The sequence below is a fragment of the Cydia pomonella genome, chromosome 12, assembly GCF_033807575.1.
Source record: "Cydia pomonella isolate Wapato2018A chromosome 12, ilCydPomo1, whole genome shotgun sequence".
NCBI lineage: Eukaryota > Metazoa > Arthropoda > Insecta > Lepidoptera > Tortricidae > Cydia > Cydia pomonella.
Genome location: NC_084714.1, coordinates 22241497 through 22375890, shown reverse-complemented (window position 1 = coordinate 22375890; position 134394 = coordinate 22241497). Strand labels below are relative to the sequence as shown.

The 134394-nt window shown below is 39.2% G+C and overlaps 3 protein-coding genes across 3 annotated transcripts; all 3 read left to right on the top strand.

Annotated features, from left to right (window-relative positions):
- Positions 1-14341: 14341 nt before the first annotated feature.
- Positions 14342-115428, top strand: LOC133523861 (GTP-binding protein Rhes). The gene is made up of 5 exons (XM_061859611.1): positions 14342-15858; positions 80247-80663; positions 94015-94208; positions 110556-110736; positions 111099-115428. Exons 2-5 carry the CDS (start codon positions 80323-80325, stop codon positions 111547-111549), a joined length of 1167 nt encoding a protein of 388 aa, XP_061715595.1. The 5' UTR covers positions 14342-15858; positions 80247-80322; the 3' UTR covers positions 111550-115428.
- Positions 19863-21827, top strand: LOC133523895 (uncharacterized). The gene has a single exon (XM_061859649.1). The coding sequence runs from the start codon at positions 19863-19865 to the stop codon at positions 21825-21827; it is 1965 nt and encodes a 654-aa protein (XP_061715633.1).
- LOC133523859 (uncharacterized) lies at positions 73374-77877 on the top strand. The gene is made up of 2 exons (XM_061859610.1): positions 73374-74379; positions 77804-77877. Exons 1-2 carry the CDS (start codon positions 73517-73519, stop codon positions 77814-77816), a joined length of 876 nt encoding a protein of 291 aa, XP_061715594.1. The 5' UTR covers positions 73374-73516; the 3' UTR covers positions 77817-77877.
- Positions 115429-134394: the final 18966 nt, after the last annotated feature.

Here is a 134394-nt window from a genome sequence, read left to right as displayed (position 1 = left end):
TAAAACATGATATCGTTTAGCGAGATCTCGCTAGTCATTATTATTATTTAGTTTTGTATTTTTTTTTTTTACAGTATTTTAAATAATCCTCGCTTACTTTTATATTTATTTTCCATATTTTTAGTAAGACGATACCAATGACTGACTAATATACATATACACATAGCTGTGGTTAATGTACATCAAATTCTGTAAAAATGTTTTATTTAATCTTAAATACGGATAGGAAAATGGGGACTGTTTGTATGGAAAAGCATTCTCGCTGCGTCGTCTTAAATGCATAAAACAATAAATACGACAAGTATTTCAAATCGATTCATTATGCTGCCGCCTAGTAACATTTAATACAAGAACTTGATAGATAGAGAAGATAAAACTCCAGAAAGCCCCGTACACCTAGCGCCCTCCAGTGGTGAGTAGAAAAACCAAATTAATTCCTATCAGACATCTAGATGGCGTTAGTAACCAGTCTGCATTTGCTTACAAATTAAAATTTTAATATTGAGTTGCCTTTTCGTCATTCGTGCGTCCCAAAAACCCTCTGGGGAACTCATTATTTATGTGGGATTGTAGCGAATCCTCTAGAGTCATAGTCATTCTTATTTAGTAGGAACTTATAGATAACCTACGCAAAACTCGGCATTTTAATAAACGCTTATATTTCTTTAAGTAAATACGCGAAATAGACCTCTCCGTGATAGCGCGAGAATTGCACTTTCTACCGTTTACGCCCTAGATAGATCTGTTAGCGAAACATGCGATGATCCCGTCATCCATCACGGTTGGTTATAAGACATATTGCGTCTCGTTCCGCGCGCGGTCTGAATCCAGATCGCTGTAAACCACATAGCGCGGTATGGATTACTCTACACGCAGCGGGCGCATTGGGCTGAGAACCGCTACGCTACACAGTAAGCTTCAATATTAAGGAATTTCAAAGGAATGTATAGGGTTGTTTATTAATATAATAATTATTTTCCCACTTTGAAATAAAACTACTTTTTTTGTAATATTTATTTATAAAAACAATCAATCGACAATATAATCACCATCATTAGGTATCTAGAACATGTAACCATCTGCTAGGCAAAATTTCAATACCCTTGGCCCAGAATGAAAGTGGCTGAGAGGCAAAGAAGTTGGCAAGGTAATGTTTTAGGTCGCCAGAATTTTCGTTTTTTTTTTTACGAAGATGCTGTTTCAAAGCTCATAAAAGATGATAGTCGGAAGGTGCTAGATCAGGGCTATAAGGTGGGTGAGGTATTGTTGTCCAACCGAGCTCCAATTTCAATTTCAATTTATTCAATACTGTATTGTCATGTACATACTATTATGTGTTACATTATATAAAGTTAGATCATGACACCTTGTAAGGGCACACAATATTATTATTCTACATATTCTATTCTAGAGTATTAGGTAACATAATAATACCATTTTACTTAATACCAATTAAATAAAACGAAAATGAAGGACAGAAAATCTTTTCAGTAAATCTAAGAACATAAAACGTCAATGTCAACAATATATAGATAAATGATTAATCCTCCTCTCTCCTCCCGCTCCTCTAGAAATTTACAGGTTATTTTCGCCGTATGTGGTCGTGCATTATCATGAAGTACTTCAAGACGTTTTGGCCTTTTTTCTCTAACAGCGTTCACCAACTTTTGTAGTTGATTCACGTAGGCTTCGGCATTGATAATCTGATGGTCCTCCAGTAACTCCCACAGCAACATTCCTTGCGAATCCTAGAATACTGACAGGAGAAGTTTTTGGCCATGCGGACTGCTTTTCAGCTGTGTTGGTGGCCGTTTATCGGAAGGCATCCAAAAGGCTTTTCGTGTAACGTTCTAGTACAAGACCCAGGACTCGTCTCCAGTGATGATTGACTCCAGGAAGCTCTTTTTTTGGGGGCGCAGCAGCAGACTTTCACAAATGTGGACACGTAATGCACGTTGAGCATCGGTCAAAGCATGAGGCGTCCATCTTGACAAAACTTTACGATAACCCATCGACTGCAGATGGCAATCTATGGTACTGTAGTGATAGTTCAGAGTTATCTCTAAACCCCTGGTCACCACCAGATTCCACCGAATCCTGATGCAACTCATGCTCGCGCCGCAATGCAAAAGTGAAATTAAAGTGTGTCAAAGTGTGAAATCGTCAAAAGTGACGGGGCGAGCAGTATGAGGAATGTCTTTTAGACTTGCGTCTCCTTCATTAAAGCGCTGGAACCAATTTGGTACTGTGCGATCGGTAGCAGTGTTTGGGCCAAAAGCAGTGTTAATCTTATTTGCATTTTCCCTGGTTCCCGATTTGTGTTCATATAAGTAAATCGTTCGAAAATGTCGTTGGTCCATTTTTTCGAATTTAACTAAATCTCTGTAACAAGCCCATTCTTATATACCCTACGTGAAAAAATCGAGAACATTCTACTACATACTAGATTAATTCTAGAATATTCCCGAGACTACTAAAAATATTGTAGTGAATCGGTTCATTCGTTTTCGAAAGTTAACAGGTATCTTTCGTTAAAAGAGGGTACCGCGCGCCTAATCTGGCGGAGTCGAGAAAAATGTGAGCGGGGAGCGTAGAAAGAATAGTCACGCAGATCGGCAGAAAAAATAAATAACTCCGGATCACGGAGAAAATAGTTTGAAGAGAGTGCCAGTTACTGTGCCATAAAAGTGTGTGTGCGAGCAAAGCGAGCGAAAGGACACGGGCCTGTGGAGACGCCCTTTTCCTGATATGCTCCGTAATGACGTCCTAGTAGACGTATGTTGATGTTACATAGTTTACTTCAAGATTTTAGACATTTAGTGGTCACAACAATTCACAGATATGTGGAGATAGGCCCTAGTGAAACTCCAGGTGTCTAGACTAATTTAGTCATATTGGACAAACCGAGTCTTGGCGTCGAGGTAGTGTGCTTGCTTCTCAAACAAGAGGATTCAGGTTCGATCCTGAGCATCGGACATTATTGATATTGTTTGTTTTTTATTTTATTTAATCTAAGCTTGTGTTTTATTTTACTGTATTAAACTTTTTATGTTTGCATGTTAGTTTTAAACTTTTACACCTAGTCACTTTTTTGTTTCATTTTCCTTTCTAATTCATTCATTGTGTTCTTTCGGATTAAGTTTCTGGACAAAGGTTGATTGTATAAAAATTAGTTCTAGATCTTTCTTTAATTGAAACCTCTCTATACCAACCCCTGAGCATTACAATATCAAGAAAATATAGAAGTGCGAAAATAATATGCAACAACCTAATAATATTGTATGGGTAAATGAACTGAAAACTGATAACATTGTACCGAATAATGTGAAATAACTATAATAAATATAACTGAAAATATTAAATAATTGTATTAATAAATAAATAAAATTAACAAGCAGACGCGTGTGCTATTGATGCTATTAAGCTTAGAATAAATTTAAAAGTGGAAATTGGAGTATCGGGCCGTGCGTTCAAGTCTCACCCAAAGCAGTAATTTTTCCACTTAAAAAAAACGGCTAAATGCGAGTCGGACTCGCCCATGAAGGGTTCCGTACCATTTATGACGTATTAAAAAATACTACTAACTAGATCTCGTTCAAACCAATTTTCGGTAGAAGTTTGCATGGCATATTCATATATTCTTTTTAGTTTTATCATTCTGATATTTTAGAAGTTACAGGGGGGGGGGGACACATTTTACCACTTTGGAAGTCTCTCTTGCGCAAACTATTCAGCTTAGAGAAAAATGATATTAGAAACCTCAATATCATTTTTGGTTGATGGTTTGATGAAAAAAAAAAACCTTTTTTTAGAATTATGACGTATTAAAAAAAACTACTTTTCTTCTCGTTCAAACCGATTTTTGGTGGAAGTTTGCATGGTAATCATATATATTTTTTAGGTTTATCATTCTCTTATTTTAGAAGTCATATTTTGTGAATTTTTTAGTATTAAATTTGATCTATGAATTATATTCATTAGTATTATATATGGAATAATATTTACAACATCAATAAATTGCTCTGATAATTAGCTTAAGATAATTATATGTAATACTGTCTTACTATTCATAAGTGCTTGTTGCTAGGCCTACATGAATAAAGTATATTTGAACTTGAACTTGTTACTTGTTACGACACACACACATTTTACCACTTTGGAAATGTCTCTCGCGCAAACTATTCAGTTTAGAAAAGAATGATATTATAAAACCTCAATATCATTTTTAAAGACCTATCCATAGATACCCCACACGTATGGGTTTGATGAAAAACAATTGTTTGAGTTTCAGTTCTAAGTATGGGGAACCCCTAAAATGTATTGTTACTATTCTATTTTTGTGTGAAAATCTTAATGCGGTTCATAGAATACATCTACTTACCAAGTTTGAACACTATAGTTCTTATAGTTTCGGAAAAAAGTGGCTGTGACATAATCGGACAGACAGACGGACATGACGAATTTATAAGGGTTCCGTTTTTTGCCATTTGGCTACGGAACCCTAAAAAGAGAAATAAATAAAAAATAAATAAATTATATGTATGTCAAAAGAGTAATGTCAACTGAGTTCGCATCACTGGCAGATGGACAATGGGAACATTGAAATGTATATTACACGAAAGCTTGGGGAGGAGTTTTTAGGCAATATGACTGTGTTGGTGTATGCTGTTGTCGTGGCAGTGTTCTTAGATATTTTATGCGAATATGAAACCAGTCACGTATGCTATAAGTCGTTTGTTTTCAGATGAATACTGATTAATGTCCCAAGGTTCTCTGTCCTTCAAACACGACTCGTGCGCGATATAAACTTCCCCACCCTTTCTAATTACTACTATGCAAATGAGATGGAAGATACTGTCTCGCGCGATTATTGTCTGTAAAGGCATTCATGCTGGTGGCAAACAAACGTACAGTCTGCCCAATGGCGAGTACGGACTCATTATTATGATTGTAGCCGAGTAAGTAATAAATAGATTTAATAAGTTTTATAGGGAGGTATAATATTCTAAACTAAACTCGGGATTTTATTTCTTCCAGGATTTGGCGCTCAAAAAACCAACATTACCTATTGACAAAGTTGTTCGTAAACGTGAACTAAACCCATTTTATTTCGGCAATAAATACGAACGTCTGGCGGAGCCTTATTTGCACTCAATTTTATTACGACAACGTTCTAATTTGTTTCAAAGGAAATCGGACTGTATTCCGCAGTCCTGACTCGGATCCCAAAAGTCCTATGAGCCAACAGGCTCCCAGGCCGACACGTCATGTTCGAGCCGTGCGTGGCGTGTATTGGTTTTGGAGTAAAATATTCTGACTCGTTACGACTGAAATGTTTGTTTTACGGATATCGAACGGGGAGTAAGATAATATACGTACGTATATTGAGAAGTAATACATGGTACGTTTTTATGTACGCATCCATCACTCTCTGGAATCCGTAGCCAATATGGCAAAAACAGAATCTTCATAATTTCAGTAAGCAGTCTCCGTAGCCTATGTACGCCTGCAACTCCAGAGGAGTTAGATGCGCGTTGAAGACCCTAATACTCTGCACCCTCGTTGAGTCGTCGTCTATATGTATAGAACACATTTTTTGACAGAACCTATAAGATCGAAAATAAACACATTTTAGATGTATTTACTTAACAAATCCTCGTAGGTGGACATAGTCTCTATATTATAGAGCTAACTTGGCGCCTAGAGACCGACCCACAGGAGCTGACAGATCGCTTTCGGTACATTCCGCATTATCAAGCATCATGGGCGTCTGGGATTGATTTCGCTCCATGACAGTATACGTTGCTCTATTACAATGTGCACAGATTGTGAATTCTTCGTGCTAATGAGTAGACACTTGTGTTGTATTTACCAGTGGTAAGTGGTAAGCGCGAGTACATGCTTCAGAACTAAATTTCATTGGTAGTATGAAAACTTGTGAAGTCTAAGAAAAACTGAACAAAGTGTAGCCGTTAGTTTGAAAGCTGATGTGACAAAGTACCTTCATTTCATTCATACACCTTGCGTTGCTTGGTGCCTTTCATTTCAGTGGGTTTAATGTTTTATTAGACTTTACACATTTATAATAACAATTAATCTTTGCTGAGAACAGAAGACGGCGCCTAGAGGGCGGAGACGCGGCGACGGAGTGATCGCGGCCGCCCGCCGCTGCTAATGGGCTCCGCTGAGAACCTTTCACATCAACTATGTTCAGGCTAATAGCTCGCCAACAGCGTCACTCGTCCGGTGGGACGCTTCGTACTTCATGTACGTCCGAGTATGTTGTATCCTTTTAAATGCTTAAGGAATATCTGTAGCTGCTGCGCATATCTCCGCGCCAGATTGTCTGCGCGGTTAAGAAAAAGCCTGCACGACACGTCATTAGAATTATTGTCATAGAAAAATAAACTCAATCTTAAACGAATTGTCATGTATCAATTACAGCCCTTAAATATTATTGATCCTAAAGTCGACTAAAAACACGTTACCGGTATATCTATTCGCCAAACATGGTGCTCTGGGGGCCTAGCCATATGTCCCCAAAGAACAAACGAAAAGTATAAATGTACGGGATTACGGACGCTACGAAAAGTCACGCCATTATTACTATACATTTTATCACCGATTGTCATATAGGCTGGGCAAGGAGAGGGGACATGAAACGTACATGGTCATTCGGATGCCTAAAACACAATAATATCATGTTTATACAAAATATACAAATTTGATTTGGGTTAGTGTAGTCAATCCATTACACAGGAACATCCGAAACCACCTTTCTTAAAATATAGTTCATAGTACATTTAGGCTTGACACCATACTCGTACAACCCTTTTATGATGACAAATGCTTTTAAATATGTCCTTATCTTGTTCGTATGTACCTATCTGGTTACAGTATTTAGTAGTCAAACGTTGTTCAGGCTTGTGGATGCCAGCAGCGGAACAAGGTCATAACCGCATACGACCTTGTTGTGCGACGGGTCCCTGTCTCATCAAGGTGAAGGTCCTGGTCATATTTGGAGTAGTAATATGAGACGTAACGCTGAAAGCCTCCGGGCGCGAGCCTTGACTCTACTTCGGAGCGCTTGTTTAGGTCCCTTAACTTATACTATATTTGGTGAAATGTATGTTTTCGTTCCCTCGAGGATCCAGGCAGGCTTCACAGTTTGAGTGCTTATTGAATATAATGTTAGATACATGGGTAATTTGTAAATGTATATAATAATCATGTTTGAAGCGTAGTAATTGTGTCTCACATTTAATTTACTGAAGCGTCAGCGAAGGTCTTCGTTTTGACTCGGACAATCTGCTTTCGTATGTCAGGATGTTTTCCTCTACAGGTCGCAATTCTTAAACAAATTGCGTGAAATTATATCGGGACAGATCCTTATTTCTTGGGTAAAGAAGGATATTATATATTCCCACCAAGAGTGTCTAAAGTTAATAATCACGAACTCAATATCTAATAATATAGAATAGAATATCATTTATTTCAGTATAAGTACACAGTTATACATACAGAAAAAGATAAAGAAAAAAGACTTAACTTACTAAATTGTACACTGTAACTATGTACACGGAAAAAGGTGAACAATCCGCATAATGCCAGGTCCTACTGGAGTTGACGCTGGTCTTCCGTGAGCGCCTGTAGGGAGCGTAGTTGAGCGCAACTACACCAGCTACAGTAAAGTTACTAAGATAACTATACAAATTATGACAATGAATAACGAAGCGGAAATGAAGCAGTTTAGATCTAATTATAATACGACCAGCATGGTTCAGAAAATGTAAATAATACATATATAACAAAATATTTACAGTACCTAAAATTCGGAATGAAAGTTCAACAACTCCGACATTACTTTTTGGAGAGAACATAACTCTTTAGTTTTACTTTAAAAGACTGCAGAGAAGTAAGTTGTTTAAGAGGCGGTGGTAGGTTGTTCCAGCATTTTATGGCGGTGTACCACGAAATGCTGCAGTTTGGTGTTTGGGATACATGAGAATTAATCTTTGGCGCTGTAAAAACCGGAGCTTTTCATGCAGGTATCGAGGTTCTTCTTCTTCACAACAATAATAGTATTTATTACTAGTAAACGTCACGCTTAGCCACAAGATGGAATACGTCATGTACCCAAAACTTACTCCAATAGCGATTCGAACTATCAATCGCTCCGTTTCTAACAGTTCTTCTATTACGATGAATAACGTATCTTTAAATGACTACGTTTTCATACCGTTTCTCCTCATCCGTCCCTATAAAAAGTTTAGGTTGATCACTTGCTTCACTGTGTCAAGAAATAATTACATCTGCCATACTAACGAGTATTTACATTTCTCGGCGGCGTCATTAAAATTTGGTAGGTTAGGTACGTATTGTTCGCAATATTTTTCCCCGGAGTTATTAAATTCGAATTCCGTGGCCCTATTGTTGGGAACTTTCTATTAAGTTTCCATTAAATGAAGCCTACAAGTGCTTCGAAAAAAGTACCCATCCCCGGTCCATTTCCGTGAGCTAATGCTTTGTTGTCTCTTTTACCTGGATGTCGATTGAAATCGCTTACAGTCAGCGGCTAGCAAATTTTAAACATAAATATCCCACCAAAAACATTACAATGTAATATGTTGCCAAGACGAAACCATGGCTCGCACTGTCAAAATAAATATAAATAGCGAGTAGCCGGGAAGGGAAGAAGGTTAATCCGTGTTACAGCTCTTTGTCCGATAAACTGAGCTTACTCTCAGCACTTAAATAAGAATTACCGAGAACTGCGTTTCTATTATTATAAACCAAAAAATAGAGGTTACATATTGCCAACGTAGTCTTCATATGATTAGAGGGTATAGAGATGAGAGGTTTGATATAGAGTCACTTCAGATCATCAAGTCGTGACGTGGTAACCATATCACTTTTACACAAAATTAAATATATATTTTTAAAGAATATAAGTAGGTATATACTCGTACATTTTGAACTTGAATAATATTCCACGTAAAATAAATGCATTGTAAAAATGATTTTCTACACAGAACTTGGCACCAGTGACCTCAACTCTCTTGTCAGCGATGTATAACAACGCATGTACTCGTAATTCATATTGAACTTGGCTCTCATTTCACATTTATCTTTTTGATGAGATATCATTATTTTTGTAAAATTTTGTGAAATGATTAGTAAAATTGCTCTATTACCTTGTAATTTTTTGTTGATTGATACAATAATTTTCAGTTTTCAGATTTTTTCCTCTAAAACTTTGAATAGTCTTATTTATACATTTATGCCAAATGTCAAGTTTCCAGGGTCATCTGAAAGTGGGTTACCTACGTTTTTAACCTACAAGTCTTAATTTAATCCAATTATTTTTAATATATGATTATTTTCCGGTGAATTATCATTAAATTTTCCGTTTTTAGATTTTTTCCTCTTTATACACCTAATAGTCTGCCTTGATGCCAAATATGAAGTTTCTAGGTCATATGGAAGTGGGTTAGGTTTTTGATTTAGTTTTTTAGTTAGTCTGTCACAAAAATGCCGGTTTTTCAACGTAATTCAATAAGTTTTGGTTTAGATAAGTTCTCATTTAGATATCGTTTATATGTAGTATTATTGACAGAAGCAGTTCGATTCGGGCAACCAATGTCACTTTGACGATAGAAATATCGTAGATAGATCTTATTGGGATCACAGCGGAATCAAATCGTTATCGATCTTTTAAAGATCTTTCCAAGATCTTAAACGTGTCTTAATCATTCTTCGAATCGCGCCGTTGAAGTAGTGTTCAATTTCACTTGTAATACTCGCACGCGTAATTCCTTGTGCATTTGGGACATATCTTAGTATGAACAATGATATTATAACTCAAGATAAGTTGTATGCGTTCCAAAATTGAAGCGCTTTAACTTGTACAAATTGTACAAATTGCCTTTAGTCGCGCTTAGGCAAGCGAGAAATGTGCACATGACACAGAGCTCCCGTACACCGAAAGTAAAAGATACAAGCTTATGTTTAACAACGAGTATGACAAAATATGAATAGAATGCGTAAAGTAATCAATCATTACAAAAGTATAGAAATATTTTTTTGTGCTCCTTATGTATGAGTATACTACCTTTCTCTAGTTTTATAATATTATTGAGTATGAAGAACATTTTCTGTTATTATAGCTTTTCTAGTGCCTATCTTATCGATTAGGTTGGTCTCCAAGATGCTTTGATCCTAATAAAATGTCTCAATTGATGATTTGGTCCATAATTGTAAATACATTTTTTTTCCAAAAATCTGTAAATGCCAATAATCATTAATTAATAAAGGGTTCTATGACTCTTTAGACCGAGCGGCGCGGGATCTGGCAGCTGCTCTCCCTCGGCGCCGAAAATAGGCATGTCAGTGTCAGTAACGTCGTTTTCTTATTACTCTCAGGGTCACATACAAAAGATTTAAAAAAAATGTTATAGATAATGTCCTAAAGTCATGCCATTAAGAGTACCTTTGGATAATATGAAAAACTTTGTTAACCTTTTAACCGTCGTAGTCTAATATATAAGACATATAATATCGGGCTCACTTCGTCGCAGTCTGATAAATACACGATACAAAGCTCGTGTCTCGTGTAATTCGTAATGGCGGCGACACGAACGCGCTCGATGTAAAATTCTGAGTGGTTATAATGTTATTTTAATTTTATTATGTATTACTTTAACATCATTTCAACTGCTATCTGCGTTCACAAACAAACAGTCAGCTCGGTTTACTACAACTTTGTTTGATATTTATTCAACATTCATTTCTCGTCCATGACAGTACTCCACAGACAAGTGACTGTAAATAATGTTCGCTAATTTTACATGACAGCAAACATTTGTAGTCGTAATGCTTAGAAATAAAGGGTGTAAAGTGGAAAAACTTACTCAAACTCGTGACTCTGCGATACCAGCCCATCGCTCTGCCGACTGAGCTACCGAGACTTACCCGTAGGTATTTCACATTACCCGCCATATGCGCCTTGGTGAGGTGCCTAGTATGGTACCACAAGCATTGTGGTATCGTTCGCAGACGTGTCTGCTTAATACAACATTAATGACCAATTCTGACGCACCAAATCTGATTTCCAAAATGTTTATTCAATAATGGTTTAGCATCCATTTGGTAGATCGGTTGTCACATGTTTAAATCCAGTAACTTGCAGTCTGCTAACCCTCGGACCCATCCCCTCGACTAATTTCACGTTCGGGATCGCCACTTTCAGCGTTCATTAATATAATATAGTTTATTGGCTAATTATAAGAATATTTCATATGATTGAAGATAATCCTTACCTACTCTTGTATAAACAACGTATATCATAAGAAGAAGTGTAATGTTGGCTACGCTCGATGACAAATAATGACTCTATCTAAAAACTGTCACCCACCTGGACCTGGAGCACATGACGTTTTCTACAAGAAATGTGTTAGTTATAACCAGAGCAAAGCATTACTGCTACTGCAACTAATGGCCATGAAACTTTGAGTTATGTTCTGTCCTCTCGGTGCGACACTTCACAACGGCGCTGCAACAGTTAGGACATGGTGTTAGGACGAGCGATAGAGCATGCGATGCACCACACTATTTGAAAACTGGCTAACAATAGGACGCCACTAATGAGATAGAACGCAAATTCACACCGCTTCGGCGACCGATGAAGCATCATTCATCTCTGGGAGATCATCCACAAGAACCTTGTATGTCCAAGTTGATCCTATGATATGAGATGTGAGATGATGTCTATACATTTAAACATTTGTGACAGGGATAGGAGCATACAAAAACAAATATTTTAAAATATTTGACACAATCAACAATAAATGCCATCGCACACTGGAACCCAGAAACCTATTAACTTACCTTTGTTCTTCAGTTATTAAGCAAACAATCGACGTCAGAAGTAGCTTAGTGAACTGCATCTCTAATACCAAAAGATTAAGGATCAAGTAATGAATCCTGAGTCATAAGTAGATGCCCAGGGAAGGTACTTATACTGAGTGGCTGCAGGTCTGCAGTAGTCACTGCCACAAAGGCCGACGGAGGAAAAAATAATCCGATCCATTACTACCCTAATGAGTGCTCCTTTTTATTTGCGGATTGTCGCAAAAAGTACCATTAATCTGCGGGAGGCTGATATGTATTGTTTCATTTGGTGATTTAGTCACGCAACTTGTAAGTGCCCAACCTTTCATGTCATGTTTCACTAGGCCTGTAACAAGTATTTATGAAAATTGTAGAATGAAAGCATAATATAAAGATAACAATCGAAACAGGCAATAGGGTTGTTTTCAATTTTTTGAAACGCTTGAAACGTTCTATATTAACCAAACGTTGCCCTAAAAATCAACTTTAACCCTAGAAACGGCTTTAAATATGTGAAATTATTAAAATATATTTTGAACAATGCTTTCGCGCCCAAAACGCTCTTTGAAAATTGTGTGACGTCACAGTTTACGGTTTGACACATAACACAATACTTACACACGAAACACCAAGGCCCCCCGTTGTCTGTTCTCAGTACAAAATTTGATACTGAAGCCGTAGCCATTCAGGTGGTGGGCAAGCTGTGGATGTGTGGGTTTTTAACCAACTAATAAAATATTATATCATAAAGTATTCAGTATCCATTAGCATTTAATTTGATGATGACTATGTTGTGAATTTTTAGTGAAGCTATCGAAGCTTCAATTAATTGCCCACCACCATAATGGCTACGGCTTGAGTATTAAATTTTGTACTGAGAACAGACATTATTTTATTATGAATCTCTGTACTAAGCATTATTTTATTATGAATCTCTTCTGCACCAACAAATATGGCTCTGTTTGACCCAATGGTTGACTGGTAGAGATTGCCTTTTGGCATTAAGTCCGCCATTTGCATTTTATTCTTTGTTTGTGCAATAAAGTTTTAATAATTAAATAAATATTTTCATAAAATGATAAGAGAAAAAATGCAATCCTCTAACGCCGCGCCGGACATCACCATTCACAAACAATGGGATCGAGGTAAACTCTGTTTTAAACAATGTTCTATAAATCAAACTTCTCAATGCTACACCATAGAGTGCATTTTCATTTGGCAGCATTTGTTCTCAGTTCACCTAGATTAGTGGCAGTTGAGAAGACACCTTGTTACAGTGTGGTGGAGTGCGTTTTCGTTTGCCTGGGTGGTATGCCGGCGGTTCACCTAGTTCGGTGGGCGCGCAACAGATACCTATCTGTTGCTGCGGCTCGGGGGGTTGCCAGTTCAACTCCTTACCCACTTTTGTGGAAATTTCAATAAATTATTATTGTTGCTTCTTTGGCATTGCTTGGCATTGATATATGTTGTTGATAAGAGACTTAATACAATATTATTATGGCTAGGGTAATTTAACACAACAAGTTAAAAAAAAAACTAAGGTTTAGTATGGCTTATTGTAGCAGTCAGTTAGCTACTACACTTGTACAGTCAGCATCAAAAGTAGCGGATGAAACAACGTGCCAAAAGTATCTGATATTCCGGATAACTTTTCCAAATATGCATAATTCTCTAAAAAAATACCTTCAAAACTATGACTTTTACAGTCTAAATTGGTCTACATATAGAACCATCAACTTTTGTTAAGCTGTTACAGAATGGTAGATACTTTCGAAACCTTGTTTGATCAGCTACTTTTGATGCTGACGTATTACGGGTAGTCGATGAAGTGCAATGTGATTTATTTAATTATTATCTGGAGGTTAACTTTTATAGTAGCAAAACGGCTAAGCTACACATTTGTAATTGAATTTAAACTGTCGTGAGACATACTAACATTTAACTAATTCTACGGATTCCACTCACGTGTTTTTAGTTCTCCGTAACATGTCGCGCGAGTGACTCAAATCACGTGAGTGGAATCCGTAGAATTAAAAGAGAGGTATGGGCATTGTGAATGTCATCTCGCTTTGTGTGGTAGGGCACAGCCAGCGGATGTCATTCCAGATCTAGAGCAGAGCCCAACTGGGGAACTACCTCCACCTTACAGAAAACCGCAGCCAAATAACACTAGACCCTACTCATAGTGTTGTGTTCCTGCCGGTGAGTAAGGTTGCCAGAGCTCAACGAGGGGTGGGAGGGGGTTAGGATCGGCAACAAGCATGTAACTCATCTGGAGTTGCAGGCGTACATAGGCTACGGATACTGCTTACCATCAGGCGGGCCGTATGCTTGTTTGCCACCGACGTAGTATAAAAAAAAATAGTTAAAATAGTTATAAAATCACGTGAGTGGAATCCGTAGAATTAGTTAAAACAGTTATAATTACTGAGTATAACGTTAATTTAAATTGCAGTAATTTATATTTTATCATTTACTAAATGATATGAAGTCGGGAATCGTCTCTCATTCAGGACGCGACCCCAAAAAGGCACAAAACACATTATATAAACTGATATTAGTTCTAAAAACAACTCCCAAGAACCGCAAACAAAAAGAAAACTAACTTATTAATCCGCGACCCAAAAGTAAATCAAGCCAAACAGGCCAATTCGAACGTACACTGACATCAGAATGAATATTTGAATCATGCTTTTTGCTTATCGTGCGTCTAACTTGCGCCAATACAGTCATGTACGAGCAAAATGCACGATAACTACATAATTAACATGATTCAAATATCATTCTGATGTTGTCGCGTTCGGTAAGTTCTACCTCCTAAATGTCTCGTTGGGGATGAGGATTTATAAATGAGGAGGCAGAAGAACGGTCAAAATGTTTATTACCACAACCAGCACAGTTGGTAAAAATGGGTAAAATAATGTGGTTCGCGCTAATACTATGCAAGATCGGAATCCGTTAGTCGTTTGTAGCCAGAGTACTCCCCTGACGGTGCCGAGGTGGTAGGCGCCGATTTTTCTGGTCGGCGCTGAGTTCAGCGCAGCTGCAAACTACGTGGCGCTGGGTCGGGAAAAGGGCCAGAAGCACGCCAGTAGCAAAACGGCAAGCGGGCGGCAAGCAGGAAGCCAATAAAAGTCACTCTGGACTTTGGACCCCAATTTGGGGTACACTTAAAAACATAATGAAACACCACAGTGATTTTATAATAGTCGAGGAACACGTAGGGACGAAGTTAAAATTCGATTACGGATTCGTTATTTCAAACCGTAGCAGAGATCGATAATTAAGCGACGTGCGTTCCACTCAACTTCATAGGTAGAATCTAAGAGCAAGCGGCGGCGCGCGATGACACAGCGCACCGATCACTGCACTTCATTCATGCACTCGCGGATGTGAGCATTATTGTGAGCGAATGTAATAACTATGGCGCGACATATTCAAACTAATCAGCGTGAAGATGATTTTATAATCTTAAATACATAGTTTTAAGATCGTATTGTTGTATATATTAGTGTGTAATATAGTTAAATATATTTTTAATTAGGTAAGTAGTAGCTCTTTAAGGTCTATTTTATTAAACATGTAACGTATTACGTTACAATGTGACGGCCGGATTCGAACTTTAAGATACGTATCTAGACCTAATATTTGACGTATCTTAAACTTGGAATCGGGCCGTCAGTGTAAGTTCGAATTCGCCTGAAAGATTAGTAAGTAGCGTGGCTCGGAGCTGGCATCCCCGGCGTAGCGCCGGCAGTGCTCGTCGGCCGCCGCGCGTAGCGCCCGCGACGCGTGCTCCGCTACGCCGTAGCCGCGAGCTACGATTCTTTGTGGTTATTCTCGAGTGAATAGTAGCGCTTAGAGCTTGACACATTTACTGTGCAGTGAATGGGAACTTTGAAAACTCTCTTTATTGTTTTCGTTTAAACTTTCTTTTGTTTGTTTTATGTTCCGAGTGAAGTGTAACAGGTAAAGCACATGGCTTTGGGGTTTGTAGGTTAATAAAGGGTTTTATTAATGTATGACTGTGTGTATGAGGCGGCGGGGATCGAGCTAAATTGTCTGAGCCGAGTTCTGGAAAGGCTTAGGCTTAGGGGCGAAAATAAGATTATAGTGTTGCCGTAACGGCTTAGGCTTTTTAGGCCAACAAATTTGCGTTCTTTGTATTTCTTAGTAAAGTTTATTGAAGGCATATTCGTTTAAGATATATATATTAAAGTGATATTAAACCGTTTCTTTTTAAAATATTTATGTTTCCACTGCTTGGTATTCAACTCCATCGAAGTATTGTCAGTTAGATATTTAAGTATTATTTTACCTTCCGTTTTAACTAAAAGTAAAGGAAAAGGGTAAAAACTTAATGTTTGTTTAAACGAAATAAAATGAAAATTAATACCTACAACATGCTTGATGTCAGACTGCGAGCTAGACATGTATCTATCTAACATTATGTTATGACACACACATGAGATGTACTCGGACCTTTTCTATCTCAGCGGCATGACACCAGTCACGATCTTTGGATTAAAGATGTTTGAGCGGGTATCACCCACTCGTATCGCATAAGCTCGGTTTAAAGTTTGGACTCTGCTGATGCTGTCCTCGAGTGCCCATTGTTCTGATCAAATGTGTTGTTGAGACAAATACTTCGCGTTCATTCATTAACCACATTAATTTTATTTTCATATTGAATTCATGGTATACTTACAAATAGCTCTCATTAGTTGTAATGCCGCCATTTGTTGTATTCTATATACGCACACAACACAGATACAAAGATAATAATTGACACTTGGTGTATCATAACGAGCTTCAGGAAACACGAGTATGATGTGCGGCGAGTGGCCGCTGGCCGGGCTGGCGGGTGCTCAATCAGTCGCTGCAGCATCGAGTCAGGTCTGTGCTCCTCCACTATTACAGGCTTCAGGAAACGCATCCTTTTGTTTCGAGAGTCCCATTGAGAAAAAAATAATTTTCACTTCTCTAATAGCTTAATGGAAATATCGTAACGCTATAGATTGGAATATAAAACCGGTCATTAGATTAGGAAGAAATTTATAAAATGATTTAAGTAGGTTAAACTGGAAAACAAACTTTCAAGCATAATTTTTGGGCTTATACCTGTAATTATTCGCATCTGGCCCAGCTATAACGATTTTCGCTTATATTCAAATTGCAGGCAAAGTCAATTTACCTACATAATTTTATTGAGGGCATGTCCAAATACGAGTAGAAACAAGAAACACGAGTACAAATGAAATCTATTTCTGTGTAAGAGAATTGCCCAGATTTTAGTAAAGTGAAATCTTTTTGAAATATTTAACTGAAATGTTTTCCATGAATCCTTTACACCGTTTATTTTAGCCCTGATATTTATTGACCGCTCGCCGAGTATCGTTTTTTGCCGATTCCGGTCTGTAAGGTTGCCGCCGATGCTGGAGCTTTGATAACGAAACTCGTACCTACCTATGTACCTATATAACCAAACAAATAATGTAAGCTCAAAACAAGAAAATTACATATGGGTGGTTTTTTTAACACAGCTTTGACATGAATGTTCCTACTTAAGATCAGCAGCCCATTTGACTATTCACGATGTCGAAAAGGAAGAGGATGAGAACGACTCAGTTTTAGTAATGTTCATGAGTTACAATACCGGCCAATAATATATTACCTCTATGTTTTTGCCGTAGCATTTTTTTGAATATTTGTAATTCTCACCTCATTCCTTTAGGTAGTCAAGTAGTAGTCCTTTGTGCGTCGACGAGAAAAATTGGTGTCATGTAATGGGTTTTTCATACAGATTTATAGTCAACTTAATTTCTTATAATATAGATTTTTTGTAATATGCAGAGTCTCCCATTGTAATTCGCAGTATTAATTGCAGTTTTCATCATATATTTGTATAAAATGACTAGTGAAATATGCAATCTACAAACTAACCTATATTGTTCACTCTATACATGCTCATACAAAAAAACACAAAGGTGATATATTATTGGCCGGTGCTGTACCTAGACGAATCAAATGAGCCTCCTTCGACTCGTGCAGTTAACTTGGTCGTCTCGCTCGCACTAATACATGTATGGATAAGTCAGAGCAAAAAGACCGTGCAAATGACACCTAACTGATATGATTCCAAGATGATTCAAATATCGGTTTGATAAAAATAAAGATATACTTCAAAATGCATTTGATGTTTTACTTGGTTAACGAAATCAAATCAAGTATAGCATTAGCTAACCAGAAATTGAACATATGGCATTGATAGGCACATATTATATGGTGAGTTTTTAAAATGAGAACCAATATTTACAAAGCCGTCGATTTAGGAGTCCAATAGTGTCGCAATTTGTATGTCAGTTTATTTTGTTTAATCAAAAGTACATATATTCTCATTCAAATTTATTCCGACTTCGTAATGTAATATTATTGTAAGCAGTTATTACAAATTGGAAATAGAACGTTCAGTCGTCATCGCAAATTGAATAGAATAGGCCGCGGCCGCGGGCCACGGCCGGGCCGCCATGTGAATTACAATTGATGCCGACCACTTCGTAATTCTATTTTGAAGCTAGTCCTTTCAACAATTTCTTCTGTAGGATTAGAAGCGATCATTTTTTTTGCAAGTAATATAACTTTGATACTACGTTAGATTATTCAAACTATGTGGCATGAATGCTACATACAAATATTTTAAGAGCAAGGCTTATAGAGACATACAAACAAGATACGTACTTATATAAATACTTAGAGAGTAGAAATACCATCGAAAAGTAACCCCCGGGTACGTCCTTAAACTACGTCCATAAGAGAGGTATGGGTATTGTGAGTGTCATCTCGCTTTGTGTGGTAGGGCCAGGGGGGCTACACTTAGGTTAGGTTAGGTTAGGTTGAGGTTTTTTCGTGAGGTGTTATTGAGCTATTTTGGTGATATTCGGAACTTAGACTAAAACAATTTTTTGCTATCCATCCCGGTTACTGAAACAGCTCTTTCTTGACGACTTGGCGATATTTTTGGACTTTTCGATTTTTTGACTTATAGTGTTTTTTGTGCGGTTTTTGTTTTTCGTTTAAAAATTTCTATCTTCTTTTTGTTTCTTTTTCTGTTCTTTGTTTTTAGCTTATAATTTTTCATTTCTTTTCTTCTTTCTTCTGCCGTTTTCCTTGCAGCGCTGGGACTTTTGTTTCCGGAGTTACAGGGAAAACAAATCTTTGTTTTGAAATTTGGAATCTTGTTTTTATTTTTGAAAAAATTTTTTATCTTCTTTTTACTTCTACTTTCTTATTTTTTAGCGATAGGGTAATTTAGGCAAGGTTAAGACCTACCTAGAGACGGTCTATTTGTAATTTTCTGACTCCAGGGTCAGGAGTTATTAAGAAATAACGGAATTGCTATTCTCGTTTTTAGGCGCTATCAACTACATTCTTTAAGTTTGTAAATATTCAAAAAAAGATAGCGTCTAAACCCGAGTAACTAGTGTTCGGGCGTTTCGGGATTCGGATAGGGGAGGCTAAACTCCGTATTCCTGCCCGTGTCCCGAAATTTTTGGACATTTGGAAGTGGGGGAAAATAATTTTTATTCCCCAAATCCGTAACTTTGTCAAGTGTGGTACGGATCACGCTTGACCGATTTTACGGAAAACGCTTGTGCCGTCGTTTCCTTCATGGGTAAGGAGGGGGAGACTCCGGATCCAGGTGGGGATAAAGGAGGGAAAGGGAGGGTGTTGAGAAAAAGGGGGGGTAACCAGCGTTCTGAGGGAATGGGGGCCAATTCGGAGTCCCAAAGGGAGGTGATTTCGGAGATGAGCCAGGATGGCGAAGAGACTGGAAGGGGGTACATTGGGGGGGGGGGGGGGGGATGACTCTCCCACCCCTACTTTGGGAAGATTTTGGGCGGGTGAAAAGAGGAGTGTAAGGCGCCTCTCACAGACGTCTTCTGACGAGTGGGGTAGCATCGTGGAATTCGATGATGCGAGGAGTCTCAACCGAGAAGAAACAGGGGAGGAAAGGGGAAGAAGGGAGAAAAGGGGCAGAGAGGGCCCAGACAGTGCAGGTGAGAGAGTGCAGGGTGCGCAAACTAAGCACTGCCCGCCGGGGCCGCGGTAAAGGGCGTTATACGGGGCTCAGCGCCGCCAAAGCTCAGCTTGAGGACTACGAGACAGAAACGGAGACGGAAGCTGTCTACAGTCCCAAGCCAAAACGACAGACGGGCAGGCGGTCGCGAAGCCCGATACATACGGAGGAAACCCCAGAGGGGTTTGAAACCCCTGGAGGCCGCATCAAGGCCCTTGCAGAGAACATCATCAAGGATGCGGCCAGGAGCAAGAATCTCAAGGGAGAAATATGGGGTAGCATCAACTCGGCTTGCAAGGGGTTGATAGAACTTGCGGATTCGATGGAGGAGTCAGAGGTTGTCCGCTCACTGAAAGCGGACAACGAAAGAATGCGGAAGGAGCTGGGGCAGCTCCGTCTTGAGACGAAAGCGCTGCGCAAGGCTTTCTCTGAGCGCAAACAGACGGAGCCAACGAGGGAAAGGACTGAGGTGCATGCCCTCCTTGAGGAATTGGGCAACCTCATGGACGTCCGCCTGGGGAACTTTAGGAGCGAAATGTTCAAGTCCCTGGGCAACATGATGAATGCCCGCCTCGAGAGCGTGGAGGGACGGCTGCCCCCGGAGCCCATCCGCCGACCACCGTTAGCGGCGGACAGGAGGAGAAGGCTCCAGGAACAAGAGATGGACCTAGACCAGACGGGACATCAAACTGAGGTACCTAATCCCCCAAGGCCGCAAAATAGTAGCAAAGGGGCATCTCAAACGGCGTCATTCCAAGCTCCAGGAGGGGCGCCCCGAGTGGCCGAAGTGCCCCAAACGCCGCAGACACCGGCTGGGCAGACCCAAGCCACCAGGCCGGTACCTAAACCAAGAGGCAAAAAACCCCAACCGGTAGCCCCTGCTCCTAGGGCACCAAGGAGACCGGCTCGTCCAAGTGTGCCGCCACCTGCGCCCCCTGCTCCCCAACAGGAAGGATGGACTACGGTGGTCAAGAGGGGCAAGGCCAAAGCCCCTTCCCAGCCCCAACAGCAGCAGAAAAACCCGAAGAAGGTGGCAGCCCCTAAATTAGTGGCCCCAACCATGGCGGCGGTCGTCGTGACCCTTAAGTCCGACGCCCAGACGGACTATAGGTCGGTCATGGAAAGGGCCACTACACTTAAATTGGCGGAGCTCGGCGTTGACCACCTCAAAGTTCGGAAGACGGCGACAGGGTCGAGAATCATCGAGGTCCCCGGGGCGCAGAGTAGCCAGGCGGCTGACAATCTGGTAGAGCGGCTCCGGAGCCTAGTAGGCGATGTGGCCGATGTGTACCGGCCAATCAAGAAGGCAGAAATTAAGATTTCCGGCTTTGACGAATCCGTCACCCCGGAGATCTTAAAAAGGGAGGTGGCCGCCAGAGGCAGGTGCCCAGAAGACCAGGTTACGGTCGGGGCAATAAGAATGGCGGCCAACGGGACTGGTTCGGTCATCCTGCGGTGCCCACTAACAGCGGCCAAAGTGGTTGTCACTGCAGGACGTATCGTCATTGGATGGTCAGCGGCCCGTGTGGAGGCCCTTGAACAGTTGCCTCTACGCTGCTACCGCTGCATGGGGACGGGACACACGAGGCCGTTGTGCCCGTCCCCGGTTGACAGGACCAACTGGTGCTACAGGTGCAGTAAACCAGGCCACAAAAGCCAGGACTGCACCGCGCTGGCCCCCTGGTGCGTAGTGTGCCATCACGCCGGGTTAAAGGCGGGGCATGTAATGGGCGGGAACGCTTGCAACCCCCCTCCAGTCAGAGGGAAGGAGGCCCACTCTGCCGGCCCCGCAAATGCCGCAGCGGTTGCCCCCCAGAATAGACCTGATAACCGGACGGAACAGCAGCCCATGGAAGACTAATGCCTCCAAGGCATAATTTAGAGTTGCTCCAGGGCAACCTAAACCACTCCGCACGTGCGCAAGATCTCATGATCCAGCACATAGCGGAGTGGGAGGTTGCTGCGGCTGTTGTTGCGGAGCCGTATTACGTCCCGCAACAGGCGAATTGGGCGGGTGACAGGGCTGGCACGTTGGCCACGGTGGCCATTGTGGTCCCGGTCATGGGCGGTCTGCCCCTCTCCAGAGTCTCTACGGGCTCTGGTTATGTGGTGGCCAAACTGGGGGACATTTTATTGATTGGTGTCTACTTCTCCCCAAATAGGCCACTACATGAATTTGAGGCCTATCTGGAGAGGCTCGGACGGGCAATAGCTGGGTTGGCTCCCTCCCCCATAATGGTCCTGGGGGATCTCAACGCCAAATGCGCTGCCTGGGGCTCCCCCAGGACCGATCCCAGAGGAGCGGCACTTCTCGATTGGTTGGTCGGGCTCGGGCTCGAAGTGGTCAACCGGGGCACAGCAGACACCTGCGTGCGCCTGGGGGGAGGTTCTATTATTGATATAACATTGGCCTCCCCAGTGGTGGCAGCACGCGTGGTGGACTGGCGGGTGCTGGAAGACACGGAGACCCTATCTGATCATTTATACATCAGAATGAGGGTCTCCAGAGCCCAGCAAGGCCAACAACCGAGGCAGGCAAGGGGGAACGAGAGACTCGTGAGGTGGAGCCTGGCATCCTTTGACCGGGAAGCAGCCAGAGAGGCGGCCATGGTGGAGGCTAGATGGGGACGCCGGGCGCCAGAAGAAGCCAGTGCGGATGACTTGGCTCATGGTTTCCGAGCCTCCCTCATCAGGACCTGTGACGCCTCGATGAGGAGAGCGGGCCCGCCCAAAAGGAGAAAGGCCACTTATTGGTGGTGCCCTGAAGTTGCCGCACTCCGGCTCTCATGTAATGCGGCAAGACGGCGCTTTACACGCTGCCGTAGGAGGCGGCATACGCCAGAGGAACTGGAGGCATTCCATGTGGCGCTAAACGAGGCCAAGAAGGCCTTGAATCTCGCCATTGCCCAAGCGAAGGATGCGGCGCACGGGGCCTTTTTGGCCTCGTTGGACCAGGATCCATGGGGACGGCCATATAAGCTGGTGAGGAAAAAGCTCCGCCAAGCTGCCCCTATAGAGGCTATGGACACAGGGACCCTCCAAAATATATTGGAGGGACTGTTCCCACCAGCTCAGGAATTTGACCCGCCTGCTATGGTGGTCCCCATGGAGGAAGAGCCTATAGTTCCGGAGGCGGTGCCCCCTGTGACGGAGGGCGAAATGGCCCACGTCGCCCACAAAATAAGGGCCTGCAGAAAGGCCCCGGGCCCGGATGGAGTGCACGGGTTAATAATCCCGGTAGTGATGGAGTACCTTGGAGACTGTCTCAAATCCATTTTTGACCAGTGCCTAAGGGATGGACAGTTTCCAAGGTACTGGAAGGAGGGCATAGTGTGCCTTCTGCGAAAGGAGTCCAGGCCGGCGGACTCCCCATCAGGATGGAGGCCCATCGTACTACTGGACGAAACCGGGAAGATGCTTGAACGCATAATAGCGTCAAGGATCAACCGGCACCTAGTCCAGACGGGCCCCAACCTTTCGGACCGCCAGTTTGGATTCCGGAATGGCAGGTCCACAATGGACGCACTGGGGGCACTTCGGGCCTTCCGAGAGGATGCCCAGAGGAAGGGAGAGGGTGCCATTGCGGTGTCTCTGGACATTGCAAACGCGTTTGGTACCCTCCCGTACTCAGTTATTCGAGAGGCCCTGAAATACCATGAGGTGCCCCCATACCTGCGGCGTGTTGTTGACCACTACCTGACAGACAGGGTGGTGGTCTGCAACACCCCTCATGGACGGCTGGAGAGACGGATGGCCTGCGGTGTTCCCCAGGGGTCTGTGCTGGGACCCCTGTTATGGAACATCGGCTTTGACTGGGCCATCCGTGCAGAGCTACTCCCCCGGATGGCCCTCATGTGTTATGCTGACGACACAATGGTGGCCGTTCGGGGCAAGGAGCTGAGGGAGGCATTGAGGAGGGCGGAGGTCGCGGCCGACCTCATAATCCTGAGAATCCGCCTCCTAGGACTGCAGGTATCCCTCCAGAAGACGGATGCGATAGTCTTCGCAAAAAGAGGATGGAGGGTGCCTGCGGGTGCCTCCCTCAGAATCGCTAGAGAGCAGGTGCAGGTGAGGCCTCACATAAAATATCTAGGCCTCACACTGGACAGGAGTTGGAACTTCGGGGAGCACTTCCGCCAAATTGCTCCCCGAATAGTGACGGCAGCCTCAGAAATGGGTCGGCTGCTGCCCAACGTGGGAGGACCGTCGCATGTCTGCAGACGTCTGTATGCCGGAGTGGCCCGTTCAATGGCTCTATATGGGGCCCCGATCTGGGCTGACAAGCTGAATGGGGAAAACAAAGCCCTGATACGGAGGCCCCAACGGGTGATAGCCATACGCGTCTGCAGGGCCTATGTGACGGTCAGTTGGGCGGCAGCGTGCGTGTTGGCGGGCACCTCCCCTTGGGAACTGGATGCTGAGGTGCTCGCTGACGCGCACAGGCAGAGAATCAGGAGCAGGGAGACAGGCGAATTCCCTGCCCCTGAAGAACTGAGGAACATGCGCAGAATGGCGATCAGAAGGCTGCGAGACAAATGGAAGGAAGTCCTGGAGAACTCCCCCTATGGAACCTACACCATAGGGGCAGTTCTCCCGTCGCTCGAAGGCTGGCTAGATCGGATGCACGGCAGGGTGGGGTATAGACTGGTGCAGGTACTGACCGGACACGGATGCTTCGGGCACTACCTGCACAGGATCGGTCGTGAGCCTACCCCAGCCTGCCACCAATGTGGTGAGATGGACGACACCGCCCAGCACACCCTGCAGGTGTGCAATCGCTGGGGTGTGGAGCGTGATGCTCTGGCGGTTGCCATTGGCACCAATGATCTCTCGCTGCACAGCGTCGTGGCGGCCATGTTGGGCAGCGAGAGATCCTGGGAGGCGGTGGTCTCCTTTTGCGACACGGTCGTCTCGCAAAAGGAGATTGAGGAGCGAGAACGCGAAGAAGACCCGAATGCGCATCCGATCCGGCGCAGACGAATAGGAAGGAGGCTTAGGCGGTTCGTCAACGCGAACCGTGCTATACCCCAGTAGGGCAGCGGGTGGGGGACCCGCACAACACGGCCCTACATGGGAGGGGGGAGAGTCAGTTATGCGTTTGCTGACTCTCCCCAATCTGGTGTGAAGTCCCGGTTCATCCGGGTCGGGACCGCCGGGGGGGTGCTGAGGTGACATGCTTGCGAGCCCCCAGCACCCCCCTTAACGGCATGGACGGAAACGCCGCAGGGGAGGTTAGTGGGTATTCTCCTCCTCTCCCTCTGAATAGCAGAGGGGGTTACGGAAGGAGCGAGTCCCACATACCGCCCCCCCAATGGGCTTCCCTCGCCCGGGGGGCGATGATGCGTAAATGCATTCACCCCTGCGATACCAAAAAAAAAAAAAAAAATGGGGGGCTACACTTAGAAATGTAGTTAACATTCGTAAAGATAGCGGCGATACAACATTAAGAAGGTTGCATATACCTCGTATGTGAAGACCTATCTTTATTCATGTTGTTACCTTTTTTTTTTTGAATGGAAATGCTTTTACGCATGCCACCTAGTCCGGGGGAAACTAGGGGCGATGACGGACTAACCAGTAAAGGACTACCGTCTAAAACCACCAACGAATGCCGGCTCCGCCTTAGATTGGGTGCCGCAGGGTCGCTATCAGCATTCGACCGCGTGCGCCCCGGCGGGCGGCCTGTAGGCCGCAGACATTTTGGGAGCCAATTGGTCAGGCACCCCATTCCTGTGGGCTTTTAACCGCAAAGACTCCCCCGGAGCCCTGCGCAGCCCACATTCATGTTGTTACCTAGCAACTGTTGTTTACTGTCAAAAAATTTAAACAGATATGACTGATATGAACTGATTATTTCTCTATTCATTTTAAAGTGCAGAGCAGAGCAGAGCAGAGTAAAATCGGAGCAAGCATTAAACACGAGTCAAATTCAAATATAGAAATTATAGAATTCCAATAGTTCAAATGTTACAAAACCTGGACGTTTAAAATTTTAACAGTGCTCAAGGCAATGCCGGGAGGTTTAGATATTTTCGAAGGTAAGAAGAAAATACCATCCTCCTTAGCGCTCATGCAGCGATGAAAACAAGCGATGATTATTTTAATTTTGTTTATCTATCTAGATTTGTGCATCTATGGAGGTATGTGCGTAGACAAGACATACGTCCTATGCCTGAAGTTCATTAGTACAAGAAGGACCCGAACCACGACATCATTACTCATGTGTTTATTTAAAAAAATATCTGGTGCGAATTGTCTACGGAGCTAGAGAGCGAGACGAAATTACCAGGAATTCTCCTAATGTGCACTTTTACCAGTCCTTACTTCACCTCTGGAATATCTTCAATTCAAGTCCAGTTGGATGTTAAGGTCAAAGAAGAAACACTCAGTTGAGAACTAGGCACTAACTGGCTCTAACTGACTAGTTATGCGCACATGAAAGAGTTCTAAGTCAGACTGAGACACAAGTCACAGAAGACAAAGCTAATGCAACATTGTATACAAAGATGAACAAAGGTAAAAAGAAGAACAATTCCAAACCGAATCAGAAGCTGCAAATACTTACAACACCTATTCTATTACTATCTTGTCTATCTTGTATACCAGATTGAAAGCAATAAACATATATTTGCATTATTATAGTCTGTCAAGCAAAGTATGTCAGTAGCAATGTACAGTAAAGTGAAGTAGGGCAACACTCAAAAAGCAGTATTGCGTTGGTATGGCGCTAAGAAAATCAGTAATGTACATCGAACCAAAACATGTAGGTACCTAATTATCATAACCTCGAATTTTACAAATATTTACGATCAACGAGCGTGATTGTATATTGTAGACACCTTGACTTTGCTTAAGTTCATGCAAAGTTCATTTTGGATTTATATTTGTATCCATCATTCCACAGATAAAACACAGATGACACGCGATTTTGGAATTATACGAAAACAGTGTTGTTAACCCGCGATTTTTCAAATTTTCCGCCTTTTGCTACCGACAATATTTGCTTGACCAAGTATATAAAGTATATATTTTTTTGGATTCCATTCTTTTAAAACTTTTCTACACAATATTAGGTCTACTTGGGCGGCTTGCAAGTTTGTATTTCGTTTAATATCTTGTAAATAAAAAAAAAACTATGAAAGTTACATGAAATCAAACAAAAAATTAACTTGTAAACCGCCCAAGTAGACCTAATATTATGTAGTACGAGAGAGTAGGTACGTAGTACCTACACATACTGATGCATATGTAGATGTGCACGCACACATACATAGCTAGTTTCGGATACAAAATAGAGATAGCGCTTTGAAATTTGTTTCCTTAAAATGCTTTGAGAGGGCTCTCTTTTCCTACATACTTACTTTACTCTTTGGGTAGGGCACAGCACAGCGGATGTCGTTACAGATCTAGAGCAGAGCCCAACTGGGAAAGTACCTCCATTTTACAGAAAACCGCAGCCAAATAACAATAGACCCTACTCATAGTGTTGTGTTCCTGCCGGTGAGTAAGGTTGCCAGAGCTCAACGAGGGTGCGGAGTGTTAGGGTCGGCAACGTGCATGTAACTCCTCTGGAGTTGCAGGCGTACAAAGGCTACGGAGACTGCTTACCATCAGGCGGGCCGTATGCTTGTTTGCTACCAACGAAGTATACAAAAAACACAACTCAAAATAAGTACCCTATTTACTTGGTTAACTGATTCGTAACTCGAGTTAAAGTCAGAACAGGCTGCTTGCTCGGAATAAGCTGCTTTGCAAAGATTTACTTTACCTAACATAATATGTATTTAACTCTTGCTCGATATCATAAAGACTTGTGATGTTTGCGGATATTGAAATGAAAAATTCACGAGTTAAGTCAACTCGTGTAAGTACAGAGAAGCCCCGCACCTGAACCTACGCTAACCTCATAATTTGTTTACATGGAGAGAGTAACTTGCGCAAGTTACTCGCCAATCAATCACACGTTCACGTTTTGTCACTATTTTTTACGCGTCTCGTTCTATTTACTCTTATTAAATAAGCATCTGTACTACTAGTTTGTGAGATTAACTGTCATTTGAATGTCCACCTTAGAGTTTGCAGAAACTAGTGGAACTGTAAAATTTAAATAAAATTCCACACATGATTTCTAAGATACTTTTTGCGGAACGGATGACCTCAAGTTGAAAATTAACACAGCTTGAGTAACGTAGCCGCTCAAAACATCCACCGCACTAATATCAAATATCAAACATCAAACATTTATTCAGCAAATAGGCCACAGGGGCACTTTTACATGTCCATTTTTACAAACAATAAAAATTACAAAAAAAATTACAGATATGGAATCGATGAAATAATATATACTTTATTAGAGATGTATACTGTCTCTAAATGTCAAATTACACAAAGAAACTATGATAAAAAAATAAAACCAACAAATACTAAAATTCTTTAGAGATGTACAAGTCTCTAAGTGTCAGAGATATAATATTAAAAAAAAATATCCTTAGAGATGTAGAGGGTCTCCAAGGCTTGAATTCTTATGTAAATAATTAAAAGACAAAAAATTAAGTCAGACAAGAAATTCATTCGTAATAACCTATCCCTACTAATATGATAAAGCCAAAAGTAAAGTGAAAGTTTTGTCTGGTGATAGGCTGACGCCCGGGGATGGACATAGGATAATTTTCATCAATCATCATTACACGTAGACGAAGTCGCGGTAGAAGCTAGTAAAATTATAATTTATCTGGTCATTACTACCCCTCACCATGACGGTTCAGGTAAGTTATCAAGTCGAGACAGTACTCGCTCCAGCTACTCCTCAGTCGTTGTCGACAGTCTCGTGAATAAGTAACGGCTGAGATGCTCCGCTTACGCGACCCCTCCGAGCACGAGTCACGATGTCTTAATCGTTATGTTTGCCGGTTATTATTGGCTTGCTGTTTTGAGCATGAATCAAATGTTACATTTTTATTATTGGAAGTCAGCTGCACCTCGCTTTTCTATAAAATAGCTCACAAAATATGGCACTTTTCCAGTACTTGGTTATTTTACCAGTACTTGGAGTAGAATCTATGGCTTCAATCTTATATGCATCGAATCATCACTGAAACCATTTTGGTGTGTAATACTTGTACTTACGTAATGAAAAGTGCGATGTAAAGAAAACCCTAAGTCGCTTAACAATTAAAGTCCGTGATGTAGTTGTCTCGGTCAGTCCTTATGCTTACAGTGTTAATCGACAACTTTATTGTAAGTCTGATGATATGATGATACTAAGATTAACTTTGAAATGTAGGTATAATATATTTAAATTATGCAAAGTTTTATCTTTCTATGGTCTGTGTTACGGTTCTCAATATATGTATATACCACGCGTTGGCTTTACAATTCACTTAAAAGATCAGTACGGCGGCCGCAGCTGAACACCCAGCTCCAGCAGCGCACAACCCCTAGCTGTTACTACAATAACGAACCACAATAATATCCGATATCAAACTTCGACTCTCCTTTCATAATTATTATAATGTTCCCAGTCAACAGGAACCTTTTTTTTTTTAACGTCGGGGAAATACTTTTACGCATGCCTACTAGTCCGGGGGAAACCAGGGGCGATGACGGACTAACCAGTAGAGGACTACCGTCTAAAACCACCAACGAATGCCGGCTCCGCCTTAGATTGGGTGCCGCAGGGTCGCTATCAGCATTCGACCGCGTGCGCCCCGAGTCAACAGGAACCTGCCAGATTCCCTATACTCGTATTGTATACCGCAGCTTAATTTCGAGCTTTCCATAGTTAGTTACTCATCTGTAGATATATTATGTATATATATATATATATATATATATATATATATATATATATATATATATATACTTATTAAAATTTCAATCATCAAGCAACAGAAATTAAATCTTTCCAACTTTGATTAAATAAGAATTATCTTGTTATTCATTCCGCAATATTATGAAAATGAATAAAATAAAGTTAGGAGTTCTATAAGAAACTTGATCTTAGTTTAATACTACAACGAAACGTTATCTTTTTATTTTAAACAAACGTCCTTACTCCTTACACTAATGTCTATTTAGTTTACACACTCAGTGTGTAGACTTGAGAAGTGAGAGTCAACACAGCGATTTATTTTGAGATTACTTTACTCTGCCTTTGTTTAATCTAAAACTGTTAATTGAATGTATGTAACGTGCGGTTAAACGTATGCAACCGTTTCAATCACTTTAATGCGTTTTCTCTCTTATAATTAATCCTGACTAGGTGAGGGTATGTTTGTATTATAAAATAAACCTCAAAAGCTTTATAAAGAAAGGAACCCAAATAGTGAAATATAAGAGATTACCGCCGGTCCAGAGTGTTTAGTCATCGCATGGATAAACTTTTGAAAAGACTATCTCTGCGCAAAGTGTACAGTTTGCCCTCGTACAGTCGGGTTCAGTGACCTCAATCTGCCGAAGACGGGCGACGGACGGTGACAAAGGAACTATTCCCGACGGCTGAGCGGTGAGCGCTCGACTCGGCCGAACATATAGGGATTACGAAAATTTTTTTAGTTGGTAAATGTACAAACCAGAAAAACTGCATTTAAGCTTTTTCACGCTGTACGTGTATATACTTTTTGATTTCATGCAATCATTATCAAACATTTATATAATTTGGCGGCGAATACATAAACGGGTTGGAGGTCCAGAATGAATAATGTCCACTCCGATAAACGTATGAGTCACGTGCAGGTGATAAAACTATGTTATTGCGCGGTAAATACGATTTATTGTGTTTACATGCCATATAATATATATATATATATATATATATATATATATATATATATATATATATATATATATATATATATATAAATTACTTTACGTTATATGTATTTAATAGACATTTGACATTAATGACGACATTGCCACACTTTGTCATTGCAAATGCCATGCAGACTGGTAGTGCCTTTAAACCTATATTTGTGCGGAAATGAATATGCGCGGGAAAATATGTATGGGAGCCCTCAAGACACCACGAGGGATTTTATTAAGTGGACTGTATATTAAATAGAAAAAAAAGTACTTGCTTGACGCCTAGATTTAAGGGATTTAGGAAATGCCTGCGCACATACCTGATGATCTTGCTGTACGGTACTTGAGCTGGCCAGCACTTCGTAAAACTTTCCCCGATCCTCAGCTACAGTACACACGTGTATCACTTTCACTCTGGTTCAACAGTTTTGCTAATTTCACATTACATTTTTATTTATTTCGGCTAAGAGATGCGTTTAGATCTGCATCGATTCAGGAACTGATTCGCCAAGATGGCGTCTCATAGAACATGCCGTAAGCGAGACAGCAATACGGCTTTGTGCGCGTTGGCAAGGGATAGGTAACTTGGAAGGGTTAAGAGCGTTTCACAAGTACCTACATTTGAAAATATTAGGAAAAACGACCTTAAAATAAAAATATCAAATTTGAAACTCACCATCCCCCCGGCCTTGAAGGAACCCTTCAAAGAAAAGAAAGGAAAGAGCCAAAGTGCTCAAACTATGAAAAATATCATCGCGGCATATGGTCATTGTGCCAAGTTACTTGCTAAGTTCGTAATAGGAATACAAAACAAAAATTAACCTAACACCTCAACCCAAAAAAAAAAGAAAGGTTTAAAAAATAATGGTAATGCACAACAATTGTGCCAATAATCTAAGTAAGATAAGTAAAGCGTAAGTATAAGCTAAGCTAGCTAGTATTATAATTAATTGGTCTATATCAGACGCGAACTAAACCTAAGATCCTTAACTAAAATTAGACTCCTATTGAGTCGGTAACGGACATAACCGTATGGTTGGCCGTTTATACGTTCCAGTCTTCGTTTTTACTTCCGCCACGCGTATGACTCCGTCTTGAGTATTAGGATAGACGTTGGTTATAATTCCTAATGGCCATTGTAAAGGCGGGGCGTTATCAACGCCTAATATCACTACGGTACCAATTTTAATTGGATTTGAAGGAGTATTCCACTTTTCACGTTGCTGCAAATTATGTAAATACTCCATTTTGAATCGTTTCCAATAAGACTGCACTAGCGAGTCCATTAATGAAAACCGAGACAGCAAATTAGGGCGTTCATCAGACAAATCAGCCGCAGGTAAAAATTCCAGCGGGGACGTGGTTAAAAAATGAGAAGGAGTAAGACCACGTGACACACATTCACTAGGGTTTTGCGAACCTGCAACGTGGTATAAGTTGTCAGGTGAAATATTAGTTTGGATTTGCGAAATGCGATTAGCGATGTAAGTGTCAAATCTATGTGGAGAGGCGACCGACCAGCATAAGGCGACCTTCGAGTCTGAAAATGCATAAATATTATTTATTTTATGCCTAGTAGACATAGTGTCGTGAACTTCTTTAAGAAGTCTGGAAAGAAGTAATATCCCGCAAAGTTCCAAACGAGCAAGAGTGACTTTGGGCTTAGCGGAAGCGACTCTTGATTTTGAACAAAGCAACGTGACCACAGGCGGCTCGTTGCCATTCACGACGTCGGAATATATTACACACCCATATGCGGACTCGCTCGCATCGGAAAACCCAACTAACGAAACTTCAGACCGCATCTCAATGCTTGTATGTCGAGGAAAACTAAGGCGAGATATTTGCGGTAGCTCGGCTAAATATTGTTGCCACTGCTTAACAATATGCGAGGGAGGCTCTTCATCCCAATCGATAGAAAGAAGCCAAAGCTGCTTGATAATTAATTTAGCATACAAAATAACTGGGCCGACGAGTCCTAGGACATCGTACAGGCGTGCGGTAGCCGAAAGAATGGCGCGCTTGGTACAAACGGACGGAGGACTCGAAATGTCAAAAACAAAGCTGTCTCGTGCAGGTAACCATTTCAAACCTAAAACCTTAAAAGTACTTCCGTCGTCAAAGGAAATAGATTTAGATTGTCGGTGTGATTCAGGAATGTGTTCGAGCAATTCGCGTGAATTGGAAGACCATTTAAGTAAATCAAATCCACCTGCTTTGAAAAGGGCGATCAACTCGTCAGCTATCTTAACAGCTTCCTCGGGTGAAGAAGCAGAAGAAGCGAGGTCGTCCATATAGACATCTCTTTCGAGCACAGAGGCTGCCTTCGGCCATTTGTGCCGCTCATCGGCCGCTAACTGACGTAACGTCCGAATTGCCAAAAAGGCTGAAGGTCGAAGTCCGAACGTCACACGCGTGAACGTTAGCACTTCGAGCGGGTCGGTATCAGAAAACCGATATAAAATACGTTGGTATTTGCGGTGCGAAGGGTTTACATAAATGCATAAGTACATTTGTTTTACATCAGCGAAAAATGCGGTTTTATAAATGCGCACATTCAACAAAATGTGAAAAATGTTAGCCTGAAGGTTACATCCTGAATATAAAATGTCATTTAAAGATAAACCTGTATCCGTCTTTGAACTTCCGTCCAGGACCGGTCTCACTTTCGTACTTAACGAGAAGGTATTTCTTCTACTGCCCAAAAGTTCTCAACGAGCCTATGAAGCGGATCGCTAGTAAACGCGCAAAGCGTGCGGGAAGCGGTAGGCGGGTTAACTATAGCGGCGTCACCCATTATTAGATACCCTAAGGTCGTTTCTAAAGCGGTTGGTATAGTAGGATCCGAACTCTCAATTTTCTTAGACAGCAATATTTTGCAATAAATATTAACCCCCAAGAGTATATCTATAGGTCCAGGTTCCGAAAAACTATCATCTGCGAGCGTTAAGTCGCGAACGAAATCCACAACCTCTTTATTTACGCGCGAGTCGGGTAACTGTGAAGTTATACGATCTACTATCAACGGACGAATCGAATATTGATAAGAATCATCTATTAAAGATGAAAAAGTGAGCGCGGTATTGCCCTTTGTCTTGAGAACTATTTCTCCCAAACCAGAGGCTTCCGTAATATGTTGCGGTTTATTCATAGCAAGCGAAAGGCGCTTGCAACAGGCGACAGTAATGTAATCCGACATGGATCCCGGATCAATTAATGCGCGAAGGATATGCGTGCGGTTTAAGGAATCAGTAACCTTAATTTTAGCGGTTGCTAGTAAAGCGGTAGTCAGGCATGTACCAGTATCGTTCTTACATGCCATAGTGCGGATAGATGCGGAATTTACCTCATGAGGAGGCGGCAAGCTATTTTCGACCTTAACTGCAGCAATTGCAGGGTCTATATTAGCTTGAGCGGGATTATCGGCCCGTACACCTGAGGAGGCTGAGGTCGAGTCATAAGCGGTAGCGGGTGCGGGAGTAACAACATTATTTGTTGTTGCGGGAAAACAATTATTAGATGCGGGCACGGATACAACTGCACTAATGTTGCAGTGAGATTTCTCTTTCGTATCGAAATGTAACATAGTATGATGTCTCAACGAACAATGAGAACAATGGCGCTTGGAAGTGCAAGCATTTGTCTTATGTTTCACACTTAAACAGTTGTTACAATAAGAATTTGATTTTATAAAATTGAACCTGTCGTGCGGTGTCATTTTATTAAAAGATTGACATGAATATAAATGATCATGTTTTTTAATTTTACACAGTGAACATTTATCGCTAGCGCTTGTGCCGTTGGCCGCATCTGTGTTTACAAACGATTTAGTTTTTTGCAGCAGGCGTTGCTTAGCAGAATTCTCAGCAGATTTATTGATTATCGCATTTGGCGAACGAGATAAAACTTTGTTTTGTTCTTTGACAAACTCAATTAAATTTTGATAAGAGGGAATTTTCTCTTTGCGGTATGTAATTTCGAACAATTTAATTGTATCGGAATCTAACTTTTGCAGCGCTAGATGTAATAACATGAAGTCGGTTAAGTCATCCAGGTTCAACTGCTTAAGGGCTTCGACAGACGAGTTAAATTTATTTATGAATGAATCCAAGCCAGCGGCGTTGGTTGCGGTTAATTGTTTAAACGTTAGCAGCTGATTAAAATACGCTGATGCTAACGAGCGAGGATCATCGTATTTTTGTATTAATGCGTTCCAAATAATTGGATAATTCTCCGCGGTTGTGGGCAAGCCGGAGCAAACATTTGCTGCATTGCCGGTTAATTTGCCAACCAAATAGTACACCTTTTCGCTGTCAGTCAGCGACGCGTTTTCGTGAATGATACTTTTAAACTGTTGGTAAAACAAAGGCCAGTTTTTGACATCTCCGTCAAAAGAAACTAACTCCAATTTAGGCAGGCGGCATTTTGGTTTCTGAGAATTTACCGGTTCAGAGGGAACCTTGGATTCATTATCTATCAGAACTTGCTTAATATAACAAAACATTTCCTCAAAGGCCGTCCATGACTCGTAATCTATTTCAGAGTCAGGGTGCAATTGCAATTGCAATAAATTATAGGACTCTAAAACGGCTTCGTAGTCTTCACGCATCTTATCTAAATTTAATGCACTCGTGTGAAATGCCCTATATTGAGTAGGATCGGTTTCCGCCTTATGAGCAAGTTCCAAGATGTTTTCTACGCGCTTGTATATAACATCGCGCCGAACTGTATAGAGGGCTAGCTGATTTTTATACGTATTGTAATCATCGCTAATAACGTCCTCGCTGCCTTTTCTATGTTTTGATTGTTTTGGCATTTTTATTGGGTACGAATAAGTTTTGCAATAAAACTAAATGAAAACGTCGTAAATAAATAATAAACCTATGAGTTATTTTAGTATGAAGGTGTAGTGTACTATTTAGTTTAGCAATTCTACTAGACGTAATTTATGCGAATGTTACAGAATATATGCGGTTTAAATAAATGAGTTCCCTTTTAAATAGGTATACCTAACGAATATTAGCCGCGAGTCAACGCCGTTACACGGTAAACGTAATATGTTTCTACCCGAAATACTTGAGCGAGCGGTGTGGCGTTAACTTGCCGTGCAATCGTACGAGTATAGGAATGAAACGAGCGGAATAAATAAAATTAGCCGAACAAATCCGAACTATCACGAATGAATTGAAATAATTATTTTGCCTATTTCCAAGATGGCTAACAATTATGGAATGTGAACAAAGGAAAAGTGGAACACGTGTATAAGTATGTTTGTCATAAAATTAAAATAAATTAGGAAATAACCTACGATCGATTGTACTTAGCAACGCGGGGCGGAAATAAAACGAAATAACTGCCGATGCGGGAGATATAGTAAGGTGATTGACAGAATATTTCAGTTACGTTAGCACAATGACCATATAGTTAGCGGGATATTTATGACAAATAGTTAACTATCCGGTTCGAATGGACCAAAAAATATGGTAGTGCCTTTAAACCTATATTTGTGCGGAAATGAATATGCGCGGGAAAATATGTATGGGAGCCCTCAAGACACCACGAGGGATTTTATTAAGTGGACTGTATATTAAATAGAAAAAAAAGTACTTGCTTGACGCCTAGATTTAAGGGATTTAGGAAATGCCTGCGCACATACCTGATGATCTTGCTGTACGGTACTTGAGCTGGCCAGCACTTCGTAAAACTTTCCCCGATCCTCAGCTACAGTACACACGTGTATCACTTTCACTCTGGTTCAACAGTTTTGCTAATTTCACATTACATTTTTATTTATTTCGGCTAAGAGATGCGTTTAGATCTGCATCGATTCAGGAACTGATTCGCCAAGATGGCGTCTCATAGAACATGCCGTAAGCGAGACAGCAATACGGCTTTGTGCGCGTTGGCAAGGGATAGGTAACTTGGAAGGGTTAAGAGCGTTTCACAAGTACCTACATTTGAAAATATTAGGAAAAACGACCTTAAAATAAAAATATCAAATTTGAAACTCACCACAGACCTTGGTCCGACTGTATTCATGTCTGCGAACTTTTAATGTAATAGAAAAGTTTAGATTAAGTATATTAAAAGTTTATAAATAAGTATGTCTTTAGACAGTAACTTTCAAGCATTTCGTCCTAAGTATTCTGAGTTATGCCATTAACTTATGGGCATACAAAATGAGGTGTAAAGTGATGTTGGGCGAGTAACTCCCGGTCGTGAAGGTCGCGGCTCGTGGCGACACGGGCCTGAACTGCGGAGCTCGCCAGACACAGACAGACGAACACTCCGGTCTATTTGTGTTGGGATTAATTGCGATTACGGGGACTGCCATTGTTCCTTTGTTGTCCACACGAAAAGAATATTAATTTTGTCGAGTACCGTCGTGGGACAGGATTTTTTTAAATTATAAAGGTCAAAGTGGACCGCTATTCACCAAAAATATTTATTTCGCAAATACGAGCAGATTAAAAGGGTGTATTATCGTTGAATTTGTACGCGTTTAAAAGTAAGTACGCATCATTTCATAAATTATATCCTAAATAATAGTTATTAACTACACATCTTATACCTTTAAACGAGCAATTCTTGTATATATATAATAAATATATATATTTCTGTGATCTCAGAAACGGCTCTAACGATTTCGCTGAAATTTGGTATATGGGGGTTTTTGGGGGTATACAATCTATCTAGATTAGTCTTATGTTTGGGAAAACGCGTGTTTTCGAGTTTTCATGCGTTTTTCTTCCGACGCAGAATATGGTCGCTAATTTCGTTTTGCCGGCCACTGTCCGTCTGGTCCAGCGGGTTAAGACGCGGACTGCTAAACGAGTGTTACGGGTTCGAATCTCGCCCGGTGACTAACTTTTGTTATATGTTCAAGTTTATATATAATTTTTAAATTTTTATTGTTTTAGACAAGTTTAATTTAGTAAAAAAACGTAGTTAAGATAAATTTACAATACCACCATATTACAATAAATAGTTATAACCGAGCAAAGCTCGGTCGCCCAGGTACTTATTATATTATATATGTAATAGTGCTCAAATTAAACTTAAACTTCAAAACTCTGAGCATAGGTCCATTATAAAATATTCATTTCAGCTTTGAAAATATGACAGAAATTTACTAAAAAAAATCATATAAATGAACTTAAATATTTAAATTCATGCAGACAGACAGCGCTCTCAAATATGGAATTTGCGTGGGCTGAAACTTTTCTGCCGATCGTAGATCGTAGACCGTACCCGCGCTGGTACAGACGGCAGTCCAATCTGCGCAAAAGTGTGATTTATGAATCATTCGGCATTTGATATGGCAGTAGGGTCTGGAAAATAAGGCCGGGGACTTTTTTTTATTAACATTTCAAGTAAAACTCCACGTGACTTAAATAGACCGAGATATGGACCGTGAATACCTTTTTATGATATCCCGGTCGATTTAAGTCTAGTGAAATTAACCGTGAATTATTCAAAACTAAACTTGTTTATAGGGGTTTTCATTATTTATCGTTCTGTGTTTTTTTTCATCGTCAACTCAATCTCGGCTTCACATACTCCACCGGCAACGGACGAATACCGTATTAGTTTTTTATAATTGTTTGGCCGGGATTTATCTGTATTTAAGGCGGAATACACCAGCCTATTTTTATACAGTCCGCGTTATCATTTCTACGTCCAGTAGGACTCTAACATCAACTTTACGGCCACGGGAGACACCATTTTATAGACATTGTATTCCCATAAATTGAATTGAGTATTCCGGAGAATGTCCCAATTTAATCGCCACCATAATAAATCGGAATACCCTGAGGCACTCGCGGCTGCTTCGTATGTCAGGTATATTTACGTATACCTATATAAAGTATGTTTTATAGGCGTTGTTATGAAATAGGTATGTACGTTAAAATGGTGAAAATATCCGAGACTGAGTACCTATTCTTGCAGTTTTCAGCCGCTCTAATGGTACGATTGCTATACGGCCCGATTCGAACGTTAAGATACGTCAATTATTTGCTAAAGATACTGTATGGATTAGATATGTCAGTGTAAAAAGTGAAGTTTATTCAAAAAAAAACGTCAGTTTTGACACTTGCATATCCCATCCATATCGTATCTTTAGAATTTTTTTGACGTATCTTAAAGTTCGAATCGGGCCGTTAATATCGCTCATTACGCATCGAAAAGCTTAACATCAGTTTAGAATCCCATGATTGGCCCTTTAGAACTGGTCATATTTGCTGCGAGCAAAAATAGACTCTAAGTTTCAATGTAAAAATATACGCGATTTTCATCTTTACGTTACTTTCATCTTTACCTCTCTTTTGGTTGACATATTGAAGTGAAATGAAGATTGCGTTTTGTGTTCTCCTACGCGAGGTAGCTTCGGGTACAACAATACCAGTAGTGGAAGGTAAGATCGACGGGTGTATTTGAACCTTTACGCTCGTTTTTGGCAGTCGTGTATGTTTAGTCAGCAACGACAACCTTTGCTATCTCTAAATTCATTACGTGCATTATACCTACCCACAAAACGTTAATTCCTCAGTTAACTGTAAACCTAATGAACGCAACACAATGGTAAGTTTAATTAAATTAGCAAGTGCACATATAAACCGTAATTGAAGTGTTGTTCTCGTAATTAATCCGCGTATCAATCCCGGCCGTTTCATTCCTGCGCCTCCTCGTGCTGCTCGGCGACGGCGCGCGGCGACCCTACAGCAACGGAACTACCTTTGTATTGGACGCTTTTACATCGGCGCTAATTTGAATCTTAAGTCCTGGAGATAAGTCACAATGCGTATAACATGAGAGGAGGGATTCGCATCTAGTTAATTAATTTGAATGAAACCCGTGGCCAATTAGCCGGTTTTGCTTGTTTCGGAATGTGTGTTTAAAGCGATTTATGCTGACGTAGGATAAGATTTACGATCTGGTATAAGTGTATATGTATATATATATATATATTAACATAATATTGTTACTCGATTAACCAACAACGGCGACAATAGTAGATTGTTAACCAAGGGATAAAATGATGCCTTTTACTCGAGTTAAACACTCTACTTTTCATTACGAATACACGTGCATTAAAAAAACCGGTTAAGTTTAAACTTCAGTATAGTAAGTATTTATTGAGGGTACTTTCAATTATCAATTTAGGTAAGAGTATCGTTATTATCAAAATGGATATGGTACAAGAAATCCATTTAGAACCAAAATTTTATTAGCTTACCGTAAAAGAAAGAAAAAAATCGTATTTAGAAAGTACAGTGCTCTACTGCAGCAGAAACGTAGGTATTGTCTGCACACAAAACGACCCACTTTCAGAACATGAGAAATGAAAACGTATTTATTGCGTGTTTGTAGGTACAGGTACCTACATATTATATAACTAATACATCATTAAAGTCGCCGCTCCACTTCGATTGTGGTTTGAATTCCCTGCAGCAGAGGTTATGTTGAGGGATTATATTATGTCATACAGTATGTATGTAGGTATTTTCAGAAAAGATATGTACGTAAGTTTTGAAAGAACCCGCAACTCACATGTGATACTTTAAGAATACGGTAAGAGTGGTTTTAACTATGTAATAGCTTATTGAAAGCAATATTTACACGTCTAATTTTCTATCAGCTATTCGAGCTTATAGTATGTAAGGTAACTCTGTAACTGTGTTTTTCGTGTTTTTATTTCTATGTACAATAAAGTATATACATACATACATACATATTTTCTGTATGAAGAACATAATTTTTATTCCGAATATATGAACATACACGAAATACAATAAGTCCAACATATTTTGTAATGTTTACAACGATTGCAATCGAATACCTTACCTGGTACAAAATGCTCGATATTTGTTCTTTATTATCGATGCGGAGGTCGACACAGTTCTGGTTGGCAGAGCTTAAGAGGAAAGAGGACGATCGATTCTCCATACAAACGTAGTCCTCATTTTCCTCCCTGGATATTGACATTATGGAAAATATTTTTGCTGAATTTTATAAGTCATAGCTATGCTCGCCCGTTTGATTTTTTTCGTTTTTTAAATTGTTATAAAAGTTAGGAGCAAAAAATGTTTTATTAAAAAATTCTATATGGATCTATATCTCTTATAATATTGAAAAAAAAAATCGAAAAAAATAAAACACATCAAACTATAAGGGTTCCTACTGTTCCTAGTACTAGACTCATCATTATCATAAATTTAATCCATGTATGGTCCTTCTTGGCTTTTCTCTCTTTCTCGACTTTCCCTTCTATGATGGTACTTGATGAATTCATTGTGTCCTAACAGGTGCCCCAACATGTTTCCTTTTCTTATAGTCTCCAATCAACGTAGACTCACCGTAGTTGCCGGCTGTGTATCTGGGTGCACGGTAGTGCCCCCGCCAAGACGAGTAAAGCGAAGCGCAAGTGCACTACCTACCTTTTCTTGAGGCGCTTCGTTGTTTTTTTGAACCCTCATAACTTAGGTTTGGATTATATCAGGCCGCGTAGCCAACGTTACAATCGTTAACGCTCCGTAGCGTAGCGTAGCCATATCTCTCTATCACTCTTCCATATTAGTGCGACTGTGACAGTTGCGTGTCGTTCGCCACGGAGCGTGAACGATAGGCACGTTGGCTACGCGGGCAGATAAACAAAGTTCTCGGGGTATAATGTCAAAAGCTCTTTAACTTTAGATTTTTTTCAAATCTAAAAAGCCCCTATTTCGTCACTGACTCACTCACTCACTGATGATCATCAAAACCCTTAGGGTACTTCCTGAAGTCCTAAGAAGCTGAAATTTGGTATGTAGGATGGTTTTAGTGCACAAACAACAAAAAAAAACATAAACTTAAAATTTTTAGCCCCTAAGGAGGTGAAAAAGGGGGTGGAATTTTGTATGGGGAATCAATAACCGCTGAACCGATTTAACAGAAATTAGGTATGTAGATAGTTTTTGTTATGGAGAAGGATATAGAATAGTTTTCAACGCCAAAATCACCCGTAAGGGTTAGGTTAGAGAAAAGAGCGTTATGGGGGGAAAAAGGGTTGAAGTTTGTATGGGGAATCAGTAAAAAGCAGATTGTATAAAAGACGCCCCCAGATACTTATTTCAGGATTTTTAATAGTAAATCACACCCAACCCTTTAACTTAGGGGATGGAAGATGGCATAAGCGACTTACATGAAATCCCATCAAAAACATTTTTATGTAAAATGTTGCCAAGATGAAACCATAAGTCTCGCACTGTCGAAAAGTTATCAGATCTCTTATAGAGCCAAGCTTCTAACTCTAAAAGCCCTAACTTTACAAATTCTACACCTTAGTCAAAATGTGGCTTGGCCGTGTCGGTACTACAAGAACTATTTTATAATAAAAAAATAATGAATAGTGAATAAATTTTTCACCTTACGCCCATGTGACGGTAGCCACATGGGCGTAAGGTGAAAAACGGCCAAGCCACATATTTCGACTAAGGTGTAGAGTTTGTGAAGTTAGGGCTTGTAGAGTTCGAGTCTGGCTAATGAAATATTACACACATTTTTGGCGGGAAATTCAAAAAATCTTGGGCTGGTCACACTTTGAGTAGTAGGAATTATAGTTTTGATACTAGAAAATATTTTTGATTTTCTGTGCACACGTAAGGTACTTAAGGAAATGAGTTAGATATACGTTGACGTGCACTATGCAAAAGTACAAAGACATATATGTATAGACATGTTTCGCCAAGATATTTTTATATATTTTATATTTGTATATCAAATTACTACTGACCAGTCACTCCACAGATTTCTTCTAAATATTGGTTTTCAGTAAGTCGTTACGTTCCAATGTTTTGATTTATTGATATTACACACTTGTCCTGTTCATGAGATTCAGGTATTAAGAAATAGGGTTGTTTCCAATTTTTTGAAACGTTTGTAAATTTTGTAATACGTTCTATATTAACCAAACGTTGCCCTAAAATTTAACTTTTACCCTAAAAACGGCTTTAAATATGTTAAATTAACAAAATATATTTTGACCCATGCTTTCGCGCCCAAAACGCTCTTTGAAAATTGTATGACGTCACAGTTTACGGTTTGACACAACTATGTACATACCGACGACCGGTCTGGCCTAGTGGGTAGTGACCCTGCCTACGAAGCCGATGGTCCCGGGTTCAAATCCTGGTAAGGGCATTTTTTCGTGTGATGAGCATGGATATTTGTTCCTGAGTCATGGGTGTTTTCTATGTATTTAAGTATTTATAAATATTTATATATTATATATATCGTTGTCTAAGTACCCTCAACACAAGCCTTATTGAGCTTACTGTGGGACTTAGTCAATTTGTGTAATAATGTCCTATAATATTTATTTATTATTATTTATTTATTTTATACCAAAGAGTAAAGTAATTATATAGGTGCTATTCTCAGTGTAGAATTTGATACTCAAGCCGTAGCCATTTAGGTGGTGGGCAAGCTGTGTATGCGTGCGTGTGGGTTTTTAATTTTAACCAGCTAATAAAATATGTGTTCTGTAATAATGAGTTTTTATATATCATAAAGTATTTATTGTCCATTAGCATTTCTATGATGTTAATTTTTAGTGCAGATACTGAAGCATCAATTAATTGCCCACCACCAAAATGGCTACGGCTTGAGTGTTAAATTTTGTGCGAGAACAGACCTATATACTTACTTTACTCTTTGGAACAGACAACGGGGGGCCTACCGCAAAAACCGAAAATCGTATAGTGTGGGGATCTTTTTCTTTTACTCTTAATTACTAAGACGTAATTAGAATGACAGAGAAAAATGCCTGCAATGACGAACTTCGATTTTCGCGGTTATAGCCTAGTGTCAAACCGTGAGTTGTGACGTCATCAGAATCTTCAATGTCGTTTCGACTTCGGTCACGTGACGTGTGTTAAAAGATATTTTAAATTCAATATTCACAAAAATATGCTCATTAGAGGTTCAATAAAGGTAGTTTAACATGTTCTTATAATCCATAAGAATTTATTGGGATACTATTCTGCCCTAAGATTTGTAGATGGAAACAACCCTATTCACGTACTTAATCAAAGTTATAACCAAATGTTAAAACTAGTACTTAAAGTATCAAAATATTAATAGAGCACTAACCTACTAAATTGTTTACGACTTGTAAACATTGCAGTCTTTTGTTATACAACGCTTCACTTCCACTTCGCACATTGTCGTAATTATTTACGAGGTTAAATAATAGTTTGCGGACCTCACTCGGTATAGTCATTATTAATATTATTTAAAATAAACTGAAATAAACCTCTTATAAACCGCGAACAATTTAAATGAATGACATAAATTGACAACAGACTTTTAGCTTTTTTTTTAATCATAGACAATTGGTGATACAACAAGGAAATATTTGTCAACAATATTTGGTTAGCCAGACTCTAGAAGCTTGGCTCTACAAGAGATCTGATAACTTTTTGACAGTGCGAGTCTTTTGGTTTCGTCTTGGCAACATTTTACATGAAAATGTTTTTGATGTGATGTTAATTTTACATTATATTTAGTCTTAAAGCTCTTTTCCCTATTAGTAAAATGCTATTGTAAATATAATTGAGTATACAATAGATCAACCAAATAAATCCTTTTTAGTGAGGCACGGCTTACGTACTGGATAAAGCTTCATTAATGTTGAGAGAGCCCGGTCATTTTTATACCAAAATGTTAAAAGTGTTTTGATGTACCTCGTGCATATTTATTAAAATAATATTAAGCGTGTGCCTGTGGTATATGTATAGTAACAACGTGTCTGTACACTCTACACATATATTTATATTTAGCCTTTTTTTATTTCCTTAATAAAATTTTATTTACAATGATATTGTGATTAAAGTGCATGCAATTTTTACAAATGATAATTTTTAATAATAACAAAAGCAATTTCAACACAAATAATTAGTTAGAACAGAACAGAAATTACTTAAATGAACGAGACGAACTTTACTACTTACTGTGGTTGGACTTAATAAGCTAATTGTTGTTAATCACCCCAAAAAATATGGCGCCGTACAACGCCATCTTCTTCAGCTGTTCAACTCGGTCTCACGATTTGCTCTCAGATATTACAACATATTAAACAGTCAATAAATGTTGGTACCGCCCACCGCGGCCTAATAGCTACTGCGTTTTTCATTACCGATATTACGAGGGCAGAGTCCTAGTAATACTTGGGTATTAAGACCCTCGATATAATAATGTTGTCATGCAGATTTATTACAAGGTTAGGAAGTTAATTAAGAGCGGTCGACGAAATATTAATATTAATATCAGGTTATTATGAAAGATTTTCAAAAACGTCTGTTAACTCTTACCAGCCGTTCTTGATCGTGTGTACCGACCCTACCTGTAATTTTGACATTTGTGTTAGAAAGAGCCAATTTTAACAAAGGTTTAGCTAAGTTTTATTAATAAGGGGGTCAGTATCTAATTTCATATTTAAATAGTACGATTAAATAACACGTTGCTACCTACTTATTACATATAGGTATTAGATATCTTATATTTCGTGCCTTCGTTGTATTATTTTCTTGCTTTTTATGATCTTAACGCTATTTTGGTTGCATACTGATGGAGCTCATAGTCCACCGGGGGCCTTACCCGGGATTTGAACCCATCCAGGACCACGCAGCATCGTAAGTGACGTCCTGAGAAACTGACGTGCTCAGAAAGTGTCCTACCTCGAAAGCGACGTCCTCAGAACGTAGACTAATGATCCGATTCGAACTTTAAGATACGTCAAAAATGTCCTAAAGATACGGTATGGATTAGATTTGACAGTGTCAAAAGTGACGTTTTGATTGAAGAAACCATATCGTATCTTTCGTAAATGTTTTACGAATCTTAAAGTTCGAGTTTGGCCGTAATACAGAACCCCTAGTGTAAATTTATTCGATAGCGTGTCGTGACGAAAGCGTTTGCGTTAAGTCTCAATTTGTATGGGATTTAGAAACAGCGCGCCAAGCGGGACGTGTTGGAAACTCAAAATCCCATACAAAATGAGACTTAACTCAAAGGCGTACGTCACGTTTCGCTGTCGAATAAATTTACACTAGGGGTACAGATCACTTTCAAGTTAGGTTACTTGACCTACTCAACCTAACCCAAAGGTCATTCATTGCCAATAACAAGTAGAGTAAAGCGCAACCCTGGCGACCGTTGATTGCGTAACATAATGTTAAAGTTAGAAATTACACCAGACCGTTCAATTATCGGTGTTGGCAATTAATTACTGGTACTAATTAAATGAGTTAAACTGTCCGATTATGATAATGAAATCTAATGTCATAATTAACTATTCCACTCGCAGTCGCTGCAAACAGCCATTACACGAGTCATTTAACATTATAATTAACTCAATTGACATACTATATAACGGATTATAAATTTTATAGGGTAGGTAAACTATGCAACGACTGGCACTAAAAAGTATTTGGCACGTATTTTGCAGGAGAGTCCGTTTTATTTGCTCACTATTGGTATCGGTTACTTTCGAAGGATTAGAACGGGGATCTTAAAAGAGTTTTCTTTTTAAAGAGATGATAGTGTGTGTGCCCTCTTGACAGGGGTTGTAGTCTCTACAGTGACCGCGTACCGTCAAGCGGGATGTATGCTTGTTATTTAAGGTATTAATAACTGGGAGACCGAGCTCTGCTCGGAAAACATATTGAAACTCAAAAATGCGCGTTTTCCTAGAGATAAGACCTAGCTAGATCGATTTTTCGCCCCCGAAAACCCCCATATAGCAAATTTCATCGAAATCGTTAGAGCCGTTTCCGAGATCCCCGAAATATATATGTAGGTATATATATACAAGAATTGCTCGTTTAAAGGTATAAATAAAGAACATTTAGTTTCTATTTTGCTTCTGCCAGCGAGGTCGTCTCCGTCTCCGTGGGATGATGATGATGTTGACGGTTCATAAAAACTAACCTTTGCCTACCTCGGGCCTCACACCATTTCCATACTTAGTATACTTACCAAATTTAACCTAATTTTTTTTATACTACGTCGGTGGCAAACAAGCATACGGCCCGCCTGATGCTAAGCAGTTTCCTTAGCCTATGTACACCTGCAACTCCAGAGGAGTTACATTTGCGTTGCCGACCCTAAAATCCCGCCCCGCCCCTCATTGAGCTCTGAGGTGTTTCCCTTGCGCTATGACATGGGGTTCTTCAAGAAGCAGGTTTTTAGGGGGTCAAAGGTTGGCAACGCATAAGTGGCTCCTCCGATGTTGCTTATGTCCATGGGCGGCGATGACTGCTTCCCATCAGGCGGCTCGTCATAAAAAAAAAAAAAAAACTTGACAATTAAACGCGACGACGTAACTGATAGATATAACGACAAGCAGAAAGAGTTACTGAAGCATTTAACTAGTAGCGATCAATCTAAATACCAAATCGTAAATGTTATAAAAGCTAAAACATTTGCAGCTTGTACTAAGGCGACGGCCGCATAGAATGGCATGAATAAATCAAGTGTCGAAGTGTCGGCAATAATGCTCGCTCCACACGATAACCGAGGTCGATATTCGCTCAATATGTGATGCGGTGCTTACGAGCACGAGCTCGAGCCTTGCCTTGTTGATACGTTTCGACAAAATCAAGCGATTTCACTGGAAAAAACACCTATTGCATAAATAATAACTACAAAGAACCAGTAAAATGCGAGTCAGACTCGTCGCGCCTCGTGCGGGAGTTCAATACCATTGCCATTTCATAATATTTGTGACGTTCCGTGGACAAATGTACTTAATGATGTTCGTCGCTTACGCTGTTATGAAAGAGGCTCCTTATATTAATAAGTAAACAAATAAAATCATTTATTTCAGACTAAAGGTCCATACATGGTTAGTAAACATTAAAATCAAATCTTATTAATAGTACAATATAAAAAGAGACATGACTAAAACTAAAAACTAAACAATGATTAGTAAACAGAGACTGCATGTCTCTGCCAACGGTTTTAAGTAGTTTTAACACGCTCAAAATGCTGTTGGGGCTGCCGCACAGGCGACGCATTAGTGAGGCGTACCTCTTGCGCATTATCGCCGCAATGCTGTCAATTTGTTCCTCCGCAAACATACCAGAAGAGACTACAATATCGCGGCAACCCCATTAGCACCCCGAGATCTACGCGAAATAAGCGCTAACCGCCATAAGGTACCTTTACCCGTGGAATGTCACATTTTACTATGATGTTTTCTTGAATTCTCTGTAATGCTTGACCAATTTTATTAATTGCAGTAAAAATATTACAACCGTCCAACTATGTTATGAATCCCTGATCTGGGGGCACTACTGCCAAGACGAGCAAAGCGAAGCGCAAGGGCACTACTTTTTCTCGAAGCGCTTCGTCGTTTTTTTGAACCCTCATATCTCGGGTTTGGAATTTGGATTATACCAAATAAACAAAATTCTCGGGACAAGTGTCAATAGTGGCCTTATTAAGCGTACAAAATTTCAATTGCATAGTTCTCATACTTTAGATTTTATTCATATCTAAAAAACCCGATTTCGTCACTGACCCACTCACTCACTCACTGATGATCATCAAAACCCTTATGGTACTTCCTGAAGTCCTATGAAGAAATTTGGTACGGAGGATAGTATAAGTACACAAACAACAACAAAATTCAAAAACTTAAAATTTTTTGCTCCTAATCAATAACCGCTGAACCGAATTAGTTGAAATTTGGTATGTAGATAGTTTTTGTTATGAGGAATGATATAGAATAGTTTTTAACCACAAAATCACCCCGTAAGGGTGAAAAGAGAGAGGAAAAAAGCGTTAGGTGAAAAAAGGGATTGAAGTTTTATGGGGAATCAGAAAAAAAGCAGATTGTATAAAAGAATCCTGAGAAATATGTATTTCAGGATTTTTAATAATAAATCACCCCCAAACCTTTAAATTAGATTGGAAGATTATCATAAGCAACTTTCAAAAAGAAGTGAAATCCCATCAAAAACATTTTCATGTAAAATGTCGCCAAGACGAAATCAGAGCCACGATTCTAACTCTACAAGTCCTAACTTTACAAACTCTATACCGTAGTCAAAATATGTGGCTTGGCCATTTCGTTACTGCTAGAAGTATTGTATTATAAAAAAATAATGAATATAATAGAATATTTTTTTCACCTTACGCCTATGTGACGGTAGCGTCTTGACAACATTTTAAATGAAAATGTTTTTGATGGGATCGTATATAACTAAAAACATCAGGCAGATAGACGGACGGACCGACAGCGCAAAGCTTAGTCATATAAGGCTCGTTGGGGTGGAAAACCATGTAACTTGTTGTATTTATGACAAACAAAATCTTCTCATCTTTGTTAGTAAAGTAAAAATACCTTATATTTCTATATTAAATCCATCCAATAAATTACATATATAAACCAGTTTATCTTACTCCAAGAGTAAATGCATTTTTCTAAATCCAATTTCCGTGTCGTATCGTATGTCGTATGTCAAAAGCACGGAAACAAACGAAGCGCAGTGGAGCGAGATGTGCTCACCTCACAGAGCGAATCACCTTTGCTACTGCTGTGTTCCTTTTGCCTGCTGACGGCAATAGGCAAGCCTGAGTCGGGTGAACCAGCATAACTAACCTGAAGATACAAAATAACTATAGGTACTTTGATGCTTAATAAGATATCAAATTAAAGCAAGAAATATTACTGTGATAATCCGCGATAAAATGACGTGCTAGTCAATCAGTGCTAACCGGTTATACTTACTCGCGTATTTTTACATACAATAAATGTTCCCACCCTCGCTCCGCAAAAATAATACGCAAATAAATACAACAACTCACCACCAAAAGTACAAAACTTGTTTCGCCTCTCTACGAGGCGTCCTCAGGAGATGCTGGAGATGTTGACGGTCTGACGCCCGACAGCTGAATGAGCTGTCTAGAATGGTGGTTAATTAAAAAGTTAGAAAAAAATCAAGAGTTTTACATTTCAACGTGATGTAAGGTTTTCTTTGTCCGTGACTATGAACGAGAAAGAAAGCATTGAATAAGCATAGAATATTTGTCACAAAATATTCACTCTTCAACTTTAATACGGAAGGGACCTACCTATCTATGTTTAAGTTTTTTACTCAGCGATGGTTTCCCTCGGGACAGAAACTCGCACGACCGACCCATAAGGGGTAAATAATTACTTACCTACTTTTACATTATTCAAAAGTCATTAAACATTCAGATATGAAGCAAACACTTTTAATGTCGACCGTATTGTTATTAAAAGAAACCATTGACTAATATATATTTAATAGTTATTTTTATTTTGAATTCTGAAAGAACGTACGTAGTATAAAAACGGACGTAATCGGAGTCTATGTGTGTTATTTATTCTTGTGTTTATAAAATCTCCTCCTTTTCATACACTTATTGAATGATTTCTAAATTCCTCATAGGTATGCAACCATTAGAAAAAATCCCGACCTTTAATCCCGTGAAACACCGGTATCATCTCCCGAGCCGCATTATAAGTCGATTACGAGAACACAACCACGAGTCCCCGACACAACATGCATGACGGAGCTATTGACGAGTGATTGTAACATATCCCTTACTAATATTATAAATACATAAATTCATTTATTTACGACCAACTTGGATACATTTGTGTTAGTGACAGTTTTTATCTTAAGGCTAATGTTAGTTATACCTATGCATAATTATTTACTGCCCAGCTAACTATATACAATTCTTGTTTCTAAATAAATAAATAAATAAACAGATTTTCTCAAAAACCAGTTTACGAACAATCTGCCGACTTACTTATTCCTGCGCACACGAATCATGTAGCAGTTACCTAAATGCGAGAGTAACTCTGTCTGTCTGTTACCTCTTCACGCTTAAATTTCTGAACCGATTTAGATGAAATTTTGTGTGGAAATATTTAGAGGTCTTAGGAAGGACAAGGACATAGTATAGTTTTTTATCAATCAGGGCAGCTAGTCAGGAATAATCCCACCACGTATACCCACCCATACTACCTACCCGTACTTTCAACCCATTGAGTAGAATCCATGTGTGTGCCCCTCGAGACTTGGTTTAACAACTCCCCTCGACCTATCTCAGAACGTCAAGGTAACTCAATCCTACAGCGATATATCAATCAGGAAATAATGTGATCTATACGATATGTTCGGGTCGGGGCATAATTCGAACTTAGACGCTCAAATTGCTTTATCAAATAATCGAGTTTATCGCAAACCAACAAGTATCTGGGTACATATTTATTTAAGTGTTGAATGTAATAAATACAATAAAAACATCCATATAGATTTTGAAAATCCTGAATTTGTATTCAGATCGCGGCTCAATAATAACGACACCTGCCACTTCAGATCCGTTTTATTTTTTTAAAGAAAAGGTTAAGGGATTATTTGGTGCAGGACTCGGTCCAACAGGATATTGCTTCATCAGGTAGAATTGGCTGTGCCTACGTCCAGCGCAACACTGCACACAGTGTATCAAATGTAAGAGCACTTGATTTCAATTTATTCATCAAGGTACCTACTTTAAAAAAAAATATATAAAAATAAAGGTTATTTTAGGAGAAGAAAAAGTAGTACCTAAAGTTTGCTACCAGTGAAGTGAAAGACTTCATTGGTAGCAAACTTTAGGTACTTGCTTTACCTTTTCTTTGTATACGCCGCAGAATACCTTTTAAACCAAGGTTTCAGAACGGTTAGCTCCGTAATGTGCTCGGTAATTACCTGTAAAGTAGAGCGCGCGAATTGCCCCGCTGCAGCGTGCAGCGGCAGCGTATCTGCACACAACTTCGTGCCTAACTTTGTAATGTGTGCAGATAAATAGGTCAAACTAATACTGTACATGCGGTTTGCTCGTCGCTTTTATCACATTAATATTCTACATTTATATAATTTTTAAGTGAATTAAGTTACCTCCTGAAATGTTTCCTTTGCGCTACGACATGGGGTTCTCAAGGGTCGGTAACGCATAAATAGCTCCTCCGATGTTGCTTATGTCTTCGGGTGACGGAGTGCTTGTTTGGTGACTATCACATACAAAAGTAGGTAAACCAAGTTGAGGTAATCAGTACCCCTAGTGTAACTTTGATCGACATCATAACGTGACGAACGCGTTTGCGTTAAGTCTCATTTTGTATAGGATTTTGAGTTTCCAAAACGTCCCGCTTGGCGCGCTCTTTCGAAATCCAATACAAAATGAGACTAAACGCAAACGCGTACGTCACGTTTGGAAATCGAATTTATTTACACTAGGGGTACTGGTCTGACGCGCATTGAATTTAGGTGCAAAAAAAACTTCAATGGATTATGTTGGGCAAATTTTTAGAGGGTTAAGTATTTAATTAAAACCACGTTTTTTGAGAAAGTACCTAACTTACAAATGAGCGAGTCTGTTGGAGTTTGCGTCATGTCCTGTAAGAAAATAAAAGGCATGGATCTGCACATTTTCATGTTATAATGATAACTGATGCAATTGGCCTCAGCTGTAATCCTTCCGTAATATCTTACAGATGTTGTACTAAAAGAGTTGTCTGCTAACAAGTAAGACGTGGTCGGTCTCTTAGTTTTCTCTCTAATACACGAAATGTAAGTGTATTTCTATGTTTTTCTTAGTTTATTTAAAAAAAAAAACTATGTAACTTTACTATTCATTAAAAATAAAGAAAGGTTTATGAAATTTCAACAGTAACTAACTTACCTACTCAATAAAAAAATATTGGTGTGTAGATAATATGTGTTTGTTTTGTTTATTAAGGCGTTGGGCTGGATAAATGTGTAGTAGAAGCATAAACGCAAAATAATCCTGGCATCATCTAAAATAAAAATGTATAAGGTTGATAGCTACTAGCCATTTTGATTGCGGTTGCCATTTTAAAGCATTACCTGTGTTGTACGAGTAGGCAACAATGTTATGACAAAGTTATTAACTTCATAAATTGTCCGCCGTGAACTCCCTACCTGACATCCATTAGCTAATTGCTACAAAATTCTAATTCGCACAAAAATATCCGAGTAATTAAATAGCCGACAGATGGCTCCAGAATGACCAGATGGTGGAAAGTAACCAGTGCCCAATTAGGCAATAAGGAGTCGGTGCGGGAAGGCTACTTTATTTGGCCAACTTTATTTATCAGACCAACTTGGGTAGTATGTCATTTTAAGCACTTTTACAGTTGTTTGTTTGGAATTGTTATCTATTCGTATTTTAAATTAATTGCAGGTAGGTAGTTACTGGTTATATGAACTGTGTATACATAATTGAGCGACTTTTTTCTTATATCTATATAACTTTTATGGAGTATGCAAGATGTCTGTAGATTATCAAGATCTTTTCTCGTTGAATTGGTCACAACTGACCAATGTCGTGTCATTTTATGCGACATAAAGGCAAAAATGAAGCTATTCTGCTCTTCGTCTAATAAAGGTGGAGTGTGATTAATGTAACTAGGCTTAAACGTACATTATAGCGTTCATAGATTTAACGCTAACGCTAAAGACGCTAACGATTCCGAAAAGTTTTTCTGAATCTACGAAAAGTCTGAGATTATGCTTTATTTATGAATTACGGTCTGATTCGAACTTTAAGATATGTTAAACATTTGCTAAAGGTACGATATGAATTATATATGTCAGTGTCAAAAGTGACGTTTCTTCAGACAAAAGCGTCACTGATATATCTGATACGACTGATTATTTTTTGACGTATCATATATGAAGTTAGAATCGGGCCGTTAGACACATACATAGGTAGATATCGGATCGCTCACCGGGCAATGACTCATTTTTAATAAAAATATACGGATTTACTACATTTCGAATTAAGTTGTACAGATTTATAATTAATTAATTAAAATGACCTATCGACTATCAGATAATTTATAACTATTTAGTTTCCTACGGTATTCACTAACTTTTAATCAATTATTTACCGATTGGTTGGCTTTGCAGTATTAACGTTTAGACTACTAGGCTCGCCATTACGTACCAATTTGATTTTGCATATTCATTTAACTAAATTAGTAATGACTATTTGTCAATAGCTGACTATCAATCATGGGAACTAACCCCCTTATTTATGAAACTTCTGTTAAATTTTGTCTCTTTCTAACAAACAGGAATGTCAAATTGACGGACAGGGATAAACGATTATTAACGGTTTGTTAGAATTGACAACCGTTTATGAATAACGCCATAAGTACCTATGGGTACAGTCGAGTTCATAATTATGTATACATTTGTTCACCTTAATGCATTGCAATAAGTTAAAAATAATATTAATTTTCACTTTTACGTTTATTTCAAAGACTAAATGTTTATAACATAAACAATAAATTATTGTCAATAATCGTACCGTATAATCGTAAGTAAGGGTTTACTTTTTTAATTTTTAGTTGGTGTCATTCCCGGGTTTAGTTTCTTTTCAGTAAAATGAGCTGACTAAAGGATGTAACGTATTTGCACCCTGTATATCGGCTTAAGTAAGTTAACGTAACTTCAGCGAAAGCATCCGAATTGAAGTAAACCAACAAGTAAAAGTATCCGCTTCGTAGCCAAGGCTCCCAACAGAAACAAAGCGGTGTCGTCAGCCAGTGCACCATTAAAAGAGTTAGGTATTAAGGCGAGGCCACCATCGTCACACAAATCCCTGCTCATGCTAGTCTCAATTATTTATTTATATGTACAACCTCTCTTTACTTCAATCAGGGTCAGACAAACTTTAATAAAGACTGCCAATCTTAGGTGCATTCATCCGAAATAAAGCGTTGGTTGATTAAGAATTTCGATATGTTAGAGTACCTAGTGTACCTTTCAACAGGACAAATAAATTATGTTAGAAATAAGGGGGCAATTAAAAAAAAAACTGCCTCAAGCTACTTTATAACTCGCGGTTCCTTCTTTTAATTCAATCCAAAATCTTTATTGTTAAAATTGAAAGTACACAACTAACGATACAAAACACTAATACACCGTTGTGTTTGTATAGTGGTGCTTGTTTTTTTTTTCTTGTAATAGTAGTGACAGGAGCTAACACAGAGCGGATTCCACGGGGATGAAGCCGCAGGCAAGTCTACATTTGATAATTTTGTATAGCGCTTCGGAGATCGGAATATGACTCCAATGACAATAAATGCTAATTCCAAACTACTAATGTTTGGAATTGGCAGTCTATATTAATTAGTAGTCTCTGTCGGAACTAAAGTCCGGGGGACAGATTGGATTTCCTCAATTAAGTGGAGCGCCGTTTTTTATCCCTCTTTCGGGACATTTGTCTCAAGAAAGTTACGCCAATCGGGATTCAAGTTTGACAAAAGACTTCATAAATTACTCCCACGGTGCCGCAATTAAATACGTGTAACATCTGGAGCTCAAATAATAGGGAAAACAGGTTTTAATTTAGAATTATATCCTACTACGCATAATAGCAGTAACAGCCATTAGAAAACCAATTTGAATTTGGGATTTGTTGTTCGAAAACAGCTAGGGTAAACGTACAAATGAGTTTTCCGTTGCCTGATACGTTTGTTATGAGGAGGTATGTGTGGTGAGGGTCGTATAAAAAAAAAATTAAACAGATTTTATTGTCCGCTTAACTCATTTAGGTACACTGCACCCTTACAGGCGTGATACATTCATTTTTCCATGTACCCGGATCGTTAACTACTATTAATGTACTGGCCACAGAAGGGACCTTTTTAGGGTTCCGTAGCCAAATGGCATAAAACGGAACCCTTATAGTTTCGCCATGTCCGTCTGTCTGTCTGTCTGTCTGTCTGTCTGTCTGTCTGTCTGTCTGTCTGTCTGTCTGTCCGAGGCTTTGCTCCGTGGTCGTTAGTGCTAGAAAGCTGAAATTTGGCATGGATATATAAATCAATAAAGCCGACAAAGTCGTACAATAAAATCTAAAAATTTAATTTTTTTTAGGGTACCTCCCCTACACGTAAAGTGGGGGTGAATTTTTTTTTTCGCTTCAACCCTAGAGTGTGGGGTATCGTTGGAAAGGTCTTTCAAAACTAATAGGGGTTTTCAAGAAACATTTTTTGATAAAGTGAATAAATTCGGAGATAATCACTCCGGAAGAAAAAAAAAATGTGTCCCCCCCCCCTCTAACTTTTGAACCATAGGTCCAAAAAATATGAAAAAAATCGTGGAAGTAGAGCTTAAGAAAGACATTAAATGAAAACTATAGCGGACATGATCAGTTTAGCTGTTTTTGAGTTATCGCAAAAAGTTTTCCCTTCATAGTAAAAAGATTTACTTTAATTAGGTACTGATTATGCAAATTTGCCTATTTGTTTAACTCGGGTGAAAGGTACCGTTTCATCCCTTGGTTAACAATTTACTATACTTTAAGCTCCAGTTAAGCTTATTGTGAGGGAAGAGTAACTACGGAACCCTACACTGAGCGTGGCCCGACATGCTCTTGGCCGGTTTTATTCTGAAATGTGTTTCATCCTGTGTAGGAGTTCTTTTTTCTCTCATTGTTTTCTTGGCATTTAATATTCCTATAATCATATGGGGGAGGGATGGGGGGGAGGCTGTCTTCCTTGTTTTCTCCTTCCATTTTGAATGAAAGGTCTTTTGTCTCCCAGTTTTCCCTAAGTCGTTTAAAAAAAAGAGCTCTATGATTGTAAAAGGTTGAATCAAAATTGAACTGTTGTTTCAGTTGTCGGGCGTCAGACCGTCAACATCTCCAGCATCTCCTGAGGATGCCTCGTAGAGAGGCGAAACACGTGTCGAGTTTTGTACCGGTGGCGGTGTGTTATATTTTTTTGCGTATTTATTTTAGCGGTGGTAGGGTGGGAACATTATTGCATGTAAAAATACGCAAGCAAGTATAACGGGTTAGCACTGATTGACTAGCACGTTATGTTTTTGAGGATTAGCAAAGTATTTTTTTTTTGTTTTAATTAGTATGGATTTCCGCAAAGTAACGCCTGATTCTATTCATTAAAAGTTTTATTTATTATATTTTTATTAATACTTTATTGCACATAAAATATTAAGTACAAATGGTGGACTTAATGCCTTAAGGCATTCTCTACCAGTCAACCACTGGGTCAAAAAGAGACGTTTGTTAGGTGCTGGCTTTGTACTTAAACCTAAAGCCTTAAACCTTAGGCTTTGAAGTTGAAACGTTTAAATGAATTGTCCAAAAATGTGCCTATTGTTCTAAAAATAGGCCTTGGCATTTGCAAGCGTTTACGAGGCGTGTTTAAATCCGGTCTGCCTGTCTGTTCCCGGCCGAACTCCGTGGAAGCTATTTATTTGCATCAGCTTTCTTGTAAATTAAATTCGCACATATACGCGTATATTCAATTCTACTTGTTGTCGCTCCCATGAATTATGATATTTCACAATTATTTCTAGCTAGATTACACAAATTAATAAAGAGATCACTCATGATAGATCACACATTCCTTGTAACTTTTCAACTCAAACACGCAATTGATCTATCTATTATACCTGTTAAAGAGACTTCGTGAGGAATGTGAGCGAGTGATGTGCGGTGTGTCACAAACTTTGTCTATGTATGTGTACAAGCGTGATGCATTGACAGATTGACTTGATACTTATTACATCTATAGGAATTCGTATTCAGAATACGGTTACAGTACAAAAGAACCCGGCGCAATATGGAGGGAAGCGTATTTCATTCGCGGCATGGGGGGAATTCGCGACGCTATTATATCAGTCTCGTTATTGTCATTACTTACAGAACACTAGCCTTAGGGGACCAGTATAAAAATGCCACCAACATCTGCAATCTGCTCCTCACCACGCATCACACCCATTACCCCATCGAAAAGTTTGAATTTGAAATTGGTTGGGCGTGAATCCGGTAGTTAGGTTGGTCAATAATAAGTTTTCGATTGTTTCTAACAACTAAGTCCGGATCCGGACGAGAACTATTCCCATTCACGTGGTTATGGTTATCACATCTCTTAAAGCCATACAATAACAAACAACACATAATATACAACAACATATAATATGAAACATACTATAGTATTTATTTAGAAATTTTAGTTCGCTTAAAATTTACGTTTTTTTTTTGTTTAATTCTCACTGCACCCACCTTGAAGTTTCTCTGTTTTGCCTTATGGTTGACTGGTAGAGAATGCCTATTGGCATTAAGTCCGCCTGTTGTACTTTCTTTTATGTGCAATAAAGTTTAAAATTAATAAATAATAAAAGCCATAGAAAAACTATTGATTATATATGATATAAATTTATTGCGCGATAATACGATTGAATTAACTCCAATGGTGTTACCGCTGTTATGACTAAACTTGCTTCTGGTCGCGACTTCTGCAGTAGAATGATAAAAATCCTATGTCCCTGCTCAGGACTGAAACTATCTCCATAATACCAAATTTCATGTAAATCGGTTTTTGGGTAAACGTCAACATGTAATGTATAGACACACTGATGTTTGCATTTATAAGGAATATTAGTAGGGCTAGTAAGGTATAAAATGTGTTCATTACACTTGCTCTAGGGTGTACTTGCACTTGGTATTTGTAATGTAGGTAATCATATAATCTTTGATAAATATGAGATGTGGGTATTCGGGTTGTTCGCAAATAAATGGCGTTAGAACGGACGTGCTGGTTTTATTACAGTGGCTTACGAGGTTGGGATCTATTCGGTATATACAGTGTTATTGCAAAATTTACGTAAAACAGAGTGCTTTAAGTGATACGTGTAAAAATAACAACATAAACAATGTCGATAGGGAAAATGAGCGAGTTCGACGTGACGGGCGGAACGTGGTCATCATATGTAGACCGTTTGGAAATGTTTTTTCTGGTAAACGCCATAAAAGATGAATTAAAATTGCCGACTATGATTGCTGTGATGGGAAACGGGGCGTACGAGCTACTTGTGAACCTGGCAAGCCCCAAAAAGCCGTCGGAGGTCACTTACAAAGAAGCTGTGGATCTATTACGTCATCATTTACAACCAACGCCGTCCGTTTTGGCCGAACGATATCGTTTTAGACAACGTCGACAAAATAACGGCGAAAATATTGCCACTTACGTGGCGGAATTGAAGAAATTGGCCAGGGAATGCAAATTCGATGCTACCCTTAATGAAAACCTTCGCGACCAATTTGTATGTGGTCTGCGAAGTGACATCATACGTCAGCGGTTATTTGCGGAGGAAGATACGCTAACGTATACAAACGCGATAAGGATTGCGACGTCCTTGGAGGCAGCGGAAAGAGACGCGGCAGCGGTAGAACCATCGTCGGGCACCGGGTCGAGCGGTGCGGGGCCGACGGTATCAGCTGCGGTACATGCTCTAGCGCCAGGAGGGCCGCGCGGGAACCAGATGCGGGGCTCCCGGGCCACGGGCGGTTGGCGCGCCAGGAGCCTTGGTAGCATAGCGCGGGGAAGCGGGACAAGATCGCACGCCATAGCGGAGAACGGCGGACATGGCGCCGGCGGCGGCAGCGTGGCGGCCTACACTCCAGGCGGCAGAGGGCCCCACCAAGACTGCAAAGGCTGTGGTTCGACAGCTCACGACTACACCAATTGTCGTTTCCGAGATTATATCTGCAGTTTATGCCGTCGCAGGGGGCATTTGCGACGAGTGTGCTCGAGCCGTAGTGAGGGCGGCGGTCGCGGGGGAAGCGCCCCATCAGGAAGGCTGCATTATAGCCAAGCGGAGAGTTCGGATCGGGAGGAGTCAACCACCGAGGACTTTCACCATTTGTGTTTAAGTGACTACGGACCGGTGAGTGTACCTATCACTGTAGACTCTCATATCTTACTACAAATGGAGATAGATACGGGCTCGGCGATATCGTGTATTAGTAGCAAAACTTATAAGAAACTTTTAAGTCACTATCCCCTTGAAAATGGTTGGTTAACACTTAAGTTTTATAACGGGGCAAAGGTCAAGCCGATAGGCGTTATCAAGCCGAAAGTTAGTTATGATAAGCAAGAAAAATATTTAGAAATGTTTGTTATTGATGGAGGCACTACCTCACTGCTAGGGAGACAGTGGTTGGCCGAGTTAAATATTAAGATCCCCGAGTTCAGCAATTGTAACAATGTAAAGGTTGATGATCTAAAAATGTCTAATGAAATAAATAATTTACTTTGCAGATATAAAGAATTGTTTAGCGGCGGGCTCGGGCGGTACAATGGCGGGCAGGCAACGCTGCGGGTGCGCGAGGGGGCGGCGCCGGTGTTCCACCGCGCGCGGCCGCTGGCGTACGCGCTGCGCGAGCGGGTTGACGCCGAGCTGGACGCCATGCTGCGGGACGGCGTCATCGAGGCCGTGGACTGCTCCGACTGGGCCTCACCGCTGGTGCCGGTAAATAAAGCTGACGGTTCTTTGAGAATATGTGCCGACTATAAATCTACATTGAATCCGGTTTTGCTAATTGATCGATATCCCTTGCCTAAAATCGATGATTTAATGGTAAGCCTTAGCGGAGCGTGCTACTTTTCTAAAATAGATTTATCCCAAGCCTATAACCAGATCGAGCTGGATGATTCAAAAAAATATACCGTTATAAATACGCATCGCGGTCTATATAGGTATAATCGACTAGTATACGGGTTATCGTCCAGTCCGGGAATATTCCAACGTATAATGTGTAATTTGCTGAAAGGTATACCTAATGTGGAAATATTTTTGGATGACGTAATCATTGGGGGTAAAACTAAACAAGAACACTTAGCGGCCTTAGAAGCGGTGTTCAGCAGGTTACATAAGGCCGGTTTAAAACTAAAAAGTAGCAAATGCGTATTTTTAGTAGACGAAGTTCAATATCTCGGGTACATAATAAGTAAGGATGGTATAAAAACCGACCCGGCCAAGGTCGAGGCTGTACTTCGGGTACCTAGACCAAGTAACGTCACGGAGCTCCGTTCCTTCTTAGGTATTATTAATTTCTATGGGAAATTTATTAAGAATATGAGTGTGAAGTTAGTCCCACTATATGAACTTCTTAAAAAGGAAAAACAATGGTTTTGGTCTTCAGAATGTGAACGATCTTTTAAAGAAATTAAGGCAATATTAGCCAGCGCGGAGGTACTCGCTCACTATGATCCTAAGAAACAGCTGTTTGTTACCTGTGACGCGAGCTCGCGCGGCGTGGCCGGCGTGCTGACGCAGCCGGGCCCGGACGGCCGCGAGCGGCCCGTTGCCTACGCTTCGCGCACTCTCAATGACGCCGAGCGGAACTATTCACAAATACATCGCGAGGCATTAGCTATCATATTTTGTATGAATAAATTTCACCAGTATTTGTATGGTCGGCATTTCACATTACGTACCGACCATAAACCGCTAGTGTCAATTTTCGGACCTAACACCGGTATACCGACTATGGTAGCTAGTCGGATGCAGCGATGGGCGATTATTTTATCGGCCTACTCGTTTGATATTGAATATGTGCGAACGGATAATAACGGCGCGGACGGTTTTTCGCGGTTACCCGTTAGTACCAAGAGCCAAGACAAATTATCGGCACCGGAACAAACTTATTTGCACTTTGTTCAACAAGCACTCTTGCTAGATTATAATGAAATTAAACGAGAGACGGCACGTGACCCATTGCTATCTAAGGTTTTAAGTTACATTAGGGATGGCTGGCCCGAATCATGTGAGATTTCGAATTTACAACCATACTTCAATAGGAAGAACGAGTTGTACGAGGAACTAGGGTGCGTCATGTGGGGTCCCAGGCTGGTGGTACCAGAAAAATGTAAAGATAAAATATTAACTATGATTCATGAGCCTCACATGGGAATCGTCAAATCAAAGGCGCTCGCTCGCAGTTATGTATGGTGGGCGGGGATCGACGAGGCCGTGGAGCGCGTGTGCCGCGCGTGCGCGGTGTGCGCGGCGCACGCGGACGCGCCGGCCCGGCACACGCCGCGCATGTGGACTTGGCCTCACCGACCCTGGTCGCGCCTCCATTTGGACTACATGGGCCCTATAGGGGGCAAAACGTATTTAGTCGTAGTGGATGCTATGTCTAAGTGGATAGAGGTCTTTAATGTCACTAATACCACAGCGGGAGGGTTAATAGATCGGCTGTGCGAATTGTTCAGTAGGTTCGGCATACCTAAACAAATAGTCAGTGATAACGGCAAGCAATTCACTTCAAAGGAACTCGATGATTTTACAAAATATTGTGGCATTGAACATATATTTACAGCTCCGTATCATCCGGCGTCAAACGGGTTAGCGGAAAATTCAGTTAGGACATTAAAGCGGGTGATCCGTAAGGCACTGCAAGAAAACCAGAACGTGGAGAGGGCATTATGGGCCTTCCTGATACATTACCGTAATGTAGAACACTCCACTACGGGCGAATCCCCGGCTACGCTTCTTTTAGGTAGACGTTTACGCACGCGTTTAGACACAATTAAACCGGACAGGGAGGGACACGTGCGGCGTGCGCAGCAGCGGCAGCAGGAGGCGGCGGGAGGAGTGAGTAGGAGTGTAGAGATGGAGGACGCGGTCTGGTATAGGAAGTACTTGAAGGGAGAAAAATGGTTTCCGGGTCGAATAGTAGATGTTCTAGGGCCGAGCAATTATAAAGTTTTAGGAGATGATGGTGAAACTGTACACAGGCATATCGATCAATTGCGGAAACGGTCAGTTAACGGTAGGTTATCTCTCGCAGCTACCACGACGGCAATAGAACCATCCGACACACTTGGCACAGATTCTCAAGGGCATCGCTCGGTATCGGCGGAGACACCGGTAACACCGGTGAGGGTTCGGGCGGAGACGTCGGCGGCCTCCGCGGACGAGTCGCGCGGCACGGCGCAGACCGCCAGCTCTGGCAGCGCCTCTCCGGCTTCACCGGAGTGGCAGTTTGCTTCTCCTCGTGCTTCTACACCTGCCCGGGCTCGCCCAATCCGTCAGTGTCGATTAAATAAACCTAATTATAAAATTTAGAATGTAAAAGCTGTTAAACCCTTTAACCGCCTATTACTAAATTATTATATACTAGTTTCGTTTACCTAATGTAACTTAATTTTTCGCAGTTGCAAGTTATCATGTTGGGCTCGTTCTGAGATGACATTCGTCCCCAGCTCAATAGACGGTGGTTAAAAGGTTCCCTAGAATATTAGTTCATATGTTTAGCGTAGAGGAGTGTAATGTAGGTAATCATATAATCTTTGATAAATATGAGATGTGGGTATTCGGGTTGTTCGCAAATAAATGGCGTTAGAACGGACGTGCTGGTTTTATTACAGTATTTGACGTAGGCTAAGCGGGAGAAATAGCAAGAAAGTCCTTACGGATATTTACTGTATACTGTATTTATTTATTCACTGGATGTCTCTGCATGCCATTCCAAATTGTAATTATACTTTCTACTAACACACTTAGCCGTAAGTCATTACTAACATAATATGGATGTTTTTGTCCAAAATAAATGCTTTCATTTCATTTCATTTCATTTCACTTACTTCGCTTATACTTTTTTTTGTCGCAAAGGTTTCGCAAAAAACCCTCGTTAGTAATTTCTTCTTACCGTCCTTATTGCACGATATTCAATGTCGATTTGTGAAGTTTACATATGCTTTACGAGTTCCTTTGGTTCGCGTGAAGCGTGCGATCTGTAAGCAATTAAAACAAGGTTCTCGGAGTCGTAAAGGATCCAATTAAAACTTGCATGAATACGGCTTCGGCTTGTTTCGGGCCGGGCCTCATTTCGACTGACGTTCCAATTTCACTTGACTCGGGCCGGGCCTCATTTCGACTGACGTTCCAACTTCACTTGTCTCGGGCCGGGTCTCATTTCGACTGACGTTCCAACTTCACTTGACTCGGGCCGGGCCTCATTTCGACTGACGTTCCAACTTCACTTGACTCGGGCCGGGCCTCATTTCGACTGACGTTCGAACTTCACTTGTCTAGGGCCGGGCCTCATTTCGACTGACGTTCCAACTTCACTTGTCTCGGGCCGGGCCTCATTTCGACTGACGTTCCAACTTCACTTGACTCGGGCCGGGCCTCATTTCGACTGACGTTCCAACTTCACTTGTCTCGGGCCGGGCCTCCTTTCGACTGACGTTCCAACTTCACTTGACTCGGGCCGGGCCTCATTTCGACTGACGTTCGAACTTCACTTGTCTCGGGCCGGGCCTCATTTCGACTGACGTTCCAACTTCACTTGACTCGGGCCGGGCCTCATTTCGACTGACGTTCCAACTTCACTTGACTCGGGCCAGGCCTCATTTCGACTGACGTTCCAACTTCACTTGACTCGGGCCGGGCCTCATTTCGACTGACGTTCCAACTTCACTTGACTCGGGCCGGGCCTCATTTCGACTGACGTTCGAACTTCACTTGTCTCGGGCCGGGCCTCATTTCGACTGACGTTCCAACTTCACTTGTCTCGGGCCGGGCCTCATTTCGACTGACGTTCCAACTTCACTTGACTCGGGCCGGGCTTCATTTCGACTGACGTTCCAACTTCACTTGTCTCGGGCCGGGCCTCATTTCGACTGACGTTTCAACTTCACTTGGACACACTCGGTGACAAGGAATCTATTCTACGTGACAGATGATTGCTGCAAAGCACGACAATGCTGTCAATCAATAAAAAAATGCTTTGGTATCATTTGTACTTACATTTCAGATTGCCATTGTATTTATTTGCTCTGAATTCCACAGCAACTATTTTGCCCAGGCACCAACCCTTTTTAGCCGGCTTCGAAAAAAGGAGGAGATTAATAATTCGACCGTATTTTTTCCCCAAGCTTTTATTTAGTTCCTCGTATCCCGTGTTTATCTGTATGTAATCAAATCTTGCAAAATAAAATCGACCGATTATGTAAATTGGGTGGCGATGCAATATTATGGTACCATTGAGGTGATGTGATGATGGGTACAGGAGGAGGTCATAGGAACTCTTTTTGTTGTTATAAAACAAAGCAACCTCATTATGTTTCAGTTTGTTAGAATTGTTTGTATGTATATACTTTATTGTACATAGAAATAAAAACAAGTAAAAACACAGTTACAGAGTAAATTAAATACAACAAAGGCGAACTTATCCTTGCATGGGATCTCTTCCAGTTAACCTTTGAGGAAATGAGTAGATCAGAACGAATAACGATGAATGAATGACAAACACAAACAAAAGTGTACAATCACTGAAATTAATGAAATGCACGTTTTGAATACACATTGATACAAATACATAGATAGAAAAATAACCATATAATAATGCATACATATATAAATATAACAGAAAAAAAATATTCAATATATAATATAAATAGATATGAATTCGAACCAGAAAAGTAAAGGAAATTTAAAAAGTAGAAGTACTCAATGGAACTAGGAAGTCGTAATCAAAGTATCGGAAAGCCGCAATTTTTTAAGCCTCTCCTTGAGTGATGCTACAGATTGGGATTGCCTCACGGACACCGGAATCTCGTTCCATAACTTAACGGCATGGACAGTAAAGGATTTCTTGTATGTGCGCGTCGTATTGGAATGAATTGTGACTGAAAGATTGGTGCTAGATCGAAGGCGATGACCACTACCAGCAGCTAAATAACTAAATCTTTCGGAAGGTAAGGTGGCGAAGCAGGGTTGAATAGAGCATTGAAAAGCAATGACAGGACATGCACATCTCGTTGACGACGAATCGGAAGTCAGCCAAGCTGAGATCGGAACTGGGATACATGATGAAACTTACGTAGACCGAAAATGTATCGAATACAAATATTTTGCAATCGCTCGAGCTTGTCCAGTAACTCCTCACTAAGTTCCAAGAAAGCAGTGTCAGCGTAATCTAACAAAGGGAGTAAAAGTGAACAAGCGAGAATTATTTTGGTTTGAAGAGGAACGAAATTTTGAAGACGCCTCAGTGAGTGGAGAGACGCAAAAAGTTTATTGCTAATGTCAGAAACATGAGCTGACCAGGACAAGCTTTGATCAATGATGATACCCAAGTCCTTAACTGTAGAAGAAAAAGGGATAATTGTTCCTGAAGATTGAGAAAAGGAGAGGAGAGAGTATCCCTCCTTGACACCAGCAGAAAGGTCACAGCACTCCGAGACCTTGTCGTCAACCCTGACACGCTGGCGCCTCCCAAAGAGATAGTAACGGAACCAAGGCAAAGCTGAGAAACATTAAACTTACGAAGGATATGAACTATATGAAGGAAAATATCAAAATCCACCGTATTAAAGGCACTACTGAAGTCTAAAAGTACCAAGACCGTGAGCTTTTTATTCTCAATATTAAAACGAATGTCATTAGTGACCTTCATCAAAGCTGTGACAGTGCTATGCCCGGGGCGGGAACCTGACTGAAACTGATTCAACAAATTATGCTTGTGGAGATGTGGAAGGAGGCGACGATTAACAAAATGTTCGATGATTTAAGACAAACTGGGAGAATGGAGATGGGCCGATATTGAGAAAAGGATGTGGGATTAGAAGTTTTAGGAAGAGGGATAACATGAGCAAGTTTCCACATAGCAGGGAATGAACCAGAGGAAAAGGAAGATGGTCTTCCAGACTAAGGTGATCTTCGCCGATAGCCTTCGTTTTAATATTTTTTAGGATTGTGACAACCTCTTGTGGAGAAATATTTTCAAGTGTAAAAGTAGAGTCACAGTCAGAGCGAAGGTTATTGGCAAGAGAAGATAATTGTAGAATTGTCTGCCTGTTGAAAGAAAATTACAGTCAGTTCAGCAATAAAACTGGTCTGGCCTAGTGGGTAGTGACTCTGCCTATGATGCCGATGGTTCCGGGTTCAAATCCTGGTAAGAGCATTTATTCGTGTGATGATCACGGATATTTGTTCCCGAGTCATAGATGTTTTCTATGTACATATTTACGTATTTATATATTACATTGTCTGAGTATTCACAACACGAACCTTCTTGAGCTTACTACTTGTGCTCATCACACAAATAAATGCCCAACCCAGGACATCGGCTTCATAAGCAAGGTTACAATACAACCTACTAGCCCAGACTGGTCGCCAAAATTTTAAAAAGTTTAAAAGTCGTTGTTTACATAGAAAGATGAAATGAAATACGAAGTGATTATCGAGAACTACAAATGGAGTGCGTAGTATATGTTAGGTCGGTGTTTGTTTTTATTCCTTACATGGCAACAAAGCAAATTCTCATAGAGTCTGTACGGAAAGAGAAGAGTCGTAGAATGTAAGAGAACCCATATATTCTACGACTTTTCTCTTTACGCACTACTCGTAGAGGGGACAGATTGGATGGAGAAGGCAAAATACCGGAATGATTGGAGACAGTTGGAGAAGGCCTAAACCCAAAAAGGAGTCATGTCTTCATATATAAAAATGTTTTATGTTTTTAACTTTTTGTATGTAAAACTATGTAAAGTCCCTGGAATTCCCTCCCTCTCTTTATTCGACAAGCCCCAAGCAAACCCGTTTTCAAACGACTACTTCGCAAGCATCTTCTGTCAGAAGAACTTAAATAAGGTTCACCATCATGTATATGTACATAATTAATATTTACTATATACAGGGTGATTCATGAGACGTGAGCAAGACCTTGCCTACACAATAAGTAAATGTTACTAAATCGTTCACCATCATATTTAAGCAAAACAATCACGCTGTTTATCTGTTACTTAACTTTTTGATAAGGACAAATTTTATTATCTACAATCATGGACACCCTACAACACTTAATTAACAAAGCTAAAACCTCTTTATACCGTCATGACAGCACTTTGATTATGAAGAAAACAAAATGTCACAACTGAGTGAGATACGATTTTTCAAAAGTAACCAGATTCCGATGACATTAAATTTGTCACTTGTTATGGATAAAACAAAGAGGTGACCATAATTGTCGTAAATAAATTAATTTTTTTTAAACAGTAAATATTCAATTAACATGAATCTCACAAATACTAGTAGAAAACAGTCGCTTATAACTTACTGAATAGACAGGCTTGATCCTGCTCACGTCTCCTGAATCATCCTGTATATGTATTAGTCTATCTTTTATACATTACATAAGTAGGAGTATTTAACTATTTATATATTTTTAATATTATTTGACTTCACGTTTAATTTTGTTATTAATTTATTATTTGTTATTAATTTTTCCTTTACCAACATACACAAATGTCTCTGTTTGACCCAATGGTTGACTGGTAGAGAATGCCTTTTGGCATTAAGTTCGCCATTTGTACATTTTTCTTTATGTGTCCAATAAAGTTTTAATAAATAAATAAAGTCAAGAAAATAAAGGCTATATTATTATTATTTTTTTTTTTTTTTTTTTTTTTATTTATTTCCACACTTACAACTATCTTTACAGGTACTAAACCTAAGGCAATAGTGTAACTATTAACAAAAAATTATTTTAACTTATGGCGCATATAACATAATGTAAACAATGTAGACTTTGTGAATTCAGTCAGTGAACACCAAAACAAATCAATGCTCTCGGCTACTAGGTTAAGGGTCCGCACAGCGCACGTCAACGGCGCCTTCGTTAGCAGGTTGGTGCGCCCTCGTCGCTCGGCCAGCAGCCGCGGTCGGCGCCGCCGCCACACGTACCTGTCGGGCACGTACAGGCTGACACAGCTCAACACTTGACTGTTGTAGGCTTTACCCCTTAGCAACCGAAACAAGTATGTCGCCAAACTCAGCTCTCTGCGCACCTGCAACTCGTTGTAACCCACCATGCCCAGGACAAACAACGTGGGATACATAAGAGGGTAAAAAGGATATACTCCATATTGCCGTAAATACAAAAAACGAATAAATTTATTTTGTATGCGTTCGACCATTAACTGGTACTTCGCCTCATGCGGAGCCCAAATGACTGCGTTACATTCGAGGCTGCTGCGGACGAGAGCATTATATAAGGCCGCAACTGCTCCAATGTTCGTAAAACTATGAGATCGACGCAGTACAAAACCAAGCATCCTGTAAGCTTTTTTACAAATATTTTTAATGTGATCACGAAATCTCAAATCAGATGTAAATTTTAAACCTAGATCTTTCACTTCTGTCACTCTTTTTAAATTTTCGGCGTGGATATAGTAGTCCTGATAGATAGGCTTGTGCGCACGAGAAAAAGTAATAGTCACACACTTGGATGAGTTAAAATATAACTTGTTACTTTCACTCCATAAAACTACACTGTCTATATCGCTCTGGAATCTGGCGCAATCTGCAGCGTTGTTTATGGGTAAAAATAATTTCAAATCATCCGCAAACAGTAAGCATCCTGCATGTCTGATAATCTGGGGCAAGTCATTTACCATAATAATAAATTCTAAAGGGCCAAGATTACTTCCTTGACTTACTCCAGACCTCACAAAATATGGATCCGACCTGTACCCCGCGTACTCTACATACTGACGCCTGTCAGTCATGTAACTCGCAAAGAATTTTAATAAATGAGGAGTCAAGCCGACGCCAGCTAACTTCCGTAGCAGGATGTCGTTATCGACGACGTCAAACGCTTTTCGAAAGTCAAAATAGGCGGCGTCAACCTGCCCCCCGCTGTCCACCACTGGCATAACCTGGGACACGTAGCTGAGCAAGTTACTAGTTGTACTACAACCCGGCCGAAACCCGTGTTGCGCGTCTGAAAGCTGGCTCTGTAACTGCTTATAAATAATATTTTGTAGCGCTGACTCAAAAGCTTTAGCGGGCGTGGACAACACTGCAACCGGCCTATATCCATCAACCCCCGGGCCTCCTCCCCCCTTAGGAACCGGGACTACACGCGTTGTTTTCCATAACTCTGGGAACACTTCATCACGCAAACAAGTGTTATAAATATGTAGAAGCGGCTGACCTAACACATACCGGCAGTCTCTAAATAAAAAAGCCGGGATGCCATCAGGTCCGGCCGAGCGCTTTGGTTTAAGGTTCGTCAGAGCTCGCATCACATCAGCCAGATGCAGCTTTTCAAAGTGTATTCGCGCCGAGCTTACCACGCATTCTGCCTCCGCGACCGCTGCTTTCGATTTATATGTTTGCATTCGATTTCCGCTAATTGACTTTGCAGGGCAGTTGTTTGCTACCAGTGTGGTTTAACATTTACAATAGACAATCTGTATCTCGATGAGTTTTTGAAAAGTCGTAGCGCTTTTATAAATCACAATACGGTTACCAAAAAATTTGATTAGCAATTTTGAGGCCTCTCTCTAGGGACAACAGCGATGGAATTTTGAGTTTTTAGAATTACTTTTTTACTATTAAAACATAAAAACATGCCGAGCACGTACATCCATCTCACTCGCAGTTAGGTTCAGTGAGAGGGAGAGAAGAGCCTACTGGGCCTTAATATTCAATGTGCGAGGGAATCTAGATCATGTCGAATTCAGATATTGATATGAATGGAATAGTTTCAATTGTGGCCGTTGATGCGAGACTGGTGTCATTACAACCGCTAGTCAAACGCACGCGAGTTGATCACTCAGGCAACCCAGAGGTATATTCTAATTTAACTATTTGTTATGGTTTTCAACTGGTTTTTTATACGACCTTGACGATCGTGTTGGTGATTGGCGCGCGTCTCATGCACGACATTTACTTCATTTCGCATGCACCGACCGGCGTGAGCGATCTTCAAGGTTTATCAAAATAAGATCAAAACCGTAGCAAGTTGTTAAATGTGAATCGACCTACTAATACGACGTTTACACTTTGCTCATTCTCCCGCCGCCGATAGATAGAGTTAGAGATTGATGTTGTCGAAAATGTTACCGTAAATCATAGTGAGTGTTTATACTCAGTACCTCGTACTACAACCAGAATCATACATTTTTATAATTGCCGGCTAAGTAGGAGCAACGAATTCAGTCGATCGAACAAATGCCGCAATCTATTGCAAATCGCAAGCGATTATCGGTGACGTTTGTCGACTTGTCGATAGTGTCGAGACCATTAGTGAAAATTGCAAGGTCAAATTCACTGGTACTCAGTGATCGACTCGATTGTGGTGCGCTATAGGAATGATGAACTGTTTCAAAGTGACAGAGGTCCGACATTAACGAGGGGCTGGAGACGCGACGGCGCTGACGTGGCGCTGGACTGCTCCAATTCAGATGACCTTGAGACGGTTCAAATTGGTGACGGCCAATGATTTTCCAAAAAATTACCTTTAAAAAGGTTCTATCCAAATAAAACGTGTGGTTTATATTTCTGAATAATTTCCTCGATTTGTCCAAAACATCTCTCATCAAATCCCCGAATGAAGATAAAAATCAAACCGTGAAATACATTTTCAACAAAAAAAAACAAAATTGGTCTTGCTATCTTGGATATATCCGGGAATATATGTACAATACAAAACAAATCTTATTTATTTCCACATTCTCGAATATACCTACGAATTATGAACCTCCCCAAAATTACGAAGTCATTAGAACGCGCAATTATACGTAGGAATATACGACCTCATCACTATTAGTATTTAATTTCTCTAATTGTAAGTTCAGTGTACACGTGATGTGACATGTGACTTGTGACTTAACAATTGTTTGTGTTTACAATTTGTATTTGTCTCTTCATGACCCTTTCACATTCCACATGGCTCTGTGAGACTTATAGCCCGATTATGTAATGGATCGGATATGTCAGCTTTAAAAGTGACTTTTTTTTTTGAAGAAACGTCACTTTTGACATATCGCATGCAGACCTAATATATAACGCATCCTAAAGTTCGAATCGGGCCGTTAAAGTTATGTGTACTTTATAGGAACTACCCCTTAATCTCCCTTATTACTCGCTATACATTTCATAGCTCACTCAGACCTATCCCCAAGTGCTCCTGACGTTTAATATGCTGCCGACCGACGTTATACGAGCGCCATAAATTCTTCGCACTTGATTTCATTTTTACATCACTCGCACTGCAAATCGTTTTTAAGGCATATTGGAGCGTGTGAGAAGCGCTGTAAGTAATATCAAAATTAAATCAAATGTAAAGATCCATGCTCTAGGTATACGTCTGTGTAAATTTGTTATGAGTGCGCAAAAAATTATGTTCTCTGATTTTTTCATGCCGTCTTGGAACATGGAAGACCTTTTATAAATTAGGTTATGGCTTGTTTATGAGGCACTCGTGCGAGGATTGGCGAGGGAGGTGATGTGACGTAATTTATTCAGTTCATACAAACACGGGGTACAAAATGTACTGGCATGAACAAGTTTGCCGGGCTACGTGTGCCTTTCACACTGGATGTCGAGAATTCGTTTCAAATATAAAAGTAAGTTTTGCAAAACCATTCGACATTTACCTCTATATAAGATAAGAATAGGCCTATGTCCAGCTGTACATACTTATAGAGATTGGTTAATATTGCGAAATGTTCATCTCTGTCTTAGCCTTTTAAATATGCGTTTATTTTCCTCCGAGCTAAAGAAAAGAAAAAAAAACATATTAAGAAATACTTGAAGAGAAAATAAAATGCCAAACAATAATAATCCCTGACAAATAAAATGTCGAAAGCTAAAATGATTCAAAAATCATTCAATTCCTCGCACTTTCAGAATTACGTACCTACTTTACGAAATGAAGTTTTTGACAGTTGAAGCTCGGAGTTGGTGAATGTTGGCAGATAAATAGACATTTGGGGCTGATCCGACTGTCTGAACAATTTGCTAATTACTTGCGAGCCTTCGATGCACTGGTAAAAAAATATTTTTTATAGATTTTGCGTATTCGCGCTTCAGTAAATATATTGCATAAAACATAATAGATCAACGTTTTTACATTAACGTATTCCCTTTTATTCATAAAACTTTACATGCCATAGTTACTTAATTTATATTTTATCCTTTTCTTACAAATATATAAGTCAAAATGACAAATTAAGACAAATGATTAATATAACTAATTAATGTTTGTAGCGCGTAATGAATAACGCCATTAGTCGTTACATTACAGTTATTTCTAAAACAATTTTTAGTGGGTAACATCATAACTATAAGAATAAATACCTAAGACAAATGTCACATTAATATAAATTATCTAATCTGATCCATTCGTGTTAATGGCGCAGATGATGATGATATTGATGATACAATTAGAAACATAATGTAGTTATGTTTTATTTTCATTCAACCCAATTTCAATTTCATGATCCTTCTAACTTAAACTTACTTGTAAAGCTTATTATACCATTATACCACACAAGACCACATGAATGATAAAACACCGTGGGATCAATTTCGCGTGGAGGTACCTACATATATTGCATTGTGAAGATACCTTGCATAACGTTAGACAGTGGAATTTTCGGCGCGGGACAATATGGTCAGCACTCTACTCACTGTAGTAGGAACGTGTTGTCTGGTCACACAAGCAGAATGTGTGGCGAGCTGGCATGCCCATACTGTTCATCATTGATTACAAGCAATTTCTGTCGGAGGACAATTCATTGAGACGTGAATGGCCTTAACTACATCTAGGGCTGTCGCCTAAAATGTTGCCAATAAATCGCCCATAAAGGCTTGTTTATCGGTATTTACCGTCAAGTTGAAGGTAAATCGTGATATCGATAAAATCTCTTGAATTTAACACCTATTTGACCCCCATATATGTTGTCATGTATGCAAGTATGTAAGACAGTAATAAACCAGTTCTGAAGCAAGCCGGTCGTATCATTCGCTCCCAAACACGACATTGGCTGACGAGTTGTGATTTGTAAAGTTACCCGCGAGTTAAAAAATAAATAAATAAAATATGTCGTTTCTAGGCAAATTATCGGTTTTCGACCACAAAACGGGCGATTGGTTGATTTTTAAGGGGAAGTTAACAAAATTCCTGCTTTTGAATTCCATCGAGGATGACAATAAAAGTGCAGTGCTGTTAACATACTTTTCGGATGAGTCGTACCGGCTGTTACGTAATCTCGTATATCCAGATGACATTGAAAAGAAAACGTACAAAGAATTGGTTGACGTACTCGATAAGCATTTTAAACCCAAGCAGTGCTCGTTCGTCGAGAAGGCAAAATTCTACGGTGCTACAAGAAGTCCTGGTGAAACCCTAGGTGACTGGGCGGCGCGATTAAGGGGTCTCGCATGCTACTGCGAATTCGGTTCCGCCTTAGAGATGGTTCTGCTGGACCGTTTCGTCCTCGGGTTGGGCATGGGCCACGAAAGGGACAAGTTATTTGAGCAAGATTGTAAAAGTTTGACCTTCGCAAAGGCACTGGAAATTGCGGAGAAGGCTGAGTGCGCACGCGAGGCAAAAAAGGTGGATACATCTGGCGCTGATGTGATAGTGAAGCAGGAGCCGGTGTTTCGGGTAGGCAGCGACGGGAGGTCGAGCGACGGGCCCGACCGCCGCGCGCCCGGCCGCGCAACCTCGGGCTCCAGTTCGAAATATCAGCGCGATAGCGATGTTCCTCGTTGTTTCGTATGTGGAATGAAAAATCATAATAGTGATAAGTGTCGCTATAAAAGTTTGCGTTGCCAGAAGTGTGGTGAAAAAGGGCATTTAAAGAAAGTGTGTAAAGTTCGGGTTAATTGTGTGGAAACTCAAGGACAAGATTCGGATACTACATGTCAAGACTGTAAGGAATGTGAACTCTTTAACCTAAGGTATGAAAATTATGCTCCTATTATTTTGCGTGTAAACATAAATAATAAAGAAGTTAGTATGGAACTCGATTCCGGTTCTGGGCTTTCTGTAATTTCAAAAAAAATGTATATGGCTCAATTTTCAAAACAACCTCTAATTAAGACATATATAAAATTATGTGTGTATAATGGACACAAAATCACGCCCTTGGGTTATTTTACAGTTGATATTAGCTATAAAGGTATTATAAATCAGATTAACATTTACGTTGTTGAGAACGGAGGGCCACCGCTTTTAGGTCGTGATTTTATGTTCAAATTTGGATTTGAATTGCGTCCAATACAGACAAATAAGCTGTCGGTGCATAATGATGAAACCGATATGAAAAATTTGATTAATGAGTATGCCGAATTATGGGAGGATGGTTTAGGCACATTCAATAAATTTAAAATAAAGTTAAGTCTTAAGGAAAATACCGAACCTAAGTTTTTTAAAGCCCGAACTGTACCTTTTGCTATAAAAAGTAAAGTAGAAGAAGAAATTGAACGGTTAGTCAAGTTAGGTATTTTGGTACCGGTAAATGTTTCAAACTACGCTACGCCTATAGTTCCCGTTTTAAAATCTAACGGTAAAGTGCGTATAGCAGGAGATTATTCGGTAACTTTGAATAAGGACATGCATGTGGATAGGTACCCAATGCCGCGAATTGAGGAAGTTTTCGCGAAAATAGGAGGAGGCCAATCTTATACTAAGATTGATCTCAGTGACGCATACAACCAGTTTCCTATCGAGGATAAATCTCAGGAGCTTACTACCATAAATACGTCAAGGGGGCTATTTAAGTACACCCGCCTCGTCTATGGATTGGCCAATGCGCCGGCCATTTTCCAAAGGACGATGGAGACGTTGTTAGCCGGTATCGAAGGCGTGTCCTGTTGGATTGACGATGTCTGCGTCACAGGCAGTACTAGGGAACAACACATGTCTAGATTGCGTGAGGTACTTCATAGACTACGGGACGCTGGCCTACGGCTAAAAAAAGACAAATGCGAATTTTTCCGCCCAAGTGTTACATACCTAGGTTACGTCATCGACAGGCATGGCATTAGAACGTGTCCTAAAAAGACAGAAGCAATTTTAGGGGCACCTACCCCTAAAAATGTAATGGATGTACAAAGGTTCCTGGGAGCTATAAATTACTATCGTAATTTTATTCCTAGCGCCGCATCCACACTGAGTCCGTTGCACGAGTTACTTCGTAAAGACGTTCCCTGGGTATGGAATGATAGGCACGAAAATTCCTTTAAAACGATAAAGCGAGAACTAGCTTCTGATAGGGTACTGACTCATTTTGATCCCGCTGCACGTCTGGTACTCACAGTTGACGCGGGCCCCGGGGGCCTCGGCGCTTGGCTAGCGCAAGGCGACGAGGGTCAAGAGAGACCGCTCGCATTTGCCTCAAGGTCCTTATCTGCGAGTGAAAAAAACTATAGCCAGATCAATAAAGAGGCCGCGGCAATAGTGTTCGGTGTTAGGCATTTCCACCAATACCTATATGGTCGTGACATACCTTTTGTTCTTAGGACTGACCATCAACCCTTGTTAGCCATATTTGGAAAAAAAAATGGGATTCCCATTATGGCGGCTTCGCGGTTACAGCGATATGCAATTTTCCTGTCCGCATACAATTATAAAATCCAATATATAACAAGTGAAAAGAATGCCATAGCGGACTACTTTTCAAGGTCACCCATTGACACAGATAGCGAACAGGACATTTGCAGGGGCGGATCATATCTTAATTTCATTACAGACAGTACACTGCCCGTTCTGTTCGATGATATTAAGGAGGCTACATTGAAAGACAAGGTACTGCGGACGGTATCTAAATACATTCGTTTCGGATGGCCACGTAAGATAAAGTGTAAAAATATTTTACCATATTATAATTGTAAAAATGATTTGGACGTGGAGGACGGCTGTGTTTTACGCGGACATAGGATTGTTATCCCACAAATATATCGGGAACAATTGATTAGGGAGTTACATAAGGGTCATTTCGGCGTAGTAAAAACTAAAAATTTAGCACGGAGTAAGTTTTGGTTCCCGGGTATCGATTCGGAAATCGAACGCATGGTTCTCTCATGTAGTACGTGCAGCGCACTACGCGCCGCGCCCGCGCGCGCAGAGTTCCGCCCCTGGCCGCGTGCGTCTGGTCCGTGGGAGCGCATACACATCGATTACGCTCAATATGATCAGAAAGTATTTCTTATTGTAGTAGATAGCTATAGTAAGTGGGTAGAATGCATATATATGAATGATTTATCCACCAAGACACTAGTTAGTAAATTAGCCATGTTATTCTACGTGTTTGGGTATCCGTTATTAATTGTATCGGATAACGATCCAAAAATTAGTAACGAGGAATTTAAAAAGTTCTGTCGGTCTAATGGCATAAAACATCTAACTTCTCCTATCTATCATGCTTGCAGCAACGGCCAAGCCGAGATATATGTAAAATTGTGTAAGAAGATGTTAAAATGCATATTACAAAAAAATTCAAATTCGTCGATCATGGAAATAAATAAGCAATTAGCAAGGTACTTATTTGAATACCGTAGTACGCCGCACTGCGCGGCCGGTGACTCACCGGCTAGATTGATGTTTGGTCGAGATTTGCGTACACGTCTGCATTTAATTTTACCTAAACAAAAGCTTAATATATCAATTCTGGATGTTGGCACAAATAGGTGTAGATTCTTTGAGGCTGGAGATGATGTCTGGGTTCGTTGTTATATATCCCAAAGACCTACTTGGCTATTAGGTAGGATTGTTAATAAGTTAGGTAATAGAATGTATACAGTATTTGTGAACAGTCTCGGCAAATGCAAACGCCATGTTGATCAATTAAGACGTTATTATGCACCGATCAGTTCTGATTACGATTACTCAGATTTGTCGTCACCAAATATTAACTCAGAACCGTCTCGGTTAAGTATTGCTGAGCCACACCCACATTCCGCAGAAGTGGAAGCGGTAATACCTAACCCTTCAAATACAAGCGAACGACATAAAATAAATGACGAATTTTTTGAATGCGATGATGGCGCCATTACCGATTCTATTATGTCGGGAGGGGACAAACAGCTGATCGCAGGTTCGGCATCTGCGACACCCCACTCAGGCCTAGAGCAAAATGTAAACGCGGAGGGGATAACGGAAGCGCGACACTCACACGCCAACACCGTTCCTACCGCTTGTACGAAGCCTACGGACTCCGTGCCACCAGCTGTTGTTACTGATAATGATAACGCGGCAATGTGTGAGTCTGGCGCTCGCCGCATTAACTTGCGCCCTAGAGATAAGGTTGTAAATTACAAGTTTTAGTTTGTAAGTTTTCTGTTGTCCACGGTGTTTACCTAGTGATTATTTATTTGTTATCAGGTTCCCAGAATAAGCGTGGGAGGAGTGTCATGTATGCAAGTATGTAAGACAGTAATAAACCAGTTCTGAAGCAAGCCGGTCGTATCATTCGCTCCCAAACACGACATATGTTCAGTGAAAATTAAAGGTTCCGGCAATATCATCTAAATTTAGCTCCATTCCCTATGGAATACTCAATACAGTTTTTAGTCAAATCTAGTTAATTACGTACTACATCGATTCTGCTCTACTGACCATTATAAATATTATAATGTATATAAGGATAACTGTAATGCTCATATTAATTATTTATTTTTATTAATTTAGTTATTCTTAGTAATCTTGGTTACAAAAGTTAGGTTAGTAGTGTTAGCACATTCCAGCAAGAACACAGAAGCGTCGATTTCTCTGTACTTAATCATTAATTTTAGCTGAAATTCATTAGCCTCCGTTTGAGTCACACTGAAAGCGCCCGCGTATACTGACTGCTGTGCCCGTGACAACCCTGGCCCGTAATGTTCGGGCAGCAGTCCGAGTCCCCGGGGTTATTTACACACCGCATCAAAAATGGACATTTTCCGCGGCCCGCTGTGTCTAACGAACTGCGTCAATAAACACTCGTGTAATTTTCTGTTTATTTTACACACGCGCTTCACTGAAGCCTTTGCTCGTGACATAATGTGTCATATTTTTTATGAACTTGTTTTACAATAATATTCGCAATTAGCCACTAATTAAGAAGCTTTTCAGAAACAGCTGAGAACTTACAGTTAAAAACTGTGCCTGAACGAATAGCTGATGTAGTAATAATTTGATAAAAAAAACGCATAAACCAAAAATAGAGCAAGCTTTTAATAAATATTCATTGATTTATCCACATAACATAAATTACAAATTAAAATGTATATTCGAAGAAACACAAAAAGTGTAAGTATAAACCAATAAACGTAGGTAATAAAGATTCTAATTTAAATCTTTATCTCGGTAATTTTGTTGGAATTAACTGTAAAGAAACCATTATTTAAAAAAAAAATGTCTCTCCACGGGCTCTTAAAGTCAATACCTGTATTGTTTAGTAACGTCGATAGTCGTGGGCGCGGGCGGCGGCGGGCGGAGGCGGGCGACATTCGTGACAGCGAATTAGGAAGTTTCGTCGACACCTGCCCGCTCCCGGCGTTATAAATAATAACAATGGCTGCTCGCACGTGGCGCACGGGGCATAACAAGTCACTCATTGTCCGCGCGTAATGGAATTGGTGACGTATTGCGATGCCCACAAAGGTATTTTTTAGTGGTAGGCACCACGTGTGGAATTCAACAATTACTTGGAAGATTATAGATTAAGTAGTAGTCTTTCGTTTATATCAAACAAGTGCGGTTGCGTGTGTTATTTATACTTAGCAACTATTGTACGAATAGGTACGGTAGGTTGGTAGATGTTTTTTTCCGTAGGCCTCCTACTTTTACTTACTTAATTTGATCCAATATACTCGTATTCGATTTATGAATGAATAAATGAATGACCGAATGAATGAATTATGCTTATATTCGAAACACACATACACAAAAACATTAAAAAAAGACTTAAATCTAGGTAAATTTGAAGTTACAGTCCTGGTGGTTCCAGAAAAGGATAACACTCAGCACATCAGTAGTGTTGCGACGCTGATTTTCAGTGTACCCATTGACACGTAAAACAACACAAAACAACACAGAACCGAAGCAGAATTAATCTCATAAATAATCTCATTGTAGTATTTTCCAATAACCATCAAGTGTGTTTTGTTGGAATATATCCGGCGGTGACTGTGGCATGCATATTGTGCTTCATTCGCAATACAGCATTTATTGCTATTACGCTTGCACCAACAATTTTCGGCAAACGCCGAATAGTTAGTGCACCCTGCGGCAAGAAAGGCTTACGGCTTCATAGCCGTAGGCTATACAGGTAATGTTTTGTCTGTGGTAGTTATGTTCTAGGCTAAATAATGGGATAAATTGAATAGGACTGATTTAAACCGCAAGGGTTTTTACCAAGTTCAATAATGAATGAAGTCAAAATCATGATTTTTATGTTTGGTTAATTGAAAGGGATATGAGTACATATTTTTTTTATACTACGTCGGTGGCAAGCAAGCATACGGCCCGCCTGATGGTAAGCAGTCTCCGTAGCCTATGTACGCTTGCAACTCCAGAGGAGTTACATGCACGTTGCCGCCCCTAAACCCCCCTCCCCTCGTTGAGCTCGTTGAGTATGTATATCCTAAAAGCAAAAGTTCTTGCCAAAAATACCCATAAAATAACCAAAAAGTGTGGGCACATTACGAAGTTCAAAAGGCATGCACTAGAACTCAAAATAACCGAACTGTGTCGTAAATGCAGTGTTAGGAATTTATTTCACACGATGATGACCTGTATAGTTTTTGTTTTTTCTAATTTGATTTTATCTGATTTCTTATTCCAGTGAGTGATGGGCACAAACAGAAATGATTTTGAAAAAGTGAAAGTGTCTTAAACTATGAAGTTATAGTGCTCAAACAATGCTAAACGGGACGGCCGAGCGGGGACTGTCATTACAGTCCTCGCCCGTTAAAGTGTCAACGTCGCCTGTCCGGGCATCACCGAGCCCCGTGCGGGCCCCGCCGTCTCCGCTGAAGTCGTCGCTGTCGCCAGCGGGCCGGCAGCGTTCGCCGCGGCGTTGCCAGTTCGCGGCCCCGGCCGAGGAGTCAAAGGACAAGTGTGGGACGGGGTGGCTATGCCGGCGCGGCGCCGGGCAGCTCGAGGAGCCCGAGCCGGAGCGCGCGCCCGGCCCCAGCGCGCCGCAGGGCTGTGAGGACTCCGCCCCGCCACCCAAAAACTGCTTCCGGCTTGTTATGCTCGGGTAAGTACTTTTAGGTTTTTAGTATTATTATCGCTGATTATGATGCAAGTGTCATCCGCGTAAGTTACGTATTCAGCATCAGAGCTAGCAGCCGTAATGTTGTTACAAGCAATATGGTAAACTAATGTTACGGATGAAATCCGTTTAAACCTAATTCAAATCACTTTAATATACAAATTCTTTTCCATAATATTGTCGTAAATAAAATGAAATAGGCAACTCAAATCAAAACATGTCCTTCATATTTTTCAATAAAATAGTACGTGTTGGCACCAAAATTGAATGCAGCACTATATCGAGTTGAAACCACTCGCCTCATGAATAAGTCCTGCACGCGACACGCGAGCTGCATAATCTTCCCTTCGACGACACTTTCCGCCACCACACCACCAAATGTATGACACAAGCTGTTGAGTAAAACTGAACACCACATAACGAGCAGAAAAACACAAACAGATTTCGAAACGTGACTAAAATAAATCATTCATACTTTGTAGCTAACTCAAGAACGATATTGGAATAATTGAGACTCGTATTTTTTTTGATGCTGTATTAATTTAAGAACAATATTTACGTTGCTGCATGAAATAAACACGCTGAATCGGCAACTTAATTTTTAAATTGCGTTATCCAATAATATGCAGTTAGAAACTTAACGGCCCTGTCTACAAAAAATAACCTGGACACAAATTTTCAATATTAAATTTAAGTTAAGAACATAGTTATCAAGTATCATAGTTACTTATTTGAATATTAAAATTTATCTTACATTTAGAAAATAATAAAATATTATTTGAGCCATAGTATAATTCCAAGAATATAAACAAAATTAATGAAATAACCTTTCTAAATACGGCACGAAGTCCAAAAGTAAGCCATTTTGCATCTTACTGCCCGTCAACAAGTTCCAAAATGTTGAATAGTTCATTAGAGTGCCAGATGGAAGCCGGCGGAGTCAACAGTTAGGCTTTAATTGCTCCCGTTACGGCCAGAATCCCCCAGCAATTGCTCTCCAGGGCTTCGGAGGCAGCTCATTCGGAACACAATTCACCGGAGGCTCCGCAGATAATATTAACATTTAAATTAAATACTACTATTTTCATACAATAATTTTATTTATTTCCAAAGTTGTAAATGTTGGACACTTTTCCTCAGTGGTCGTGTTTTCTGTGAACTTGTACTTGAGTTTAAAGTACTTTATTTTATGAATAGTTGAAAAATTCACATTAGTTTGATTAATAATAAAATTAATCTTTAAAAGTACAGACAACTTAAAAAGTATAAAATAAAATATTATCCTATTTTATATGAGCTAGCAACTGATACGTTTGAAGTCGGTGCCAAGCCAAGTTTTAAAAGTCTAATGCTAACCCTGGTGTAGTTCGATAAGAAAGAAAGAATCAGTATTGTAATTATTTGGCTTTCCACTGACTTCAATCGTAACAGTTGCTAGCACATATAAAACGGGATAATATCCTATTTGAAATAGATTTTTTTTAAAGATTAGTTTTATTTGCCATTTTTAGTTTTTCCTATGAGCGAATATCTTCATTCTGCAAGACTCGTTCCCGTCTGGACAAACTATTATATTTCTTAACGTTTTTGCACTTCTGGTATATACATTTCATTTTTCATGGTCTGGGTCTGAAGCCATCAATATCTGAGAAGTTGGACCTCATGAAACCCATCATCAAAAGTAGACCTTAACACAAATATTCCTTCAGAACTGACTTGCTTAACAAACTTAACGAATGGGACAGATCGCCAAAAGTAATGCGTTGTTATAGAATCCCGTTCTGTTCATCATCAGCAGTTCCATTTCATTAAATGACACCGTTTTAGATGAAAATGCTTGGTTTGTTGATAAAAAAACAAAAATCGCTATAAGCACGCCTATAATATTTGAGGAGTTCCCTGGATTCCTCATGCATCCTATCATCAGAACTGGGTTTTGACAAAAAGGGGGGCCAACTAGGGTCTATATTCATTCAAAACAAAAAATATTTACGAAATCGGTTTAGAACTTACGGAGTTCAGAGGTAACAAACATACAAAAAAAAAACACTCGAATAGGTAACCTCCTCTTTGAGTCGGTTAAAAATATTATATCATTCATTTAAATTTTAAATTATTGTTTTTCTTTTGTTTCTATTTGTTCGTATTTTGTATGCGAGTTGTACAATGAATTGTTGGTACTTGTACCATTGTTCAAACAATTAATTTGACAATTTATCACCCTGTATAACCCTTATTGCTACGACAATAACCGTCGTACTTAAGGTCCACAAATAGCCATTGTTGCTATTAGTATCTATAGTATTACACATCAATGCACAAAAAAGATTCATTGATTTTTACCTTCATAATGTATTAGCCTCAATTGAAAGAAAAATTGAGGTTTATAAGAATTGCTGATAGGAAATTACCCGGTTATTTCAAGATTATTATTATTATTTACTTTTTTGTAAGTTTACAGTTAATTTTGTAATAATGCTAAGTAAGGCAGAAGAATAATAAAAAAGTGTTATTTAGTTCATACTTAATTTTAGTAATAGTTTATAACTTTTGTTACTGTACTTGTTTTAGTTTATTGAATTAAAGAATTGCACTACTATTATATTGCACGCAGCTGTATGTGGACACGTATATACTGTGTTACTGTTAATGTTAACTGATTCCAGAGTCAACTATGTTCCAATTCCACCTAATTTCCAGTGCCAGGGCCAGGGCCACTATAACAGTATCAGCAGGCACACCAGCAACTAGGTGTAGGCTGATACCGGATTATTCCGGCATGCCTTTGATCAGCGAGCCGCGAAACAGATACGTGTACTATCGGCCCGCCACTGTAATCAAGTGTTGATGGCACCTCGTGTGGACACTTGGCTACCTAACACACATTCGTGAGGATCGGAACTAGAAATGGCTATTGTAATTGGTATGACACTTATGTCAGACATCCAAGTGCTTTACACTGTCGCAGTACATGTCATCTTTAAAGTTAGGAATTGTCAATAGAGTGAACAGCAAGGTGTCATCTACTTATTGGGTATTCATATGAGTATGTCGAGCATTAGGACATTTACCTTATACAATATTTTTCGTTATTGATGCGATAGTGTCAGAGCGCCAAAAGGTGAAATGTTAAAAAAAGCGGCCAAGTGCGAGTCGGACTCGCCCAGGAAGGGTTCCGTACCATTTATGACGTATTAAAAAAAACCGACTTACTAGATCTCTTTCAAACCAATTTTCGGTGGAAGTTTGCATGGTAATGTACATCATATATATTTTTAGTTTTATCATTCTGTTATTTTAGAAGTTACAGGGGGGGAGGACACACATTTTACCACTTTGGAAGTGTCTCTCGCGCAAACTACTCAGTTTAGAAAAAAAAGATATCAAAAACCTCAATATCATTTTTAAAGACCTATCCATAGATAGGTAACCCACACGTATGGGTTTGACGAAAAAAAATTTTTAATTTTCAGTTCTAAGTATGGGGAACCCCCAAAATTTATTATTTTTGTGTGAAAATCTTAATGTGGTTCACAGAATACATCTGCTTACCAAGTTTCAACAGTATAGTTCATATAGTTTCGGAAAAAAGTGGCTGTGACATACGGACGGACAGACAGACAGACATGACGAATCCATAAGGGTTCCGTTTTTTGCCACTTCTTACAATATCATGCTCGACATATCTGACTCTATCATTGACATATATTTCTGTGTCATTTTAAGGATAAAATAATAAAGATTAGTCCCAGTCATATTTTTCATAGTTTTGTATGTTTTCTTACCTTACTTGCATGTAGTACACAACTAAACCGGTAATTTATAATTGCATAATTTACATTTCTATGTAATAGTTTTCTTAGTAACGTAGGAAACTTTAGGCCTATTTTTAGTTCATTTACTTTAGATATATTTGTAAAAGGCTGTTTGTTTTCTAAATAAATTAAAAAAAAACATTTATTTCAATTTATGGTTACAGGCATAGCAGGGGTCTCCGCACTAGGCAATGCCTGTATCGTGGGGAACCAATTACAATTTAAATATCAGAACTATAGTTACAATTTAATAAAGATTGTTTATTTCAATTTATGGTTACAGCCATAGCAGGGGTCTCCGCACTAGGCAATGCCTGTATCGCGGGGAATCAATTACAATTTAAATATCAGGACTATAGTTACAATTTAATAAAAATAGTTTATTTCAATTTATGGTTACAGCCATAGCAGGGGGTCTCCGAACTAGGCAACGCCTGTATCGCGGGGAACCAATTGCAATTTAAATATCAGAACTATAGTTACAATTTAGAGTCCTTACGGCTAGTACTAAACTACAAACTAAGGCTAATACTAAACACAAAAATTGAAACTAAATAATTTTATCAAATATGTCTTCTGTCTCGGCATAATTCTGTGAGTGCAGCAGTTTGAAAAGCAGTTATTTCGCTTCCATTTGAGTACAGTCCTTGAGATTACAGAGTTTTTTATTGCATTCCCCAAAACAAATCATGTGATAGAACATGAGTTTTAACGTAAAAAAATGGTGCAATGAGGAATACTTGTATTGTGTCAGATAGATAGAAACCCAATGAATAAAACACGAACATAACATAGAACACGAACTTAAAATAGAGATGGGGAAATATCTTGATATTTACCCACATCAAAAAAGTGTATTCTCATTTTAAAGGCCGACAACGCCCTTGCAACCCCTCTGGTGTTGCAGGTGTCCGTGGGTGACGGTAATTGCTTACCCTCAAGCGATTCGTCTGCTCGTTTGCCTCCTTAAAAATATGCTCACGATACTATCACTTAGTTCCGCAACGCTGGGAATCTACTTGTACAAGCCAAAATAAAATAAATACTAAAATAATATATGGATATTTTTAGGATCTCAAAAAGGCTAGCTGAGGTTAATCACTAACCCAAACTAATTAAGGAAGGTAATTACTTGTCTACAATTAAAGTTAAAACAGGCGCTGCAACCTTATTATTATTAAAGGTCGAGCTGTACTTCCATATGCCTGTGGATTTATGTTAATTATTCAGATCTCTGCGTCTGCCAGACCATGACCTTTCCCACGTCGAAAGTTTAAAAAGGTCACCTTTTATTAAAACTTAATGAACCAGTCTACTTACAAAACTTAAACTTCATTTTGCCTATAAATATTGATATTCCATTGCCGTTGAGGCAATCCGTCTCTGGAATTCCCTCCCTCTCTTTATTCGACAAGCCCCAAGCAAACCCGTTTTCAAACGACTACTTCGCAAGCATCTTCTGTCAGAAGAACTTAAATAAGGTTCACCATCATGTATATGTACATAATTATATGTATTAGTCTATCTTTTATACATTATATAATTATTTATATAATAGTATTATATATTTATATAGTAGTATTAATATATAATAGTATTTAACTATTTATATATTTTTGATATTATTTGACTTCACGTTTAATTTTTTCCTTATTATTTGTTATTATTTTTTCCTGCACCAACATACACAAATGTCTCTGTTTGACCCAATGGTTGACTGGTAGAGAATGCCTTTTGGCATTAAGTTCGCCATTTGTACATTTTTCTTTATGTGTGCAATAAAGTTTAAATAAATAAATAAATAAAATATTCCTAAAACTCTATGTTGTTTGGAATGTTGATCAAATGGGAATAGAATATTTTCAGCTACTTTTTATATACCTATTTATTCTACAATAAATGTAGGTAGCTCTAACTTCACAGTTACCTAACAATCTTCTATGCAGTGAATTGTCTCTCCAGCGAGAGTATTAATCGGAGCTAAATTGTTCCCCTGGGATTGCATGCAAACACGGAAAATGACCTTAGGTGGAATTATCGGCCATCTAAAGTCAGAATCGCCACATAAGTCACTCTGTGTATATATAGATTGTATAACAACAACACTCTCAACTCAACCGACCATCGAACCCTACGCCCTTACAATACAGTTTACAAATTGTCGGTTAAAGTGTGATGTATCACTGTTTCAAACATGTGGAGGAGGATTCGGTAACAGTGCTACGATAACGGGTATTTAACAGTAAGTTTGGCTAGGCTAGCCACATCAAAGCGCACCGAAGTTAATTGGTGTTTATTTAGTTTAGAGTCAACGCACAGATCGCAAGGAAGTGTAAGGGTCAACGCCGTTGAAATCGATAATAGGCAGCTGTTGCTGCACATTCTACTTAGCAAACGTTTTAGATGTTAGTTTTGCATTTTCTATCGCCTGTACCTATATAACGGGGAGCGCTCCGAGGAGTTCACCACAGACGGTTGGCAGTCCTCAACTGGGGCATTCCGTGAGCTGTCCCGTAGATACGCATTTTAATTCCTAGTTATATTTCATTCTTTCAACGATAAACGTCGTTGATTATTTTAATGAGTATTTTTACATGCATTGTGACAGAAAAAATCTACTTTTCTATCCTGCAAAAATTTCACAAAATTGGCGTTTAATTCGACAGTGCGTTTCTCCAGAAACTTCCTGCCTTGCGCAGCTAAAATATGGAATGAAATGTTGCCCGCGGTACTGCGGAACCGATACGACCTTCAAACCTTCAAGAAAAGAGCGCAGTCCCATTTTAAAGGCCGGCACGCACTTGCAATCCCTCTAGTATTGCAGGTGTCCTGGACCATGTTCATGTGCGATAACAATTGCTGTTTGCCTCCTTTATGATAAAACAAAAATATCGTCGTCGTCGACGCGCGTTTTTGTCATAGGACACATTATTAATTTATGACTTTTACAGTACATATGGTGCTATTTACCGCACTAGTACGATAATTAGCACATTACGTAACTATGTCGAAAACTTAAAGTGCCATATGTACTGTAAAACGTTGTACGATGTACATGTGCGAATAGGTAATTCGCAACTCGTGTCGATTTAAAACACTCCTTTCGGTCGTATTTTAATTTATCCCCACTCGTTGCGAATTTCCTACTATTATCAAAATGTATACTATTATCAAATCAAAACATATTGCAAATCCCATTCACAAGCTATTACAAAAGCTCAACAACCTACGTTATACTATAGGAATATATTCCTCTATTTTCATATTCCTTGATTAAATCTCAGCGTCGTAGGCGTGGCCCACTTAAAGCCTTGTTGCCAAACACCGTTTGTTGCCGTTCTGACATATTTGTACTATATGTATTGAAAGTTGTTCCCCGGACGTACGAGTAGCTTTGAAAGCGTAGCCATGTTTCAGGTGCGGTATGTTTAGGTTCTCTAAGGAGTCCACAGCATGGGTTGAGACTAGGATTACCAGGTCTCCTAAATTTCATAGGACGTCTCGTAATCAAATAATTTTATTCTTTATATTAAAAGATACGAGTACTATCGAAAAAATTAATATCTAGGTTATTCATAGTCGTATTTAACAAGCAATTATGATTTAAAGAGATCAATAAAAAATCTTTAACCACAAGTCAACTCCTGCCTACAATTTTTAAATTTTGGTTGTGCCAGAGTATCATATTGATTTCGACGTTTAAATAAATAAATAAACACACAACACACAAATTGACTAAGTCCCACAGTAAGCCCAATAAGGCTTGTGTTGAGGGTACTTAGACAACGATATATATATTATATAAATATTTATAAATACTTAAATACATATAAAACACCCATGACTCAGGAACAAATATCCATGCTCATCACACGAGTAAATGCCCTTACCAGGATTTGAACCCGGGACCATCGGCTTCATAGGCAGGGTCACTACCCTTTTTTCCGGTGTTCAACCGATATAAATAACAATTTAAAATTAAAAAAAAAAAAACATGCACGAGGCTAATTACAGTCCCTAATTTCAAATTCCAAAAATTACGCATAAGACAGTTTTTATTTTAAATTTGTCTCTCAAAATAGCAGAGATATTATGGCGACCCTAGTCAGGCTGAGGTTGTTGCCGACTAATTTGTCTTGCAGGAACGTGGCAATTTCGTGTCTCGAGCCTCAGCGCGGCAGTCTAATTGCCATCGCGCACCGACCGCCTTAACACCCAGTATAACAGTGATCCCTACTTACACATACTTGTTATGGAGACGGAGATCGAAGTTGACTGGATTTGTAGATTGGCTAGACTGTGATCGGAACGAGTCTGTTTGTAATAGGCCGCTTAAGTTAATGATCTGGTTTGCACGTAATGAAGTTTAAAGCGAAACGGACTTTATGGGTTGTTAACAACACTCCAATACGTATATCTAAGTATAATGATCACGTTTGAAATATACCTACAAATTATTTTTAATCCTTAACTCAGTAAAGTGAAAAATATTTAAGTACTTAATTAAAAAAAAAAGAAATACGGACACAGATAATAGTAGAGAATATGTAAACATATTCTCCCATCAGTAAGCACGCAGTGTGCGGGGTCAACCGGAGATAAACGCCTGAATAACGTGTTTTATTTAGGGAATACAAAAAATGGGCAGTATTCTAGTTTCTTATTTCGGAAACAAACATTTATTTAGTTCAATAATTTAGAATTTATATTAGTTTATTGACTTTATGTATACAACAATTTTCTAAGTAAACTCAGCTGACTCCGTAATACCCGGTGGGCAAAGTTTACCCCAGTTGGCTCCCCGCGCCCGCGCCGCGGCGGCAAATATTTGTCCGACATTTGCATCTCCTTCGGTTTACTTTGCAACTCTACATCGATTTGCAACTCCAATTTGCAATATGAGACGCTCAGAGGTCCAACTCGACATTGTGGTTACAGCACACAATGTCACCAATGTGAAATAAAATACATAATGTAAGTCAATTTATTTTATGCATTTTGTGAACAGTACATCTAAACTAAGTTTACGATTTACACTCACGTGTTTTTTTTGTCACTCGCGCAAGTGTTAGGAGACCCAAACCCAAACACCACTATGCCCGCCTACTACGACAGCGCAAGACCTCCCCCAACCGGTTCTTTCAGCGCGCGCGCAGCGTGTGACGCGGCGCCGAGTAGGCATTACCATGAGTTTACAGTGACGATACTCGCTAGCGACTGCGTAAATGATTTGTATGGAGAACTATTCGTTTATAAAACTAAATATATACTTAAAAGTGAAAGCTCGAGTTTAACCAACACTACGACTACATAGAAAACGGCTATACTTTTGAAACGTAATTTCTATGTATATCTGTTTGAATCAGTAGTACCTATTAGTATTATAATCTTAGAAAATGAGTGCAAAATTCCAAAAACAGCAATTAGTGCAAAACCGATAAATGTGACGTTGCTATCTTAATAATAAAACGTAGCTTGAATTCGATTCGACACGGTTGCAGGCCTCGTAAGCCCGGCTTACTGCTTCTGACGTCATTGCAACAGCGACAGCGGTACTCTGCGAATTATTATAATGTACATACAGTCATACAGTCTCGCTTTGTGTGGTAGGGCACAGCACAGCGGATGTCATTCCAGATCTAGAGCAGAGCCCAACTGGGGAAGTACCTCCACCTTACAGAAAACCGCAGCCAAATAACACTAGACCCTACTCATAGTGTTGTGTTCCTGCCGGTGAGTAAGGTTGCCAGTGCTCAACGAGGGGGGTGTTAGGGTCGGCAACGCGCATTTAACTCCTCTGAGTTGAAGGCGTACATAGGCTACGGAGACTACTAACCATCAGGCGGGCCGTATGCTTGTTTGCCACCGACGTACTATAAAAAAAACGCCTGCAATAATAGCTTGCAATACGCGCATACTTGTTAAATAAGGAAGTGTTGTTTATTTATGCACGCTTTGTTGTGCATAACATTATGACTATGTTTTACGATTTCATATTCCATCACTGGAACATTTCAATATAGCATTTATAATTGTGAATATTCGTACACGTGGCTAATATTAGTAAACTTGGTGATTTATCTTAATCTGTCTCGAATCTCGATTTATTCTCGGGGGCAATTGAACTTTCGCTTCATCTAATAATATTTGAGGAGGCTTCTTTGGTGAATAATTTGATGATAGCATGGGTTCCAATGTTCTATTTCAGAAATAATATACCTATTAAACTAAAATACTCCAACAACTTCCCAAAAGGAGTGCAATTACAGCTAAATATTTAGGAAGTATCCCAGGCGTCCGTAGGCTGCTGTACCCGCTTAGGTATCAAGTAGGCGTAGCGTTTCCATCCACCTCATAATAATCCCAAAATTTTCATAAAAATTACACATATCTAAACATACACGAAGTAATACCCATATAAAACACATTTACTTAACATAACTTGTCGAGATTCATGTTTTTCCTGTAAACATTCAGCCGGTGCTGAAAACTCGGCGGATCCTAAACAAATACTTAAGCAAATACAACACAAGAGCCCTTACCATGAGTAGCCGGATCACGCTAGGTAAATGACTGGTATATCATTATGTATCGGTGCGAGATGTACTGCGAGCGACGGACAACCGCTACAATTTCACAGCCTCAACGGGGCCAGAAGTGAATGCCTACCTCGCAATTTGCGTTTTAGTTTTTCTACGGTATAAGAGGAAAAAACCTACAATGCAAAATGTCTAAGTAGAAATATGTAATCCAGAAAGTAATGGCGAAGGAGGATCACTCCCTAGCGTCAATAACTACCTAGTATTGGGACTAAATCGTTAAGACGAAAGTGGAGGACCCGTGCGAAATCGCCTTTTCATACAAACGTAGTCCTCATTTTCCTCTCTGAATACTTACAACTCTGAATACTTACAACTCTGAATTATTACATTATTGAAATTATTTTGACACAATTTGTTGTATATCAACCAAAGCTATGCCCCTACGTTTGATTTTTTTTCTATTTTTAAATTATTATAAGAGTTAGGAGCATTTAGAAATTTGTATGAAATCTTTTATTTCGCTCCTAATTTTTACAATAATTAAAAAATCGAAAGTCAAACGTGGGAGCAGAGCTATTATATATTTTCCATAATGTCGTCCCCATTCCTCTTAAATGTCTCTGTCGCACACTGAGTCTCTGACTGCTGGATCCGCCTCGCAAAACTCATGGTAAGGGAACTTTGTTGATGGAACACCTTAATTCGACGAAATGTTTAATTGCCCGTTAATGTTTGGGTCCCGACTCCTGAAGAAATCTCGGTCGCACCGGGAGTCCAAATTAATTCGAAATGGATGTTTGTATTGCTTCTTTTGAAGTCTTAAGTATTAAAAAGTCGTACTTGGGGAAAATTAGATATCATTTAGATTTTTCTGTTGTTTCAGTATACCTACTTACCTATGTAGGTACAATTTTAGATATGTATGATTTGAAATTTTAAACTTTACACAGTAATTCATGAGACATGAGCTGGACCAATTTTACACAAACACGATCAGTAAATGTTAATGGATCGTTCTCCATCGTATTTAAGTACAACAACAATACCTTTTTTGATAAGCGAAAATTAAATAGTCAACAATCATGGTCACTCTAGAACATCTAATTAATACAGATATAACCTCTTTAACCGATATGGACTGTGAATATGAAGAAAAAACAACCAGACTCAACCAAACAAGACTTCAAAAGTAACCAGACTCTCATGACATTCAAATCGAGACTTAAATATTAAATTAAAAAAGTAAAGAGTATCGATATTTTAAAGAAAGCTTTCTAATTGTAGGGTGCCCATTGATGTCGTAAATAAATAAAATAAAAAATCTAGAACGTTAATCTCACTAATACTGAGACAAAACATTTACTAACATGTTTTTAAATTCGCAAGGTTGATCCTGCTTAGGTCCCCTGAATCACTCTATAATAATTATATCGTATATTGCTTAGCAAATCTCGATTATTAAACAAATAAGATGCGTTTAATTACGACTCGTATATTTTATATGTACGAGTATTTAGAAGCATAAATTAATTTTCCCTTAATCAGTGGGAGTAGGGCTTCCAATCTCGGTATACCGAGATCTCGAAATACCGAGATCCCGCACGATTTTTCACTCCCGCTTACTGCGGGATTAGACATGCGGGATCCGCGGGATTTGCGGGATTGAAAAGTATAACGGGGACACATGCTTTTGCGTCATGACACTGACGAGCGAGACGACGGCGGCCGGCGGCGCGGCGCGCGCAACGCACACGGACTACGCATGCGTGAAAACTAACAGCTAAGATGCGTTGCGCGTGGTCGCCCGCCTGGTTAATCGTTCGATTGTTTTTGTTAAGAGAACTTATCTTAATTGATTTCTTATTTAATGTTAGTTTGTTAACTTTTAACCTTTTTTTATCAACAAACGCGGGATCCCTTTATACCGGGATCCCGCACCAGAAAAAAATCTTGGTCCCGCCGATACCGAGATCCCGCAAGGGCATGCGGGATTGGAAGCCCTAAGTGGGAGGGAAATTGACAACCTTTCTTCCCTTTTCTCGTCTTTTATATTTTAAGCTGCTCTTTCTCTGCCTTTCGCAAGACTTCCTTTTGAATGACGACCAGTGGGTGGTAGTTCTAATTTTCTTTTCATTTCCTACGCTAAGCTTGTCTCTTTAGTATTAACGAGAATATTTTGAAAGTTAAAAGACAAGATTAACTCGAAGCCATTTTTCGCAACCAACGCTATAAATTAAACAATATTAATACTTATATAACGATATATTTTATTTTAAGTAACTATCAGTTGATATAACAATTCGGCGGGTGAGGCACTAGATTTCACTAGAGCAGAGTCGTGTAATATATGAGGCCAATTCGAACTACATTTTGATGTCAAAACCATATCTACTCGTATATTATTTCATTTGTTAACATTTGTCCGTGCGTCTCGTTTGTGCCATACCTATGCTATCAAATAGGTACTCGTAGGTCCGAAATGCAAGCAAACGATGTCAAAATGACATCATTTAGATATCATTTTAGTATCGATATGTGTAAGGGATAAGTACCCATAAATTTATTGGATAAAAAAATAGCATACCTTCAGATCCACATGACCCATAATATATGAGATTCTTGAATATACCATATATATTCATTGAATAATTAATTAATATATTTATTGAATATACCAATAATGAAAAAGATTCCAGTCAGGGCTATAACGGAGAACATCGAAGTTCACTCTAGTTACGTCTTAGTGAGAGTAAAAGAGAAAGATCGGTTTCTCAAAATCGTATCAAAACCAGATCGAAACTATAACAAATTGTAAATTTAGAATCGACCTTCTTGAAGCTAAAACCAGCAGTACACATGGAAGCGCCGCTGATATTCTATGCAAAGCTTTATCTCTGCCTGCTGCTGGTTTTAGTTCAGTTTGGGTTGAACACTTTCTTATAAATCTATCAATTTCTTATTCAACTCGCTCTTCCCCAGATCAGCTCGCGTGGGCAAGACGTCGCTGGTGGCGCGCTTCCTCGGCACCAAGTTCGAGGACTCCTACACGCCCACCATCGAGGACTTCCACCGCAAGCTCTACCGAATTAGAGGAGAGGTGTACCAGTTGGACCTACTGGACACTTCAGGCAATCACCCCTTCCCGGCCATGAGGAGACTCTCCTTCCTGACAGGTAAGCTAAAAGAAGTTCGTTCCTAAGAGCCCTGAGGTACAGTTCTGCGGGTTCGGTGTTTTACGGGGCCCTAACAGCGTTCCTTAGTAACAGGTAGGCGTTCTGAGTTAGATTATTACGTCATTTTCGATTGTCTACGAATAGATGTTCCAGCTTGATTGGCTCAATATGACTCGACATAACGTGAACTTTTAACTCAATCCGGGATTAACCTATCCTACTATCCTATCAAGACAAAAAGCAGCATAGGAAATACTTTCGGCCGTTTCTAGAATACTTAACGAGACCCTAAAGAGATCTTTGAATGCCGTTGGCTATAAAAAAATGTATACCAGCTAGCTAAGTGACGCCAATCGAAAGTGAATTATTGTATGGTAATGATCACGTGACTTTTTCTTCCATCTGTCATCTCGAATTCTCGAGACATTAAATGAGTTTCCTTTCGATCGGCATTTGTCAATGTACGTTTGTCTTCTTGGCTAGGCCCCTGTACTGATTCAATGAAATTTTTACTGTTGATGCTTTTCTTTGGGACTGATAAGACGGGGCACGTGGAAAAAAAACAAGAAAGGATTTTGCTCTTAGTGACACGAGACTTAAGTCCAATACTTACATGCTTCTAATTAACTGACAGTATATCATGTTCGCATGAAAACCAATACCCCGCTGTCGACCGTTATCAAGTCAGGCAAAACAAGAAGTGTCCAGTTTATTGTAAAGCGATACTAATTAATGGCTACGGTGGACAGGTCGCGGGAGCTGTTCATTTGTCTTATTTATTGCCTGTTTTAGTCTATTCGAGATTCATTCGATTTAAAAAATAATAATAAGTATGTTATTAATATTTTATTAGGCTTGCATTAAAATTTGTAAGTAGGTACGTGAACCAAATCAAATAAATTAACATGAATTTGGTAGGTTCGAATTAGCGCCCTAATATTTTGTCTTTATCATTTTATGTTTAGATGTCATCGTAATAATTTATATGACCTCTAGTATCATTTCTTGGTGCAGCATGTAGACATATTAAAGCATATTTTCATGACAACGCAGTAAATTAATCATTTTGTTTTTAAAAATACATATAAAAAAAATTCATCTGTTAAAATATAAACCGAATTCAGAGTACAGTCAGCATTAAAACTAGCGGATCAAATAACGTTTCAAAAAGTGATGTCTTTATTATAGAACTACTAAGACGGTAAAACACATACTTTGGAACGAGAATTTTAGAAATTTATCTACATTTGGAAAAGTTATCCGGGATGTCAGATACTTTTGGCGCGTTGTTTCATCCGCAACTATTGATGCTGACTGTACATTGAATATTCTATTACATTAAAACGATTTCTACAACTAGCTATATTCAGCAATTGAATTTGGACGTTCCAGTGAAAACCGATAACTTTCATGACTTTCATCAAATAAATGTGTGTTGCCCGGTCTAGTTACGGAAATTGGTGCAATTTTGATTGAACTTCTAAAAACATAGACCTATTTTTATTATTTTTAAGTGTAGATTCCGCAGCTTTTTGGCATCACTGCCCGCTTCAGCAGTCCTTAGGGATTCGATGAGTGCGCGGCAAATAACGTGGAAACATTTCGGATTTCCTCTACATGAAAAGAAATGTATTTAGACTGTTGAGAATACCTACTCCGTTATGTTCACCGCAATCTCTAGCACTATTTGTCACAGAAAATTCAGGGCTCATATTGTACGCCAAACACTGGCTGATAGTGTTGGTAGTAACTCGAGTCTTTTGAGTCTAAATTGAAGAACTCGACTTGTTTTTCCGAGACTCAGAGCTTAATAAACTTCTGAGCCTTTTAAGTCCCGAGTCGAGTCCTTTATAGAATCTTTTTTGAGCGCTACTCAAAAGGACTCGAGTCTCCGTATAAAGACTCAGTCAACAATTTTATACGTTTTACCTAAACAACAGTAAAGTAAATATGCGTTATTGTATGATTTATGTTATGTACATCCATGAATTTCACATAAAGACAACGCATTTCGAAGTTATTTGTAAAAAAATACAAGTTCTCCGAAAAGGACTTAAGTCTCTACAAAAGACTCGAGTCTCTAATAAGTTAAAAAGAACTAGAGTTCCATCTTAATTATGAGAGTCTGAAAAACTGAGTCGAGTCTTAAAGCAGAGGACTCGAAGGACTTGAGTCTTAACCAACACTAGGCTGATTGTGACTTGTGACGTACTTAATGTAGCATAATGATCATTTCTAATAGAAAGATAGAAAAAAAATACATTTATTTAACGCCATAACACATTACATTTGGAAAAAGAAGAACATACAGAGAAGGAAAAACATTGGACGCTAAAATAGGATCTCCACTCAGCATAATGCCGCGGCAATCCGTGGCGCTGGCTTTCAGTGGGGACCTGACTCAAAACTATGATAGTGGCGGCACATACGTCAACGCAACAGAAAACAGACAAAAACAGACATAAAAAGGAACATAAAAAAAAATCCATGCTAAAAAAACATACCACCAAAAACATTTTTGCTACTGTACATTACTAAGATTGAAATTGAAAACACTTATATTATTATAAAAAATTAGATACGTAAGAAAAAACTGTAACCTAATAAAATAATACTCTCTCGTACAATCAATTATTGTATTGTATATTATAAATGCATATTGAAGATAACTGGAAGAGGAGGAGGAGGATAGAGGATATAGGAAGTCGCGGGCAGAAGCTAGTTTACTTGTAGAATTCGAACAGGAAACCGTTATATTGAAATAATTATTACAACATTTTGCTGTTAATAATTTAAGAGTTACAGAAACAATTGTTTTATTTTGTAATTGGGATTCTCAATAAAACTTGGGAATAAATTTTTGAATTTCATATACTTGTACGTATCAACATCATTAGGGTTCCGTACCCAAAGGGTAAAACGGGACCCTATTATTAAGATTCCGCTGTCCGTCCGTCCGTGCGTCTGTCACCAGGCTGTGTCTCATGGACCGTGATAGCTAGACTTTTGAAATTTTCACAGATGATGTATTTCTGTTGCCGCTATAACAACAAATACTAAAAAGTACGGAATCCTCGGTGGGCGAGTCCGACTCGATCTTGTCCGATGTTTTTTCATTAAGAGCCTCATGAGGTTAAATTTTGAGAGGTAGGTTTTAGAAATAATAACACTAGTAAAATCTGTGATTCTACTTTATTTTTTGCAATTGAGTAATTTGTAAAACTTTGCAAAAAAAAAACATTAAGATAACTTCTAATTAACAGCAAATATGTATCAAACATTTTGGTCAACAACAAAATACTATTTAAAATCCATATAGTTTGCTACTTATAGTAAATTCAATTTTAATACTTCTATGTTAAGATATAAATTTGAATAAAAAGACAAATTCAGAGTAAATGTATTGCGCTTTTACGCATTTTGAATTTTTATCGTACCGGATAGCTGAGCGGCACGGACTCCTAAGTGGCTTTGCCTAATTTAGGTTTCCTTAAGCCCAGCTTTCCTCGATGGTCCCCTAATGCCGAACTTCTCTGGATTTCATAACAAATTCAAGTAATGTCCAATTTTTATGATAACTTTATTATATTAAGTTTGGAGATGTATAAGGTCCCTACGGTCCGAGAAAGATAATAATACCCATTAATAAGATTTAGAGGTTTAATTAAAGGCTCTCCAAGTGTCAAAGAATTAAAACATAAAAAAGTATATGAAATACATGTTCAAACTTTTAATCCCATGTTCAACCATTGAGGGGTTATATTATTGTTATAAATTATTGATTATCTTCGAAATAGAGTTAATTAGAATACCGGTGTCTTTGAGAAAGTTACTTAATTTAAGCTCGGGACTGCACCCTTGAAATTAACGGAAATCCAAAAGAAACACGGTGTATAACACAAATAATTTGTCGTCTAGTACCATATGTTTTGTGTAAGATTGTAGCCAAATATGTATTTAATTTATTTGTTTATTCATTTATTAAGTAGTCTTGTAATAATGTAATTTGGAGCTTTGATAAACAGCTACGACAAACTACTTAATACATAATTTAAAAAATACCAAATAGAAAGATCGGCAACAGTTGCAGCTGCATCAAAATGCATTAGCGTTTAACTTCATTACATCGAGTATTCAAAGGAGCGCTCTCAATAATTGCGTTCAACTTGGAACCTTTTTAACATTCCAGCCCTTTTAGCAGTCTAGCCTTTTTAGTATTCTAGACTCCTTTGCCAGATTAGCGACAAAAAGCTGGCATTTTCTTAACGGTAAATGGGAATGAGATCTAAAGTGTATTAGATTAAAGTGTATGTATTTACATAAACTTTAATCTAACACCGATGGATGGATGGATGCGATGGAGATAACACCGGTCCTTACCGTTCATGGGAAATATGTTTAGCGAACAAAGAAAATTATTAAGATACAAAATTATTTCTTAACAATGACCAAGTATACATTTTTAAACGATACTTAGTCACGAATTTTAAATTGGCAACATTGTAAAAAAATAAAACGACGAAATACTTTTATGATGATGTCGAAAATCTCAAAATAACTTTGCGGTTTCCAGAAGTGTCGGGTTCGCGAGTCGGTGACGCTATTTATTTAACATTTCTGTTAAAGTTAAGAACCCGGTGAGTATTTGGCATGATAACGTTTGATAACTGAGCGGTGAATTCAACGGTATAGATGTAATACAGATTTCTGCCGATTATTAAGGTAGCTGCCATACGGCACGTTACGTTCCCGTTCCCGACAAAGTAGACCTACGGCCCGATTCTAACTTTAAGATACGTCAAATATTAGGTCTAGATACGATATGGATCGGATATAAAAGTGACGTTTTTGTTTGAAGAAACGTTACTTTTGACACTGACATCCATCCGATCCGTATCGTATCTAAAGTTCGAATCGGAACGCTAGTTTTTTGACGAATGCCCGTATTGACGCGCGCTGATTGCCGACTGGGGACGTACCCAGACTGGGGACTGGGGGTTAATCACGTACCCAGTAAAAAATAATTTTAATATGTTCGAGTTTCACCGGAGGTTTATAATCTACTACTTGGTTTACTGTTGGCAACCTAAGCCTATTACGTATTGCGATGAAATCAGATAATGGCAGCTGTCGTTGTTTTTGTACTACTTATAAAATAAAGATTCTTTAAAGTTGAAAGTGAAAAAAAAAGTCTTTGGGCCGATTTTTTTTGACGCATTTTTTATTCGTTATTCGCAGATTTTGATAAAATTTGGCTTGAAGAACTCTTCATTCTGTGCAATTGTACATTCGGAACAAATACGAAATTCAAATTTAGAAAAAAATGTATGTAATTTTTCGTCAAGTTCTGAAAATACCATACCTATGTTTTTGTAACATTAGGAGCCATCGACTGCCATTTTACCCTCGTCTTCCTCAAATATCTTTTTATTTACGTAAATAAATAGACGTAAACCACGTTAATTACGAATCAGCCTTTATGACATTGACTATATTGAGGTCGGTTCTAATTCAACAATATGTTATGGTTCTAAACTGGTTTTGATACAACCTTGGCGATCGTCGTGCTGATTGGCATGATGGTATCTCACGCACGACGTTCACTTCATTTAGCATGGACGGTTTTTAAGGTCGTGCCAAATAAGTGATAAGCCGTAACTAATTGTTAAATCTGTATCAGCTCCTGGTTCACTGTTGGCAATCTTATCCTATAATTATATTACGTTTTACGATGAAATCAGTCAAGGAAAGCTGTCTTTGTTTTTGTACCTACTAGACATAAAATAACTATTCTTTAAAAATAATGTATAACAAAATACGGTAGTATCTTCATGAATAGTGATTAGTGAGCTATGTCTAGTAGCTATATTAGGCGCCATTGACTGTCATTTTACCCTCGCCTTGCTCAGATATCTCGTTATTTACGTAGTTATCCCGTTTTACGGTGCCATGAAGTTAGCATAATTACACACTAGCGAATAACGACGTCCTCAATAAGCCTTAACGAAGATGACGCAACGTGGACGCTTTCCATTTAATCAGCCTATACGACCTTGAGCCCCATTCCGATTTAATAACCTGTTTTGATCTTTTTTTCACACGATCTTGAAGATCGCTTACTCTGATTGGTGCATGTGAAAAGAAGTGAAAGTGGCGTGAGGTGCGCGCCAATCACAAAGAAGATAGTCAAGGTCGTATCAAAAGCCACCAGCCACTTCCAGCTAGTACCAGTGCACAACCATAACAAGTTGTTAAGTCTGAATCGGCCACTTTATGGCTGTTTGTTTGAGATATTTTGTAATGTGTAAGGCGGTTATTACACTGATAACTTGATGTCAGTGTGATAACCGTCTAAATGAGTTCAACGCGTATCGGTAACAAATGTCGAAAATTTATGAATCATGGCTAGTTAAGCGGGTCGTATGGCTTCGAAACTGGTGTTTGTAGACTCAAACTCTGACTCATACGGTCACGGACTTTATTTGTTATGATAATTGATTTGTGCATGATAATTATCCTAAATTAATAGCTTTATTATTTTATGGATGACTTTTACGCTATTAGACGTAAAAGAATAGCATCTGCTACTCGTAAAGCGCGTACGAGGCAGAAGCAACAGCCTTCCGAGGACTTTTACTGAAAGCTTAATATAATAATTATATAATAAATCATTTATTTCGAGTAAGCTACACTCATATCTTGGTTAATAAAAAAATATTCGAGATTGGTATTATACTTAAATCTAGGAATATTTCTACATCTATAAACTACACGTTTTTCTTATCAGCTGAGTACGGCACATGTAGCCGACTGCAGCGTAGCTTAGAGTGCCGCCTCACATTTAAATTTTAAGTTTATTTCGTAAGTACTAACATATGGTGTAAGTTTTTCTAGTTTACTATCAAAAATATGGATCGCCTAGTCTGAATTAAATGATTTAATTATTTAAATTTCTCGGTGTTTACACATTATTAACTCATAGAAACCAGACTTAATCGAAGGTAAACTTAATAAGCGATTAGGTCCCGTTTCTATGAGTTAATCATTTATTTATTTCATTTTTATTTTATATTTTTGGTTGTATAATACTTACGCTATGAAATGTCTGAAGTAAACCTTTTCTATTAAAGCCCAATAATAGTACAATTAAGTCAAAGACGGGAGACGGTAGCTCACTGAACAAAGCCGACTTGCGTCTTTGATTAAGTTCGTATCTCACACAAGGCGATAAATAAATCATATTTTCATTTACGCCATTAGAGAGAAGTGAGAAATCCGAGCAAAGATGTGCGGGAAATAAATTCAGATACGTGTACTTGAACTGGCGATGCATGTGAGCATGCCGCAGTGAAAGTGGTGTGCCAGTATTTTAAATTTGTAACAAACGATATCAACTTTGTAACGATAGTGCTCAATTATGAAATACGCTGATTTTCTGTAAAGTTGTGCATAAAAAAAACTTCGAGGTAGCTAACATTCAATAAGGAACAAAATTCTGAAACTTCATAGGTGGAATTATTTTTATGAATACTAATATGTATAAAAATGACAATTTATTTAGCTAAGAGCGTTAGCATAATTATTTTCAAAGTTAAATTCACCATAAAGTTGACTCAGTGTGCTACCCCGATCCAATGTTGCCCTAACGACCCTATTAATATAAATAATTATATCCAAATATGCCAGTTTTAACAAAATCATAGAACTCAGCACACTACAATCAAAACGCTGGTACAATTATGTATCTGTAACGTGTGTACATGTTCCCGAGTTTGCTGTGATGGCTTCCTATCAGCAGAATGTCAGAGCCAACGTCCTTTCCCGGGCCTTGAGCCATTAGTGCTGTGAGCGTGCTCGGAATACAAAAATACGGTATAATCGACGATGTAGCCCTACCACGCATAACAGACGTAACAGCCGATGAGAAATTCGATCAATTGATACCGTATTCTTACGCAATAAATACCAAATCCAAACTGGTTTTTCCGTAGCCGTTACTGCGTTACTGCTAGTGAGGCAGACGGGCTGCATGTGCCTTCTAAGGAAAACGGATCCTTCACGATTGTCCGCAGTCAACGGAAGTCACAAAATTAACCTGGAACGTCCAATGAGCTAAAAAATTTATTGTTGAACTGATTTTGCTATTAACGAGTAACTGGGAATTGTTGAAGAAATCATTAACTGGCCCTGTTAGAAGAATATTTTCCATAACTCACACTTTTTCATGCTACCTTACAAACCAGGGCTCATCTAAAAGGAATGAAACTTTAAAGATAAAGAGAAAGTTTATTTTTCAAATAGGCATATTACAATGCGCTTATGAAAGTCAAATAAAGCTACGCCGTCTCTAACCCTAAACCTCTGACCCGATAAAATTTAAATGCAATACTTCCAGTAACACTTGATATCGTTCCGATTTTCTTCACACTGAATGATTGAAATTCGTTCAATAGGAAATTGAATAGGTATTGGACACAGTGGCATCGTTCTACAGTCGTTATCGAATTGAATCAATATGTTGTTATAATATTTGTGAAGCAGTATAAAGTGAACAGGTCGACGAACCTTCCGCTCGAGCGCCCCGAGCTGCGACAAACCGCATCAAAGTGCAGCCTGTTTAGCTCGCCGCCACCTGCATACAAACACGACATCTTTGCTTTAATGACAATTAATCATTTGATTTTACTTGCTATAGGTGAACTATTATCTATGATCGCTTATTGAGTATAGGTATGTGAAATGAATGAATATGTGAAAAAAAAAGCGGCCAAGTGCGAGTCGGACTCCGTACCATTTATGACGTATTAAAAAAACTACTTACTAGATCTGGTTCAAACCAATTTCCGGTGGCAGTTGGCATGGTAATGTATATCATATATTTTTTTTAGATTTTTCATTCTATTATTTTAGAAGTTACAGGGGGGGGACACACTTTTTTTCACTTTGGAAGTGTCTCTCGCGCAAACTATTCAGTTTAGAAAAAAATGATATTAGAATCCTAAATATCATTTTTGAAGACCTATCCCTAGATACCCCACACGTATGGGTCTGATGAAAAAATTTTTTATTTTAAATTTTATGACGTATTGAAAAAAAAACTACTCACTAGATCCCGTTCAAACCAATTTTCGGTGGAAGTTTGCATGACAATGTATATCATATATTTTTTTTAGATTTTTCATTCTGTTATTTTAGAAGTTACGGGGGGGGGGGGGGGGGGGGGGGGGCAGATTTTTCCACTTTGGAAGTGTCTCTCGCGCAAACTATTCAGTTTAGAAAAAAAATGATATTAGAAACCTCTATATCATTTTTAAAGACCTATCCATAGATACCCCACACGTATGGGTTTGATGAAAAAAGATTTTTTGAGTTTCAGTTCTAAGTATGGGGAACCCCCAAAATTTATTGTTTTTTTTTTCTATTTTTGTGTAAACATCTTAATGCGGTTCATAGAATACATCTACTTACCAAGCTTGAACAGTACAGCTCTTATAGTTTCGGAAAAAAGTGTCTGTGACATAATCGGACAGACAGACGGACATGACGAATCTATAAGGGTTCCGTTTTTTGCCATTTGGCTACGGAACCCTAACAATCAATATGATACTTCGTAAATTTACGGTAAAAAAAATCGCATAAAAAACCCCCAACACAATGAAATTGATGACACGATTTTGATTCATTCATTTTATTTATTTATTCTTAAATAATACCACAAACATTGTGTCACAAATATGCCTACGAATCAGCGCTAGAAAGTCTGCTTTAAACGAATATTCAAATCGGTTTACCCGTTTAAGAGCTATAGTGCTACAGACAGAAAGACATTTTACAACACTATGAGACACATATCCCTCATTTTGCGTCGGGGTTTAAATATATCTCGTGCACCTTCAGAATAAATCATTTATAAAAGTTAGAATCACAAGTTCCTTGCACGTCTTTCCGCGACATGTGTACTTAAATCCTTTTGATCTCCTTGTTTTGCATGAAAACCTCTTTGTTTTAAATTTCTCTTCCATCTTGAGTGGCTCAATCTGTTACTATAATCCGGGTCATTAGGGCGGCGATCCCAACGAATGAGTAGAGGAGGTCATCTTGTGGCCGGCGAGTTCTGTTAACACGTGATAGCATCACTGGCATTAGTCCCACTAATGTGCATGTTTCAACACTTCAAACAAGCGAGGGTTGTTAGTGTTGATAAAGATTCCTTGGTGTTCTCATCTAAGAATTCTCGTGGACCTAATTGTTGCGCCATTTAGCCTATTTTAATTAGTACACTAATTTGGTTGTTCAATAGTAAACTTAAGTCATGGCTTGAAAGACTCTTAAAGTCCTAAAAACGCAGATTCTCGTGAAATTGAGTCATTATAATTTAGACTTTTGAATTTATGTAGATGTTATACGAAAATATAATCAAAAATAAATTAGGTACAGCATATACATAAATTAAAATAGTTGTCATGTTTTTCGTGCAGTCTGAATCTGAACGTCACCTTAATCTGGAAGCGATAAACATTTCAAGGCTGTCTGAAAAGTTAGGACATTCGCAGTTTCGCGCGGTCTGGAATCTCTAGAATTTCTAATTGCGTACTGTACCAACTGTACGGAAGGAGACACTTTGGAAGCAGGAGTTTCTTAATAGAGTTACGTACCTGGTAAACTTATATTTTAAACCCCAACTTTAACCTAGGTAGTGGTTACATCGAGTTTTGCCTTTGTAAAGTTCGATATTTGAAGAACCTTCCTTGAATCATGGTTATGCACATCTATGTACATTAAATCTTATTTGGGCACCCAATAAAATCCACTCAGAATCATATCAAGATCCTAAGGAACCAAAAGATCCGCATCTCGCTCGCACTAATATATTTATACCTAAGTACGAGCGCGACGCACTTTCGAGATCAATCTGTAAAAGTTGAATGCCATTCAAACATTATACACCGTTGGGTACTCAGATACAAATTAGGTACGTACCTATACACTACACTGCGGCCCGGTGAGGTAGGTAGGTAAACTCTATCTGTATCCGATCAACGAAAATAATATAACAGTTTATTATTTTTTCGTAATTTCCGTTTTTCGGCAAAGCAATCATCAGTAGATTTCTGTGAAATTTTTATTCCAACGGTAGGTCAGATTGGTTGCTGGGCGCCTTCCTAAGGCGTATAAAACAATGAAAAAAATAATTTTGGGTAAATCGTCTTTTACTGGCCACCTTTAAACACCTTATACTAAAATGGCTAAAATTAGAATTATAGTTATTAATATAAGCAATTTAAGTTAGCTAAATAACATTCGTAATGAAAATTTACATGGATTGTGTGAATATTTAACAGAATCTTTTTAGTATAAGGTATCCTTATTGGAAGGTGGTCACTGTGATTAGTAATAAGAATTTGACACAACTACGCGATGACCTTGTGAAGACAATAGTTTGTACCTACAGTAAAAAATAAGACGGGTGTCTCCTCCGACAAATCCAACTACAATACAAACCAATATCTCTGGCCACTATTTTTGCTAGCCTTGAACAGTGTACAAATCTGCATGATGCTCACTTTAGATTTCAATCAGGGCTATCTAGCTAGTAGGTATGTACATACAATTGGTAAAGTAAGCTTCAATAATAGCGGCTATATTTGAGTGAAGTGGGCTAGAGCAAACTAGTTTTCCTTTTCAATAATATGAACAATTTAATAAAGAGTATCCTTAAGATGTCCACAAATAGTTTCTTTTGGAAGGGCCAATAAAATCAGAGCGGAAGGTATAAATAGGAAACTGAAGCTTGTCCGAGCAAACTTCCCAACAAGCCAAATGGCTTACATAGCCCTTCGGAGTAGGGTGGCCAAGGCGGGATTTAAAGTCCGATGTTGTTTGTAGATCGAATTAGATTTAGATTTGTAGGCCGACAAGTTCAAGTGGGATTGAGCGGGACACGTATCTGTCGGATGCATCTGGAAAGATGGGCCAAAATATTTACCTAATCACCACAAATCACCCTAGGCGAAGGCAGGCCAGAAGGAGGTAGATACCCTGGAGTCATCTAGTGGGGACTTGTGAGTGTATGCACAAAGCCGTGATATGAGGGCCGAAACACAGGGGAGGCCTTTGTCTTGCAGTGGGACGCAATACAAGTTAAATCATGTTAACTAACTACTGCTAAATGTTTATGTGAATACCTATTGTATTTCTAAATTAGTAAAGTTGATTGAGTTGTTAAAAGTCGATGGTAGATCCGTAAAATCGATAATTTATGCATATTCGGAGTGCTTCAATATTTCAAAATTGTAGTTCATAATGATACTTATAAATGATGAATTCGACATTTCAATGACATTCAAGCTAATTGTACCGATATCAGACAGCGAATGTACATGATATCAGACTGACTTCGAACTGATGGCATTCGAATATGGTGCATTTCAGTCGTACTTACCAGCATATGTTTTAGCCCGGGCGAGACGCACTATAACTAAATAATATGATTAAAATATCATTATAAGGTCGGTGTACGTTCGAATTAGCCTGATCGACATTGAAAAATATTGATTGGTTAAATAGTTTTATAAGGTTAAGTTCTTTGCAATGTATGAAAAAACTGAACTTGCAATCCATGAAATCAGAGCTTAATTAATACTCTACAAAACATATACCAAATTGTTGTTCAGTCATTTACTTTGTTATGTTACCTTCTTCGCACTGCCCAATTTGAATTCTTCAGCTAAAGAACTTATTTCTGTGCTTTATTGCATCGATCAACTTTAGCCTTTCCGAGTTTTAAAGGAATAGTCCAAGACGTGTCCCTACACCGTCCACTGTATGGCTACCGTAGTCAGGTGTCCCTCGGGACAGCCGGGACCCTTCCGCGCCGGCAGATCCGATTATACTCGTAAGCGACAGAAATAAAATTATACACAAAAATTCCTGACGTGTTGTCATTGGCTTCGGTGTACTATTTGTACTGACCATTACTGTTTAAATCATTCACTGTTCTAATTGAGTAGGGTAAACATGACCTAAATCGTACTCTATTACTGTAAGTTGTCGCTATCGGAAACAGAAGGAAAAACGAATTTAACCAATTTCAAAGACCGAAGTGATCCCCTAAGTGCTTCGTGAACAAAATTTTTTACGGAGCACTAAAAATGCGATCTTTATTGATAATCTGATTTATGACATGTTATGCCCTGTTGTATAGCACATCTTATCAGTCGTTTTTAAACAGAAAAGCATCAACTTGTATGCTTTATTTGTGTACTTGTTTGGTTTAGTGAAAGTCAACGTTGTCACAAGATTTTTAACAATGTCGAAAATTTAGTATCAGAGCGTCTTTAAAGTCCTGGTTAAAGAAGGATTATCTCCCGCTCAAATCAAAGATCGTTTAGGTGGCGTGTCCGGCGAGTAAATAAACTGGGTAAACTAGTTTCGATTTGGTCAGGACGCTCTCGAAGACCTGGGGTATAATGGAAGACCATTGGAGGAACCCACTCTTGAAAATACCTATCAACAGCGTCTAACAGGAAGTGTTAAGTGGTGGCGACATGGCTCCCAGTGACTACTTTTTATTCCCAAACCTAAAGCCAGACTTGCGAAGAATTTTTTTTTTCAATGACGAAGACCTTAGGTAATTTTTAACACAAAAGGGTTCAAAGTACTTCTACAAAGGAATAGAGATGCTTATTCAAAGATGTCAAAAGTGCGTTGACATTAAAGGCGACTATGTTATACAAATAAATACCCCCCCCCCCCCCCCCCCCATACCTATGTTTTTTCTAACCCTTTTAAAAATGCACCATTCAAAGTTTTATGCTGCCAAACACGACTGCACTTGGTTAATGTACCATTATCTGTCCATTTACCTATCGCATATTAAAAAAAATATATGCATAAATGACACAGAGAATTTTCCAAACTTTCTCGAGAATCAATAATAAAGATAAACATTGTCTTCAAAAAAATTGTTTTTTTTTTGTTATTAAAAGCTTTTTTTACATTTTATCTTCTTTTGTTCGAAAACGAGGTCATTGACCTGTACTTTTTTTAATGTTAAATGATAGTACAGGATATAAGCTAAAAGTTGACATCAAAATGATAGCCCTAGTTAAAACATTTCACAAGTTACATGACTCCAGCCAGACAAAACCTTCTGTAATTAATTCATTTGTTCGTAAAAATATCCATTTATTCAATTTCAAACAAACTCCCGCCTTAATTTAGATCTAATTCTGCCGGAACCAAAAACTGACATTTTCAAAAAAGGACCATACTACCCGTCGATACAAACCTACAGCCATGTCCCCAGTATTATCAAATCAGTAGAAAACAACAATATATTTGAAAGAAAATGAAAGCAGCATTTATTAAAAAAACATATCATACTATAACCGAATTTATGGAAGAAAAAAGTTATAGCCATAGGTCATCACATAATAAACGTTTTAATCATCATAAATTGCTACACATATAATGAATACCACATAATGATTGCTACATAATAATTATAGAATGAATGTTTTCAATAAGTTTGTGTTACATGTATAGGTTATGTTAGTTATAAGTTTGTAAAAGCCACTATATTATGTTAAGTACCCTTGTAAGTTATTTAAATTATTTGTATTTGCTATACCCCATTAAGGGTCCATGTGATACCATAAGAAATGTGTTACAACTACCCAAAAATGTGCCATGGAAGCAAGAAATAAATGAATACTGAATACATCTAATGCAATCAAAAAATGTTTGCTTTTACCTTCTAAATAACAGCTAACACACAACTCTTAAATACTGAAATCAAATACAAAATGCTACTTTGAATTAGAGAACGTGGACGTTCTTTAATTAATACTGGAGTATATTCACACTTCACTGAACTCAACAAAAAATACTTTAATGTAAATACGAATGACGTTTTTGGCTGTTAAGGGATCGTAGCCAGCCAAGCTATTATTTAACTCAAAAGCCTCACAAACGTAATTGCATCAAGAAATCAGAATTTGGTTAAAAATGACCTCGAATTGGGGCAAACCGTTCCGTTTGCTAAGTCTATTAGTGCGGCGCGCTGAATTCTGATGGCCTGTGATTTGACTTCGCTTGCTGGTTTCGTAATGTTGTTGTTGATTGTTTCATCTAACATTCTGTTTTTTTTTTACACGTCATACTCATATGCCGTATGTATATTCAGCCGAAGTGAGCAGCGACGTGGGCAGGGAAGTGGACAGGACGAGTGTGTAACACGACACTTCTCATGCCACAGTCATTGCCACTCGCGCCGCGCACCGCTCCCTAAAAGAGCGATTTTTTGTGCGGAAGTCAAAGGACCGCCAGCGCGAGCGGTATCGGCAGTGTACAACATGTTTTCATTCTGCTCCATCTATCAGTACTCGCTGAGCGCTTGTAGGAAAAAGACGTCTGCCATTGTCGAAACTCGAAAGCGAAGTGAATGGTAGGGAAGTATGTAAACACACACTCGAGCTCAATCGTGCTACAGCAGTATTTAGGGAATATATACAGGGGCTGAATGTAAATGTAGTATAAGAAATTCGCATAGCGACATCTACCGTAACAATGCTCTATCATAACGGCACGGGAGTCCCAAGTTATATTGATATTGATCCGCAAACTTCTGTAAGCGATTCTACAACATCAATAATGAAAGAAAAAGGGAAAAATCGGAATACCGCTTCGGGCAAGACTCGAACTTCGATAGCTCAGTTGGTTACAGCGATCGATGTTATGTCAGGTCGCAAGTTCGAGTTTTGCCCGAAGCGGGGAATGTTTTTACTTTCCCTTTACTTATAAAAATCTAATGGCTAGTAAATATAGCCAATGTTTTATGTCCAAAATGTGATTCAGCACGAGATAAATTAATATATTTTGCAACTAATCTCATAAACCTTTTTAAAACTGGTTAAAGAGCTTCGCTATATTAAATTATTGTTCTCAGCTGAGATGCTTTTATGCATATTATGTAAGAATTATTGTAAACTAGAGTCCTTTGCGATGTAAATGCATTATAACCGGTAAAGTAAAGCCCCACGGCGAGCACTCGGATACTAAAGGAAGGATTTGACTCAGTTGGCTGTCCCTCCGGTCTTCATCCGGTGTCTTAGGTTCTAGTTTATTATCTTAAACTTATGTAACTATTGTACATGTGTCAAGCTTAGGGTTTGTATACGTTAGGATCTCTCCTCCCTCACATTTCAGGGGGTCTGATTCTTTGTCAGGATTTCGAGGGGAACTCGCGAGAGTCGTGGCTTTTTATCTGATAGACAAAAGCCAAATTACTATACACACAAGTACTATATCGCAAGCAAACTTAAACTTCAGTATTTGTTTTCCCAGGTGATCTGTTCGTGCTAGTCTTCGCTATGGATAGCCGGGAGTCCTTCGAGGAGGTCATCCGCCTGCGGGAACAGATCCTCGACACCAAGGCCAGCGCCATCAGTGGAGGCAGCCGCGGCCGGAGGCAGGTGCCGAGAGTGCCCATGGCCATCGCAGGCAACAAGTGCGACAGAGAGCTCAAGTGAGTGGGATACAAAGCGACATCTTACTGGCTGCAACGTACGTGGCGCGCAGCGCGCGATCCAACGCCGGAAAGATTCGGGTTAAGCCTACCGCCCCGCCCCCTCCCCGCTCGATCCCTTCAGCGCTTCAGTTTTTTAGAACGCGATTTTCAATAGTCGGGTTTTAGTTGTGAACTTGTTTTTAGGTCTTTGGTATAATACAAGTTAAAGTTACCTCCCAGGATCTGAATTCGAATGCGTTTCCGATTGTTTACAATACAATACTCTTTATTGCACACCTCACATAGCTTACAATAAATGTACAGAAACATAAACAAAGGCAATTATTTATATATTTGTTAAAATCCAGTTTTTTTTACAGGACTGTACAACCAGAAGAAGCAACCGCCTACTGCGCCACTCAAGACGGTTCTTGCGTCTTTGTGGAGACCTCCGCCAAGAAGAACTACCACGTCGACGACCTCTTCTACGAGCTGTTCGTCGTCGCCAACCTACCCCTAGAAATGGCCCCGAACCACCACAAACGAGTCAATACAACCTTTGGCAGCCCATGCACCTTACCTCCGACCAGCAGCCAAAGCAATAGAAGTAAGAAATGCACACTATCCATCAAAAGAAGGCTGTCGGATGCCTGCGGCGTTGTAGCCCCAAACGTGAGAAGACCGAGCATCCGGACGGACCTTATGATAATGAGAACCAAGACTTGTGCCAAAGGAGATAGTGACAGTGCCAGTGGGAGTCCGAAGCTGACCCTGAACCGGCTGGTGCGGTCTAGCGGACAGAGTGATAAGAGATCGTGCGCTATTCAGTGATATTTGTAATGTGTCACTTATTGTAGGTATGTTACAGATGTTGGATCGAGATATTTTGAGGCAACAAATGGCGAGTTAGTCAGGTCATCATATCAGTCTTCCGCAGACAGATAAATCAGAATCGAAATCAGATACACTTATTTGAAGTTAAAGCTCATATAAAATATTGATTCATAGAGGGATATTAATCTAAGATCAGTACCTTTATGTAAAAATTAAGACTGGCTCACTAAAGTTGCCCTAAAGAAGTGCTCACACTAACTTCTGTCGTTTTGGCACGTTATTTTAAGTAAACGGGATTTCATCGCGTCACTTAATATAATTATTTATTCCATTCTACGTTTCGGTCAACGTCAAGTTTTTGGTCACAAGAAGACTGGCAGAGAGTTTCAATATATTTAGCTTCGCGGTATTAACGCTATCCGCACTTGGTTTTGATTATTCACTTTTAAGCTAGGGTTGTCAATGTTGACATACAACACTCACTATATCTGATGATTTGAAGGTCAATATTATTTCACTCATCATTTTGCCAGTTTTCCAGCAAGAACGTTAGGTACTTTTCGTTCGAAACGTTAGGAGAAGTTAAACATAAGTAATGTACGCGATCAAGCCCTTTTTAGTTAAAATAAAATGATACTAGGAAATCACGGCCCACGAGGTTTCGTGCGAGCCAACTGCAATAGCCCGTACAAACCCCATTAGCTGAATAACCCCTTTATAAATTGATGAGAGGCAAATTGGCTCCGTGACACGGTACTGGTAATTTTCAATGCATTGACTTCGTGTTAACCCTTTCAATATTGCCTTGGACTTTCATTCTTTACGGTGGGAGCAGCATCAGTAAATACAGTAGCATTTATGTAGATCGTCAATTTCAAGGCTCATTTAGGCGATGCGGGTTTGCGGATGCGATCATAATGTAATCATACATTGAGGTATTTGATCGATCAATTAAATTGGCTGTATCTCAGTAATCGGCAATGTAAGTAAACTGCCACGCAAGTTTTAGCACCATCTGAGCCTTAACGTAAGCAAGAGCCTATCGTATGCAGCACGTAATCGTGAATGCACTAATGTTGATATCGTGCGGTGGCCGCGGGCGTCAGTTGATATCATTGGCGGTCAGTGGGTTTAGTGCTGTTAGTTCCCTACATCGAAAACTTTTTGTATGATCCCGAAGTTAATGCACTGAATTTATATAGCGCAGTAGCGAGCGCCAACGTTACGTCGAGCAGCAGCCATAGTGTTGACTAGACGCCGACGCTCGGGAGACGCTAGTGTGCGGTGGCTCTAAATGTCCAGGTAATTCTGTAAGCGATGCATCCGAGTTGGTACTAAGTATTGTTACGTATTATAAAGGTTTGTTAGGCTAATGACAGTGAATGCCTTGTTGCTTTAATGCCGTTGGATAATAATAGTAAGGTATGCGGCGGTGCGTGTTTATTGTTGTCGAGCTTGAAATGTGCTATACTGATGTCCAGAATTAAGGAGATTAACTGACTACAGTTTGAGAAAGTATTTTTGGCGCAGGTGGACCTATGTCAAATATAAATGTGACGGTATGGAGCCTAAATAAAAGTCGGAAATAATCTCTTCATATTCCTGGCACTACTTTAATGAAACGCGCCGGCAGTGGTTTTCATCAACATTGCCGGCCATTCATTGTGTCAATTTACTCTGTAATTCTGGATAAGAGATAAGAATTTGAGAGTTTTGGAACAAATTAAAGTTATCTGGTCAAAAGAGACCCTCAAAGGAGTGTGAATTTTAAAGGTTAATAGTATTTCTTCAAAAAGTGTACACGGTTTTTAAAAAGTTTGACTTACATGTAAAAACGCCGGGCACAGACGGGAATAAGTGCTTTCATATAAATGATTTCCATTTGTTCCCGCCTCATGTATGGCGGTGGTCACCAGGGAAAATACACCGTAAAAACACTGAAGATGTAAGCGTCCATGACATACGATAGCTGCCTACTGTCTGGCAAGGTGTGTGCTTATTTGCCACCCACATAGTAAGAAATTGTGTGCTCGGTATGCTAACAAGTCTCTTTTGCCTGTAACAACTAAAAATATTTAGTAAATATTATAAAATCTAAAACAATATGTAATGTTTATTCTACTTCTAATACAGACGGCCTGATTCGAACTTGAACATACTTACGTCAAATATGACGATATGATTGATATACGTTTTTGTTTGAAGAAACGACACGTTTGACCCTGACATATTCGATCTATATCGTATCTAGACCATATTTTCAAATATTTGTCGTATCTTAAAGTTCAAATCGAGCCGAGAATTATTTTTCTCTTCTGACTGTTCCATCCCATATCATATATAACTTTAGTAAAACTATTGTTATTATTTTTCTGACAAAATTTTAAATGATTGTTGAAATGGGACCAAATATCAATTGCGCTCATTTCTTTTAGACCTTTAAGAGGACTAATCTCTTTGATATATAAAGTTACATATGTGCGAGTTGCGGAAAGCTTCCAAAAAGTTCGAATATTTCTCGGAAATTTTAGGAAAAATTTCCAGGAAACTTTCATTTAGGAATTGGAAGTTTCCGGTTCCTATACAAAAATATTACCGTGCAAAATTTCGTAATTTTGGAAAGTTTCTGGAGGCACATCAGTATATAAATTGAATCTTCCTATATTTTTTGCTTATTTGTTCCTTCTATTCGGAGATCGAATCTCATTGTCTATGAATGTGTATGCTTTCTTTATTGACTTGTACCTAAATAAATAATCTACAAGCTTACTGTACTATTAAATTTGATTCATGTCACCTTGCAAAGGTATTTATCATTGTATTTATCTACAATATACCTTCATGTCTACATTCTACATTATAATCTTTTGTAACCACCTTTTACCTAATAGTTTAATGATAATAAACAATGTTTGTATCTGTTTGTTTTATTAAAAGGTCCCAAATATCACAAATGTTTATGATTAAATTATACAGAGTAGGTTAAATACGGAAACTAGCTTCAATAGAAGGTCGTTAAACATTTTTTTCGAGCAACGAAAACGCTGTGTTTAGTTTGCTATATTAAGTATATTACTGAATCGGAGTGCCTGACAGCGGTTTATTGGTGGTGGTTTGTGATAGTAAAAAAGAAAAATATCTGTCCCTAGTATAGAGCTACCTATCAATCAATCAATCAATTGACACCTTTTTAGTAAAAATCCGATCAGAATTACGGAGTTTTAATAAAAGACCTGAAACCAAAAAAATAAATAAAATTGAGAAACCCCTCTGTTTTGGAGCCGGCTAAAAGAAAGGTCAATGATATGTACTTACTGCTGTGACGCGACGACCCGAAGTGGATCTTAGCCTCCGACACCAAAGACCGCCATGCTTCTCTGTCCCAAGCCGTTTCTGTCCAGTCGACGGCGCCGAGTTCGCTAAGGTTCGGTAAAGGCATAGTCATAGTCCGGATGGGTAAAAGTCGTGCAGTCTGGAACTCTTACTCTGAAACACCAAATAGCCGAAGACCGTCTGGACGTCTAGGTACCGCTGGATAGACGAAGTGCAAAAAGGTAAATGATACTTCTCCAAAATAAGTTGATCCTTCAAGCGGTCTTGAACATCCCTTTTCATGTTGAGTGTCGAGATTGCGTGGGATCTGTACTCGTAAGTGATGTTTGATTAGGACTCCATTAAGCCCGGCTCACACTTAGAGGAGCTAAGCACTATTGTTTAGGTAGCCTTTTGTAGGTATTACATAAAATTCCAATCAATCTGTTTTATTTAGACTTACTTAGTAAATTATGTGTTATGTGTAGACAAAACATACAAACTAAAAGTTGAACAATTAAAATAGTATCACACTATTTTTTGTTCCCGTTTTGGTGCACGGAAAGCCAGCAGGGACGCGGCAGCCCCATCAGTGTCCGGAATATCGTCGGTGCGAATAAAAAAATCGCTATGTGTTTTTTTATGATTTTTTGATTATTTCATATTTTAATTCCTTTTTTAATTCCCCGTCGACCCATTAAACACTTTTTTTGATATCTTTGTTAGTTTAAAAAATAACTAATTCCGCTATGTGCTCGCAGAACAAAGTTAGGAAGAAAAAAGTAGCTATGTGGTATTTGGCACATAGCGAATTTAAATGCACTGTTTTTCGTCGAGGGTCATGGCAATATGTTGCACATGGCGAATATTTGTGGAGTGAATTACCTGCCGTAGTCCTCATTTTCCTCTCTGGATATTAAAATTATTGAAAATATTTTGACACTATTTGTTGGATATAAACCACAGCTCTGCCCCTACGTTAGAATTTTTGTGAATTTCTAATTATTATAAAATTTAGGAGTATTTAAAAAAAATTTAATCTGTTTATTTGTTTCTGTCTGTTTGTAAATATATAGGTACCCTATTTGTCACATTATTAAAAAAAAATAGAAAAAAAGTCAAACTTAGGGGTATAGATATGGCTACTATACATCAAATTATTTAAACATATTTTACAAAATATCAATATCCAGAGAGGAACCGACCGTCCCCTTTTCTCTTAGGAATTTAAAGTTTCACCCCAAGTACCTCTTAGATACGTAAAATTAATAGATGTATAATTCCAACATCAACACCTAAAATTTCTAAATGTAGATTTGTAGACCCGTGGCTAGAACAAGTGCCTGATGTCCCTAATCATTTGTAGACGAGACAGTATTTGGACATATGTTGAGAGAACCTTTTTGGGGTCAGTTACACGTAAATTATTTATTGAAAATTTAGAAGAAAAGAAAATGACTATTTTCAAACCGAGGAAAGATGAATGTGATCCATGCATAGGCTATAAGGAAGATAATGTACCCCAAGAAACCTACGATTTACACATTCTTCAACGGTTCTAGTAGTCACAATTGACATGCAGAGTGCCCTTCCCTGCCCTAAGCTCTTGGTGTCTGAGCAACAAACTGAACGATGAACAGAAAATGGCAATACATAACTAACATGAATACATATGTATAGCATGAAAGACAAGGCGGTGTGTGTGCAACTTATTTTGTGGCTGAACAACATAACATGTTGTATAACATAACACGACTTCTTCTTCCTCTTTGTCCTCGCCTTGTCCCATTTCAGTTGGGGTCGGCTCTCCTAATCAATCTTCGCCAGGCCATTCCATCCTGGGTCGTCTGTGGATCTAATTGGGCAAACTTTAGATCTTGGTTTATTTTAGATGTCCACGTGTCTCGGGGCCTGCCTCGTCCGCTCGGTCCGGTTTCAATGTTAAGCACTGTTCTCTTTTGGGCGTCTCATTCCATGGCCGTACCACCTGAATCTCCACTCACATATTTTCTCCGGAATTGGTCTTAAATACTCGGAAAGTATGTACTCGTTTCTTAGTTTGTCGAGCAGAGTAACGCCTCCTGACCATCGCAGCATTTTTATTTCTGCTACGTGCAGTTGATCTTTCTGCTTCTTTTTAAGGGGCCAACATTCCGCACCAAATAGCAAGGCTGGTCTGACCGCAGTCTTGTAGACTTTTCCCTTTACCTTTTTCTCTCCACTTTATCCATCCGGTACTGATGCGATTCGAGACGTCGGGTTCTATGGTTCCATCGCTTGCCAGGATAGAACCGAGGTATTCAAAGGACGCAACCTTTGATAGAGGAGTGTCCTGCATATGTATGGTTGCGTTACTCGGAGACTTTGAAAAGTTACAGTGCATGTACTCCGTCTTATTTCTGCTTATTTCCAGTCCAGCATTTTGCAGAGTTTCTCGCCACTGCTCTAGTGTTGACTCCAGTTCTTTCAGGTCTTTACTAACAAGTACTATATCATCCGCATACAGAATGTTCCATGGTGTTTTTTTTTTGGATATCAACAGTGAGGTAGTTCATAAATTAACACGACACTGCTTATAAAAAAGTTTACCTTATATCTGATGGTTGTTCTTCCTAGCAAAAGAAACAAAGTCTTGAGCATTGCTTCGTCTAATTTTTCGGCTTCTTCGAGTACCTATCAAAATTGAACAACTCATATTGGAGAAAGGCCACACTATGATGGAAGTTGACAGTGTCCAATTTGAACCTAAAATTTATTAATTTAACATAGTTCAAACCTCCAATTTATGCACCAACTGACTAGGTACATAACCTGCATGGGGCACGCAAGGCCTACTCAATCTTATAATTATAAATTATTTAGATTTTGTTATTATTATGAAACTTTGCCAGATAGTTTCTTGAGTATTATGCCTGATAAAAACAAAATGCGACACACCGCCACATTCAAGCTCTTACCACAACGAAGACATGAATAGAATGAAGCTAATGAACCAGTAGGTACCATATTATACTCGTCCAAAAATTGATCCAGCGAGATATAGTGGCTTACAATCATTAAAAACATATATAAGTACACAAAGATTACCATTACTTTTACGATAATCTTAATGTGTAAAAAATGTAAATCAACTTGAGTTTTTATAATAATAATATTATTAAATACTAAAAAAATTTTTGTTCAATGATTTTGAATAAGAACACGGGATTTCTTAAAATAAATATAAATTATTTATAGGCACCAGGTATCTGGATTTATTCCTCTAGTTTGAGTATATATCTTACATTTGTTCTGACAGTAATGATACTTTTACTGATTTTAGTAAAAAAGGAAAACTTCACTTGTAATTAATAACTAAAATACTTTAAAATGATAAAAATCAAGCAACAAAACTTGTATTAACTCATTACAATATCCGCTATGTAACATCTCCTGTGCTACAGAACGTTGGCAATAAATCGCCATGTATCAATTTCGCACATGACTATTTTAAGTGAACCAAACTTAAATCGCTATGTAGCCAAATTCTGGTTTTTAATTCCTATAATAAATTTCTACGAAAAAACTGTTTATTTTCTTCATGTTTACCATGTAAAAACTATAGATCGTTTATATAAAAAATAAAGGTGTAACAAATATGTTACGTACAGAGAAATAAACAGTTTTTTTCGTCTCCTGAAAAGTAGCTCAAAAACACATAGCGATTTTTTAATTCGCACCGACGATATATTATTATACTGCAGACGGATGGCGCTGCTGTACCTGACCCACAGTTGACAAGTGTTGAAAGAGGGACAATTGGCATTAAATAATGTACATTTGACCCCCTCCCCCGCTACACCCGGCAAACCTGCGGGCTATCATGTTGCCATGAACAGCCAGAGCTCTTCTCTCTCGTTCCATGTCACTGTCGTCTCTCATGTCATCCGTCAATATATGGCCAAGATAAAATTCGTTGGCTAGTCTAAAAAATATAGTTAAAAGTAAGTTGTTTTAATATATAAGTACAGATATCAGTTATTTTTTCTATCGGATTCAAAAATTTGCATTAGCTATATAACTATATTTATTTCAGTTAACATAATTTATAATTTATGAACCTCCAGGTCTTTTTGTTGTATTTTCCTTTTGTTGTGGTACATCGTTTGTATTGCATTGTTGATATGTTTATACGACTGTTTGGTTTCTAAATAAATAAAATAAAAAAAGATATATGAACCGCTGCACAATACTTCTCTTCATTCATTTTGACTTCCGATATGTTATCCGGTAATGCCGCAACAGTAGTTGCAGTTAGTAGTAACAGCAGTTGCAGTTGCCGTCGGATTGCCATCTTAAGAAAGAATTTTTTAAATGTATCTCTTAAAGGAGTGAAAATTTTGAATAACTTGTATGTGGACGCAGTGGCGGGCATACTACCATAATAAATAAATAAATATTCGACATTCTTACACAAATTGACTAAGCTTCACAGTAAGCTCATGGAGGCTTGTGTGTGGGTACTCAGACCACGATATATATAATACATAAATACTTAAATACACAGGAAACACCGTCCATGACTCAAGAACAAATATCTGTGCTAATCACACAAATAAATGCCCTTTCGGGGGATCGAACCCGTCCAACCCGCGACCGTGAGCTTCACTCCAACATAGGCAGACCGGCCAGACCGGTCGTCAAAATCTTCCCATAAAACTGCATGAAGCCCGCATCTGACTCATCCGAATTAACCACTTGTTACAGTTTTGATCTTATTTTGATAAACCTTGAAGATCGCTCACGCTGATTGGTGCATGCGAAATGAAGTTAATGTCGTGCGTGAAATGCGCGACAATCACCAACACAATCAACATGGTCTTATCAAAAACAGTTCAAAACCGTAACAAATTATTAAATCTGAATCGGACTCATAAGCTTAATGTTAATGTTAAGAGAAAAGTCGTGGAATGTATTTGGGCCCGATACATTCCACGACTCTTCTTTTTCCAAACAGACTCTAGTGGCGCTAATTTATCACTAGATAAAAAAATACCCCTCCTCAAACTTTCCCGTATCATCTGCCGCGTCATCAAGTGTCAATCGTCCTTTACAAAGCGAACGAACGCATAATTGAAGGGCGGAACATTTAAGCTTCATTTGCATGAGTGTCATTTTCATGAAAACTGGAGACTTTTCCCTTTTGGGCTCATTTGTTACCGAAAAATAGGACAGACGTATTGCGGCCATATCTAAATGATAAAGTTGGAATTGTAATAGGCGTAGAAGATTAAGTCCTAAAGGGATTGTAAATTCGCGAATGATTAACATTTCGTTTACCCACATAAATTCAAAGAAACTCATTGGGTACGAGCTGGGAAACGAACCCGCGATCTATGGCTTGAAAATTTCAATCAAGTACTAATTCTCACGCCGTAAAGTATATGTAAGGAACATATTAACATACATTCAGTATAATTCTACGTTGGTATACTTATTGACACCATATATAGTCGTAAAATAAAACACATACGTTACAAATCAGTCCAAGGCCAGTTTGGTCAAGAATCTCACCACATCTCACAAAGCTCAAAGGGGGGCCGAAATTCCTCAAAAATACCTCAGTCAATTATTGTCCGCCCCCTTATATTTGTGGTACATGCGATGGCGTGATAACTTTTTGAGTGGCACGTCATTTAGATTGCCATCGCGCATGATACTGGCGTTGTTTGAGTTAATAATAAATGTCATAATTCGACGGTGTTGCTGTCGTAACTTCTAGTACTATGTGATGTTATTTATTATTCATATTCACTTATTACGTGGGGTTGAAACGCGTTGCGACAATTTTTGGTTCGTAGGTTTAGATGCTAGCTTTTTTTTAATTTGCCCACATTTTTCAAATTGGCCGCCTTTTTTTACTGATAAAGCGGATTTGCCAGAGTATACTTACAAATTACAGTGCAACAAAATCCCTCGAGATAGTGTGCCATTACCGGATGTGGGCGCCTGGCAGCTGTTCATTGGTAGAGGTCAGTAATATGGGTGTGGTCTGTGAGAATCTAAAACAAATGAAGTATTTTGTAAAGCGTACAGGTTAACATTATTCTTGGGTTACTACGCCAACTTATATTGTAAATATGATTCTGAAATAAGATTTTTCTAATATTTTTTTTTGAAATTTTTTTTTCTTTCAACGGGCAACTAATACACATCGAGACAGTTCTAACAAACCCTACACAATTAAGGTACATAGTTTTATCACATAGTTTCTATGACCTCCTCCTGTGTCCATCATCAGATCAGCTCGATGGTACCATTATATTGTCACTCAACTTATATCTGAAGTTTCAACTCAATCTAAATCATTATTCGAGAAGTGCGTCTAATTTAGCTTGCAAGATTTGATTTGAACACACATATTGAGATTCCTTATGTAAGGAATCTCATTTCCGAAAACTTTAAAGCCGATGGATAATTCAGAGCCCCGAAATTTTCATTAGGCCGAACGCAATCTTTCAAAAAAATATCATTGAATTTTTAAAAGTGTCACCAATCTAATCTAACATAACCTAATGGCTTCAAAATATCAAAAATATTAAACCATTTATTTGCTAGAATACAGTCAAGTGGATGTTGTCAAATACATTTCAAAGAACAGTGTGTTCAGCCAGCTAATGAGCATGCAAATCTTCATAAATAAAATTAATGTGACTTATACTAGGTAAGTACGTTATACTAAATTTAATAAATATGCGGCGTATGGTCAAAATATTCATTTAAAGAGTAAAAAGCATTTTGTACAAAAAAATCTGATAAATGTTTCCTGAATACAGGCATTTCAGATTCTCTTATTGAATTGGGTAATATATTATACAATTTGGGTGTCATGCCATAAACACTTTTTGCACGCAAGGCTGTTTTTAATTGCTGATATGAGACTTTACTTCTAGATACAGGATGCCTTTTTAAAAGTTTGGAAAATTGAACGGTTTTTAAAAGAAACGCGTTCGGTCAAATGAAAATTGGGGAAATGAAATATCGGACAAACACATTTCGAAGTTGCGACATGTTACCTGTAGTTTCGCCTTGTCCGTTTGTCTGTCTGTCTGTGTGAGGCTTTGCGATCGTTCGTGCTAGATAATTTAAATGTTTTAGGGTTCACCTTCCGTACACGTAAAGTCGGTAAGTATGTTTTTTTTTCGCTTCAACCCTACGGTGTGGGGTTTCGTAGGATACCTAAACTTCCAAAAAAATTGAGGTCTTCAACAAATAATTTTAGAAAAAGTGAATATTTCAGAAATAATCGCTCCGAAAGAAAAATAAACCCCCCGCCTCTAACTTCTAAACCATGATAAAAGCTTAATAAATGCATTCAACGAAATCTATAGCGAACATCGCCAGTTAAGCCGTTTTTGAAGTTATCGCAAAAAGTCTTTCCTCCAATGTAGTAATTGAATACTACTACTCCCTTTTGCTTGTTATGTACATAATACATACTAATACCACCCGTTCAATGTCTGTTGTGACAGACGGGTAACTACGGAACCCAACACTGTGCAGGGCCCGACATGCTCTTGGCCGGTTTTTTTACAATACTCTACCTACGCAGCGTCATAGTGCGTTACTGAATCATTTTCAGTAAAAACTATTATGTTAACTTGAAGTAATAGATTTAAAGATAATATTTAGCTCTCCACAAAGCTGTCAGAACCGTGAGCAATCTCCGAACACGCTGTAATAAGCAGTAACCGCAAATAAGAGCATGCCAGCATTTTAAATTGTGAAGCCTGTGAAGCGTATTTAGTGTTTTTAAACATCTCATGCCAGTGCATCACTCTCGTAAATATAATAGGTAAATTCACCTGGCCTCGTCGGTGTAAGGAGACTAAGGAGAGACACTGCCTACTGAGCAGGAGGTTCCGGGTTCGAAACCTGGTACGAGCATTTACCTATTTGTGTATTTATCACTGGTATTTGTTTCCGAGGTATGGATTGCCCTATAATATTTTTATATTTAATTATTACCTATGGGCGCTATTCGGAGCTATTAATACAAGTTCAGTTATTATATTTGGGAAACAGAAGGCTTTAAAAAAGCGGAATGGCGTTACCATTTACATGATGGAATGGCGAAGCGTGACGAAGTCTGGCTCGATGATTAAAGGAGAAAAGACTTCGGACTGCACAAGAACCATCAACAGATTCGCGCTTCACCTGCGATCTTTGTGGCAGGATGTGCCGTACCTCCGATCTCCGACTCTTCTTCTTCTTAATAACTTGTCGCTGCAACAATCATCTATCAAGATGCTGTGGTCAATGAAGAATACAACTTTTTATTAATATTCTAGTTATTTATATACCTACTTTTGACTTTCAATAAAAACATCAGTTTGATAAATATATGTGATTTATGCAGAAACATATTGTTTAATGAAGCTTGTTTCATAAGTAATATTGTGTTCGATTCTTTCTGTTTTTATTTTTGAGATAATGTTTTATTTCAGAAGTTTTTTCCTTTTATTTTATTTTTATCATTGAATATATTTATACATTACGAACTGCATAATGTGAGTTGCTAAGTGACATCGCCGGTTTTCAGTAAAGTCAAAAGGTATAAGTACATTACCATCGTGTCATGCGCTGTCATAAATACAAGTCAAATTAGCCTTAAGGCTTTTGTTATGTTTTATTGTATACAGTAAGTATACAACCGATAAGTAACACACACTAAAAGCGAGCTTATTAACAAAAAGTTGTTATTTTATAGTTCTACCATGATCCGATCTCCCCGCATGCTTTAATTGTAAAACAAACTTTAGAGCGTGTTAATAAGGTTTAGAGTATCAAAAATAAATACTATATGGGGTTTTGATTTGAAATAGGTACTGAGGATTTAAATAAATCCCTGCGTTGTAATTTGCATCGAACACAAGCGAATCGTGTTGTTTTAATACATTATACAAAACAGTCGCATTATGTACACAGATACTCGTATTATTGACAGAATGGCTCAGCCCAAACCTTTTAACCTTCGATACATGTGTGGTGGTTAAAAACCTCAGTAATAAATTAATAAATCAGAAAGAAAATTTAACCCCTAAGGCGGTGAAAATGGGGTTATAAGTGTTAACGACTTCTACAGGTATAAAATCATGTGCCTAGTATAGTAGATATGTATTTTATAAGCATTGCACATATGCTACAATCAGAATAATAATATACCTCTAATTTACATTCATAATGTGATGCCATATACTTCCCATCGACTACCTACTGGCACAGTGGCGTGTTCAATACTCAATATTCACAAAGTGGTTGTACAGGTGGTAAACTTATAAGCTAGGTAAAGACCTAGCTAGTGACAGGGTGAACCCTGATGGGCACTGCAATATTATTATTTAGTATCTTATAAACAATAATAATTAGCAAATATACCTATGATAAAATAAAAATTAAATGTTCGTGTTGGCCATGAAAATTATTATGAAATAAACTTTTGAATTGAAGTATTATTTAATATTAACTTAAAGAAAATTACTTATGAAAACGAAATGAATAAATATTTAGCTTCGAGAACTGCATGACTGCATTATCATTAAAATTTCTGGCAAAAATTTCTTTTTTGGTACCAGCATGTAGGACTGTTATTGCCAACTGCTGGGCGAGCTCGGCGGACGTGTTGACCGCTCAGACTAACCAGTATAAACGCGTATCTCTAGCGCGCTCTCTTTATTAATGTCTCGGTCACGTTACGCTGGTCTGCGCGACAGCCCGGTCCGCCGTTGGGGTAGGTGCAGAAAAAGCATAAACATCACTTCTGTGTATTTAATTTATTTTTAATAATATAAAGTCTCTATTTGGTTCAAATTCTATTGTTTCTTAATGACAAAGTGATATATCTCACCTACCAGCAGTTCTTCATTATTTCCATTCAATCAAAGTAAAGAAAAACTTATTCACTTTTTTCAATAACACATAACCTCAAACTATCACAATGGAGTCTATTAAACAATCAATGGCAGAGATGGCTGAAGACTTTAAGAAACAGATGGCAGCCTTCCAGAGTGAAATTGATAAAGCAGCTCCTTCCAGTCCTACTGTCGCTTCAGTGTCAGCCGACTTCAGCACTTTCAGAAGGTTCATTCTGAGTTCTCTGGATGCTTTACAGAAGCAAGTAAATTTCCTTGGACAGCAACTGGATCAGCAAGAGATGCGTTCAAGGCGGAAAATGCTGCTGTTGCATGGAGTGCCTGAGTCTGAGGATGTATCTCCGGTGAGCACGGTGGAGATTCTGAATGGGCATCTTGAGTGCAAGCTATCAGTGGACGATGTGAGGCGCTGTCATCGAGTTGGTAGGCCACGCAATAACAAATCCAGATGCATCCTAATAAAATTCACCGATGTTTCTGTGCGGAATTCTGTCTGGTTCGGCAAGAAGTGCCTCAAGGGGTCCGGTGTCACAGTGTCAGAGTTCCTCACGGCGCCGCGTCATGCTGTTTTTATGGCTGCCCGTGAGCGCCTAGGAATACGGAGATGCTGGTCCCGCGACGGCAATGTGTTCGTCCTTGATGCGGCGGGTAAGCGATGCTGCGTTACCACTGTTGCGGATGTGGAGCAGTTCCCGGCGGCGACTTCAGACCGTGCTCCGGAAGCTTCTACTGCAGCCAACGGAGCAGTCCAACCACCTGCAGCGAGGGCCAAGAGGAATCAAAGATCGCGCGTTTAGCCTGTAGTTCGATTGAGACTCATCTTCCGTTTTGTTTCCGGTCGTTTTTGCTAACAGTTTAACCTCTTGTTTCGGTAGGATTATCTCTCGCCATCAATTGTTTTTCTACCCACTTAGTAATTATTGTTTTGTTCACGTATTGTTATTTTTAATGAGGGTCATTCGTTTATTTGTATATTATGAGTTTGTGGTTCCTGGCGTTAGCGGAGCGACTTGACATTGACAGCTGTCTAATATTTTATTTTTTATTTTTTTCTCTAAGTTACCGTTCTGTTCTCGCGGTCCGTTTCACGTTGTGTAAATTTACTAATTGCTAAGCTATGTTTCCACTGTCTTAATGCTACTTAAGTTTTAATCTGTCTTATCTGTAATGTTTTCCTTTTAATTTTGTATTTCTTGTTATTTTAAGTGCGTGAACTTTATCTTCCTTATAATTTAGGTATTTTTTATATTATATTTTATGACATCGGTAAGCGAAAGCGATTTATCTTCGGACCACTTTACATCTTTCTCATCAGATAATGACGATAGTAGTTTTTATAGTCTACCACCCCCTCTCCGAGACGTTCTTAATAACCAATTAACAGATGTCCCTAAAAATTTGAATATCATACATATTAATGCGCAAAGCATTCCCGCTCATTATAACGACTTTTTAACTACCTTCGATCTCTCCGGAATTCATGCTATCCTTGTCTCGGAATCCTGGTTTAAACCTTGTTTGCCTTCAACCTCCTATTCTTTGCCGGGATTTCATTTAATTCGTAATGATCGCATTGGTAAAGGTGGTGGTGGCGTTGCCATCTACCTTCGGTCTCATATTCCGTATTCTATCATCACCGCCTCAACCTCTTGCATAAACGCCGCTGAATTCCTTTTCATCGAATTAAATATTTCTCACGCTAAAATCCTTCTTGGAGTTTTTTACTCACCCTCTCTACATGTTGATTATTTCTCTTCTTTTGAAAAGGTACTCGAAGATCTCATTCCGTCTTATGATCATCATGTTATCATGGGAGATTTTAACACTTGTCTTTTAAAAAATGATTTCCGTTCAAGGTCATTGAAATCTCTCGTGGAAGCTTGTAACCTTGCTATTTTACCGTCCAATGCCACACACCACTTTCCAAACTGTACTTCTTCACTTCTTGACCTTACTCTTGTCTCGTCTCCTTCTGTTGTTGCGAAGTACAGTCAACACTCTGCTTTAGCCTTTTCTTATCACGACCTACTTTTCCTTTCCTACAAAATTCGTCCCCCAAAACCCAAACCAAAAATTGTCCTCCAGCGCAATTTTAGTCGGCTTGATACCGTTAAGCTTCGTGAAGATGCCTGTGAAATTGATTGGGGCGTGATCGCTGATGCTAGCTCTGTAGATGACAAAGTGGCGATTTTTAATTCCCTCCTCATTCAACTTTACGATACTCATGCTCCAATTCGACCTGTAAAAATTAAACATCTGCCAGCTCCCTGGCTGTCCGATGAAATTAGGGCTTTAATCGCAAAGAAGAATTTAGCTAAGTGTAAGTTTAAATTGAAACCCACGGACAGGAACAAAGCCAAATACCACGGTTTACGTAATCGCTGTAGTACGGTGTGCCGTGACGCACAGCGGCACCATATTCATGAGTCAGTGGTAAAGGGTGAGCCAGCTAAAATCTGGAAATTTCTCAAGTCCTATGGAGTTGGTAAATCTAGCAGTACTTCAGTTCCTAATGATTTTGATATCGACCTCCTAAATTTGCACTTTTCTTCGCCTGCTCTCTTTAGCGGTCCAGTTAAGGCTGACACTCTTACTCGTCTTTCTTCTTCTCCAACACCAGGATTTCCTCCCTTTTCTTTTACGCCGGTCACTGATAGCGATGTCGAGAAGAATATCCGGAACATCTCCTCGAATGCCGTTGGTGTCGACTGTGTGGGCCGTAACATGATCATTCCGCTTCTTGACCTTCTTGTCCCTATAATTACCAGCATCTTTAACTCTTCCATTTCTTCTTCTTCTTTCCCTAACATTTGGAAAGATGCTGATGTAATTCCCATTCCTAAAAAATCTAATCCGTCTTCTTTCCCTGACTTTAGGCCTATTTCTATCTTGCCATTTCTTTCCAAAGTCTTAGAGCGTCTAGTGCACTATCAACTTACTTCGTTTTTAAATAGAAACTCTCTCCTTAATCCATTTCAGTCTGGTTTCAGATCTGGTTGCAGTACGGTCTCCGCTCTAGTTAAAATTACTGACGACATCCGTTCAGGAATGGATAACGGGAAGCTAACGATACTGACATTGCTTGATTTCACCAACGCATTTAATACTGTAGACTTCGATATACTATTAGGGGTGCTAAGTACTCTCAATATATCTCCTGCGGCGTGTGGGTGGTTTCGCAGTTACTTGGAAGGTCGTCGGCAACGTATTAAAATAGATGACGTTCGTTCATCGTGGTGCAACACGCTAGCTGGCGTCCCGCAGGGTGGCGTGTTGTCTCCCCTTCTCTTTTCTATTTTTATTAATTCCATTTCTCTTAACCTCCTTTCTTCTTATCATTTGTATGCCGACGATCTCCAAATTTATTCTCAGTGCCCAATTGCTGATCTACCTTCTCTGATCCTTACCACCAATTCTGATTTAGAACGCATTTTATACTGGAGTTCTTGCTATGGAATTAGAGTTAATCCTACGAAGACCCAAACTATTATTATTGGTAGCCCTAAGAACATAGCTAAGGTGAACTTTGAGAGTCTGCCCCCTATATTATTCGATGGGGTTCATATCCCGTACTCGTCCCAAGTAAAGAATCTGGGCGTGATTATGGATCGTAGTACGATCATCGTACTCTTTCTTGGGGTCCGCAACTTAATGAAGTTGGTCGTAAAATTTTTGCCGCTGTGGGATCTCTTAGGCGTCTCCGCAACTTTCTACCACTTTCAACTAAAACTGCGTTGGCTCAATCGCTTCTTCTTCCTATTTTAGACTATGCCGACATCTCTTATCTCGATCTCTCCGAAGAGCAATTGAATAAGGTCGAACGGCTTCAAAATGTGTGCATTCGCTTCATTTTTGGGCTACGGAAATTTGATCATGTCTCCAGATTCCGGTCACAGCTCAGGTGGTTACCGATCCGTTTCCGACGTAATACTCATATTCTGTCTCTACTCTATAGCACTCTATTTATTCCCAATACTCCTGAATACCTTAAAAAGCGGTTTAGTTTTCTTACGTCTGTCAGGTGTTCTCAGAATCTCCTTCTTGCTCCTCCTCGTTCGTCTACTAAATTCTACCTCAAATCCTTTACTTTCCAGTCTGTAAGGATGTGGAATGCTTTGCCCATTGACATAAGACGTGCTCAATCCCTACCCATTTTTAAAACACGTCTAAAAGAACACTATTTATCTCTCTCTTAGTCATGCTCCTTACACTCATATCTTTTTGTTACCTGGTCGTTATTTTTCTCTTGCTTGATTACTCATTATGTATTTATGTATTTTGTGTAGGTATATGTAGTGTATTATTGTTGCCTATATAATATATGTAGTTTATGTAGTTTATTTCTCATTATTTGTAGTTTCTATTTACTTATTTTATAAACTTTACACTTATGTGGTTTTGCACTGCCCAATAACTTTATTTCTAGCCACTGAATCGCTATCTGAAGGTTGTCTGGAAGAGATCGCTCTTTAGCGATAAGTCCGCCTGTTGTTACCTACTTACTTATGTCCTTTTTTTTTGTTTGTAACATGTATGTTTCTTTGTAGTGCACAATAAAGTATTTTATTATTATTATTATCTGTCTTACCATATCTCGGGACCATGGGGTCCCGGACCTTTGGGAGGCATGCGTGGGGCCGAAGCCAACAGCGCAGAGGCCCTTTAAGACAAATTAATCTAAAAGCAAGGGATACACGTGGCGGATACCATCCCCGAGCGCACAACATGATACATCCGGAGATGGTCCCCGCCAGGTGCAAAGACTATTGCAGTGCAGCACTTTTGTGCTGCGATGGGATCTAAGGTCATAAGGCTATTGATTTGAAAGTTGGATGGACTGGATAATGGGCTATGGGAGGAGACTAACGGACACCTGCCGTGACAATCAGTCTCGGAATTGTTTAAGACAGGTGGTGACTCGCCAACTCATTGAGTGGGCCCCACAACGGCCGCACGCACAGTGCGACAATAGGGCAACACTTTGGAGCGGCTGTGAGGTTGTCGAGAGGTGAGTCTGCGGCAGCCAGGCAGGTCAGATCAGATTATTATTATTATTATTATTAAACCATTTATCGCCGACTGATTTTTTCTTCCCACGGGCAAGTAAAACTCGGCGAGACAATTTTAACAACCCCAAACACAATTAGTTTGCGTTGTTTTATCAACGACTTCCCATGGCTACCTCCTGTCTCCATCATCACATCAGCTCCATGTCATCCTACAATTTCAAAATATAAAATATAAAATAAAATAAAATACAATACACGGCAGAGGAAAACCTAGGAAACGGTGGATGGATTGTGTGAGAGATGACATGAAACGAACGCGAGTGAACGATGAGATGACGGGTGACAGAAGGATATGGAAGGAAAAGACATGCTGCGCCGACCCCAAATGAATGGGATAAGGGCAAGCGAATGATGATGAGTATAATATTTTATATTTACAATTGTTTCTGTCTTCTAGAACATGCATAAAAAAATACTTGTTGTTTTTCTTATTTTTTCGCAACTGTATTAAAAAACGTCGTTCGATACACGTGCGGAAATACTTTCCGCACTAGCATCGAAATGTACTATTATGTCAGTTGGTTACTTTTTTATTAAAAAATAGTTCATCTGGGAGTTCAGGTGGATAAACACCTCAACTGGCAGGAACACATTAGTAGTCTTACGGGGAGAGTGCGTAAACTGACCTACGTTTTTAAAACATTGCGGCATGTTTGTGATAAAAAACTATTACTTTCTATCTACTACGCGTTGTGCCAATCAATCACAAGTTACTGTATAAATATTTGGGGCGGTGCAGCAAAAACGACTTTGCTAAAACTTGAAAGAGCACAGAGAATTGTACTCAAAGTCATGACATTTAAAAACTATCGTTATTCAACTACAAGCCTGTACAGAGAAATTTCGGTTCTAACCGTCAGACAACTATTTATTAAGCAATTGATCCTTATACAGCATAAAACTCCACCTGACTTCCTTGATTCAAGACGAAGAAACGATGTTGTATACTGCATTCCAAATCATAGTACCAAGTTTGCTAAACGGTTCACTATGGTTCTCGGTCCAATGGTATATAACAAAATTAGTAAAAGTACAACCCTAAGAACACTCACAACATATTCTTGCAAGCTGAAATTAGAAGAATACTTAAAACTGTTGAACTACGACAACACTGAACTTTTAATAAAATGAGTAACTGGCATACACACACACACGCACACACACACACACACACACACACATACACTCACGCGCGCACACACACACACACACACACACACACACACACTCTTACACTATTACTTACATTAAAACCCACACCTTTAGACATACACCCACTCACACTTAACAACGCTAACACACACATACATACTTATAGCATTAAGTTAATATAGCTTTATAAAGTTATTACATAAGTTTCAGATAAGTGTAATTTTCATACACATACCATTAGAATTAAGTAAATAATAAAACTAAATATGTACATCTTGACATATTATACAAAATTATTATATAGGTGTCAGTATCGACGTAGACTATCTACTTGGTATAAAACCTATAAATGTATAAAAACGAAACAAAAGTTACGTTATATTTGTAAACATTATAACTGAAGTTACTAGAAAATCATTATGGCTATATAATTTAAACGATCCTAAAACGCATGCTAAGATAAACTTGTGTAATTTTTAAGATTACTGTGATTCTTTTGCATATACTACATGTTTACACTTACTGCAACTAGCATCGGAATCCGGTTTTTTGTCAAGCGACCCACGTTTACGGGGAACATTTAACTTAACTGATAACATGATGTTGCATATTGATTGTAAACAATGTTAACATATTAAAAATAGAGGATGGCGAATCCTGTTTCCACCGTGATACAGTTGAATACTAGTACGGGGAACAGATGTAGCTTACTTTATTCATGAATATTGATCATATATTATTTTATTGTAATCTAAACAGTGCAGTTAATTGACCAATTGTACACCTTATTATATTGACTTAGGGACTGTAGTTGGCCATGTAACTGTACTGTACTATATCTACTTGCCAAGTTAATCAATAACTATATCTATGCAAACAAAAACGTAAGCAAATATTGTCCTTTATTACTGAATAAAGATATTTATTTTATTTATTTTTTATTTATTTTATTTAACTAATCCGGTAATTGAACGAATAAAAATCGCGTATATAGTATATTCATAAATATGTACTGATGTGGGTAGATTATTAGAAAATAATAAATCTGTCTATATCCAGCTGTTTTTGTGTTTTTTTTTTTTTTTTTTTTTTTTATTCCAAAAAGGTAGGCATTTGACCACAATCTCACCTGATGGAAAGTGCCGATGTAGTCTAGGATGGAACATGCTTACCTAAAAGATGTCTATTCACTCTCGATTTAAAAAGGTCCAAGTTATAGTGGACTGGGAATAGATTTGCAGGAAGTGAATTCCACTCCTTAGCCGTACGCATGATAAAGCTGGATGCGTAGCGTTTAGTGCGAATCAGTGGTAAAGTAACGACGTAAGGGTGAAACGCAAGTCCGCGTCTAGTCCCACGGTGGCAGAACGGAGATGGGGGGACAAGATTATGTAATCCCATCGCACACTCCCCGAAATGTATCCTGTAGAATACCGATAAACAGGCTACCTTTCTACGGTGTTCTAGGCTCTGCAGTCTAGCCTCTACCAATCTCGCATCCCCAATAAGCTTCCTAGCGCGTTTGTCTATGGAATCTAGGGTGGCTAGCTGATACTTGGCGGATCCATCCCAAAGGTGACTGCAATACTCCATACACGACCGGACTTGAGCTATGTAAAGCTGAAGAAGCTGCTCCGGTGTGAAGTACTGCTTGACCTTAGAAAGGACGCCTAATCGTCTACCTGCAGATTTAGCCAGAGATTCAATATACGCCCCGAAGCTCAGGTTAGATGAGATACTTGTGCCAAGTAGCTGGAGATGGTTGGATATCGGTACGGATACATCCCGGAAAGTCGGAGTCAGGTCGAAAGGACTCCGTTTCGCAGAGAACAGACACGCCTGTGTTTTGGTAGCGTTGAATTTGACCAGGTTTGCGTCGCCCCAATCGGATACTACCTTAAGTGTCAAATTCAGAGGGTCTACCATAGCCTGTCGATTAGATTGGACTTCCTCTTTTTTGGCCCGAGCATTGGAGAGATATCTGTCCACGACAGTGCTGTCATCGGCATACCCAAAAGTATCTGGGACTAGCATGTCGTTGATATGCAGCAGAAATAAGGTCGCGGACAGAACAGAGCCCTGAGGAACACCGGCATTAATAGCCCATTGGTCAGATGTGTAGCCATCTAACACCACCCGGATGGAACGTTCACTCAGGAAATTCTCAATCCAGTTGCACAGGCCGGCTGGTATCCCATATGCTGGAAGCTTGCTCACCAAACTTGCATGCCAGACCCGGTCGAATGCTTTAGAGACATCGAGAGATACCGCAAGGGCTTCACCGTGCCTCTCAATTGCCTCGCTCCAAAGATGGGTAGCATGCACCAGAAGATCTCCAGTCGAACGACCCCCGCGGAAGCCATACTGAGAGTCGCTGAGTAAATCGTTATCCTCTAGGTGTGTTAGGAGCCGCTTATTCAGTACACGCTCCATAATCTTGCAGAGTATGGAGGTGACCGAGATTGGTCGGTAATTGGCTGGGTCTGAACGACTACCTTTTTTGGGCACGGGTTGCACGTTTGCAAGCTTCCAACACGAGGGTACTACGCCAGTTTCGAGCGACAGGCGGTATAGGCGTGTTAAGATTGGGGACAACTCGGCTGCACAGTTTCGCAAGACAATAGCAGGGATTCCGTCGGGACCGCTGGCTTTATTCACGTCTAACGTTCGCAGTATTTTGAGGACTTCCTTTTGATGTATATGAACATCCCTCATGGAAATATTCGTTTGAGGAAGCACGGGTGGAAGTTTACCGGCTGAGTCAAGACGTGAATTCTTAGCGAAAAGAGAAGCGAACAGGTCAGGTTTTACCAGGGGAGGCAGTGATGGGCGGCAGAAATTTCCTTCGACCGCTTTCGCTAGGGACCAAAACGCTTTACTTCCCGGAGGATATGAGGCTAGTTTAGTCCCAATACGACGGACATGGTCGAACCTGGCCTTGCGAAACTGCTTCTTACAGGACTTGGCAGCTTTATTAAACTTCTTCTTCAAGTCATGTGTGTTCGTAGCCTTGCGTGAACGAGCATCAGCCCATTCTCGGTAAGCCGACCGCTTAAGCGCCTCAGCGCGATCACAGTCAGCATTGTACCACGGGCGAGCTTTGCAGCCGGTCGAAACAACAGAGTAGGGAATAAAATATTCCATACCCTGCCGAATGACATTAGCTACTTCGGTAGCACAGGCCGACGAATCATCCGAAGAGAAGCAGGTGGTGCGCCAAGGATACGATGCAAAGAAATGACGCATCTCATCCCAGTCTGCTAGCCTGTATCGCCACACCCGTCTCTCACCACTTGGGCCTTGATCGGGTGGGGAATAAACGGATACAGCTTTCACCAGACAGTGGTCGGACGTTCCTAGTGGAGCATCTACCACTACAGAGTATTGGTCTGGGTTAG

What these genes read in the sequence shown, in the direction of transcription:
- LOC133523895 (XM_061859649.1), top strand. Translation starts at nt 19,863, where the DNA reads ATGCGAGGAGTCTCAACCGAGAAGAAACAGGGGAGGAAAGGGGAAGAA.
- LOC133523861 (XM_061859611.1), top strand. Translation starts at nt 80,323, where the DNA reads ATGCTAAACGGGACGGCCGAGCGGGGACTGTCATTACAGTCCTCGCCC. An exon ending in TTCCGGCTTGTTATGCTCGG is followed by an intron (nt 80,664 to 94,014) that starts GTAAGTACTTTT and finishes GCTCTTCCCCAG; the next exon opens with ATCAGCTCGCGTGGGCAAGA. An exon ending in AAGTGCGACAGAGAGCTCAA is followed by an intron (nt 110,737 to 111,098) that starts GTGAGTGGGATA and finishes TTTTTTTTACAG; the next exon opens with GACTGTACAACCAGAAGAAG.
- LOC133523859 (XM_061859610.1), top strand. Translation starts at nt 73,517, where the DNA reads ATGTCGTTTCTAGGCAAATTATCGGTTTTCGACCACAAAACGGGCGAT.